We start from the raw sequence: 144179 nt of genomic DNA, 5'->3' as shown, positions 1-144179 counted from the left end.
TTTCAAAGCATCAAACTATTTACTTCAGGGAGTTTTAAAATAAATTTTACTTTAATTCATGTAAACAAATGATCAGAAAACCTGTCACAATTTTCAAACTCAAAATAAAACAAAAGTATGTTTTCCCTATTTAACATATACAATATGGAACAATAAATCAAATATAAAGATATACTTGGCTCTGCCAATCGTAGAACTCAATTTTTTCAAATAATAACAAAGAATTATGAAATTTCATCACAGAAGAATGTACGGAAGTTTGAGAATATTGCATCAAAGGTTTGCCATTATACATGTCACAGAATCTCATTCCCAAGAGAATATTTTTAACAGAAAGGACAGTTTGGTGCCATGGATGTTTTCTGATTTACAATGAGAGCTTAGTCTTACCAAAAGTCCTAAGACTTAATATATTAGAATTGAGGCCATTTGGCTATTCTGAAATGTTAAGCTTGATCAGGAATGCTGTTTGATGGCCAGATCTTTCAAAAGCCTTAGAACAGAAGCTATTGTGATATATTACTTGTGTATTCATTTTTGGAAGTGAAGAAATTACTTGTCATCCTCCTACCCTTCAAAATGTTGAACACAGAAGTAAAATGTTCCTGACTAGTATTCAAGTTGGCTGGAGAAAAAGTGACTAGAGTGTCATTCAGGGATAGTGGTTCTCTTGTGGGAAGGGATGTTCACCAACCATGGGATCTCAGACCTCATCAATTTGGACAATAAGCCACAGTTTGTTAATGGCCTTATAAATATATACAAACAAATGTTTATATATGTTATTTAAGGAATGTATAGTATTATACAGATCTGAATGCATCACTAGCCCCTCCCCACCTCCCCAAAATACTCACAAATCTGTGGTGAAGCACAAAGGGCATATGAATATTAAAGGTGTTGCTATCAAAGAACAATGACATTATCCAGTACTCTTGAATCCCCATTCAACGCCACTTCAAAATGTTTCGCTTCCTGTAACTGATTAATAGGACAGAGGCTGAAAACTGAACTTCTTAATGGACAAAACACTCATGTTAATACAACAAACAGAGGACTTGAACAAGGTGAGGGAGTCAGAGGATAAGTTATATTCTAAGCAAACATGGATCAATAAGACAGAATATGTGTTGTATCTCTGAACCAGAAGAGCCAATGAGAGTTTGTGACCAGACTTGTCTTGGCCAAGTGCTTGAACAACATTACATTTATTGTTCTGCATCATTGAAATCAAAAAAGGCAAGGTATGTGAAATAACAGCACAGAGGCTGGTATCCCGTCACCAAGTCATCCTTTATTTACCTGAGCACAGTACACTGGCTGTAGCCAGCCAGCTCAGAATCAGCTTCCTGAACTGAGGAAATTTTAAGTCCCCGTTTATTTTTTCCCATTCCTACACTACTGCTGCACAGCAGTCATGCTTATTTATTCCCACAGCACCTGTATTGTTGTGTGTATGTGCAGGGACTCAGTGAAGACAGAAATGTGCAAAATACTTTATTCAATACTTCCACCATCATGGAAACACCCATGTGACCAGGGAATCATTAACAAACAAAGCTCAAGGGCGATATTTATGTGAAAAACAAGGAAAGGGCAAGTGTAGGGATTAAATCAAAATAGAATTGGGGGGGGGGGAATGAAGCATTCCACCCTCCATAGTGCTCTTCTCTCCCTAAAGGGCTTCCTGATTGGGGCTGTTAACCCGGACCAATCAAGGAACTTATAGTCAGTGAGATCTACCTGGTTCCAATCACTACACTATGATGAAACAGACAAACATAGTATCCACAAGGAAGCCACCATCTACATTATTCAATACAGTTCAACAGAACAGAGACATTGTGTTCATGAAGAGATCCAGATAGTGGACTGAATGTTGAACTGGTGTCAATCAATGTGAAGCTGGAAGAGCCCAGTAGGTCAGACAGAATCCGAGGAGTGTCCGTTTGAAATCCTTCATCAGGACTGGGGAGGAGGAGAGAGCCCAGAAGTATATGGAGGGAGAGGAGTGGGCATGGGGGAAGGTTAGGTGGGATGGTGATAGGTGGATGCAGAAAGGGGATTATTGTGATTGGTCAGTGGGAAGAATGGAGTGGTTAGGTGGGTAGGAAGATGGACAGGTTAAGACATGTCAGGGAGGCGAGGAGGAAGGGTGGAGCTAGACATGGGATAAGGCTGGGGGAGGAGGGACTTTAAAGCTAATGAGGTCGACTTTGAGGCCATTGGGAAGTTAGCTTCCCAGATGAAATATAAGGTGTAGTTCCTCCAGTTTTAATTTGGCCTCACTCTGACAATGGAGGTGGCTAAGGACAAACATGTTGTCGGACAGTGGGAGGGGGAATTAAAGTGGATGGCAACAAGAAGGTTGAGTTGGATAATGTGTGCAGAGCACAAAAGCTCCATCAACCAGTCCCCGAGTCTATTTGGTTCCCAAAGAGGGAACCACATCAGGAGCAAGGATGGCGGAAATGTCAGAAGATGATACGTTGAATTCCGAGGTTGGTGGGATGGTATTCTGGACTAAGGGGACTGTATCCTTATTGTTGGAGGGAGAAGTGCGGAAGATGGAGGAGGCCTAGTTGAGGGCATCCTTAATTATTGAGGCCTGAAACTATGGTCCCTAAGGTCAAAGGACAAATGGGATGTCCTGCAGTGGAATGGCTCATCCTTGGAGCAGATAGAGTCATAGAGATGTACAGCACGGAAGCAGACCATTCGGTCCAACCTGTCCATGTCGACCAGATATCCCAACCCAATCTATTCCCACCTGCCACCACCCTGCCCATGTCCCTCCAAATCCTTCCTATTCATATACCCATCCAGATGTCTTTTAAATTTTGCAATTGTACCAGCCTTCACCACTTCCTCTGGCAGCTCATTCCATACATGTACCACCCTCTGTGTGAAAAGGTTGCCCCTTAGGTCTCTTTTATATCTTTCCCCTCTCACCCTAAACTCATGCCCTCTAATTCTGGACTCCTCCCCCCCCACCCCACAGAAAAGACTTTGTCTATTTATCCCATCCATGTCCCTCATGATTTTACAAACTTTTATAAGGTCACTCCTCAGCTTCCAACACTCCAGGGAAAACAGCCCTAGCCTATTCAACCTCTCCCTATAGCTTAATTCCTCCAACCCTGGCAACATCCTTGTAAGTCTTTTCTGAACCCTTTCAAGTTTCACAACATCTTTCTGATAGGAAGGAGACCAGAATTACACGCAATATTCCAACAGTGGCCTAACCAATTGTTCTGTACAGCTGCAATATGACCTCCCAACTCCTGTACTCAATACACTGACCAATAAAGATGTGGTGGAGCCTGAGGAATTGGGAGTATGGGATAGCATTTTTGCAGGTGGGCAGGTGAGAAGAGGTGTAGTCAAGGTAGTTGTGGGAGTCAGTGTGTTTGAAATGGATATCAGTGGTGAGTCGGAATGGACAGATCCTTACTGTATCCTAGGTACTGAACTATGTCTTCTGACAATGCTCAAGCTCTCATCAATGTCCAAAAAAACAAAAATGACTTATTCAGTATCTTCAAAAGTGCAGAATTTAGTCTGAGAATCACAGAGAGCTCCAGCACAATCATAAGATCAGAAGACCATAAAACATAGGAGCAGAAATTAGGCCATTCAGCCCATCACGTCTGCTCTGCCATTAATCATGGCTGATAAGTTTCTCAACTCAATTCCTCCACTTTTTCCCTGTAACCTTTGATCCCCTTGACAACCAAGAACCTATCTATCTCACTCTTAAATATACTCAATGATCTTGTCTCCATAGTGTTCTGTGTCAATGAATTCCATAGATTCACCACTCTCTGGCTGAAGAGGTTTCTCCTTATCTCCATTCTTCACTCATTGCTTATTGCTCTGGTGCTGTCAATTTCAGCATTCAATTTGCAGTATGAAAATTTTTTGTATATATTTATAAGATGACCTTTACCAAGATAACATTAACATTTTGCCCCAATATCATACAAAAATATTTGTAATTATACTATAGAACAGATTTCTGGAATTGAGACAAGGATAGAAAAATTTACTGAGGTAGAAAAAGGAACCAAACAGACTTTGTTGATAAATGGAGTTCAGTTTAGTAGAAATACAAAGGAAGTACTTGGTAGATAAAAGAGTTGGAGGGGCTGAAGCTTTAGTGCAGCCTGGAACTGTTAGAGTTTGGCTGACATTCAGGTCTTGTTTTCCAAATGCATTTATTTCTGCAACAAAAACCAGCAGGTTATGTTATGGGTTATGGGTGTTTTACTAAATCACGAATATCAAGCAGAGCAAATCTAGAAAGAAGAAAAGGAAAAGAATTTATTTTAGATTAAAGTTTGGAAAGCTTGTAGCTGTGTCTGTCACATGACTGCAGAATGATGACCTTACCTGGCAATATCTAACAAGCTTCTATTTGGTGAAAAGCCATTAGCCTAAAATCATATACTTTGAACAAAAGATCGTTGAACTAAAACACAATCTTCCTGTACTCAGATGGTGCCCAAGTTAATCAAAGTTTCCAGGTTTTTCTGTTTATATTTCAAACCAGTTTATGTTATCAAGATACTTGCATTTCTATAGACTGCTCAAAAGCACTCATTTTTCTCATTCCAGATGAAGGGTTCATGCCTGAAATGTCGATTCTCCTGATTCCCGCATGCTGCCTGACCTGCTGTGCTTTTCTGGCACCACACTCTCAACCCCCATTTTTCTCATACAGCCATGTCCACAGTATAAGATATACAGACTAGATTCCTGACACAATGCGCAATAGTTTCTTTCATGTGAGGTAATAAACCATTATTTTTTGGAAGCTTGACCCTTGCCTCTATCTATAGTTAACTCAAAGCAGTATTCTGCTATAAGACCATAAGACCATAAGACATAGGAGTGGAAGTAAGGTCATTTGGCCCATCGAGTTCACTCCGCCATTCAATCATGGCTGATGGGCATTTCAACTCCATCTACCCGCATTCTCCCAGTAGCCCTTAATTCCTTGTGACATCAAGAATTTATCAATTTCTGCCTTGAAGACATTTAGTGTCCCGGCCTCCACTGCACTCTGTGGCAATGAATTCCACAGGCCCACCACTCTCTGGCTGAAGAAATGTCTCCGCATTTCTGTTCAGAATTTATCCCCTCTAATTCTAAGGCTGTGTCCACGTGTCCTAGTCTCCTTGCCTAACAGAAACAATTTCCTAGCGTCCACCCTTTCCAAGCCATGTATTATCTTGTAAGTTTCTATTAGATCTCCCCTAATCATCTAAACTCCAATGAATACAATCACAGGATCCTCAGCCGTTCCTCGTATGTTAGACGTACCATTCCAGGGATCATCCGTATGAATCTCCACTGGACACACTCCAGTGCCAGTATGTCCTTCCTGAGGTGTGGGGACCAAAACTGGACACAGTACTCCAAATGGGGCCTAACCAGAGCTTTATAAAGTCTCAGGTGCTTTTATATTCCAACCGTCTTGAGATAAATGACAACATTGCATTCGCTTTCTTAATCACGGACTCAACCTGCATGTTTACCTTTAGAGAATCCTCAACTAGCACTCCCAGATCCCTTTGTACTTTGGCTTTATGAATTTTCTCACCGTTTAGAAAGTAGTCCATGCTTGTATTCTTTTTCCCAAAGTGCAAGACCTCGCATTTGCTCACATTGAATTCCATCAGCCATTTCCTGGACCACTCTCCCAAACTGTCTAGATCCTTCTGCAGCCTCCCCACTTCCTCAGTATCACCTGCCTGTCCACCTAACTTTGTATCATCGGCAAGTTTCGCTAGAATGTCCCCAGTCCCTTCATCCAGATCATTAATATATAACCTGAACAGCTGCGGCCCCAACACTGAACCCTGCGGGACACCGCTTGTCACCGGCTGCCATTCCGAAAAAGAACCTTTTATCCCAACTCTCTGCCTTCTGTCAGACAGCCAATCCTCAATCCATACCAGTAGCTCACCTCGAACACCATGGGCCCTCACCTTGCTCAGCAGCCTCCCGTGTGGCACCTTATCAAAGGCCTTTTGGAAGTCTAGATAGACCACATCCACTGGGTTCCCCTGGTCTAATCTACTTGTCACCTCTTCAAAGAATTCCAACAGGTTTGTCAGGCACGACCTCCCCTTACTAAATCCATGTTGACTTGTTCTAATCTGACCCTGCTCTTCCAAGAATTTAGAAACCTCATCCTTAATGATGGATTCTAGAATTTTACCAACAACCGAGGTTAGGCTAATTGGCCTATAATTTTCCATCTTTTGTCTTGATCCTTTCTTGAACAAGGGGGTTACAACAGCGATCTTCCAATCATCCGGGACTTTCCCTGACTCCAGTGACTTTTGAAAGATCTCAACCAACGCCTCCACTATTTCCTCAGCCACCTCCCTCAGAACTCTAGGATGTAGCCCAGTGGGGCCAGGAGATTTATCAATTTTAAGATCTTTTAGCTTTTCTAGCACTTTCTCTTTTGTAATGGAAACCATACTCAACTCAGCCCCCTGACTCCCTTTAATTGTTGGGATATTACTCATGTCTTCCACTGTGAAGACTGACACAAAGTACTTATTAAGTTCTCCAGCTATTTCCTTATCTCCCATCACTAGCCTTTCAGCATCAGTTTGAAGTGGCCCAATGTCTACTTTTGCCTGTTGTTTGTTTCTTATGTATTGAAAGAAACTTTTACTATCATTTCTAATATTACTGGCTAGCCTACCTTCATATTTGGTCCTCTCCTTCCTTATTTCTCTCTTTGTTATCCTCTGTTTGTTTTTGTAGCCTTCCCAATCTTTTGATTTCCCAGTGCTCTTGGCCACTTTATAGGATCTCTCTTTTTCTTTAATACATTTCCTGACTTCCTTTGTCAGCCATGGCTGTCTAATCCCTCCCCGGATAATCTTTCTTTTCTTGGGGATGAACCTCTATACAGTGTCCTCAATTATACCCACTAACTCCTGCCATTTTTGTTCTACCGTCTTCCCCGCTAGGCTCTGCTTCCAGTCTATTTTCGTCAGTTCCTCTCTCATGCCCTCATAATTACCTTTATTTAGCTGTAACACCATTACATCCGATTTTGCCATCTCTCTTTCAAACTGCAGACTGAACTCTACCATATTATGATTGCTGCTTCCTAAGTGTTCCCTTACTTTAAGATTTCTTATAAAGTCTGGTTCATTACATAGCACCAGGTCCAGAATAGCCTGCTCCCTTGTGGGCTCCATGACAAGCTGTTCTAAAAAGCCATCCTGTAAGCATTCCATGAATTCCTTTCTTTGGATCCACTGGCAATATTATTTACCCAGTCCACCTGCATATTGAAGTCTCCCATGATCACTGTGACCTTGCCTTTCTGACATGCCTTCTCTATTTCCCGGTACATGTTGCGCCCCTGGTCCTGACCACTGTTAGGAGGTCTGTACATAACTCCCACTATGGTTTTTTTGCCTTTGTGGTTCCTCAATTCCACCCACACAGACTCCACATCATCCAACGCTATGTCATTCCGTGCCATAGATTTAAATTTGCTCTTAACTAACAAGGCCACCCCACCCCCCTCTGCCCACCTCCCTGTCTTCTCGATAAGTTGAAAATCCTTGGATGTTTAACTGCCAGTCCTGACCCCCCTGTAACCACGTCTCTGTGATGCCTACCACATCATAATCACTCATGATGATCTGTGCCATTAATTCATCTGCTTTGTTACGAATGCTACGAGCATTCAGGTAAAGTGCCTTAATGCTAACTTTCTTATCATTAGAGATATTGGAAGTCATAAGATGTCCTCAGTTATCCTTCCTTTTTGCTGCATTCCCAGTCTGCCTCAAGTTTAAATCCGCCTGCACACATGCTATCCTGCTGCTTATCTTTCCATTTAACTCCATACTCCCTGTCGCTTTCACTTTCTCTTACCCCCAATTCAGAAGTTTAAAGTCCTACTGACCACCCTATTTATCTTCTTCGCTCGAACATTGGTACCAGATCGGTTCAGGTGGAGACCGTCCCAACGGTACAGATCCCCCCGGTTCCAAAATTGATGCCAATGCCCCATGAAGTGGAATCCCTCTTTCCCACACCAATCCCTTAGCCACGTGTTTACTTCCCTAATTTTCTTATCCCTATGCCAATTGGCATGTTGCTCGGGCAGTAATCCGGAGATTATGACCCTTGAGGACCTGTACTTCAATTTCCTTCCTAGTGCTTGATAATCCCCAAACAGGTCCTCCACCCTAGCTTTGCCTATGTTGTTAGTCCCAACGTGGACCACAACAACTGGATCCTCCCCCTCCCGCTCCAATATCCTTTCAAGCCGGTCGGAGATGTCCCGCATCCTGGCACCGGGCAGGCAAAAACTAAGCTCCAAAATTAAGATGTTACTATTTGCAGATTAATAGAAAAATGATTTCATGAAAGTTCAGTCAAATCCAATTTGTAAATTATTTCTGAACATGTATGTTTCTCATAGCAAAACATCTGCTGTTGCCTAGTGACATTGTTGCATTTTGTCAGTTTGTGAGCTTGCTGATTGTTGAGTTCAATTCACACAAACACAGTAAATCCTGGGTCAAACATTGTACCTCGGTAGCAGTGGAGCATTGAAACATTGACATTTTCTTATCAGCCTGCTTGCGAATGTTTTTTTTAAAAGACAAATAGCATGTTTATGTAACAGCCTGAAGCCACATAGTTGAATTAAATTCCAGAATACCTCTAACCCATAATCAAAGCAAACGAGAATAAACAACATTGTCCAGTCTGAAGAGGTTGAAATAAGTTGATGACTAACTGTTCCCTCTTGATAAATACTTTTGCTGATTACTTGAAATAAGATGTTCAGTACATACCCCAATCTTATCTGGTTTGTTACATTTCTCTGTGCAATGATCCAAATAGAAACAAATTAAAAATAAAGATATAAACACAGTAGCTCAGATCAGGATATTAAATATTATAAGCTTCAGTTAGTAAAGAGTGAGATATAAGGCATATAAGCAATTGTTCATTGTTTACTTTATGTCTAATTTGTTTCTTTTATGTTTAATTTCAATTAACCTTCAACATTCCTTTGCCTATTTCTTTGAAGCAGGTGCTGGTACTGTATTGTCCTGGACTTGTAATAAAGAGGCACCAGACTAATATTCTGGGGCAAAGATTTGAAACACATTATAGCATTTGGTGAAATTTAGTTGAAAAACTACTGGAATAGCAAGCTAGCTAATGGCAATGAATGATGTAACGACTGTTGTGAAAACACACCTCATTCACTCATGCCCACTAAGCAAAGCAATCTGCCATCCCTGCCTGGTCAGGCTTTCATGTGACCCCAGATCCACAGTCTGGTTAATTCTTACCTGCCCTCCGAAATGTCTGAGGGAGACACTCAGTTGTATCACAACAAACCTAAAGAAAGGAATGATAAGGGTCCAAACATTTACCATTGGCCTCAGCATTAGAAATGATAATAGCAAGCACAGGCCCATAGTCAGAAAAGTACCCCTTACAAACTGGGAGAGCTGTCTCACAGACTAGTCAAGCAACAAATTGACATACTCATACTCACAGGATCATGCCTTACAGACCATGTCCCGACGCTGCCATCCAAGAGATGTCAATACATTGGGGTTCAGAAAGGAGGGATTTGTCCTGGGAATCTTCTACATCGATTGTGGCCCCCATGAGGTCTCATGGCATCATGTAATACATGAGCAAAGAAATATCCTGTTAATACAACATATGACCCAACCTCAAACCTTCAGCTGGTGAAATGATGCATCATATCTCCTCCATGTTGAACACAAACTGAAGTGAGCACTGAGGGTGTCACGATGAATGTATTTTGGGTGGGAGATTTCAAAATGTTGTACAAGGCACTAGTCAGAAGTGTGATGGAATTCTCTCCACTTACATGGATGGGTGAAAATCCAACAATGCTTCAAGAATTTTGGCACCACCATTTCTGGCAGCGCATTCCAAGCTCCAACCGTTCTCTGTGTAAAAGACTTGCCCCTCACATTTCCTTTGAGCTTTATCTCGCTCACCTTAAATACATGCCCTTAGTAACAGACATTTCAACTCTGGGAAAAAGTTTCTGACCGTCAACTCTTGGTCAAATGTAAGTTTGTGAGTCCTGCTGATATCCATGGGGAACAGACTTCCTGCCCTGCCTGCAGGACAACCTGTAATCAGGCAGTGCTGAACCCTCGGGCCACACTTAGTTAGCTCTAATTGATTAATTTAGCCAACTTCAGCACCAAACTTTAGAAAAGGGGTTAATAGTCAATCCCCAAATATAAAGCACTAGAATAGTAGAAAGCTTTCTTTCTTTGGCAGTCCTTCAGGGTCAAGGATGGTTCAGATAAAGAGTTGTGAGTTTTCTGTGTTCTTTCCACTCACCATCTGTTTGTTATTTGTTGCACCTCGGCAGTCTGTTATCTGCAGGATTGTTTCCTCTCACTCAAGATTTGGTGAAGCTATCAGTTCAGGAATGCCTTGAATTTGTGGTCTAGGAGACCCTGTATTCTTGTCCAACCAGTCTTGGTGTTTCCTGGTCACGAGGTTAACTGTTTCCATGCAGGTGCTGACTATGATGCCTTCAGGATGGACCAGGGATGTGGGCATTCTGCAGGTCTGGCACAGTGTTCATCACCAGCCTGGCTATGAGGCATCACCTGAATAGGTCTTTCTTCGCAGGGTTTTTGATTCCAACAACATTGAATCTCCTGAGAGAGAGGTTTTTTTTCTGCTTCTGCAGGTTGGGGCTAGGTTGATGGAGACGGTAGAGTGTATGCATCAGTGGTTAGCTCCGCTCATGGTACAGGCTGATACAGACATCTTTGTGCTCCTTTGCTTGAACAATGATTTAGTCTATTAGGGCCAGTTCTTGGAGCAGGGCTTAATCCATGAAGTATTGTGTTTGTCTCTCTGGTGCTTGTTATGATGAGGTCATTTTCTCAGCACTTCATTAGGATGAGGATGTCATTGAAGTTTGTTTTCCCTACGTTTTTCTTGTCTAACACATCTCGACATACAGCTTGATACAGCAACACACAAAGGTGGCCATCAGAATGAAGGCCACCTTAGGTACATTCTTCCCCCCTTTATCCAGAGTTTTGTACATGGTGTCTCTGCAGACAAGGTCAATCTCAGACCTCCAAATGAAATGGAAGATAGCTCAGGTGACTGCAACAGTGCAGGAAGGGGAAATGGGCCAGAACTGCACCATGTACAACAGCAGAGTGCCTCACACTTGATGACCAAGTTTTTTATGCTCAATGGAGAGGGAACAATGTTCCCAAAAAATCAGTTTCTGCTTCAACTTTGCAATACTCTTGTGCCAAGATTTTGTGCAGGCCCCAGCCCCTCCGAATCATTTTCCCAGCACCTCAGCCCCTGGACATCTTAAAATGCAAAAAGGTGGATATCCCCGGGACCTGATCAGATGTACCTTCGAACTCTGTGGGAAGCTAGGGAAGTGTTTGCTGGGTCCCTTGATGAGATACTTGTCTTATTGATAGCCACAGGTGAGGAGCCAGAAGACTGGAGGTTGACGAATGTGGTGGTACTATTTAAGGAAGGTAGTAAGGAAAATCCTGGGAACTGTAGACTGGTGAGCCTGGCATTTGTGGTGGGCAAGTTGTTGGTGGGAATCCTGAGGAATAGGATTTACATGTATTTAAGAAAGCAAGGATTGATTAGGGATAGTCAGCATGGCTTTCTGCGTGGGGAATTGTTATTCAGTAAATTGATTGAGTTTTTTGAAGAAGTGACAAAGAGGATTGATGAGAGCAGTGGATGTGATCTATATGGACTTCAGTAAGGTGTTTAACCCGTTTTCTCATGATAGACTGGTTAGTAAGGTTAGATCACATGGAATACAGGGAGAACTAACCATTTGGAGCTGGCTCAAACATAGAAGACAGAGGATGGTGATTGAGGATTGCTTTTCAGACTGGAGACCTGTGACCAGTGGAGTGCCACAACAATTGGCGCTGGGTCCACTGCTTTTAATCATTTAGATAAATGATTTGGATGGAAACATACGGGGTATAGTTAGTAAGTTTGCAGATGACACCAAAAATGGAGGTGTAGTGGACAGTGAAGAAGGCTACCTCAGAGTACCGCAGGATCTTGATCAGGTGGGCCAATGGGCTGAGGAGTGGCAGATGGAGTCTAATTTAGATAAATGTGAGGTGCTCCATTTTGGAAAGGCAAATCAGGGCAGGACTTGTACACTTCATGGTAAGGTCCTGGGGAGTGTTGCTGAACAAAAAGACCTTGGACTGTAAGTTTATAGTTCCTTGAAAGTGGAGTTGCATGTAGACAGGATAGTTAAGAATTAATTTTGTATGCTCGCCTTTATTGGTCAGTGCATTGAGTAAAGAAGTTGGGAGGTCACGTTGCAACTATACAGGACATTGGTTTGGCCACTTTTGGAACACTACCTACAATTCTGGTCTCCCTACTAAAGGAAGGATGTTGCAAAACTTGAAATGTTCAGAAAAGATTTACAAGGATGTTGCCAGGGTTGGAGGATTTGTGCTATAAGAAGAGGCTTGGCTGAGGCAATTTTCCCTGCAACATTGGAGGCTGAGGGGTGACCTTGCAGAGGTTTATAAAACCATGAGGGGCTTGGATAGTGTGAATAGCCAAGGTCTTTTCCCTGGGGAACAGGAGTTCAAAACTAGAGAGCATAGCTTTAAGGTGAGAGGGGAAAGATTTAAAAGAGATCTAAGGGTCAATGTTTTCACACAGAGGGTGGTACATGTATGGAATGAGCTGCCAGAAGAATTGGTGGAGTCTGGTATAATTACAACATTTAGAAGGCATCTGGATGGGTGTATAACTAGAAAGGGTATGGAGGGATATGGGCCAAATACTGGCAAATGGGACTTGATTAATTTAGAATATCTGGTCAGTATAGAGGAGTTTGACTGAAGGGTCTGTTTCCGTACTGTACAACCCTATGACTCTATGACTTTCAGGTAATCTGTCCTGACAATGAAGGGGATAAAGGATCGGTTGGCCCAATTCCCAAAAACATGGTTTTGCTCTTGCCTCAATTTACCTTGGGTTTCCAAAGCCAATTTGAACTTGTCACAGATGCTCATGAGTCACCTAACAGCTGATCCAAGCAGAAAACAGCAACGTCATCCATGTACATGGAGGCATTCACCTGCAGGCCTCTGCTGCCTGGAGTAGTCATCAGGCTGACTGATGGACTGAGCAAATGCCTCTATACAACAAACAAGGCAGGAGAGAGAGGGCAGCCTTGCCTGACTTCAGATCTGATTGGGAAGCTTCCTCATTCCCTTTCATTGATTGAGATTACGCTAACAATGTTAATCTAGAATAGTTGGATCCAATTGTAAATTCCCTCTCCAAAACCTATTTTGGAAAGCATGTCCCACTCATAGCTGTGTGATATCCTGTTAAAGACCTTCTCCTGGTCCAGGCTGATGAGGCAGGCATCCACCCCTCTGTCCTGTACACAGGTGATCATATCCCAGAAAAGCACGAGGCTGTCAGAGATCGTCCTGCCCACTACAGCACAGGTTTGTTCTGAGTGGATCACAAATCCCAGAGCAGACCTAACTGGGTTAGAAATGACCTCAGACAGGATCTATGGTCTGTATTCAGTGTGAGATTGGCCTTCAGTTTCTAATTTCCTCCCTCTCCCCCTTCCACTTGTGGATGAAGGTGATGAGACCTTTCTTCATGGAATTGCACATGCTGCCTGACAGAAGCATACTGTCATACACCTCCAGAAGATCCTGGCCAATCAAGTTCCACATAGCTAAATGCAACTCAACCAGTGCGTCATCATTTCCAGGAACCTTGTTCTTTTCTAAGCACTCGAGGGCCTTGTCAGGCCATCAAAGATAACGGTTGGTTCAGCCTCTCCTGCGTGCTGTCATCTAAGATCTCCGTGATAGAGGGGGGGCTGTGTGTGTGGTCTCTGTGTCATACAGTCTGACATAAAAGGATTTGCTGATCCTCAGGATGTCAGACTGAGATGACGTTACCAAGTGATCTTCTTCCTTCAGCTGAGCAGATAGCTCTCCTTGCGCACTTTCTGGAAGAAGAAACTTGAGCACATCTCATCTTGATGTACGGTATGGACCCTGGACCGGAAGATTATCTTGGAGGCCTCTGAGGCAAACAGTGAGGCTTGCTGTCTCTTCACATTCTGGAGAATTTCTACAACATGACGCCCATCGTCTGCAGGAGGAGTAGATTCTGCATACTTTTCTGGAGCTTGGCCAGCTTTTCCCATCTCTCTCTCACTTTCAAACACCTTTGAGGATAATGAACTCTTGATGTTCCTCTTGATTGTTTCCTACCAATCTGCTGGAGATTCAAAAAGAGCTATCATAGTTATCTAACCAGTGTAATCCCCTTCTAAATTAGATTTGATTCCCCACATTGTGGAAAAATGCCCAACAAATCCACATCGACCCTCTGAAGAGTAATTCATCCAGATTCATTTCCCTACATTTACCCCTGACTAATTCAACTTAGGCACCAACACAATTTGGGCAATTTATCATGGCCAATTCACCTAACCTGCACATTTTTTGGAATGTGGAAGGAAACTGGTGCACCCAAAAGAAGCCCACGCAGACACTGGGAGAATGCCTGTGTAGAGTTTTCACAGTTGTCTGAGGCCAGAAATGAACCTGGGCTCCTGGTGCTGTGAGGCAGCAGTGCTAACCACTGAGCCACTGTGCTTTTGAGCTCCTCAATGTTTTCTGGGGTCAACAATTTCACATTCAGCTTCCACGTTCCCTTGTCAGCCCATTGGTCATGCTGTAGGTGACATTCGGCCAGCAAGAGGAAGTGGTCAGAAAAGAATACTGGTTTGGCGTCAGTGGATCTGACTGAAAACATGTGGGATACAAATAGGAAATGTATCCTTGAGCAGATAGTCATGGCCAGATGAGCCTAAGTGTATCTACACTGTGCTCCTTCTGCAGAGGTGCTGAAGCTATTGTGCAGCTTGGTGACTTTAACCGTTTTCATCATTTATATAGACCACAGCTTGGGTCTCAATGCTGATCCCTGTGGAACTCCATTGGACATAGGCTTACAGTCACAAAGATACCTGTCAACAATCTCCCTCTCCTTCCACTCAGTCCTTGATCCAATTTGCTAAATTTCCTTGAAGACTATGGCCTCTTACCCTTGCTATCAATCTCTCATTCAGGACCTTAACAAAAGCCTGCTGAAGCCTAAATAGACTACATCAAATGCATTGCCCTCATTTACACACCTGATTATCTCTTCAAAAGTTTAATCAAGTTAGTCAGATTGACATTCCCTTAACAAAACCAGAATGAGTAACTTATTTTCTCAAAGTCTCCTTCAAGTTGCAGGTATTGCATCAATGCTTCGTCTGATCAGATTGTGACTTCTCTTTTTCCGAAACTTTATGTTCTCTTTCCCACATTTAGTAAGAAATAAAAGTAGAGCTGGCAAGAGAACATAAGGTTCAACAAAAAGGGAAGTTACAAGCGGATATCTTGAGGCATCGCTAAGCAGGGAGTGAGATCATGTACCAACAGGATAGATAGCAAAATTTAATACTTACAATGTTAGATAGACAAATGTTCATTTCATAAATTGAAAACCTTAAATTACCAATCTTTTTAACTCAATCATTATTAGTATAAACAAACAATTCCTTGTTCCCTTTAATGTGAAAAGTCAATTGAGCTGGTAAAACTTTCTGTCCAATTCTTCCTACCATCTTTAGTTTAGGGCAAAAAGTTTGATTTCTGTGCACTTCCAGAATCACTAAATGAAGGACAGTTCTGTGCTGCCATCTCTTACCTGTTGTTCAGATCTGGCACATCTAATTGTGGTACAAAAGAGAGTGACTACACAGAAGATTAATATGCTACAAGGTTCAAGGTGATTTGATAAAAGTAGCTTATCGTCCTGTCAGTTAAATCATATCACAAATAATCTATCTTATATGAAGAAGCAAAGTACCCCAAATAATTTAGCGCATTATGTTTCATTCAAGCTCCTTCAGTTAGCATTTAAGCCCGACTACAAAAGGAAGCATTATATTTATGTCTTATAGAAATTAAGGTGATGCAGACAGTAAATATGGCAAGGCGAGAAAAGGACTTAAGTCCCCTGATCCATACTTGGAGGTGGGGTGGGGTTCAAGGCAGGATAGTTCTGATTCTTTATCCCTGTCAGAGAATTGTCCAATTATAAATAGAGGCCACACACGGACTTGTGAAATTGACAAATACTGGTTTATTTCTCACAATATTGTGTGGAAGAAAAATTGTTTGTTCTGATACAAAACAGACACTTTGCACAGCTAAATCAAGGATTGTCCTCCCTGAGCAGTAGGTACAGTCAGTTTTATAGGGTTACAGCAGGGTAATGTTAATTAACAGACAGTGTAGATTCGATTACAGTTCATAGAAAACAATTGCTTGTCCAGCAGTAACCATCAGTTAACAATTGTAACAGGTTTAACTAATCTGCAGAAATGGGTGCTAATGGCTAGCATCCTGGCTTCAATAGGTCCCAAGGGGAGTATTCATTCTTGTCAGGTATCTTGGTGCCATAGTCTGCATGGTCTTTGTGGGGATTGAGTACCTGGGGAGACAGGGAATGCCCTCGAGGTTTCAGCAGCACCGATACCATTGTGAGGTAGGAAAACCAGTTAGATCATCTGGGTAGTGTATTCCTTCAGTCAGGAAACTGCTTAGGTAATGTCTCATTTCACTGTTAGTCCCTGATCTGAGTGTGGCATTGTGGGTAGGCTCTCTTTAGCTAAAAACAGACATGATTTCTGTGAGCAAGTGGTGGGCAGGCAAAGTGGTTTGCTTTTCTCCCACAATACTGCACCAATATTCCTAATTATATGAATTCTGTGCCATCTAGTCTATCTCAACAGGAACTAACATTATATGTCTCTTAACATCTCTTGTGTTAAGAGATGATTCGGAGATGCCGGTGTTGGACTGGGGTGTACTTTTTGCTATAAATTCTGTGTTACGATCGAACCCTCCACAATCACCTGATGAAGGAGCATCGCTCCGAAAGCAAGTGTGCTTCCAATTAAACCTGTTGGACTATAACCTGGTGTTGTGTGATTTTTAACTTTGATTAAGAGAGGCATGTATCCCACACATTTTCCTAACCACCTCATCTTACCTGTCACGTTGACTTCTCGGATCAATGGTCATGCACGTTAAGGTCCTTCTGATCTTCTATATTTTGTAGTATCCTACCATTCAATATTTACACCCTTGCCTTGTTAGTTTTCCCGAAATACTTTGCCAGATTGAATTCCACTTTTTACTGTTCTGTCCATCTGATCATCCCATTCATATCATCTCGTCATCTAAGGCTTTCCTTCTATTTACCAGAATGCCAATTTTGTGTCATTTGTTAACTCACTGATCTTAACTTCTATATTTGTGTCCAGATAATGAATGTACACTACAAACATCAAGGAACCCAGCACCAAATCCTGCAATACACCATTGGTCACAGGCTTCCAGTTATAAAAACAACCTTTGATTAACTTTACCTCCTGCTTCTAAGCCAGTCATGAATCCAATTTGTCAAATTACCCTGGATCCCAGGAGCTTTCTCCTTCTGGATCAGTTCTCCCATGAGACACCTAGTCAAAATCCTCAGTAATATTCAAGTAGACTACATCCACTGCACTACCCAGACCTGCACATTTCATAACCTCTTTGAAAAGACGAATGAACCTCAAACATTTGTTAAGTTATGGTAACTCCTGGGGTAAATAGAATGGATAACTGAATTTATAATAGATGTTTTTATAAGTTATATTTTTGAATTAAAAGCGCTTTCCTATTTTTGATATACAAAAGTATATTTTATTAAATGTTGTAGGGCTTTCAGTTTGGTTCTGTCAGTTAATTATAAGAGTTTGAATTTCTTCGTTAAATATTAATGGTCCTGTAGAGATTGTAACGAGGTCAGCCATGAGGCACCTGATTGGTCCAGGTTAATAGCCCCAATCATGAAGCGCTGACTGAGAGATAAGAACCCGAGTGTCAGAGGTTCTGTTCACTCTGAAAACTGGATCTGAAGGAACTGGATCATTGTCAAGGATTCTCCATGTGCAAATACAGGGTGGTGTGGTGACAGGACACCATCCTCTGTGGAATTACATCAGTGGCAATGAGAGAAAAGTACAGTCCTGAAGAAATATATTCGCAATAGTCCTCTTTAGCATTGGGGTAAGCATTTCTGAAATCATGCTGTTATTCGGGAAGCTTGACTCGCTCAATCCTGCTATCAGACTAGGCCCAATATGTAGAAAGAATGTATTATTTTTTCTGGGCAAATGACATTAGTGCAGATGAAAAGCAGCAAGTTGTTCTCCTGACACCCTGTCGACTCACAGCTTTTTCAGTTATTAGGACCCTAATTTTCTCTGAGGCACCAGATACTAAAATCTTTCAAGAGTTGACAGATTTAATGAAGGAATATACTGACCTCAGCCTCCTCTAACTCTCGGATGCTATTGGTTGTTACTCAGCAATTTGAGAACTAAGGGAATCCATATCAGGAATTTTGATGAGGTTAAGATGATTGGCAGAGGCTTGTGCCTTTAGTTTAACCATTAATGAAATGCTGAGAGGACACTTGGTATAAGGGATTAATGATGTAACCATGCAAAAGCACCTACTAGCTGAAGCCCAACTGAACGTCAAACCAACACCACAACTGGCTTTATCATTAGAAAATGTGGCAAGTGGAGCTTATGAATTGCAGAGTATTCCGATGAAAGGAGACCCTCTTTCCAGTCAGACTGAACCTGGGAAACGCCACTTGGGTGACCACAATTGCATGTCCTCAATCAGGACATATCCTGAACAGAAGTACTCTAGATCAGCCCACAGCAAAACTCCAAAACAAAACCAAGCCTCGGCCAAATGATTAAAATTTTCACAAGAACTCATTGTAGTTGCTGCTGGCATGTGGTCTCGACTTGGCCGAAATGTCCCGCTATACCTAAATTGAGTAAGGGACGTCATAAGCCAGTATTCCAGCACACCCGGAAAGTCCACCTACATCTAATTTGGAACAATTAAATTGCTTAGCAACATCAGAATCAGAACCTCTCAAAATAAACCAATCTAGTTAAATGGTCACTTGATTCGTATGGAGGTCAATATCAGTGTGACCGTTTCAACTATCCAAGAACCAGACTTGAACAAAATTCAATGCGGACTTATGTTTTTGCAAGACCTCAGCTTGACTGAAAACCTACACCAAGGAACATTTACAGATTGAGGGTACAACGTTGGTTCTGGCCTCTAATGAGAAGCAGCTGGTTGAGTTACCACTGATTGTAATTAAAAGGCTTGGGCCCATGCTTGATGGGGTGAAATTGGTTGAGAAATATTCACTAGATTGGCTCAACATTTTTCCATTATGAAACGGCTGCTCGAGTGAAGTGCTAATTAAATGTCTGGAAGATTTTCAGGAAGGTCAAGGAACTATCAAAGGAGCTAAGACCACATTACATATTGACCAGGAAGCATATGGCTTAGAAGGGGGAAAATGTGTGTTCCAGGCACCCCAAGTGACCTACTTGGGCTATAATGTCCACAAGACTGGGTTAGATGCCTTGGAAGATAAGGTGAGGGTGGAAAGTCCATATATAACCTGGCATCGTTGCATCAACTCTTAAATGGTCAGCCTTGGAAATGGCCTTGTAGCCAAGCCATAATGTTCAGGGAAGTGAAGAAACAGCTATCAATCTCTAAGGCATTGTCATACACGATCCCAAGTGAGGTCTGGTATGCAATGTCTCCCCATTCAGATTAGATTACCTATCGTGTGGAAACAGGCCCTTCGGCCCAACCAGTGCACCTTCTGAAGAGAAACCCACCCAGACCCATTTCCCCACTCTGACTAATGCACCTAATGCTACAGGGCAATTTAACATGGCCAATTCACCTGGCCTGCACATCTTTGGATTGTGGGAGGAAACCAGAGCACCCGGAAGAAACCCAAGCAGACATGGGGAGAATGTGCAAACTCCACACAGACAGTCGCCCGAGGCGGGAATTGAACCTGGGTTCCTGGTGCTGCAAGGCAGCAGTGCTAACCACTGAGCCACCATGCCGCCACTACCTCAGCATTGAGGTAGCATCAGCTCAAAGGTGGCCCAATGGAGAGGAACGCCCAATAGCTCAGAGTTTAGCTAATGCTGAGTGTTAGTGGTGGAGTGGGAACGTTTGACTGTCATACTTGGATTCAGGAAGTTCCACCAATACCTTTACGGATGTGGATTTGTAACAGTAACAGATCACAAACCACTGCCAGAGCTACTTAAAGAGAGCAAGGCAGTGCCGCTCCGAGCTTCTGTGGTGGATTCTAATTCTAAATGCACACAATTACAAATTGGAACACTGTACAGGAAGCCAAGTGGCAAAGGCAGATCTATTGAGCCATCTACCACTGGAGGATACCCCATCGGTGATACCACCACTGGAAGAGTTTTAAATTTTTTGGAGACACTTCCAGTCAGAGCTGACAATACTAGATATTAGAGGCCAGAATTCCTGAAGAAGGGCTTGTGCCCGAAATGTCGATTCTCCTGTTCCCTGGATGCTGCCTGACCTGCTGTGCTTTTCCAGCAACACATTTCCAGCAGAAAGATCTGGACCTGGCAAAACAAACAGCTGGTGCTTACAGGCAAAACAAAAGAGCCATCACAACCAGAATTGAAACCTTTTTAGATTTGGAGAGACCAGATCACAGTAGAGGGCAGCATATTATTAGGGGGAGCAAAAATGATTGTCCCAAGTAAAGGTCACCACCAGAAACTAGCTGAACCCCATCAGGGTCATCCTGGGGTGCCTAAAATTTAGGTGTTGGTGAGAAGTTACATCTGGTGACCAGGATTGGAAGAAGATATAGCCACATTGGTAGGGCAGTGCCCAGAGTGCCAACAAGTACAAACATTACTGACAGCATCTTCCCCACATTGCCCAGGTAATCCTGGGACACAGTTACACATCGACTATGCAGGTGCTTTAATGCACTCAATGTTCTTAGTCATTGTGGATGCCCACTCAAAATAGCTAGATGTGCATAGAGTTCATTTGTCAAAAATTGGGAAGATGATAGAAAAACTGTTCATATTTTGCAATACACTGACTTCCTAGAAGTGTTAGTCATAGACAGCAGGCCATTGTTTACTAGCAGGGTATTTCATTATTTCCTAAAATTGAATTGTATTTGTCATTTGAACAGCTCCTTACCATTCATCATCCAATCGTCTGGCAAAAAGAGCAGTGTGACCTTTGAAGGCAGGCTTAAAGAAAGAGCTGAAAATGTGTTGCTGGAAAAGCGCAGCAGGTCAGGCAGCATCCAAGGAGCAGGAGAATCGACGTATCAGGCATGAGCCCTTCTTCAGGAATGAGGAAAGTGTGCCAAGCAGGCTAAGATAAAAGGTAGGGAGAAGGGACTTGGGGGAGGGGCGTTGGAAATGCGATAGGTGGAAGGAGGTTAAGGTGAGGGTGATGGGCCGGAGTGGGGGTGGGGCAGAGAGGCCCAAAATATTCAAGAGCATCCTACAAGGGCATCTGCAAATTCCCCTTATAAACATCAGAAGCATTTCAAAAGCAAAGTTGCATCCACTGGACTTGCACTGCATAACAGCATAAGGCCATAAGACCATAAGACATAGGAGTGGAAGTAAGGCCATTCGGCCCATCGAGTCCACTCCGCCATTCAATCATGGCTGATGGGCATTTCAACTCCACTTACCCGCATTCTCCCCGTAGCCCTTAATTCCTTGTGACATCAAGAATTTATCAATTTCTGCCTTGAAGACATTTAGCGTCCCAGCCTCCACTGCACTCTGCGGCAATGAATTTCACAGGCCCACCACTCTCTGGCTGAAGAAATGTCTCTGCATTTCTGTTCTGAATTTACCCCCTCTAATTCTAAGGCTGTGTCCGCGGGTTCTAGTCTCCTCGCCTAACGAGGAGAAGGCATTACCAATGAAAGGCATTAAAGGGAGAAGCCAGCAACTTTGTCAGATCTTCAAAAAGGTACACGTGGAATTATTATTATTATGAAAGAAGGAACAGAGAGTGGAGAACATTCATTTCTGCTCCTGACAGGAAGGGCTTTGTCTCATTCAGGTCTTTCAGCAAACTGGAATTTCCTAACATCCACCCTCTCCAAGTTTCTTGAGTTCTCTCTCTGCCAGAACTTTCTCTTGATGTTCTTTCCAACTGGAATGGAGAGACATTGCATGTGAGACAATCTATTTTACTGAATTTGCCTTTGCCATTGGTGTGTTGAGGGGTGTTACTATATTGGAATAATTGTTGTTGAGTTAAATAATCTATTATTCTGTTACGTTTTCCAACAGAGTTAATCAATCATTCTTTCCTTTCTTTATATTTTAACTGTAGAGTAAGAATAAAGTTGTTTCACTTAAAGCTGAGTAATTAATCAAATTATATCTGGAACACAGTACCTTACACTTGTCTTTAAATAAGATAAAAGTTAGTGTCTAGGCTATCTCCTTGACATATTTGCAGGAGGTTTAATCTCATCTATAACAGATGAATGTTGGATGTTTTATTGAATTAATTTTGTATAGATTGATTACTTTGCATTACCATTTTATCCTTTTTAGGATCAAAATAGATTATCTCATCTTTCCTATTTTGAAATCCATTTGTCAATTTCTTTTCCCATTTGCATCTTCTTTCTTCTTTTTCTCTTCATCTGCCTGTACCTCCTCCAGTTGAGACTTTTGCTGATGTTGTGGTGACAGTAGTGGCATTTATACAAGAGCCAATTTGTAGAGAATAGAACAGGCCCTCCCAAATGGCTGCTCTTCCAAATAGTAGCCAAGTATCTGAAATGGCCTTAGACACAAAACATAAACATGGGAACGAGGAGCAGGATTAGGTCATTCAGTCCTTTGAGCTTGCTCTGTCATTCAGTGTGATTATAGCTGATCCTCTATCTCAGCATTGTACTTCTACTGTCTCCCCATACTACTTGATGCTTTAAAATCTGAAAATAATCTATCACTCGAATATATTCAGTGACTTGGCCTCCAAGCCTTATGTGATCAAGAATTCGACTGGCGGACCACTCTCAGAATGAACAAATGTTTCCTCAACTTAGCCCTAAATGGTGTACTCTGTATCCTGAGACTGTCATTCGTTCTCTGGTTCTAGATTCCGAACCAGGGAAAAAAAATCCTCCCTGCATCCAGTCTGTTTCAGTACCTTGATTTTCAGTTTAATGGTCTTTTAATGGCATAGTGGTTGGACAGGGATGGTGGGTATCATTAACCAAGTTTATAGCAGGTATCCCTTGTAAATCAAGCAGCCATCCCTGGTTCATCATGGTTGCTGAAAGATTCCTGGTACAGTGGACTGGCATGGGAATGCACTGTGACTGCTGCCAGGTTAGTTGGCATTTACCAGCTGACAATAATCACACACATATACCAACCCAGCTGAGTGAAAGGCACCCTGTTAAATTTTTGTATATCTCACCTTTCGAGATTTGCTGTGTTTGAAGAAATGTATGTGCAGTCCATGGTACCTTGAGTGATGGTGAAGCCCAATTTCTTGGTAAAGTCATATGCACACTCCCTTGACTTCTTTTTGTTCAGAGACAAACAATAGAGTTTTCTCTCCTAAAATTCGGAGCTTCCTCACCTTGCAGAGTTGTAACAGCTTTTCTGTTAGTCAGTAAATATTCATTTATTGACTAAGGCTTTGCATTGAACCTTCATTCGTGCTCTCGGATGGACATGAAAGATCCTTGCATTCTTTCAAGAAGAAAAGTGGAGTTTTCTCTGGTATCCTATAAATATTTATTAAAAGCAGATTTTCTGTGCTTTATCATTGTTGTTTCTTAGTACTTCCTATACACAATTTGATTACCCCATTCCCTACATTAGTGGCTACACTTCAAAACTATTTCATTTTTTGTAAAGTCTTTGGGATGGCCTATGAAAGTTATTGTGTATATGTCTATTTTCCCTGTTATTGAGGATTAAATAAACAATGTTTCATAACAGGAGAAAGTAAAAAGGTATGAAAAAAACTAGGTGCCATGTTTGGGACAGTTTTTTGTTCCTCTGCCTAACTCTCAGTTGTTGCTGCATCAGTGTGAGTCATAGTAATCTCTAACAATAATGTCAGGCCTCTGTCACTGTGCATTACTTGTGGCATCCCATAATGTGCAAAGCCTTTCCACTTAACACAATTAAATGGAGCAATATATTTTCGCAATTGAACGGAGGAGTTGGCAGATGATATGTGATGTGGGTCCAACAGACAAAAAAAATCATCAGTTCTACCAATGAAAGGCATTAAAGGGAGAAGCCAGCAACTTTGTCAGATCTTCAAAAAGGTACACGTGGAATTATTATTATTATGAAAGAAGGAACAGAGTGGAGAACATTCATTTCTGCTCCTGACAGGAAGGGCTTTGTCTCATTCAGGTCTTTCAGCAAACTGGAATTAAGGTTTCTCCACTAATTTGTAAATAGCAACTGTTAAAATATCGGAACTTAGAAATTCAGCTCAATTTCAAATGGATGAGGAATAAAAGGTTCATTTGCCTGATGTACAGTAGAACAAAAGCAGAGGAGGAAAACATATTTATGATTTGATAGTTGTACTGCATAATATCACAGGTTATTTCCTAGGTTTAGTTCCTTTTGTAAATCCATTAACATAAATGGCAAAAACATATTGAGCATAATGACATCATATCTCTTAAGAAACTGACAAATGGATTCTTTCTTCATTAGCTCTAACACACTACAGCTTTAGTGTCTCAAGGATTGTATTGTATTTTTTCAAGAAGCCAAACTGCATCATTGAAACAGGTTTATGAGTTAGAATAAAAATAATTTCAAACTGCTTTGGTTATTTTTACATGACTTTTATTACTGTTGCACCATTAATACAGCCACATATAATTCCAATGCATCCATTTTACAATTCTCATCATTTTCAACATGTGCTGTGGTAGTGGAGGCATTAGTGACACTGAATGGAGGAGAAGCTGGAACTGTAATGAATGCAGACTTGTTTGCAACTTGCTGTGAAACAGAACTACAGGTGCACCCAACAACGGACATGCATTAACTGATCAAGAGAAATCTATATAGGAAACGTACAATGAGAAGTGTGTGTTAGTCTGAAGTAACTTTGAGACAAAACTATTGTTCCTGGTCTGTCATGAGAAAGGGAACATGGTGGCTTATATCTGACAGCTGGTTGTACCTCACTGTGTAAAATCAGGTGGGAATACAAAGGTGTTATCTGAAGATCTGATTAGTTTGGCACAGTTCCACTAACTATCACTCAGCAGAGTCATAAACATTATTCACTATGTTGGATTGAATCAGTGAGGCACATCATTTACAGCTGTTGAGACTTTCATTCCACTCACTCAACTTCCAGACATCAATATTTAAGTCCAGCAATTTTCCAAATGTCGCTTGAAATATCCTGATGTAATTTCTGAGTATGGGATGTTTGGATGTTTTCTGGTAAAAGACAGTGGATCAAGTTTGTTAGTACAGTCGGAATTTAATGCAGGTTGTGAATGGTTGTTGAATGAGGCTATCATTATTCTTGCGCAGCTAACGTTTGATCAGTAATGGCTGAAGAATTCTCTGAAGTTGTAACATCTGCTGGAGTAGCACTGTCTGAGACTTCAGGAACAGCTGGAGTAGAGATTGGTGCATCTACTGCTGGTGTCTCCTGGGAAGAAACAGCATCAGTGGTGCTTGAGGCAGAGTCCAAATTTTGGGGCTCTGCTTTTTTACTTTCTCCTTGAGCCACAAGAGTAGATGCGACCTCAGTCTGTTTGGCTTCCACTTCAACCATGCTTGAACACTTCTCTTCTGTTTTGCTTTCAGGAGCAGGTGTTAGGGTTTCAGAGAGCTGACTGGATGTCACTTCAGTGCTGGATTCAGGCACAGCTGAAGACTGGCCATCTGCAGAACTACTCATAGGGGCAACCTCGGTTTGTTCTGTTGGCTTTTCTGCGGTTGGTTCTGTAGACAGAGGCTCTGTTTTGGCTTCAGTGGAATCTTGTGGCTTTTCAGCTTCAGGTTTTTGAGTTTCCTCTTTTTTCACTGTTTCTTTATCTTCTTCCTTAGTTTCAGCTGTGTTGTTTGCAGCCTGACTATCTTTGGCCTCTGATACATTTCCACCTTCTTCAGATGTTTTGGCCTCTTCCTGCTTTTCCTTTTTTGCCTCTCCATCCTCTGCTGCTGTTCCTTCAGCCAATTTATCAGCGTCTTTGTCGCTGGAAAGTTTATAATTCTTCTTCTTCCTGTTCAGTGCGTTTCCCATTTTATATGCTCTGTAAAGAATAATAAAGGTGAATAAAAATAAGGTTGACTGTCTCTTTCACATTAATTAATATTACATGGCAATGATCTTGGATGGAGAATATAATCCAGCATGATAAGTTTACACAGTTAGTTCCTATTATAAATTTATAATGGAAATACAATGATAAAAATGTATGATTTAATGTGAGTTGAGAATAAGGCCTCCATTCTCTGGTCTGGTTTTTCCTTCATTCTCTGATTGGACTCCCCTCAAAACTAATTTTCAACAACAATGGTGCAGTCTGGACCTAGAAGGTTCTGGTCTTGAAAGCACAAATATCTAAACAGTAAAAAAGAGATTCGTGGAAATTATGATGGTACAACTGATCACACAATCCTGACGTCACTAATTGAGAAAACACAAATCTAGAATGAGTCTCTGAAGACAGAGAGGGTTCAGGCACTACACCAGCCTACTATACACAGGTGTAAATGAAGGCACTTTAAAGAAATACAGAATTATTTACTTTGTGATAAGGAGCAAACTGTATATCAGTAGGCACAGACAGCCCAAGATATTTCTGATTTGGAGATGCTGGTGTTGGACTGGGGTGTACAAAGTTAAAAATCACACAACACCAGGTTATAGTCCAACAGGTTTAATTGGAAGCACACTAGCTTTCAGAGCGTCGCTCCTTCATCAGGTGATCCTATATTCCTGACAGATATGTCAAACTGCACGAAACAGGAATAGTTTAAAGCAAAAGATAAAGCAGTGCAGCAGTCAGGGACAAAATTTCAAGCAGGAGAAAGTGAGGACTGCAGATGCTGGGGATCAGAGCTTAAAAACGTGTTGCTGGAAAAGCGCAGCAGGTCAGGCAGCATCCAAGGAGAAGGAGAATCCCTAAGCCCTATGCCCGAAACGTCGATTCTCCTTCTCCTTGGATGCTGCCTGACCTGCTGCGCTTTTCCAGCAACACATTTTTAAGCACAAATTTCAAGCGCCAGAATCTAAAATTAAAATAGAATCCAAGTGACAACGCTGAAAAGGGATCACCAAAAAACTTCACAGAAAAAGAACTGGAAAAGGGTTGACCCCAAATTTCGGAAAACTTGAAAATAACTTGGAGAATATACACTGAAAAATGAGATACTTCTTTGTTGAGCAAAAATGCATGTATTTAACTAATTTTTTTGAATGATAGTACCTCAGAATGAATGCATGAGAAAATTTGGGCAAGAATTTCAAAAGCCATGCAAAGATTTCAATTAACTTAAAGCGGAAGCATCACTTGGTGCTGCACAAAGATGCTAAACCTGCTTGTACACTACCAGGAATTTCTCATTCTCCAATGGGTAACAGATTAAAAATGGGGTCATTTTGCCAGTGACAGAATTGACACAATGGTGTCCAGGGCTAATAACAGTTCGCAAGAACTCAGATCATCGAACATAGAACATTACAGCGCATTACATTGGGCGTCTGTATTGCACTGCCCTGTGAAACCATTCTCGTCCACCTGCCTGTCCAATGACCATTTAAATGCTTGTAAAGTTGACGAGTCTACAACTGTTGCAGGCAGTGTGTTCCACACCCTTACTACTCTGAGTAAAGAAACCAACTCTGACATCTGTCCTATATCTATCACCCCTCAGTTTGAAGTTATGCACCCTCGTGCTAGCCATCACCATCTGAGGAAAAAGGCTGTCACTGTCCACACGATCTAACCCTCTGATTATCTTGTGTCTCAATTAAGTTCTTCTCTCTCTAATGAAAACAGCCTCAAGTCCCTCAACCTTTCCTCGTAAGACCTTCGCTCCATACCAGGCAACAACTGAGTAAATCTCCTCTGAACCCTTTCCAAAACTTCCACACCCTTCCTATAACGTAGTGACCAGAACTGCAAGCAATATCTCAAGTGCGGCCGCACCAGAGTTTGGTACAGCTGCAGCATGACCTCATGGTTCCGAACCTTGATCCCCCTACTAATAAAAGCTAACACACCATGTGCCTTCTTAACAGCCTTATCAATGTGGGTGGCAACTTTGAGGGATCTATGTACATGGGCACAGAGATCTCTCTGCTCATCTACACTATCAAGAATCTTACCATTCACCCAATACTTTGCATTCTTGTTGCTACTCCCAAAGTGAATCACATCACACTTTTCTGCCTTAAACTCCATTTGCCACCTCTCAGCCCACCTCAGCAGCTTATCTATGTCTCTCTCTAACCTACACCATCCTTCAGCACTATCCACAACTGTACTGACCTTAGTGACGTCCTCAAATTTACTAACCTACCCTTCTACGCCCTCATCCAGGTTGTTTATAAAAATGACAAACAGCAGTGGACCCAAAACAGATCCTTGCAGTGCATGACTAATAACTGAACTCCAGGATGAACATTTCCCATCAAGCACCACCCTCTGTCTTCTTTCAGCTAGCCAATTTCTGATCCAAAGCACTAAATCGCCCTCCATCACATGCCTCTGTATTTTGTGCAGTAGCCTACCATGGGGAACCTTAATAAAATGCCTAACTGAAATCCATATACACCACATCAACCACTTTACCCTCATCTACCTATTTGGTCACCTTCTCAAAGAATTCAATAATTTTTGTGAGACATGACCTACCATTCATGAAACTGTGTTGACTATCCCTAATCAACTTATTTCTGTCGAGATGATTATAAATCTTATCTCTTACAACCTTTTCAACACTTTACTCACAACCGACGTAAGGCTCACTGGTCTATAATTTCCAGGGTTGTCTCTACTCCCCTTCTTAAAAAAGGGAACAACATTTGCTATCCTCCAGTCTTCTGGAACTACTCTTGGAGACAATGACAACATAAAGATCAAAGCCAAAGGCTCGGCAATCTTCTCACTGGCTTCCCAGAGAATCCTAGGATAAATCCCATCTGGCCCAGGGGACTTATCTATTTTCACACTTTCCAGAATTTCTAACACCACCTCCCTGTGAACCTCAATCCCAGTTGGTCTAGTAGTCTGTTTCTCAATATTCTCCTCAACAACACTGTCTTTTTTCAGTGTGAATACTGACGAAAAATATTCATTTCGAGCTCCCCTCATCTCCTCCGACTCCACGCACAACTTCCCACTACTGTCCTTGATTGGCGCTAGTCTTACTCTAGTCATTCTCTTATCCCTTATATACCTATAGAAAGCCTTAGGGTTTTCCCTGATTCTATCCACCAACCTCTCATGTGCCCTCCTCACTTGTCTTAGTTCTCTCTTTAGGTCTTTCCTGGCTACTTTGTGACTCTCAATTGCCCTGAGACTTTGCATCTCATCCTAACATAAGCCTTCTTCTTCCTCTTGACAAGAGAGTCCGTAAACCATGGCTCCTGCGTTCGACAACTTCCTCCTGTCTGACAGGTACATACTTATCAAGGACATACAGTTGCAGTTCCTTGAATAAACTCCACATTTCTATTGTGCCCATGCTCTGCAATTTCCATCCCCATCCTATACATCCTAAATCTTGTCTAATCACATCATAATTGCCTTTCCCCCAGCTGTAGCTCTTGCCCTCTAATGTATACCAATCTCTTTCCATCGCTAAAGTAAACATAACTGAATTGGAGTCACTATCACCAAAGTGCTCACCTATCTCCAAATCTAACACCTGGTCAGGTTCATTACCCAGTACCAAATCTAATGTGGCCTTGTCCCTTGTTGGCCTGTCTACATACTATATCAGAAAACCTTCCTGCACAGAATGGACAAAAACTGACCCATCTAAAGTACTTGAACTATTCCCAGTCAATATTTGGGAAGTTGAAGTCCCTCATAACAACTACCCTGTCATTTTCGCTCCTACTGAGAATCATCTTTGCTATCCTTTCCTCTACATCTCTGGAACTATTCAGAGGCCTGTAGAAAACTCCCAACAGGGTGGCCTCTCCTTTCCTGTTTCTAATTTCAACCCACACAACCTCAGTTGACGCGTCCTCAAATGTCCTTTCAGCAACTGTAATACTGTCCTTGACAAACAATGCCACACCCCCACCTCTTTTACCATCTTCTTTACCATCTAAATCCTAGAACTTGTGACAACTACTCCTGTCCCTGCTCTATCCATGTCTCTGAGATGGCCACAACATCAAAATCCCAGGTACCGACCCATGCTGCAAGTTCACCCACCTTATTCCAGATGCTCCTGGCATTGAAATAGACACACTTCAAATCAACTTCTTGATTGCCCATGCCCTGTTGTGACCCTGAAATCTTATTTTGGACTTCCCTACTCTCAACCTCTTCTATACGTGAACTACAATTTAGGTACTATTCCCCTGCTGAATTAGTTTAAACCTTCCTGAGAAGCATTAGTGAATGTCCCACCCAGGATATTGGTACCTCTGTGGTTCAGGTGAAGATCATCCTGTTTGTAGAGGTCCCACCTACCCAGAAAGAGCCCCAATTATCCAGGAATCCAACACCCTCTCTCCTGCACCATCCCTGTAGCCACATGTTCAACTCCTCTCTCTCCCTATTCCTCGCCTTACTAGCACGTGGCATGGGTAACAAACCAGAAATACCAACTCTGTTTGTCCATTCATTTGTGGATGATCTGAGATAAGCTGCAGAGCTCGGCTGAGAGGTGACAAATGGAGCTTAATGCGGAAAAGTCTGAGGTGATTCACTTTGGAAGGAGCAACAGTAATAAAGATTACTGCGTCAATGGTAAAATTTTGGGGAGTGTAGATGATCAGAAAGGTCTCAGTGTCCATGTGCATACATCCCTGAAAGTTGCCAACCAGGTTGTTAGGGTTGTTCAGAAAGCATACAGTGTGTTAGCTTTTATTCGTAGATTGATTGAGTTTCGGAGCCATGAGGTTATGCTGCATCTGTACAAAACTCTGCTGCGGCCGCACTTCGAGTATTAAGTACAGTTCTGGTCGCTACATTTTCAGAAGGATGTGGAAGCTTTGGAAAGGGTGCAGCGGAGGTTTACTAGGATGTTGCCTGGTATGGAGGGAAGGTCTTATGAGGAAAGGCTAAGGGACTTCTCTCTAACAAGAGAGAAGGGTGAAAGGTGACTCAACTGAGACATATAAGATAATCAGAGGGTTAGATAGGGTGGACAGGGAGAGCCTTTTTCCTCGGATGTGATGGCTAGCACAAGGGAACATAGTTTTAAACTGAGAGGTGATAGAGACAGGACAGATGTCAGAGGCAGTTTCTTTACTCAGAGTAGCAGAGTGTGAAATGCCCTGCCAGCAACAGTACTAGACTTGCCAACTTTAAGGGCATTTGAATAGTCATTGGATAAACATATCGATGAAAATGGAATAGTGTAGGATAGATAGGCTTCAGATTGGTTCCACAGGTCCATGCAACATCGAGGACTAAAGGGCTTGTACTGCAGTGTAATGTTGTATGTACTTTCTCACTCAGTTACAACAAAAGAGCTGTAAGAAGCTCCATCCTTTTTTAGCAATGAGCAAGTTTTTGCATAAAACTGAATGAGAGTCGTGGGTTCCTGCAGACATCCTTAGTCAAAGAGTTGAGATTACTGACTTAATTTATTTCACCATTCAAGGTATTGCTTCAACTATCAACTCTTTGGATCACCTCTGTGCCAGAGATTTTCCAAAGGACAATGTAGGAATCCTAAAAGGGAAACATGAAATCATTTACAACATGGATAACATCTTAGTGCATTATAAAAAAAAGGAGGTACATGACCAGTGTATCAAAGACATATTAAAGATGCTACAGAACATAGGCCTTACACTAAACATGAGAAGCCAATTCTTGAAAATGATGATTACATTTCTTGGACACACTGTCCAAGAGCAAGGCATAATATTAAATCCAAGGAAGGCTGAGGCAGCAGTGAATTTCTGATGCAATATTGTGTAAATAATGTAGTAAACTTCTTTGGGATAACAGATTAAGTAGGAAGGTTTATCCTCAGCTGAGCCAGTCTTACTCAACCTAGAAAGGAGCTTTTGAAGAAAGGTCAACAATGACACTGCCATCAGGAACAGACTACAAACTTTTGACAACCAGAAAAATGTTACTTTGTCTTAATCTGTCAACACATCATAGTGCAGTCACTTTACTGGCCTTGGAGATATCCTCCACAGGACTAGGAGCAATCCTTAATCAAGTACAAATTTATGGAACATGAAAATCAATCTGCTTTATATCAAGAGCTTTGATGGAGATCAAACTGAGTTACACAGTCATTGAAAAAGAAAGATTAACAGTTAAATTGCAGTGTGAAAAGTTTCTAGATGATCTCATGAGTCTGAGATAGACCATAAGTCAGTAACATTGGTAACATTATTAAAATAGAAAGAAATCTCAAAAATGCTTCCATGCATACAATGAAGAAGGCTTAGACTGATGAATTAAACTATGGGATAATTTATGTTCCAGGCAAGATCTAAGCAATGGCAGGTGCATTCTCAGGGTAGCAGTAGATTGATTAGAAAAAGAGGATCCTAATCTTGTTGAAGTAAAATCTTATTCTACAACAATAACCAAGACTTTTTGATAATCTGAGGGAAATGGAAACCAATTTGTGCAGCTCAAAAATCTGGCAAGGAGTGTACATACATCAGGAGGAGAAAGATGCTGGAGATCAGAGCTGAAAATGTGTTGCTGGAAAAGCGCAGCAGGTCAGGCAGCATCCAGGGAACTGGAGAATCGACGTTTCGGGCTTTCCTGAAGAAGGGTTTATGCCCGAAACGTCAATTCTCCTGTTCCCTGGATGCTGCCTGACCTGCTGCGCTTTTCCAGCAACACATTTTCAGCAGTGTACATACATCAGCCAATTGTACCTGCAAGGAAGATTTGAATATTATCCAGCAGACTCAGGGTGGCAAAGATACCAAGATTAGAAACAACATTTGGCAATAATAGAAGACTTATTTGTGGACAACCATAGAATGGTTATACCAAAGTTGATGAGATAAGAAATTCTACAGAGACTCTATGGAGGATATTTAGGTATGATTAAGAATGCAATGATGTGTGTTGGCCGGGCATTGTGAAAGACATACAAGATTACATTTTGTTGTTCCAAACATGCGCAGCACACAAACAAGCGCACACAGAGCCAATGCTTTCCACCAGATTTGTGGAAAGGCTATAAGGAGAGCTAGCATTGGATTTGTTTGATTATAGAACGATGGATATTGTCTCAGTCAACTATTATTCAAGATAATTTGAAATGGCAAGACTTCAAAACACCCCTAACAGTCTCAGAGATCACAGCAGTGAAAAGGATTTTTGCAATACACAGTTCCCAAATGAAGAATAATCAGTCAATGGATCTCAATCCATGAATGGGGAATTCTGAAAGTTCACTTTAGAGGCAGGAATTAACCAGGTGACAAGTTCTCTAGACCATCTTCAATCAAAAGTATAGGCTGATAACATAAATAAGACTGAGAAGTCACTGATTTGTAAGAATACATAAAAAGAGCAATCACTGGTTAATGAATACTCACCACAGGAATTGCTAATGGGAAAGAGGTTAAAAACAAATGGACCAGTTTTGGAACATCACCTCAGGTCAAACGTGGCCTCTCAAGACCGCAAGAAGCAAAACTATTAGAGAAAGCTACAGCAAGATGCAGCTGACATGGCACAACACGGATAAACATACAAACCTTCAATTTTAAAGCTAGGGCAGAAAGTATGGTTAACGAGCAAGAAGTCAGAAGCCACAGTCATCAGACAATCTGAGCAACTGAAATCTTACATTGTCAGAGCACCTGAAGGATCATTCAGGAGGAACGTGAAGTCTTTGATCTTACTCCAAGCCAAGAAAGGATACTGAGTATGATGAACACAGAACATGGGACAGCTACACCTGTTATACATCAGACAGTGTGTAGTGATACAATTATTCCAGATGCAACACAATATCATCATCTTACTGATGAACACAAGTGAACCAGATTGGGAGGTCCAGTGAAGTTCCAAATCAGGCAATTAGGGGAAGGAAAGGTGGTGATAACAGTGACCATGATGTTACTGATTACAAAGGCTATGCAACTGATTAGAAATAAGCTACTAAAATAATATATATGAGTTGATAGAAATTTGAGGGTGGGGAGGACATGATATAACAAAATTCATGTAACTGATCACATTTGGATAATAATGGAACAGTATAGGTTCGACGAGCATCACAGGTCGGCACAACATCGAGGGCCAAAGGGCCTGTACTGCGCTGTAACATTCTATGTTCTATGTTTCTGACATCAGTAGGAGAGAAAACACCAGTCGAAAATGAACGTGAAAAGAGAGGTTTCAGACTGGGGAGCTGTCTTTGCTAAGTGATTTGGTACAGGTGTAAATACAGAAGTATTACAGTACATTAAGAGTTGAACAGCCTTACTTAGTAACAAGGAGAAAGCAGAACAGGAACAGTGTATATGCTGATCTCCTCAGCCCAAGGTATTACAGATTGGAATTTCACAGTGCAGGAAGCAGGTCTGGCTTAAAATTCAATGTGCTGCACCTAAACCAAAAATGGTAACCATTATGGGCAAAGTGTGACCATGGATAAGAATTCTGTTCTGTTGAATCTCCACATGTTAATCCTTCCATAGGATGCAGCACAAACTCAGTGAATGCATGCCCCATCAGGACAGGAGTAACTCCTCAATCGTCTGGCCTTAGTGGTACTGAAATATTCAGTTTTAATGTTCAAAACATCTGCTTAGAAAGGTCTTTATTTTGGGTCCCTTGAACTTGTTTCCCTGTTGGCAAACCCCTAGTTAAAGGAAGAGGGGAGGGCATGCCAGGAGCAGCTCCAAACATACCTAAAAATGAGGTGTCAATCTGGTGAAGCTTCAAACAGGAGTATTCATGTTCCAAACAATGCTAGCAGCATCCCACACAGATCAGATTTAAGCTCTGAAAACCTGCCACATCCTATTGTGAATATGGTAGATAAGTAAACAAGTCACTGGAAGGGGAGGCTCCATAAATATCCCAGGCATTAATGATGGAAGAGCCCAACACTTCAATGCAAAAGATAAGGCTAAAGCATTTGCAATCTTCAGAAGGAAGACCAATTGGATGATCCCTCTCAGCCTCTTCGAATGGTCCCCGACATCACAGATGCTAGTCTTCATCCAATTTGATTCACTCCACATGGTATCAAGTAGTAGCTGGAGGCACTGGATACTGCAAAGGCTACTGGCCCTGAGAGCATTCGGTAATAGTACTGAAGATTTGTGCTCCACAATTAGCTGCACACCAAGGCAGACTGTTCCAATACAGATACAATACATACATCTAATGTGGAAAATTGTCAGTTATGTTCTGTCCACAAAAAGCAGGACAAATTCAGCCTGGTCAATTACTGCCCCATCAGTCTACTCTTGATCATCAGTAAAGTGAGGGAAGGTGTCATCAACAGTGCTATCAAGCATCACCTGCTCAGTGATGCCCACTTTCAGTTCTGCCAAGGTCACTCAGCTCCTGCCCTCATTACAACCTTAGTTCAAACATGGACAAAACAGCTGAATACCAGAGATGAGGTGAGAGCAGCATTTGACACAGTGTGACATCATTTATTCTGAGCAAAGCTGGAGTCAATGGCACAAAGAAGATACTTGTGATTCCGAGAGGTCAATCATTTCAATCCTACTGCATCTCTGAGTTCCTCAGGGTAGTGTCCTAGGTCCTATCATCTTCAACTGCTTCATCAATAATTTTCCCTCAATAATAAGGACAAGAGTGGGGGTGTTCACTGAAGTTTGCACAATATTTAGCCCCCTTCACAACTCCTCAGTTTTTGAGGCAGTCAGTGTTCATCTACAGTGTGACCTGGACTACATTCAAGTTTGAGGAGGTCAGAGGCTAGGAATTTTGTGGCACATAATTTACCTCACAACCCTGCTATGCTTATCACCATCTACAAGATATAAGTTGGGAATAACCTCTGAGGGGAAGCATTGGCATAGTGATATTATTTCTGGATTGTTAATCCAGAGATCCTGGAATTGTCTGGAGACTTGGGTTTGAATCCTGCCATGACAGATGGTGGAATTTTAATTCAATAAAAATCTGGAATTAATTGTTGATTGTCAGAAAAACCCATCTGGTTCACTAATATTACTTAGGGAAGGAAAGTACCATCCTTACCTGGTTTGGTCTACATGTAACTCCAACCCACAGCAATCTAGTTTACTCCTAACCACTCTCTGGGCAATTAGGACAATAAATGTTAACCTAGCAAGTGATTCCCTCATCCTGTAAATGAATTAAAAACAAATATGGTGGGAAATCTTTCAATTTTCCTGAATGATCGCAATTGAAACAACAGTCAAAAAGCACCACACCATCCAGGACCCAATTAACTTGCTTTATTCCCACCACCTTCAACATTCAATCCCTTCACCACCAATGCTTCACAGCAACAGTGTGTACCATCTACAAGATGCACAACTGCTATTCATCAAGACTCAGATATTTCCTTCCAAACCCACATCTATTTCCAACTATAATGATAAGAGCAGCAGATATATGGGAACACCACTGCCTGCAAGTTCCCCTCCAACAGACTCACTATCGTGACTTGAAACTATATCAGTGTTCCTTCACTGTCACTGTGTAAAAATCTTGGAACTGCTTCCCTAACAGCATTATGGGTATCTCGACATTTCATGGATTACAGCGTTCACCAGCATCTTCTCAAAGACAACTAGCAATGGCAACAAGTGTTGGCCTGAAATGCATTTTCATGGATAATTTAAAAAAGGTTATTACTGAGTCAGGCAAAGGTAAAGGACTATGGATAGGGCAAATAGACAAGGTTTTTTTCTCTGGGTTGGGGGAATCTAGAACTAGAGGGCACAGGTTTAGGGTGACAGCAGAAACATTTAAAAGGGATCTAAGGGATAACTTTTTCACGCAGAGGGTGGTGCATGTATGGAATGAGCTCTCAGAGGAAATGGTAGAGGCTGGTACAATTGCAATATTTAAAAGGCATTTGGATGGGTATATGAATGGGGAAGGTTTAGAGGGATATGGGCCAAGTGCTGGCAAATGGGACTAGATTAGTTTGGGATATCTGGTCAGCATGGATGAGTTGGACTGAAGGGTCTGTTTCCATGTTGTATATTTCTAAGACTCTATGACTGTTTTTAGGTTAACCAGTAAAGCAGGAAGCTGCTGATGACAGATTCCCTGTTTGAAGAAACCTAATTTGTTAATAGTTAGATACTGATAATTTGCTGTAGTGCCTCATTGCTGGAAGGCCATATTAGTTTGCTTATAGATTGAATAAAAAGACTTTGTTGTGGTTCTGTTCACCGAGCTGGGAATTTGTGTTGCAGACATTTCGTCCCCTGACTAGGTGACATCCTCAGTGCTTGGGAGCCTCCTGTGAAGTGCTTCTGTGATCTTTCCTCCGGCATTTATAGTGGTTTGTATCTGCCACTTCTGGTTGTCAGTTCCAGCTGTCCGCTGCAGTGGCCGGTATATTGGGTCCAGGTCAATGCGTTTGTTGATAGAATCCTTGGATGAGTGCCATGCCTCTAGGAATTCCCTGGCTGTTCTCTGTTTGGCTTGACCTATAATAGTAGTGTTGTCCCAGTCGAACTCATGTTGCTTGTCATCCGCGTGTGTGGCTACTAAGGATCGCTGGTCGTGTCGTTTCATGGCTAGTTGGTGTTCATGGATACGGATCGTTAGCTGTCTTCCTGTTTGTCCTATGTAATGTTTTGTGCAGTCCTTGCATGGGATTTTGTATACTACGTTGGTTTTGCTCATGCTGGGTATCAGGTCCTTCGTTCCGGTGAGTTGTTGTCTGAGAGTGGCTGTTGGTTTGTGTGCTGTTATGAGTCCTAGTGGTCGTAGTAGTCTGGCTGTCAGTTCAGAAATGTTCTTGATGCATGGTAACGTGGCTAGTTCTTTGGGTTGTGGCATGTCCTCATTCCGTTGTCTTTCCCTTAGGCATCTGTTGATGAAATTGCGGGGGTATCCGTTTTTGGCGAATACATTGTAGAGGTGTTATTCTTCCTCTTTTTGCAGTTCTGGTGTACTGCAGTGTGTTGTGGCCCTTTTGAATAGTGTCTTGATGCAACTTCGTTTGTGTGTGTTGGGGTGGTTGCTTTCGTAGTTCAGGACTTGGTCTGTGTGTGTGGCTTTCCTGTATACCTTTGTGGTGAATAAAAATACTTTGTTTATAGTACTCTGGAACATTGACTCTTTTGGAAATCCTGTGAAACCAGGAGGAACTTAGAGCTTTAAACATAAGATTATGAGCAGATTCATGTTGAAATGTTGGGAAACTTGGTGACCAATTTGAGACCTTGCATCATATCTCATGAAAGGCGTCTCATATCTCATTGCACTCAGACACCTGGCAGCCAGCAGTCAGCCTTCCCTCAGGATCAAGAATTCCAGGTGGAAAGCCTGTCCTACACAGAATGGCAATGCTCTATATTTGCCAAGGACACTGTGACTGCTGCTGATAAGCCAACACCGAAGCTCTCAGGTCAAGGAAGGGCACAGAGCACAGATGAGTGAGGAGGGAGTGATATGATAGGGTGGGGATTACAGAACTAAGAAGTTGAAGAAGGTTAGGCAACAAGGGCAAGGCAGGGACCCCTCACTTCGCAGTTCCAGGTGCTTTATTCAGGGTCTCAGTACTGACAGAATCCCTCCCCCAGGAGCTGGCAAACATGTCAGGGCTTCTTTTTCCTCTGTCAAACCATGTTCCTACCTCTGCCAGTGGTATGAGACACATAAGTGGGCATTATTTGGGACAGAAAGGTCATTCATTGTCCTTCCCATCAAGTGCTTAATCAATGTGGAGTTGATTAAGTATCCCCCATGCAGAAATGGGGGAATACACTCTATGTTTCCATGGAGAGTGTACAGTAATTTATAAAAAATTAAGCATTTGGTAATATTAGATGTTAATAAGGAATATCCAATAGACAATAGGTGCAGGAGTAGGCCATTCTGCCCTTCGAGCCAGCACCATGATTCATTATGATCATGGCTGATCATCCTCAATCAGTATCCTGTTCCTGCCTTATCCCCATAACCCTTGATTCCACTATCCTGAAGAGCTCTATCCAAGCCTTTCTTGAAAGTATCCAGAGACTTGGCTTCCACAGCCTTCTGGGGCAGAGCATTCCACACACCCACTACTCTCTGGGTGAAAATGTTTCTCCTCAACTCTGTTCTAAGTGGACTACCCCTTATTTTAAAACTGTGTCCTCTGGTTCGGGACTCACCCATCAGCGGAAACATGCTTCCTGCCTCCAGAGTGTCCAATCCTTTAATAATCTTCTACGTCTCAATCAGATCCCCTCTCAGCCTTCTAAACTCAAGCGTATACAAGCCCAGTCACTCCAATCTTTCAGCATAAGATAGTCCCGCCATTCTGGGAATTGACCTCGTGAACCTACGCTGCACTCCCTCAATAGCCAGAATGTCTTTCCTCAAATTTGGAGACCAAAACTGCGCACAATGTTCCAGGTGCAGTCTCACCAGGGCCCTGTACAGCTGCGGAAGGACCTCTTTGCTCCTATACTCAATCCCTCTTGTTATGAAGGCCAGCATGCTACTAGCTTTCTTCACTGCCTGCTGTACCTGCATGCTTGCTTTCATTGACTGATGTACAAGAACATCTAGATCGCGTTGTACTGCCCCTTTACCTAACTTGACTCCATTTAGATAGTAATCTGCCTTCCTGTTCTTGCCACCAAAGTGGATAACCACACATTTATCCACATTAAACTGCATCTGTCATGCATCTGACCACTCACCTAACTTGTCAAGGTCACCCTGTATTCTCCTAACATCCTCCTCACATTTCACCCTGCCACCCAGCTTTGTATCATCAGCAAATTTGCTAATATTACTGTTAATACTTTCATCTATATCATTAACGTACATTGTAAAAAGCTGCGGTCCCAGCACTGATCCCTGCGGCACACCACTGCTCACCGCCTGCCATTCCGAAAGGGAGCCGTTTATCACTACTCTTTGTTTCCTGTCAGCCAACCAATTTTCAATCCAAGTCAGTATTTTGCCCCCAATACCATGCGCCCTAATTTTGCTCACTAACCCCTATATGGGACTTTATCAAAAGCTTTCTGAAAGTCCAGGTATACTACATCCACTGGATCTCCCTTGTCCATCTTCAGAGTTACGTCCTCAAAAAATTCCAGAAGTTCAGTCAAGCATGATTTCCCTTTCATACATCCATGCTGACTCTGACCTATCCTGTTACTGCTATCCAAATATTAGTGTCGTAATTTCATCCTTTATAATTGACTCCAGCATTTTTCCCACCACTGAGGTCAGACTAACTGGTCTATAATTCTCTGTTTTCTCTCTCCCTCCTTTCTTAAAAAGTGGGACAACATTAGCCACCCTCCAATCCGCAGGAACTGATCCTGAATCGAGAGAACATTGGAAAATAATCACCAACGCATCCACCATTTCTAGAGCCACCTCCTTCAATACCCTGGGATGCAGACCATCAGGCCCCGGGGACTTATCAGCCTTCAGACAGTCTCTCCAACACCACTTCCTGCCTAATATAAATTCCCTTAAGTTCAGATCGTTCAGCCACTATTACACCTGGGAGATTGCTCGTGTCTTCCCCAGTGAAGACAGATCTAAAGTACCAATTCAACTCTTCTGCCATTTCTTTGTTCCCCGTAATAAATTCACCCGTTCCTGTCTTCAAAGGCCCAATTTTAGTCTTAACCATTTTTTTTCTTTTCACGTACCTAAAAAAGCCTTTACTATCCTCCTTTATATTTTTGGCCAGTTTACTTTATTTTTTCTTTGCGTATTTCCTTTTTAGTTATCCTCTGTTCATTAAAAGCTTCCCAGTCCTCCGATTTCTCACCCATCTTTCCTATGTTATACTTTTTCCCTTTTGTCTTTATATGGTCCTTAACTTCCCTCGTCAGCCACAGCCACCCCTGCCTCCCTTTAGGATCTTTCTTCTTTTTTGGAATGAACTGATCCTGCATCTTCTGCATTATACCCAGAAATACCTGCCATTGTTGTTCCACTGCCATCCCTGCTTGGGTATTGCACCATTGAACTTTGGCCAGCTCATCCCTCATAGCTCCATAGTTCCCCTTATTCAACTTAAATATTGTCCAATTCTACCCTCTCCCTTTCAAACTGCAGATTAAAGCTTATTGTTTTGGTGGTCACTACCTCCTAATGGCTCCTTCACTTCGAGGTCTCTGATCAAATCCGGTTCGTTGCACAACACCAGATCCAGAATTCCTTTCTCCCTGGTAGGCTCCAGCACAAGCTGTTCTAATAATCCATCTCGGAGGACCTCCACAAATTCCCTTTCTTGGGGTCCAGTACTATCCTGATTCTCCCAGTCCATCTGCATGTTGACTAGCTTTAAGCTTTTCACTAATTTAGTATTTTGGTTATCAAGGTGGACAGGAAAGTGGAGTTGAGCTCAAACTCTTACTGAAAGGCAGAGCAGGCTGGATGGGCCAAAAGACCAAACCCTGCTCCCAGTTTGTCTGTTGAATGTAGGTATGTCGTAGCATTGCTGACTTAACCAGTGACACCCACATTATATCACCAAATAAAAAAAGCCTGACTACCAAATAATGTTCAGTAATTGTAAATTTTAGTTTATTACAATAAAAGCCTTAAAGTGTGAAATTGTCAGCTGATCCATTCTGTCAATTGTTGAGAAACTCATATCTGTTTTTAGACATGTTATTGATCACAAAAGGAGTCAGAACAACTCACTGATTTCCATGTTTACATCAGGGAACACAAAGATGCCTAAATGTCCAGCTGTGGTGAGGAAGGCTCAGGATCTGGCTCCCACATTCTCATTTGGAGATTTGACACCTGCATTTTCCAGGGATCAGGAAATGGGCAGCAAAAGGGGGAAGGGGTGATTGCTCAATTTGTAGGTGCCTTCATTAGCACTTCTTTCTAGGCAATGGAGCAGCAATGCTTCCCACAGATCAATTTCTGCCACTGATTGTGTACTTTTTTCCATTCTAATCACTGTCTCATCCCAACCACACCCCTCACCCCCCTCCCCATCCTGACCCCTCTCTTCCCTCCTGAATTCTGGGATCTGTCTTCAAGGATTCGTGATAGATACAGGACAGATGTCAGAGGTAGTTTCTTTACTCAGAGAGTAGTAAAGGTATGGAATGCTTTGCCTGCAACAATAGTAGATTCGCCAACTTTAAGTACATTTAAGTCATCATTGGACAAGCATATGGACATACATGGAATAGTGTAGGTTAGATGGGCTTCAGATTGGTATGACAGGTTGGCGCAACATCGAGAGCCGAAGGGTCTGTACTGCGCTGTAATGTTCTATGATCCATAACTATAGACTGCTGACATTGTTTTTTATCCACCAGCGGTCCATTTGTTTGACTGGTGGGAAATGGAGTTGAAATATATAGGTGAAGCTAACCACAATAAATTCAGCAAGATTTCCATGTCCTCAGGCTGTTGCTTCACTTGGTCACTTTTCCTAACTCTCCAGAAATATTGGGGTAAATTGCTTCATCACCCATTCTCCATTTTCCAACTGTCTTCTTCTGCCATGTCATCCTTCATTAGAATACACATTACAAGTATACCCAACATCCAGCAAGCAAAATGACAGAGTCACAAGATAACAATCAGGAAGTGGAACCCTTCGTCTACAGTCAGGGCCTAATGAAGCTAATTACAGCATCCAGAATGACAAATGTTGGTACAGTAGGATAATGATTATTCTCTAGACATCCAAAGGATTAGCATCCAGATGAAGCAGTGCTTCACCTGCACTCAATCTAGTCCACTGTATTCACTGTTCACAATGCAGTCTGCTTTACACTGGAGAGATGAAACAGAGACCGAGTGACCGTTTTACAGAGCACCTATGTTTATCTGTAAAAATGACCCCGAGTTTTTTGTTGCCTGGCACATTGACACATCACTGTGTTCCCATGCCAACACTTCTTTCTCAAGTTTGCTGCAGTGTTCCAGCAAGGCTCAATGCAAGCTGGAGGAACACCACTTCATTTTCTGCTAAGGTACCTTACATTCTTCAGGGCTCAGCATTGGAGTTTAATAATTTCAGTGCATGAACATCTCCTTCCTTGTGAATTACCCCGCCTCACAATCCCAGGTCTTGGTATGAAATGGGTTGCTTTCAGCACACCAAACCCATCATCACCATCTAGCTTCTATTTTTCCTTAGCTTATTAGCAACATTTTCTTCATCTGCTAACCTTTTTCTTCTCTCTATCTGGGCTATGTCTGTATCGAACTATTAACTCCTTTTGCCACTAACTCCCATCATCAGTAGAAATGCCACATTTTCCTAGTTGCTTCTTGTTCTGAAAAAGGTCACTGGACTCAAAATGTTAACATTGTTTTCTTTCCCCAGAAGATGCTAGACCGACCAAGTTCCTCCAGCAATTTCTGTTTTTGTCTTAAGTCATCCAGAGCCAGCATTAATGATCTTGATACAAAATGCACCATCACAGCTGCTGGAGAATATAAAGTGAACTAGTTAATTAAATCTGATGTAAAAAAGCATCTCAGCAATGGCAGCCATAAAATTAGAAGGCTGTTATAAAAATCCATTTGGTTCACTAATGTCCCTTAGGAAAGGAAATCTGCCATCCTTACCTGGTCTGACCTAAGTGTGACTCCAGACCCACAGAAATGTGGTTAACTCTTAACTGAACATAGAACATAGAACATTACAGCGCAGTACAGGCCCTTCAGCCCTCGCTGTTGTGCCGACCTGTCATACCAATCTGAAGCCCATCCCACATACACTATTCCATGTACATCCATATGCTTGTCCAATGATGACTTAAATGTACTTAAAGTTGGCGAATCTACTACCGTTGCAGGCAAAACATTCCATACCCTTCCTACTCTCTGAGTAAAGAAACTACCTCTGACATCTGTCCTATATCTATCACCCCTCAATTTAAAGCTATGCCCCCTCATGCTCGCCGTCACCATACTTGGAAAAAGGCTCTCCCTGTCCACCCTATCTAGCCCTCTGATTATCTTATATGTCTCTATTAAGTCACCTCTCAAACTTCTTGAGAACAGCCTCAAGTCCCTCAGCCTTTCCTCGTAAGACCTTCCCTCCATACCAGGCAACATCCTAGTAAATCTCCTCAGCACCTTTTCCAAAGCTTCCACCTCCTTCTCATAGTGTGGTGACCAGAACTGTACACAATACTCCAAGTGCGGCCGCACCAGAATTTTGTACAGCTGCAGCATAACCTCATGGTTCCGGAACTCAATCCCTCTATTAATAAAAGCTAAAACACTGTATGCCTTCTTAACAACCATGTCAACCTGGGTGGCAACTTTCAAGGATCTGTGTACATGGAGATCTCTCTGCTCATCTACACTACCAAGAATCTTACCATTAGCCCAGTACTTTGCATTCCGGTTACTCCGACCAAAGTGAATCACCTCCGCATTAAACTCCATTTGCCATCTCTCAGCCCAGCTCTGCAGCTTACCTATGTGTAACCTACAACATCCTTCGTCACTATCCACAACTCCACCGACCTTATTAACCCACCCTTTTACGCCCTCATCCAGGTCATTTATAAAAATGACGAACAGTAGTGGACCCAACACTGACCCTTGCGGTACACCACTAGTAACTGGACTCCAGGATGAACATTTACCATCAACCACCACCCTCTGTCATCTTTCAGCAAGCCAATTACTGATCCAAACTGCTATATCTCCCACAATCTCATTCCTCCGCATTTTGTACAATAGCCTACTGTGGGGAACCTTATCGAACGCTGAGGAGGACACTCAGTTAATAGAAATCAAATAAATGGGGATGTTTGCAGCAAAACCAACATCATCTTCATATCTTATGTCTTGTGTGAATGGATAGAAATTGTTTCAGGAATGAGATGACAGGTCTGATTTTTTAGCTGAGCTGCCTCAGGCAATGTGGCCACAAAACTGAAAGGATTACCAGATAATGTTTAACCTTAAAAGGAAAAAGAACTAAATAACCAATTAGAGAGGTAAATGCTTATGAGAGGTCATATTTTACACAATATAGAACATAGTAAAGTGCAGCACAGTACAGGCCCCTCAGTCCTCGATGTTGTACCGAGGATCAATCCTAATTGAAAATAAAATAACCTAACCTATGCCCCCCTCAATTCACTGCTGCCCATGTGCAGTCACTTAAATGTCCCTAATGATTCTGCTTCCACCACCACCACTGGCAACATATTCCTTGTGCTCACAACTCTCTGCGTAAAGAACCTACCTCTGACATCTCCTCTATACCTTCCTCGTAACACCTTAAAACTATGACCCCTTGTGACAGTCAATCCTGCCCTGGGGAAGAGTCTCTGGCTATTGAATCTATCCATGCCTCTCATTACATACCTCGATCAGGTCATCTCTCTTCCTCCTCCTCTCCAGACAGAAAACTCCAAGCTCAGTCAACCTCCCCGCATAAGACAAGCCCTCCAGTCCAGGCAGTATCCTGGTAAACATTCTTCGCACCCTCTCCAAAGTCTCTGTATCTTTCATATAATAGGGCAACCAGAACTGGACACAATATTCCAAGTTTGATCTCACCAGGATTTTGTAGAGCTGCAGCAAAACCTCGCGGCTCTTCAATTCAATCCCCCTGATAATGAAAGCCAATACACCATATGCTTTCTTAACAACCCTATCCACTTGGGCGGCAACTTTGAGAGGTCTATGCACTTGATCAGCAAGATCCCTCTATTCCCCACACTGCCAAGAATCCTGTCTTTAATCCTATATTCAGCATTCGGGTTCGAGCTTCCAAAATGCAACACTTCGCTAATCCAGGTTGAACTCCATCTGCCATTTCTCAGCCAGCTCTGCATTCTGTCTATGTTGTGCTGCAGCCTACAGTAGCCCTTGATACTATCAATGGCACCTGTAACTTTTGTGCCATCAGCAAACTTACTAACCCACCCCTCAACCTTCTCATCCAAGTCATTTATAAAAACTACAAAGAGCAGAGGCCCCAGAACAGAGCCCTGCGGGACGCCACTCACCACTGACCTCCAGGCAGAATATTTCCATCTACAACCACTCTCTGCCTTCTGTCAGTCAATCAATTCTGAATCCAGACCGTAAATCTCCCTGTATCCCATACCTTCTGACTTTATGAATGAGCCTATCATGGGGAATCTTATCAAATGCCTTGCTGAAGTCCATGTACCACCACATCCTCTGCTCGACATTCGTCAACCTGTCTTGTCACCTCCTCAAAGGCCTCAATAAGATTTGTGAGGCATGACCTGCCCCTCACAAAGCCATGCTGACTGCCTTTAATCACGCTATGCTTTTCTAAATAGTCATAAATCCTATCCCTTAGAATTCTTTCAAAAATCTTGCTGACCACAAATGTAAGACTGAATGGTCTCTAATTGCCAGGGATTTCCCTATTGCCCTCCTTGAAAAGAGGAACAACATTCACCTCCCTCTAATCCTCCGGTAGGACTCCCGTGGAGAGGGAGGAGGCAAAGATCTTCACCAGCGGCTTAGCAACCTCCTTTCTCACTTCCCAGAGCAACCTCGGATAAATCTGGTCGGGTCCTGGGGACTTATCAATCTTAATATTTGCCAAAATTTCCTGCACATCAACTTCCCCAATCTCGATCTGTTCAAGCCTGTTTCCCAGCTCCTCAAAGTTCTCATTCACAACAAGGTCCCTTTCCTTAGTGAAAACCGAAGCAAAAACCTCATTTAGGGCTTCCCCTATCTGCTCAGATTCCATGCACAAGTTCCCTATGCTATCCCTGACCAGCCCTACATTCACCCTGATTATTCTCTTATTCCTCACGTATGAGTAAGACACCTTTGGGTTCTCCCTAATTCTTGCTGCCAAGCTTTTGTTGTGGCCCTTCCTGGCTCTAACCTGAGTCATGGCACGGTGGCACAGTGGTTAGCACTGTTGCCTCACAGCACCAGAGACCCGGGTTCAATTCCCGCCTCAGGCGACTGACTGTGTGGAGTTTGCACGTTCTCCCCGTGTCTGCGTGGGTTTCTCCGGGTGCTCCGGTTTCCTCCCACAGTCCAAAGACGTGCAGGTCAGGTGAATTGGCCATGCTAAATTGCCTGTAGTGTTAGGTAAGGGGTAAATGTAGGGGTATGGGTGGGTTGCGCTTTGGCAGGTCGGTGTGGACTTGTTGGGCCGAAGAGCCTGTTTCCGCAGTGTAAGTAATCTAATCCATTTTTGAGCTCCTTTCTAGCAAGCCTGTAATCCTCTAAAGCTGTGTTAGATCCTTGCTTCCTCCACCTTATGTAAGCTGCCTTCTTCCTTTTGACGAGAAACTCCTCTGTTCTCATCATCCAAGGTTCCTTAATCTTACCCCTTCTTACCTGTCCCAGAGGAACAAATTCCTGCATCACTCACAATAACTGCTCCTTAAATAGTCTCCACATGTCTGCTGTGCCCTTTCTGTGGAACAATTGCTCCCAGTCTGTACTTCCCAACTCCTGTCTGATAGCGTCATAATTTCCTTTTCCTCAATTAAAATTCTTCCCATGGTAACTGTGCCTTTCCCCCTCCAAGGCTATAAGTAAGTGTGAGGCAGTTGTGATCACTGTCACCAAAGTGTTCTCCCACTGCGAGATCTGACACCTGTCCTGGCTCATTGCCGAGCACCAAATCCAAAATGGCCTCTGTCCTCATCGATCTGTCGACATATTGAGTGAGGAAACCCTCCTGAATACACATGACAAAAGCGGCCCCATCCAAACCATCTGAACTAAGGAGGTTCCAATCAATATTGGGAAAGTTGAAGTCACCCATAACAACAACCCTGCTACATCTACATTTTTCCAGAATCTGCCGGCCTATGAGTTCCTCAAACTCTCTGCTGCTTTAGGGGGTCTGTAGAAAACCCCAATGAGGTGGTTGCTCCCTTGCTGTTCCTAACTTCCACCCTTACTGATTCAGTAGACAAACCTTCCTCAACAACCTTCGCTTCTGTAACTATGATGCACTCTCTGATTAGCAATGCTACACCCCCTCCTCTTTTTCCACCTTCCCTGTTCTTTTTAAATGTTCTAAACTGAGGAACATCTGGCAACTATTCCTGTTCCTGTGAAACCCATGTCTCTGTTATGGCCACACATCATAGCCCCAATTACTGATCCATGCTCTAAGGTCATCGCCCTTATTTCTGACACTCCTTGCATTAAAGCAGACACGCTTTAACCAATCCCTTTGTTCCATCACATGAAAAACCTCCCCGATAGTGCAATCACAAGATGTGGTGAATCTATCTACCACTGGCACACCACCCCACCCCCTCAGGTGTGTAGCTCTGCTTCCCACCCCCCTGCCAAACTAGTTTAAACCCTCCCGAACAACTCGAGCAAATATACAGGTAGTACTGGGATAACACATGTTTCGGCAGTGCGATTTCACTATAACATTGCGCATGCCAAAACCTCCGCATGTTCCGCCAATGCGTTGGTTTCGGTACTGGTCTTTGTGCCAGTCTGCACATATGCTGTGTCAGGTGCTGACATAGCAGCTTTCTATGAGAGGTACTGTAAAGAGCTGCTGTCTTACATTTTTTAAATATACTGTGTTAAATTTAATTTTGTTTGATTATTAAATATAATTTCAACCTTCATTCAGGCTGTATTATAGTTTGCATTAGACTTCTGGACGATTTTTGAGCAATTGCGAGTGATTATTTTGCTAGTCTGTCCCTCACCCCACTTTTCCCATAGGCCCCATTATTTCTATTCAGCCATTTTCTATTCAGCGAGTATTCACTGGAATGCAACTACGATGTTATAGGTGAATTACCTGTACACATTGCAGATTTTCTGAAAAGTTCTTCAGCTATAAAGAGAGACTAGATAGACTGAATTTGTCTTCCATAGAACAGAGAAGGCTGAGGGGGATTTTATTGAGATGTACAAAATTGTGAGGGGCATTCTCATATGGATAGGGAGAAATAAATCAAAGAACTGTGGATGACGGAGATCTGAAATGTAAGCAGAAGTTGCTGGAGAAAATCAACAGGTCTAGCAGCATCTGTGAGAAGAAAGCAGAGTTAAGACCTCAAGTATGGTGACTCGTCATCAGGTAAGCAGAAACCTTCCTCCCTGGACCACTCAAGTTGATGCAACGGTCAAGAAGACACAACAATGGTTCTTCTTCCTCAGGACACTAAACAAATGTGGTATTTCCATAAGGACTCTCACCATTTATATATATGCACGATAGACGGCATTCTATCTGGATGCATCACCACTTGGTATGGCAACTGCTCTGCCCAGAACCATAAGAAACGAAAGAAAGTTGTGAACCCTGCCCAGTCCATCACACAAGCCAACCCTCCACATATTGTCTAGCTATCACCATTGTTAACAGCTAACCTGAGAATGCAACTTTTTAAAAAAAAGTTTTGTGATTCACACATGAAAGAAGTGAAACTATCACGGTATTCTAACAGATGAAAGGCTTAACAGACAATCAATTTTTCAATGTATAATTTCAGTTACATCACACTGCAAATTTTTGCTATAAATTGTTTTAGGATTGAGCCCTCCACAATCACCTGATGAAGGAGCGATGTTCTGAAAGCTAGTGTGCTTCCAATTAAACCTGTTGGACTATAACCTGGTGTTGTGTGATTTTTAACTTTGCTTTTTGTGTACCTTCTTTGCAGCCATAACTTGGATTCCTTGCTCTGTTCATTCACCCTATGATCTTTGCATGTTATGATCTGCCTGTACCGCGCACGAAACTAAACTTTAATAAATCAAATCAAATTAAATTATTACAGGGGTTATTAAGCAGGGGACACAGTTTTAAGGTAAGGGGCAGTAAGTTTAGAGGGGATTTGAGGAAAAAGGTTTTACCCAGAGGATTGTAACTCACTGCGTAAAAAGGTGGTAGAGGCAAGAACCCTCAGACATTTAATAAATATTTAGATGAACAGATGAAACACCATAGCATACAAGACTTCAGGCCAAGTGCTGGGAAATGGGATTAAAATAGATAGATGTTTGGATATGGTGGGTGAAGATCCTTGTCCTCTGCTGTAAAAGTCCATGACTCTTAACTGGAAACCAAACACTGATTAATGTTCTACAATTCTTTGATCCAGTGTAGTAAAATGACATCCCAACTGAACAGAATACACTTCATACAACTCATGTGTTGGTCAGGTAGCACAGATGGTTCAGGCATAGTGTTAATAAAGCCAAGGGTGTGGGTGCAATCTCCATACTGACCTGGTGTGTAGTCATGATTTGATAGTTGTGGATTTGCACATGCTATGTATGTGTTTGCCATTTCTTTAGGATAAACATATGATGAAAATGGAATAGTGTAGGTTAGATGGGCTTCAGAATGGTTCCTGAAAGATTCCTGAAGAAGGGCTTATGCCCGAAACGTCGATTCTCCTGTTCCCTGGATGCTGCCTGACCTGCTGCGCTTTTCCAGCAACACATTTCCAGCTCTGATCTCCAGCATCTGCAGACCTCACTTTCTCCTTCAGAATGGTTTCACAGGTCGGAGCAACATCGAGGGCCAATGGGCCTGTACTGAGCTGTAATGTTCTATATTCAATAAAGTTGTTACTTTCAGCCCAATCGCACCAGTTTACACTTCACTGATGACATTTCACTGTTCTTCTAACAGTGAAAATATCACTTTCATGTTTCCTACTTAGATCCTTTGCTGGAAGATCTTCAATGTGCTGTTTGTCAACAGGAATTGTAAAAGGATCTCGGGTAAGTCTGTATTTTAGATAAGCATTTTTTGAAGGTATGCCTGAGCCTGAATTACCCCATTAATTATTTAATTTAATTTAAAATACTTACCTATTTTCTTCCTTATTTTGGAATTACAAATTTTACTTCCATGTTCCAGCTGAAAAACTAAACATATCGAAAGAAAAAAGTGGATGATAAGTCAGCAAAAAGACAGGTCACTAATATTAAAAAATGGGAATCTTATAGGTGCCAAAGACGTATGAGCCATGACAGGATTTGTGGCAGAACCAGGTGAGAAGTCCAACAAGGCCCACCTTGACACCAGGAGCCTCCCAGTACCAAGTGCAGAGTGATGTGATTCTCAGCAGGCAACAGGGTGTTGCAATTAAGGGGGTTATTACCTTTACATGACTTATTAATGACCAATTCATCTCATTAATGTTTAGATAAAAATTATTAACATGGAAGCCAGAGCAGGGACTTGGTGCTTTGAGATTGAGGTTGGCTGCCTGGAGCTTCCATGGTGTCATTATCAAATAGTATCTCAGGACAGCATCTGCGTGGGCACAAGCATTTGACATGTGCTTTTTCCTGATGGCCATCACAACACCACTCAGATTGACATGCAGGGCACGCTGGAAGTACAGACTTGAATTTCTGGGCACATTGGCAACTAAATTGAAAGGCACTCACTTAATGCCTACCTGCATGCTCACAGCATCCACAATGTGCCATGCAATGCCACTTTGACAGTTGCACTTCAGCCAGAGCCAAAGACTCTCAGTACTGCATTATTGAAGTGATGTTTTGCACAGATATACTAACAGGCTGCATGTCATTAGGGATCTGTCTAAGGGGTTGGTGGGAATGAGGATGGAGATGAGGATAAGGATGGGTGTGTGCTGTAGCCTTTATCAACGGCAAACTGAGATGTCAATCTAACACCTGCAGTGTTTACCAACTGCCTGTGCAGCAAACGCCCTGCCCATTTAATCAACCAAACAGCCATGTTGGAGAGTGCCTGGGGGTGAGGCCTCAGTCCAGGCAAGTGGAAGGTGGCCACTGTCTGTTCGGGGTGTTTTGGTATCATCCAGCAGGGACACAATCCAGGGGCTTGGCCGTGATCAGTCATCAGCTTGGGACACTCTCAATCAGGGATCTGTCCGGGTACAATCTGGGAATGGGCAATAGTCAGTCCTGTGGCACCCGCAGCAGCAGTCAAAGGAATTGTGTATCATCAGCTGGGGAGCTGTAAAGACAGTGGTCATGAATCTGGTTAGTTACATCCAAGGGCTGCTTATCAAAGTCAGTCAGGGTCTGGAGAGAACACATTCGTGGGGGTTTATCTGTTGATGTTAAGAAGAGTGCATGCAGCTTGAAGGGGTAACTGGATGACCACCCTAAAAGGGGTGGGGATGTCAAGGCTTGAGGGCAGGGAGGGGATGGGAAAAGGCAGAAGGTTTTGTGGAAGTGGGAATAAGGACAACAATGGGGCGGCATAGTGGCTCAGTGGTTAGCACTGCTGCCTCAGCGCTAGGGATCCGGGTTTGATTCCAGCCTCGGGCGACTGTCTGTGTGGAGTTTGTACATTCTCCCTGCATCTGTGAGGGTTTCCTTCAGGTGCTCTGGTTTCCTCCCACAGTCCAAAGATGTGCAGGTCAGGTGAATTGGCCATGCTAAATTGCCCATAGTGTTAGGTGCATTAGGGTAGGGGAATTGGTCTGGGTGGGTTACTCTTTAGAGAGTCGGTGTGAACTTGTTGGGCCAAATGGCCTGTTCCCACACTGTAGCGATTCTGTGATTCTATGGTTGGGGAAAGTCAAAGTGACTGGGATTGTATGTGGTATGTCATCAGAGGGCATGGCAGACTATGGGAAGATGGGTTAGTGACAATGACTACTGTCAATGGCCTCCACAGGCAGAAGAGTGGGGGGGCAACATTAAGGCAGAATGTTGGAGTTCAGAGAGCAGGGAAGACAGTTGGAGATGGATTTTGATGCAGTAGGTATTTACATGTAGATTTGAATGGAAATATACTGTCGGGTTAGGGTTGGGGTTAAAAGGGAACTTTAAAGATTCCAGTACTGATGGTGTCCACTGCAAGCTGCATTCTCAACCATCACTTGACATTCTCTAGACATGAAATGCAACTAGAAAATATCTAGAACAATGCCCGGAGTGGGTGAAGTCAGTGTTGTGTTATGGGCAAAATCATGAGATCCATGTCTACTGGAGGCTAGGACAATGAAAGGGCAAATACATGAAAAATAGGAATTGCTGGAAAAGATAAGCCCATCTGACAGCATTTGTGGGGAGAAATATTTAATCGAGTGACCCCTCCTCAGCATTCTGAGGAAGGGTCACTCAACCCGAAACGTTAACACTGATTTCACTCCACAAATACTGTCAGACCTGCTGAGCTTATCCAACAATTTCTGTTTATGTTTCTAATTTACAGCATCCACAGTTTGTTTGGTTTTTACATTAAAAATGGGCTTGCAAACATCAATGCCAATTTATTTGTAAATGTTTCTTCACACACCTACAACACACGCAGTGTGAATGTGCTGATGTGTCAAGTATTGGTCAATAGCAGATTGAAACATCTGGTTGGTGCTGGATGTACAAACCTTGTCATCTTAGACACAGAATTGAGTGGCAATGACCCAAAAGGAGGTGACTGCTGGCCAAAGATGGGCTCCTTGTGCAACCCCTACAAGTCCAATGGGAAGTGATACATACATTGATAGTCTGTTCTGAATGCAGTGAAAAAGCTTCAGGACTGATGCAGCTTGCGATAGGAAAGGGTTTGAAGTGCAGCCAAAACTCCTTTCTTAATGAAAAGTGTTTGTCACTCAACCAGCGTAGTATCTTTACCAAGTTGATCACTTCCTCAGGCTGATGGTGAATGAATGATAGAAACATGGGTCTCATAACTGTGTGCTACCTGTCTCACTATCTGGAGGAGTATGTGTAGTCCTCATCTCCAAAGTATGTCACCACCAAGTGTTTTGACACCTAAGAATCTCTTCTGCTCCTTATGTGTGTTATTTCCAGCGACAGTCTTGCACTCAGCTGCTGGTGAGACGTTGGTTGCTACAACTGCCTTCCAAAGAAGATGAAGGGCTTATGCTCAAAACGTTGATTCTCCTGCTCCTCAGATGCTGCCTGACCGGCTGTGCCTTTCCAGCCCCACACTCTTCGATACAGGAGGAAAATAATTTTCTGGCCGTAACTCCATTTCCTGAGGTGATTGAGGCATCTTGTTTACTGCAGGCTATGTATGCTAGAACGGGACTTGAGGATGGCTGCAGGGGAAGGCCATCCTCTCCTGGGGCTGTGAAGGTGTTAGTCACTTTGAACATCTACACAACTGGCTGCTTCTAGGAAGTGACAGGTGGCTTGTGAGAGATCACTCAGTTGGGCACACAAATACAGCAGGGCAGTTATCAATGCCATCTGTGCAAAGTCACACCAGCTCGTTACATTCCCCATGATGGGGTCAGTGCTGCAGCCCATGCAGTAGGATTTGGGAATGTCATTGACTTCTCCCAGGTCATTAATGTTCAGGTGATCTGTGATCATGGTTAACAATTCCTGGAGGTGTGGGACCATCATCCTGCCAGCTCTCACAACTCCTCCAACCTGGAGCACTCTCATGTACCAGGTAATTATGAGGGTCCAGGGATCTTACAAGATGATTCCTGGAATCAAGGACTGTGACCATGGCACATTCCTGACGAAGAGTTTATGGTCAAAACATTTACTCTCCTGCTCCTTGGATGCTGCCTGATCTGCTGTGCTTTTCCAGCACCACACTTTTTGACTCTGATCTCCAGCATCTACAGTCCTCGCTTTTTCCATAGCTCATGATACAATTGCATACCTCACTGACCAATAAAGAGGACAGATACAATCCTGCCCAGCCCTTCAATCAAGCATTCAACCATGGAGAAGCAGATGATGGGGCTGCTGAAGATATAGTTCCACTTTTTGGGACAATCTGGGATGTGTGAGCAGTGACTTTGGAGCAGACAATGAGGCCACTGTGATATAACTGGACGAATGGGAACAGCCATTCAAGAAGGAGGATGAGGACATTGCGAAGGGGAAAGCTTTCATTGTCCATGACAGAGTTCGGCTGAGTCAGGCACTGCAAGGCAGACAGGATGTGACTGACACCCAGTTCCTGTTGATTACAGCTGGTTGCTGCAAACAACCCAAGACTGTGAAATAGCTGTTTATCATGATGCCAGCAGTTTGTTTGCATTGTGGATGTGACTTGCAGCCTCTATTCATATTGCTGTGGTCAGTTTTGCAACCTGTGAACTGGACTTGACAGCAAATAAAATATTATGTGTGGAACTATCCAATTGCTTGCCTAAGTGTGATATTTCCCAACTGGATAATGACAAGATGAGGGCCTACACTGGACATTGGGGACAGAAATGAGATAACTCAAGATATATCCTGTCTAAAGACCCTGACTAAGGACAGTTAAAGCATGTGGGCTGGTGATTAAACGGTGACTAGGGTAAGAAAATGGGGTTGTATGTATGAGTGTCGGCTATGCCAGCTTTGTGCAATAAGCAACATGTCATTGTGATTGCTGGGCCATTACATTACCAGTGTGGAGCAATGGCTGATGGCCCACTCTTGTCCAAATGCACAGCAGCCTTTCAGAGATGGTATAGGTATAAGGGATGCCAATCTTGCAGCAGATACCCACTGAGTAATGAATTGTTTTGGAAATGGCGCGTGGTAAAATGGAGGCAGAATTGGATGTGACAGATGCCATGGGTCAAGACAGGTATTTAATGCAATGTATTTGGTAAGATATAGCAAAAAAGTCCCATTTGGCCTCATGTCAAAAGCCCTCCAAAGACCTCAATGTAACTCTCTCAGCCAAAAAGACAGATGATTCAGCCCATAATTCGATTTCTCTCTCCAGACTTAACATATTTATGTCCAAGTTGGGAGCTAGAGTACATTTTTACTCAGCCCTTTCAGTGTCCTTCTACACTCAGTAATGTTATGATTGATCTGAATTTAACCTCAGCTCCACACTCCCACCAATCCCTAGTAACGAATCTTCCACCTCATTCGTTAAAAATTTCAAAAACTTTTCCTTCACCTCTTTTTCTCGGGGGGAGTATTCCAAACTCTGAAGACTTTTGGAGAGAGAAAAAAAACTCCACATTTCTGTCTTAAATGAGCAACCCTTGGTTTTAAATAATGTTCAGCAGGTCAGGCAGCATCCAAGGAACAGGAGAATCGACGTTTCAGGCATAAGCCTGATGAAGGGCTTATGCCCGAAACGTCGATTCTCCTGTTCCTTGGATGCTGCCTGACCTGCTGTGCTTTACCAGCAACACATTTTCAGCTCTGATCTCCAGCATCTGCAGACCTCACTTTCTCCTTTAAATAATGTTCCCCAATCTAGATTCTTTCACAAGAGAAAACTTCACACACAACTTGTTACATTTCCTTGGAATCTTCTCTGTTTCAATCAAGTTGCCTCTTATTCTTCTCAACTTTCAATGGATACAAGTCCAGCTTGTCAAACCTTTCCTCATAATATAATTCCCCAGGCAAGGTATTAGTCTGGTAAACCTAGTCTGAATTGTTTTGAAATAATTTACATTCTTCCTTAAATAGGGAAACTAATACCCTAGATGTTGTCTCCACAATGCCTTACCAAAGTAAAGCACACCTCTCTATTTTTATATTTAATTCCCATTATGATAAATGATAGCATTCTTAAGCTTTCCGATTCACTTGCTGTACATGCATAATAAACTCCCAAGATTCACGCATTAGGACATCCAGGTTTCTGCATGTCAGATTTATGCAATCTCTCATAGATCATAGAATCCCTACAGGATGGAAGCAGGCTCTTTGACCCAGCAAGTCCACACTGACCATCTGAAGAGTATCCCACCCAGACCCATTCCCCTATTATTCTACATGAACCCCTGACTAATGCATCTAATGAACATATCCCTGAACACGATGGACAATTTAGCATGGCCTATCCACCCTAACCTGCACATCTTTGGATTGTGGGAGCAAACCGGAGCACCCAGAGGAAACCCACACAGACAAAGGGAAAATGTGCAGACTCCACACAGACAGTCACCCGAGGCTGGAATCAAACCCGGGTCCCTGGTGCTGTGAGGCATCAGTGCTAGCCACTGAGCCACTGTGCCGTCTCTCACTACTTAGATAATAAGCTTCGTTTTCCTTCTTGCCAAAATTGACAGTTTTGTATTCCTCTACATGTTAGGTTTGTTAGGTTTTGTCCACTCACCTAATCTATCAGTACTATTTTATAGCATCCTTGTGTCTCACTCAGTATTTCAAGAATTTTCTGTCTTTTTATATTTGAGACTTCACAAAACTGCCCTAAGGCATTGAACCAATGAACACGGTCCAAATGATGAAATGTTAACTCAAAAAACAGCTGACTACCAAACTGTACCTTGTAGCTAAGATTCTTAAAAAATGGTTTCAAAAACAAGAAATATTGAAAAAAAATTTTAAGTGTGTCAAAACATGATTATAAAAATGTTTACCACTATTACTAAACACCCATTGAAATACAAACTATTAGGTTGGCTTTGATGTTAAAATAGAGGGCACCCATGCATTAAATATAGCAGTTGCCCAATTGTAGCTTTGCACCAAGACACTATACACAATATGTTGTACATTACATGACTCAATGGATCTTGTAATGTGATACTGTCGGGATATACTGAACACATGGATTTTTCTGGAATCAGTGCATCTCAATTTTTCTGGATTTTTTCTCTGACTCATATTATTTGAGAAATATTCAAAATCTAACACCACGAGTTTATCACAACATTGCCAAAAATGATATTTTTCCATTTGGCAGACTTACGATATTAATAAACATAAGACAACAGTCACATCAAATTGATTTCTTAAAGACAGAGCTTAGAAGCCAACTGCTTACCCTGAACACAATCAGATTTAGAAAATGCCACAATCTTTGGGATGTAGATGCAATTCCACCACAGGCAATGAGAGACGAGCAATTTCAAGATTTCTGTTAACAGGACTCCACGGAGAACACCCCAGAGTCAAGCCTAGTGCAACCACAATCTTACACACAATCCTGCAACACTGCTTCAGCTCATGTGATTAACTACTAAAAGGAATTGTGTCAGCACCCACATCCTGCCACAGTTGCACACAGAATCTTTGCAGAAAGAAGCACCCAGCTGTCTATTTATATATGTGACGTTTGCAAACATCACACAGGGTGGAATTCATAATCTAATCTGCTAAACATATGTAACGTTCAGATGTACGTTACCAAAGACTCTGCACATGTTGCAATAACAGAATATTTTAAACCAAAGTGGCTGTCAAAACCAGTGGTATCTCCCTCTGCTCTCGCCCAGTGAGGTTGCATTGAAGCCTAACATATATTCAACTTCTACTTTAGCATGGTGATGGACCCAACAATTAAGTTTATTTTCAAACATCTCCTGAGCTGTTTTACCAAACTTCTTAGTAGAAACTTTTGGTGCAGCTCTCACCTGTCACCATTAATGTTGTTTTCACTTCTTCAGCACAGTAGGGTTTTACCTCAAGATAAACAGTATTAGAGTAAAAGTACTGGAATAGCCTTGCCCAGCATACTGCAGATTACGGAAGTACAAGAATTTTGCAAATGTCATTTCACATTATCAGCAAAGTAGAACTGAACACATCCTGTCAGTTATTTAAAATGTCTACCACAGGAAGGCAGCCATTCATTACCAGGCCATCTTTTATAGGTTCAGACAAAAGTCGTTAAAATGGTCCAATAATTTTAATGGAGCATTCAGAGTCTTTATGACTTGGTAATAGTTGGTATTATGAAAGGTCCTTGCCAATGATCTCTACTTGGAAAAATATGCAAAGTAAATTGTGCAACCATTCAGAAGTAGCATTTGATTTGTGCATGTATTCAGACAGTACAATGAAGAACTTGCATTATAGAAAATACACCTTGGGTCAGGTAGTAACCTCTGAATTGGGAACTTGTTATTATTAAAATAACATTCCTGTACTATATTGAGGGAGTCCAATTATTAAACCAATGTTCTGTTAGCCTTTAAAATGTTCTATACCACTATTTGAAGAAGGCCAGTAATTGCTCTCAATATTTAAGTTAATTGTCAACAATACGATGAAAGGTAGATTATATTGTCTTCTATGTCATTGGCCCCTGTAGGTTTCTGTAAACAAATCTGCTTAATAACTAAAATCACTGTATTTGAAAATAATCCACTATAGGTGAAATGGTTTGAGACATCACTAAAAGACACACTCTTCCAATCACAAACAAAATAGAGAACTCTGCAGATGTCAGATGCAATCCATTGTATGTTACAGTAAAAAGAATTATTAAGGAATTTAAACTAATATAGTCAATACACAAGCTGCAAACTTTCATTACACCAAGGTTGTTGAAACAATATCACTCTAAATAATTTATAATCCATTGAGTCCTGTACCCTCCTGAATATTGCAGGACTCCTCCTATCATATCGCTACATACTTTCTAACTGTTGAAATCATCTGTTTACTGCCATCACTTCAAAGTTTGAACGTTTGCCTTTTTGTACCATTCCCAGCTTTAACTTCTCTTCCCTCTCCAAACATCCTCAACATGTTGTCATGCCTGAAATTTCTGCCCGTCTTTCCTAGAATATCATTTTTGGATCTTTTCAATCAGGTTACTGGCCATGGCACAGTTCTTATAAATTACATAAATGCAGAATCTTCCCACCCTTTCAAGGTGGCTCTGGAGTTGAGGAAAAGCCTGGGATTTGTAAACTAAATGTATCAGGTTGGTTTGTACTCTTGCCTCCTTATGCTTTTACCAGAAACAGATTCACAATAGTAAACAGTATCTGACAGTCACAAGAAGCCAATTAAGACCATTGAGATCATGGAGGTAAATGTGCAGTTGGTATGCCCAGCAGCTTGAGCTTCACAAGGTAACTCACACAAGCATGATGCAGGTAGCACAGGTGCTATTGCCATGATTTCTCTTGAGAATTGCTGCGACTAAGGGAGCTCAAACATCTTGAGGCACCTTCATCCTCAAGTCCGTTTCATTACATTAGTCTCCCTTATATCCCAATCACTGATGTTTGCATCGCCATCATAATCACAGGAAATGTTGCCTCTTCAACCTGGTTTCTCTATCGAATTGGATGTAATCTCAGGGACTAGTTCTTGTGACATTGTACCTGAAGTCCTGTCATGAGCATATCCAGGTTGATGAAAAATCCATAAGACCAAGAGCAGGAGTAGGCTGTTCAGCCCATCAAGTCTGCTCTGCCACTCAATGAGATCGTGGCTAATCTGATAATCCTCAAATAAAAGCAAAATCCTGTGGATGTTGGAAATCTGAAATAAAAACAGAACAACTCTGCAGGTCTGGCAGCATTTGTGGAGAGAGAAAAAAATTCAAACCTGAAATGGGTCTGAAGAAGTCATATTAGTCATATCAGATAATTCTTAGCTCCATTTTCTCCTTTATTGACTAAAAATCTGTCAATCAACCTCAGCCTGTAATATACTTAGTAACCCAGTATCAACAGCTGTGGTCAAGAATTCTGCAGATTTACCACCCTCTTGAGAGAAGAAATTTCCTTATCTCTGTGTTAAATGAACAACCCCACATTGTGCCCTTTGGTCCGAGATTCTACCACAAGGGAAATCAAATTCTCTGCATTCTAACTTGTTAAACTCCTAAGAATCTTATGTTTCAACAAGGACACCTCATTATTCTAAACTCCAATAAGTACAAACTCAAAAAGTGTGGCACTGGAAAAACACAGCAGATCAGGCAGCATCCGAGGAGCAGGAGAGTCGATGTTTCAGGCATAGTATAAGCCCTAAACATTGATTCTCCTGCTCCTCGGATGCTGCCTGACCTGCTATGCTTTTCCAATGCCACAATTTCTGGCTCTGATCTCCAGCATCTGCAGTCCTCACTTTCTCCAATAAGTTAAGGCCCAACCAACTCAACGTCTTCTCATAAGACAGTTCCTCCATACCCAGGATCAGCCTCGTGAACTTTCTCTTGACTACTTCCACAACTAGTACATTTTTCTTTGGATAAGGGGACCAAAATTACTCTCAGTATTTCAGTTGATGTACAGTTTTATGAAGACCTCCCTATTTTTATATTACTTTTTTAAATTAAAGTCAACAGTCCATTTGCCTTCTTTATTACCTACTGAATTTATACAGGAGTCCCAAACACATCTGTTCTGTAGCTTCCTGCGATCTTTATCTATTTAAATAATATCTAGCTCCTTTATTCTTCATGTCAAAGTGTATAACTTCATATTTTCCCAATCATATTCCATTCACCAAGATTTTGTCCATTTGCTTAACATAACCACATTCTTCTGCAGAATGTTTGTGTTATCCTCACCACTTGCCTCCCACCTATTTTTGTATCATCCACAAATTTGACTATATAGTCCATTCATGAGGGGAAAGTGAGGACTGCAAATGCTGGAGATCTGAGTCAAGAGTGTGGTGCTGGAAAAGCACAGCAGGTAAGACAACATCTGATTCTTCTGTTCCTTGGATGCTGCCTGATCTGCTGTGCTTTTCCAGCACCACACTGTCAACTACAGAAAATTTATTGTTCATCATTCAAGTTATTTAACTATATAATAAATCATTGTGGCCCCAGCACTGATCCCTGTAGCACTCAACTGGTTAGAGGTTGCCACACTGAAAATGACTTCCTTCATCACAACTCTCTGTCTTCTATGAGTCAGCCAAATCTCTGTCATGCTAAAGAACTACCCTGAGCACCGCAAGCTCTTATTATATTAAGCAACTTAATATCTGGTACCTTATCAAACAATTTTTGGACATGAGAATGAACATTTATTCCATGACCAGGAACTGAACCTGGTCCACGGTGGGGAATGTGCCAAATCCTAACCACAAGACCACAAACAATGATCCCACTTAGCTGTACAGCCACTTACGGGGTCTGCCACAGTACACACAACCCAACTGGCACTGACTTCTGGTTCCAGAGCAGCAGGAACAATTAGAGGGAATGTAGACCTCTACCACCAAAGTTAGAACTCTGAAACTCAGAATAGTAAGATCGAACTCTGTAACTCTGATAAAGGTCAACTATCTCTCTTTGTCCCTATCAAACTATCTGCAACTACTCACACTACTGACCATCTCTCTAAATTTTTCGACCTTTCTTTCCCCCTCGAAAATGTTTTTATAAAGGTTATGTTGACTGCCCTAATATCCCCTAACTTGCTTTGCTGTTAGTGGCTGAATTTTACACCCTGTCACCATCAGCTTTGACAGTGAATGACTCACAAATTTCATTGGTTTGGGTAGGTAGTGGGATGGCCACCCAATCAGAAATGCTACAGAGTCAGGAGATTAGCAAGCTGGCTGCCTACTCTTGGAAATATTGTGGCCCTTATTGCCCAGTAAAATGCATTTATCAGCTTCTTCAGATGTCAATTAGTGCTTTACCAATTGAGGAAAGCTCTTCAGCATCAGCTGTGTGGATTGAAGTGGGGCAAGCTGGATATGGGGTGTGATCTCCTTTGTAGGGTGTGTTCTCTGGGCCCATCAGAGGTGCCCTCCTACACTACCCAAGGTTATAATTTCATCTTTACCGTCCCCATTGGCCTCTCATTCCAGATTGCGACTTTGCATTCAAGCCTTGTCAGCCTGGTCCCAACCAGTGACACTGTAGACTTTTCTCTGAGTCCAGGTTCTTTGCCAGGACTGTCAGTCAACTATGCTGTTCCTGATTAATGCTGCTGGGACCACAGAGCTACTGACCATCTGACTGGCAAGTAGATCTCTAAAGCTGGAGTTCTTCCCAAGGGAGGGATGAAATTCTTGACTTAAAGTGACAAACACTGCTCCTGGTATTGAACTGGTGCAGGGCAGCTCACAGATCCTGGATGGAAGCACCATCAAATATTTTCATCAATGATGGGTGGGAACAATTACATGCCACAGAAAAAAGTACTTTGTTTTTCATAATGCTCCTGATGAGTACCTTGGGATGTTTTACTTCATGAAAGACACTACATAAATACAAATTGTCATGGACCCAATATACCGGCCACTACAGCGGACAGCTGAAACTGACAACCGGAAGCGGCAGGGACAGGCCACTATAAATGCTGGAGGAAACACCACAGAAGCGCTTCACAGGAGACTCCCAAGCACTGAGGATGTCACCTAGACAGGGGACGAAACGTTTGCAACAAAAATTTCCAGCTCGGCGAACAGAACCACAACAAATTGTCATGGTATTTGACTCCAATTAATATCAGTTGAGTGAAGGACTTTGACCCCAAAGCGGCAACTATATAAAAAGAAATAATTTAGTGTTTTAAATTCCGTAATTATTTTTAAAATGTTTGAAAAATACCTTTATGACTCCCTATCATTTGTGGCAGGGTCAATTATCATTTTTGAATAACAGGAAATATTTGTCCTGTTGAACCTTGACCTGGAAGTAGATCCAACAGGGTAAAATTTCAAAATATGGAAGCCAAATGGTTGATATGTTGAGAGGAAAGATGGTCAGCAAGGAGGAAACTTGGGGACTGGTGTTTTTTTTTCACTTTCCTAAGTGATTCAGTGCCTAGACTTGTTAATACCTTTCAAAGATAAAGGCAGTTTAGCTAGTACCAAAGGATTAACATGAATAATAGGATCTGAGAATTAAGAAAGTTCCAGAAAGAGGTTCAATTGTACATGAGATTGCAATGAGTGGTACCCTGTTTAGAAGATGACTGCCCCCTGCAGTGGATTGGTCAGTTCTTTGAAGGAAATGGATTGGAATTCTCATCAGGAAGATCTAAGTTTGGAGAAACTGTGATTGAAATTTGTTTCATACAGGTGAAATGGGCAGTGTAAACACGCATGGGATTGACATCTGTTTTAAGGACAGTTCCATCTGCAGCGTTGATCTTTGTACTAATTATGATTTGACTTATTTTTCAAATCAAATTGATTCTCATTCTTTCTACAATAAATGCTTCAAAAATGAAATATTGTTTGGTAATTGCTGCATTTAAAGGGAATCATTTTGCAATTCTGCAAGTTTCTCTGCTTAGTCTGTGCAAGGGAAATGATATGAATAATGTACTGCCATTTTATAACCACATCCTCATTCTGCAGTGAGATTGGTAAATTGTTCTAGACTTAACCAGCACAGGCTTTAAGCCCTCCAGGTAGCAGATAATAACAAATGCTCCCCAGCCTTGCAGATTTTCTTTCTCTTCAAAGAACTCTCTCATTTCCTTGTTTATAATCTCTCACAGAATGTTATTGTTTATGTGAAAGTATCAAAACATTTTCATTAATAATGTGTCATGTTAAACCAAATAGAGTTAGACAGCACTAAAGTCAATGGTTTGCTTTTTTGAAGCCATTATAAAGACCAGGATTCCTTTTAAAAGCTCAATTAGATTGCTTTCCAATCTGGTCTTCCATTTCAAAATCTCTCACAACTTAAATTGTTTGCTAGGACAAAGATGGAGCTGAAGCTCTGTATCATTGCCAAATAATATCAAGAAAAATTGCCATAAACACAGCTCAAATATCTAAATAACGAAAGATGATAACATTTCTTTAGCACTGACCAATTCCCACTTTCAGTATAATTCACTTTTTGGTATAAATAATAAAACTATTTTTATTTGCTACTAATTATCGAACAACAAAACATGACAAGTATCAAATCAAATACTTGATTTCAGAGTCTATTCCTTTTGCAACCTATAGCCATTGACTGAAACTCAAACAGACAACTTAAACTTGGTAGCCTCTTTGACTCTCAACTGAGCATTGATTTACAATTTTTTTCTATTTCATTTCTATTTCTGCTTCTACCAGATTTCACCTCTGGCTTGGTATATCTGAAACCCCCATGCAAGCCTTTATTAGCATTTCAAATGGAAACTCTGTTGCCCACACCATGACTCAATGCGACCCCTGAGCTCAGTGATCGACACTCACTTTTAATCAAAAAATGCCTCAATTTTAAACTAATCTTGAAAGCCACCCAAGTTCTCGTCTCACCAGTCTTTGAAACTCCTCCAGCCTCATAACCACTGCACATCCCCATTTCTGCCCTCTTTGGAATTCTTGATTCTAATCTCTTCAAAATTGGGATGGCACAGTGGGTCAGTGGTTAGCATTACTGTCTCACTGTGCTAGGGACATAGAGTCATAGAGATGTATAGCATGGAAACAGACCCTTCAGTCCAACCCGTCCATACTGACCAGATAGCCCAACCCAATCTAGTCCCACCTGCCAGCACCCTCCAAATCTATATCCTATTTGGAGGCCTATATCCCTCCAAACCCTTCCTATTCATATACCCATCCAAATGCCTCTTAAATGTTGCAATTGTACCAGCTTCCACCACTTCCTCTGGCAGCTCATTCCATACACATACCACCCTCCATGTGAAAACGTTGCCCCTTAGGTCTCTTTTATATCTTGCCCCTCTCACCCTAAACCTATGCCCTCTAGTTCTGGACTCCCTGACGCCAGGGAAAAGACTTTGCCTATTACCCTATCCATGCCCCTCCTAATTTTATAAACCTCTATAAGGTCATCCCTCAGCCTCCAATGCTCCAGGGAAAACAGCCCCATCCTGTTCAGCCTCTTCCAAAACCACAAATCCTCCAACCCTGGCAACATTCTTGTAAATCTTTTCTGAACTCTTTCAAGATTCACAACATCTTTCCGATAGGAAGGAGACCAGAATTGCACGCAATATTCCAACAGTGGCCTAACCAATGTCATGTATACCCGCAACATGACCTCCCAACTCCTGCACTCAATACTCTGACCAATAAAAGAGAGCATACCAAACGCCTTCTTCACTATCCTATCTACCTACGACTCCACTTTCAAGGAACTATGAACCTGCACTGCAAGGTCTCTTTGTTCAGCAACATTCCCTAGGACCTTACCATTAAGTGTATAAGTCCTGCTAAGATTTGTTTTCCCAAAATGCAGAACCTCGCATTTATCTGAATTAAACTCCATCTGTCACTTCTTAGCCCATTGGCCCATCTGGTCAAGATCCTGTTGTAATCTGAGGTAATCCTCTTCGCTGTCCACTACACCTCTAATTTTGGTGTCATCTGCAACCTTGCTAACTGTACCTCTTATGCTCGCATCCAAATCATTTATGGAAATGACAAAAAATAAGAGGACGCAGCACCGATTCTTGTGCCACTCCACTGGTCATAGGCTTCCAGTCTGAAAAACAATCCTCCACCACTACCTTCTCTCTTCTACCTTTGATCCAGGTCTGTATCCACATGGCTAGTTCTCCCTGTATTCCATGAGATCTAACCTTGCTAATCAGTCTCCCATGGGGAACCTTGTTGAACGCCTTACTGAAGTCCATATAGATCACATCCACCGCTCTGCCCTCATCAATCCTCTTTGTTACTTCTTCAAAAAACTCAATCAAGTTTGTGAGACATGATTTCCCATGCACAAAGTAATGTTGACTATCCCTAATTAGTCCTTGCCTTTCCAAATACATGTACATCTTGTCCCTCAGGATTCCCTCCAACAACTTGCCCACCAACAACGTCAGGTTCACTGGCTTGTCCTTACCACCCTTCTTAAACAGTGGCACCACGTTTGCCAACCTTCAGTCTTCCGGCACCTCACCTGTGACTATCGATGATACAAATATCTCAGCAAGAGGCCCAGCAATCACTTCTCTAGCTTCCCACAGAGTTCTCGGGTACACCTGATCAGGTCCTGGGGATTTATTCACCTTTACCCATTTCAAGGTACCCAGCATTTCCTCCTCTGTAATCTGGACATTTTCCAAGATGTCATCATCTATTTCCCTACAGTCTATAACTTCCATATCCTTTTTCACAGTAAATACTGATACAAAATACTCATTTAGTATCCCCCCCATTTTCTGTGGCTCCACACAAAGGCCACCTTGCTGACCTTTGAGGGGCCCTATTCTCTCCCAAGTTACCTTTTTGTCCTTAATGCATTTGTAAAAACCTTTTGGATTCTCCAAAATTCTATTTACCAAAGCTATCCCATGTCCCCTTCTTGCCCTCCTGATTTCCCTCTTAGATATACTCCTACTTCCTTTATACTCTTCTAAGGGTTCACTCAATCTGTCCTGTCTATACCTTACATATGCTTCTTTCTTTTTCTTAACCAAACACTCAATTTCTTCAGTAATCCAGCATTCCCTGTACCTACCAGCCTTTCTTTTCACCCTGACAGGAATATACTTTCTCTGGATTCTTGTCATCTAATTTCTGAAGGCTTCCCAGTTTCCAGTCGTCCCTTTACCTTCGAACATCTGCGCCCAATCAGCTTACGAAAGTTCTTGCCCTAAATACCGTCAAAATGGGCCTTTCTCCAATTTAGAACTTTAACTTTTAGATCTGGTCTATCCTTTTCCATCACTATTTTAAATCTAATAGAATATGATCGCTGGCCCCAAAGTGCTTCCCCACTGATATCTCAGTCACCTGCCCTGCCTTATTTCCCAAGAGTAGGTCAGGTTTTGCACCTTCTCTAGTAGGTACATCCACATACTGTATCAGAAACTTGTCTTGTACACACTTAACATATTCCTCTCCATCTAAACCTTTAACACTATGGCAGTCCCAGTCTATACCATAACCACCCTATTATTCTTACAGATAACTGAGATCTCCTAACAATTTTGTTTCTCAAATTTCCCTCTGACTATTAGGGGGTCTATAATACAATCCCAATAAGGTGATCATCCATTTCTTATTTCTCAGTTCCACCCAAAAAATTCCCTGGATGTATTTCAGGGAATATCCTCCCTCAGCACAGCTGTAATGCTATCCCTTATCAAAAGTGCTACTCTCCCTCCACTCTTGCCTCCCTTTCTATCCATCCTGTAGCATTTGTATCCTGGAACATTAAACTGCCAGTCCTGCCCATCCCTGAGCCATGTTTCTGTAATTGCTATGATATCCCAGTCCCATGTTCTTAGCCATGCCCTGAGTTCATCTGCCTTCCCTGTTATACCCCTTGTGTTGAAATAAATGCAGTTTAATTTATTTGTCCTACCTTGTCCCTGCTTGCCCTGACTTTTTGACTCGCTTCTGTTCTCAATGGTACCAGTCTCAGATTGATCTCTTTCCTCACTGTCTCCCTGGGTCCCACCCCACTCACCTTACTAGATTAAATCCTCCCGAGCAGCTCTCGCAAATTTCCCTGTCAGTATATTAGTCCCCTTCCAATTTAGGTGAAACCGCCCTTCTTGTACAGGTCACTTCTACCCCAAAAGATGGTTGATTCCAGCCTGGGTGACTGTGCAAACTCCACACAGACATTCTCCCCATGTCTGCGTGGGTTTCCTCCAGGTGTTCCGATTTCCTCCCACAATCCAAAGATGTGCAGATTAGGTGGTTGGCCATGCTAAATTGTCCATGGTGTTCAAGGATGTGTAGTTTGGGTGCATTGGTTAAAGGTAAATGTAGAGTATTAGGGTAGTGAGTCTGGGTGGGATACTCTTCGGTGGATCAGTGTGGACTTGCTGGGCCAAACGGCCTGTTTCCACACTGTAGGGATTCTATTCTAAAAAATGGTTGATGGCAAGGTGTTCTGATGCCAAGCTGTAAGATCTGGAATACTCTCTGTAAACCTGCTCACCTCTCTGCCTTTCATTTCTCCTTTTAAGACAATTTAAAAACTACCTTATTGACCAATACCAGTTTGCTTGATAAAGAGGTATCAGCTTGGATGAGTAGGACAAGCCAGATGATTGAAGCATTTATACTGGAGTGCTAAACTACCACAGCACAAGACTGCCTGAGATTGAGGTGTAATGTTCTTGTTATTACTTCCCTCCTTCAAGGTTGAGTGTGCTGGACTTTTTTTAATCACATGATGTGGGCGTCATTAGCTCAATTATTATTTATTGCCTATTCCTAATTGCCCAGAGGACATTTAAGAACTGACCACATTGCTGTGGATCTGGAGTTACAGATAGGCTAGACCATGCAATGATGGTAGATTTCCATCTCTAAAGGACATTAGTGAACTAGATGGGCTTTTATGACAATGAAAAATTGTTACTTGATCACCATTTTATGCTAGTTTTTTTTACTGATTCAAAATGTCACCATTTCCTGTGGATTTGAATGCATATCCCCAGAACATTAGCCTGGTGTGCTGGAATACTAGTCCAGTCATATTCGCATGACACCATTACCTCTCCTTAACAAACGTCATTCACGTGGTTCCACAAAAGGCCGAGGAAGAACCAACCCAGATCCCTGGCACTTATGGTGTCAAATATCAGAGATTAAATCCTGGTTAGTTAGGTTCCAGGCAAATATTTTTCAAGTCAGAGTTTTATCTCAACTCACACACGATACGATCAAACATTCCTGATTACTTGGTGCCCATAATATATATATCAAGTGCCCATCCAACTATCCTTTAACTAATATATTGCGTTAATCTGTTCCCTTGTTCTATTTGATCCTGGGCACCCCTGTCAGACCTTACAAAACATTATACAGAACTGCCAGAGCCCCAGGTGTAATTCTATCAGGGCCAGTGCCGGAGCCTCAGCTTTTCATAATCTACATCAATGACACCTAAGAGGAGAGTGAAGACATAATGGTTAAATTTGCTGACAACACAAAGATAAAAGTATTTCTGAAGAAGACAAAGAAATTGCAGATAGATGAGACAGGCTGTGACTGGGCAAAAACCTGGCAGATAGTTTTTTTTTTCTTATTTGCTCACATGATGTGGGTATCCATCACATCATGATGAGGTTAGAACGAACAGCGTTGTTGTCTCTGGTTTGTTACCCGTGCCACGTGATAGAGAGTCGAGGAATAGGGAGAGAGAACAGTTAAATGCGTGGCTACAGGGATGGTGCAGGAGGGAGGGATTCCAGTATTTGGATAACTGGGGTTCTTTCTGGGGAAGGTGGGACCTCTATAAACAGGATGGTCTGCACCTGAACCTGAGGGGCACCAGTATCCTTGGTGGGAGGTTTGCTAGTGCTCTTGGGGGGGGGTTTAAACTAACTCTGCAGGGGCATGGGAACCTAGACTGTAGCTTTAGGGTGCAGGACCTGGAGTGTAGGGAGGTTAGGAACATGGCATCAATTTCAAAGGAGGGTGCCTGTAAACAGGAAAGTGGCTTGAAGTGTGTATACTTCAATGCAAGAAGTATACGAAATAAGGTAGGTGAACTTGCAGCGTGGGTTGGTACCTGGGACTTCGATGTTGTGGCTATTACAGAGACATGGGTAGAACAGGGACAGGATTGGCTGTTGCAGGTTCCAGGGTTTAAATGTTTTAGTAGGGTCAGAGGTGGGGGTAAAAGAGGGAGAGGTGTGGCATTGCTTGTCAAAGATAGTATTACAGCTGTGGAAAGGACGATGGATGAAGACTCGCCATCTGAGGTAGTTTGGGCTGAGGTTAGGAATAGGAAAGGTGAGCTCACCCTGTTAGGAGTTTTTTACAGGCCTCCTAATAGTCCTAGAAACGTAGAAGAAAGGATTGCGAGGATGATTCAAAGAAGAGTGAAAGTAATAGGGTGGTTGTTATGGGGGACTTTAACTTTCCTGATATTGATTGGGAAAGCTATAGCTCAAGTTCGTTAGATGGGTCAACGTGTGCAGAAGGGTTTCCTGACACAATATGTAGACAGGCCAACAAGAGGTGAGGCCATACTGGATTTGGTTCTGGGTAACGAACCAGGCCAGGTGTTAGAATTAGAGGTAGGTGAGCACTTTGGGGACAGTGACCACAATTCGGTGACTTTTACTCTAGTGATGGAGAGGGATAAGTGTGCACTACAGGGCAAGAGTTATAGCTGGGGGCAGGGAAATTATGATGCGGTGAGGCATGACTTAGGATGTGTGGCTTGGAAAAGTAAGCTTCAAGGCAAGGGCGTAATTGATATGTGGAGCTTGTTCAAGGAGCAACTATTGAGTGTCCTTGATAAGTATATACCCGTCAGGCAGGGAGGAAAGGGTCGTGTGAGGGAGCCGTGGTTTAATAAGGAATTGGAATCCCTTGTTAAATGGAAGAGGGCGGCCTATGTAAAGATGAGGCGTGAAGGTTCAATTGGGGCGATTGAGAGTTATAAGGTAGCCAGGAAGGACATGAAGAGAGAGCTAAGAGCAGCAAGGAGGGGACATGAAAGGTCCTTAGTTGGTAGGATTAGGGAAAACCCTAAGGCTTTCTATAGGTATGTCAGGAATAAAAGAATGACTAGGGTAGGAATAGGTCCAGTCAAGGATAGTAGTGGGAAGTTGCGTGTGGAGGCTGAAGAGATTGGGGAGACACTGAATGAATACTTTTCGTAAGTATTCAGTCAGGAACAGGACATTGTTGTCAATGTGAATACTGAGTCACAATTAAGTAGAATGGATGACTTTGAGGTATGTAGAGATGAGGTGTTGGAAATTCTGGAAAGGGTGAAAATAGATAAGTCCCCTGGGCCTGATGGCATTTATCCTAGGATTCTCTGGGAAGCAAGGGAGGAGATTGCAGAGCCATTGGCCTTGATTTTTATGTCCTCGTTGTCTACAGGAGTAGTGCCAGAAGATTGGAGGCGAGCAAATGTGGTTCCCTTGTTCAAGAAGGGGAGTAGGGATAACCCTAGTAACTATAGGCCGGTGAGTCTCACTTCTGTTGTGGGCAAAATCTTAGAGAGAATTGTAAGAGATAGGATTTATGAACATCTGGATAGGAATAATGTGATCAAGGATAGTCAGCATGGTTTTGTGAAGGGCAGGTCGTGCCTCACAAACCTTATTGAATTCTTTGAGAAGGTGACTAAGGAGGTGGACGAGGGTAAAGCGGTAGATGTGGTGTATATGGATTTTAGTAAGGCGTTTGATAAGGTTCCCCATGGTAGACTACTGCTAAAAATACGGAGGTATGGCATTGAGGGTGAGTTGGAGGTTTGGATTAGGGGTTAGCTGGCTGGAAGAAGACAGAGGGTAGTAGTTGATGGCAAAGGTTCATCTTGGAGTGCCGTCACTAGCGGTGTTCCGCAAGGATCTCTTTTGGGACCATTGCTGTTTGTCATTTTTATAAATGACCTGGAGGAGGGGTTAGAAGGTTTGGTGAGCAAGTTTGCGGATGATACGAAAGTCGGAGGAGTTGTAGACAGTGAGGAAGGATGTGGGATATAGATAAGCTGCAGAACTGGGCAGAAAGGTGGCAAATGGAGTTCAATGTAGCTAAGTGTGAGGTGATTCACTTTGGTAACAGTAACAAAAAGATGGGGTACTGGGCTAATGGTCGGATACTTGGTAGTGTGGATGAGCAGAGGGATCTTGGTGTCCATGTACACAGATCTTTGAAAGTTGCCACCCAGGTAAATAGTGCGGTGAAGAAGGCATATGGCGTACTGAGGCATATGGTAGAGGAATTGAGTTCCGGAGTACTGAGGTCATGTTGCAGTTGTATAAGACTCTGGTGCAGCTGCATCTGGAGTATTGTGTGCAGTTTTGGTCGCCATACTATAGGAAGGATGTGGAGGCACTGGAACGGGTGCAGAGGAGGTTTACCAGGATGTTGCCTGGTATGGTAGAAAGATCGTATGAGGAAAGGCTGAGGCACTTGGGGTTGTTTTCATTGGAGAAAAGAAGGTTTAGGGGTGACTTGATAGAGGTGGACAAGATGATTAGGGGTTTAGATTGGGTCGACAGTGAGAATCTTTTTCCACGTATGGAGTCAGCTATTACAAGGGGGCATAGCTTTAAATTAAGGGGGGGTAGCTATAGGACAGATGTTCGGGGTAGGTTCTTTACTCAGCGAGTCATGAGTTCATGGAATGCCCTGCCAGTAGCAGTGGTGGACTCTCCCTCATTATGGGCATTTAAGCGGGCATTGGATAGGCATATGGAGGATAGTGGGCTAGTGTAGGTTAGGTGGGCTTGGATCGGCGCAACATCGAGGGCCAAAGGGCCTGTACTGCGCTGTATTCTTCTATGTTCTATGTTCCTTAGCCAGGCTAGCATTTATTGCCCAAAGGATGATGGCATTTATTTTGAGAGGACTTGAATATAAAAGCTGAGGCATACTTCTGGGGCTCATAAGGCTCTGGTCAGACCACATTTGGAGTATTGAGCACAGTTTTGGGCCCCATATCTCAGGAAGAATGTATTGGCCATGGAGCATGTTCAGAGGAGCTTCATGAGAATGGTCCAGGGATGAAAAGCTTAACACTTGAGGAATATTTGAGGACTCTAGGTGTAATACTCAGAGTTTTCAGCTTTGACAAAGGGTCAGCTAGACTCAAACTTTCATCTCTTTTCTCTCCTTACAGATGTTGCCAGACCTGCTGAGATTTTCCAGCATATTCTCTTTTGGTTTCAGATTCCAGCATCTGCAGTAATTTGCTTTTAGACAGTTATGAATCAATCACATTGCCGTGGGCTTGGGGTCACATAAGACCATAAGACATAGGAGCAGAAATTAGGCCATTCAGCCCATCAAGTCTACTCCACCATTCAATCACAGTTGATAGGTTTCCCACCTTCTCCCCATAACCCTTGATCCCCTTGATACTCAAGAACCTATCTATATCAGTCTTAAATATGACCTGGCCTCTACAGCCTTCTGTGGCAATAGATTCACCACTCTCTGATTGAAGAAGTTTTTCTTTATCTCTGTTCTAAAAGTTCTTCCCTTTACTCTAAGGCTGTGCCCTTGGATCCTAGTCTCTCCTACTAATGGAATGTCCAGGCCATTCAGTATTCTGTATGTTTCAATTACATACCCCCTTATCCTTCTAAACTCTGAGTATTACACACAGAGTACTCAAATGTTCCTCAAGTGTTTAGCTTTTCATCATCTGACTAGAGCCTTATGAGCCTCAGAAATATGCCTCAGCTTTTATATTCAAGTCTTCTCAAAGTAAATGCCATCATTGCATTTGCCTTCCTAACTAATGGCTCAACCTATAAGATTACTTTGAGAGACTCCGAGACTAGAATGCCCAAGTCTCTTTGCACTTCAGACTTCTGAATTTTCTAGCTATTCAGAAAATAGTCCATGCCTCTATTCTTCCTACTAAAGTGCATGACCTCACATTTTCCCAAGCTTTATTTCATCTGCTACTTCTTTGCCCACTCTCCTAACCTGTCCAAATCTTTCTGCAGCCTCCCCACCTCCTCCTGTCCTTTTACCTACCTTTGTATCGTCTGCAAATATCATTAATGTATAAAGTAAAAAATTGTAGTTCCAACACTGAGTCTTGCAGAATACCATTTGTCGTTGGTGCCATCCTGAGAAGGACCCTTTTATCCCCATGGATAACCAGGTAAGGATAACCAGGTAAGGCAAGACCAGGTAAGGATAACAGATTTCCCTCCCTAAAGGACATTAGTGTACCAGAGAGTTTTTATGACAATTGACAATGGATTCATGGTCATCATTAGGCGCTCTAATTCTGGATTTTTTATACGGAGTTCAAATTCCACCATCTCTCATGATGGATTGGAACCCTGATTCCCAGAACATTAGCTGAATTTCTGGATTAACAGTCAAGCAATAATACTACTAGGCCATTGCCTCACCCACAGATGACATATAATGTATAAAAATGTGAAGCTGTTCAATTTGACAGAAAGAATAAAGCGATAGTAATACTGAAATGGAGAATAACTGCAATATTCTAAGATGCAGAAGGATTGATGTGTTCTGGTGCAAGGGTCTCAAAAAGTTAGATTAGATTAGATTCCTTACAGTGTGGAAACAGGCCCTTCAGCCCACCAAGTCCACACCAACCCTCCGAAGAGCAACCCACCCAGACCCATTTCCCTTTAACTAATGCACCCAACACTATGGGCAATTTAGCATGGCCAATCTACCTAACCTGTACATCTTTGCAACTGTGGGAGGAAACCGGAGCACCTGGAGGAAACCCACGCAGGCACAGGGAGAATGTGCAAACTCCACACAGACAGTTGTCAGAGGCTGGAATCGAACCCGCGTCTCTGGCGCTGTGAGGCTGCAGTGCTAACCACTAAACCACTGTTAGGATGCTGGCACAGCATTTAATCAGGAAGATTAATGGAATACTGTTTTTTATTATAAGAGGGATTGAACATGTTGTACTTTAGTATACAGTATGTCAGTGACATCACATCCTAAACACTTGCAATTTTTGTCTCCTGATTTAAGGAAGTAATGTAAGTGCGTTGGAAGTGATTCAGAGGATATTTACTAGATCAATATCTGGAATAAGTGGGTTGTCTGGTAAGAAAAGTTTGGACATTCTGCATATATTTTCACTATGATTTAGAAGAGTGAGGGGTAATCTAACCGAAGTTTATTTGATCTTGAACGGTCTTGACAAGGTGTACATGGAAAGAATGTTTCCTTTTGTGGGTCAGTCCAGAACTAGGGGACACTTAAAAACTAGAGTTCACCCTGTCAAGACAGAGAAGAACAGTTTTCTCTGCTCTCAGAGGGTGTGAGATTTTGAAATTCTCTGCCTGAGAAGGCAGTGGAAGTGTGGTCATTGAATGCTGCCTGGATCCTCGGATGCTGCCTGACCGTCTATGCTTTTCCAGCACCACACTTTTTGACTCTGATCTCCAGCATCTGCAGTCCTCAATTTCTCCTGGTCATTGAATATGTCTAAGGCAGAGGTGGATAGATTTGTGTTAGGCAGGGAATCAAGGATTACCAGGGATAGATGGGAATGTCAAAACACAAACTGATCAGCCATGATCTTAGTGAATCATGAAGTAGACTAAAGAGGCCCCAATGGTTTCCTCCCCCCCCCCCCATTTCAAATGGATATATATTACATTTTGATGGAGAACATAATTTATATAAATGATCTGGCCTTAGGAAAGGAGGGACACAATATTAATTTACAGGCAGCACAAAGGTATAAAGTGTGGATAAATGAAAATGTCTGGAAGAGAGTTTGGGAGAACAAAGACTACTCGATGGATGTCAAATGAAATTGAAGAATCGAATTGAATTGAATTGGATTGAATTTATTGTCACTTGTACAGAGGCACAGAGAAAAGCTTTGTCTTGTGAGCAATACAGACAGATCACAGAATTAAGTAGCATAGATAAGTAAATAATAGGTAAACAGCGGCAAAAACAAAAACACAGGTACAGGTGAATGTTAAGAGTTTGTGAGTCCATTCAGTATTCTGACACAGTAGGGTAGATACTGTTGTGAAACCGGCTGGTGCGTGTGTTCAGGCTTCTGTACCTTCTCCCCAATGGTAGAGGTTGTCGAAAAACATTACCAGGGTGGGATGGATCTTTGAAAATGCTGGCGGCCTTTTCTTGACATTGGGCCTAGTAAATGGATTCTATAGAGGGTGTTGGCTTTTGTGATTATCGGGACCAAATTCACCACTCTTTGTAACCATATCCGATCTTGAATGCGACAATTGCCATACCAGGTAGCGATACATCCAGACAGAATGCTCTCAATGGCGCACCTATAAAAATTGGTAAGGGTATTCACCGTCATGCCAAATTTCCTCAGCTGCCTGAGGAAGAAGAGACGTTGTTGGGCCTTTGTAACCAGTGCATCCACATGAAGAGTCCAGGAAAGCTTGTTGTGGATGGCCACTCCCAGGAGCTTGACACTCTCCACTTGTTCCACCTCTGTGTTGTTAATGTGTAGGGGGGCATGAGTAACATCCCGCCGAAAGTCAACAATGCGTTCCTTGGTTTTGCCGGCATTGTTCTCCGTGCACCATTTTTCCAGGTCTTCCACCCCCCATCTGTAGTCTGTTTTGTCGCCATCTGAGATTCGACCGACTATGGTGGTGTCATCAGCCAACTTGTAAATGGCATTAGTCTGGTATTTGGTGACACAGTCATGGGTATACAGTGAGTATAGTAGGGAGCTGAGTGTGCACCCCTGGGGGGGGCTCCAGTGTTGAGTGTTAGTGAGGATGAAACATTGTCCCCAATCTTCACTGAATGTGGCCAGTGGATCAGGAAACTGAGGATCCAGTAGCAGAGAGTGGGGCTTAGTCCGAGATCACTCAGTTTAGTAATCAGTCTCAAGGGAGTAATAGTGTTAAAGGCTGAACTGTAGTCAATGAGTAGGATTCTTGTGTAACAGTTCTTGGTGTCAAGATGTTCTAGGAAGGAATGAAGGGTAAGTGGTATGGCATATGATGTGGATCGATTGGTCCGATAGGCAAATTGGAGTGGGTCAAGAATATTGGGGAGACGGGAGTTGATTAATGCCATGACCAGCCTTTCAAAGCACTTCATGCACACCGAAGTTAGGGTCACTGGGCGGTAGTCATTGAGACATGCTGCATGAGCCTTCTTAGGCACAGGGATGATGTTGGCCCTCTTGAAACAGGCAGGGACAGTGGCCTGCTGCAGGGAGAGGGTGAAGATGTCCGAGAAGACCTCTGCCAGTTGATCTGCGCATGCTCTGAGTGCACGGCCTGGTACTATGTCTGGTCCCATTGCTTTCCTTGGATTCACACGAAGGAAAACTGATCTGACCTCTGATGCAGTGACTGTTGGGATAGGTTCATGGGGACTTGTCAGAATAAATTTGAGAGTGTGTTGCTGGAAAAGCACAGCAGGTCAAGCAGCATCCGAGGAGCAGGAAAATCAACATTTCAGGCCAAAGTCCTTGGGGCAGCACGGTGGCTCAGTGGTTAGCACTGCTGCCTCACAGCACCAAGGTCCCAGGTTTGATTCCAGCCTTGGGTGACTCCCACAGTCCAAAGATGTGCAGGGCATGTGAATTGGCCATACTAAACTGCCGATATTGTTAGGTGCTTTAGTCAGAGTGGAAATGGGTCTGGGTGGGTTGCTCTTCGGAGGGTTTGTGTGGACTGGTTGGGCCAAAGGGCCTGTTTCCACACTGTAGGGAATCTAATCTAATCAGGAATGGGGCTGGGAGTCTTGGGGGTGGAGATAAATGGGAAGGGTGTGGGTTTGGGGAGAAGGTAGCTGAGAGTCTCCGCTCGAAACGTTGATTTTCCTGCTCTTCGGATACTGCCTGATCTGCTGTGCTTTTCCAGCAACATACTCTCAACTCTGATCTCCAGCATCTGCAGACCTCACTGTCTCCTTGTCAGAATAGATGTTAATTCTCTGTCGAAACTCTGCTCAAAGTAAGCATAGAAGGTGTTGAGACAATCTGGGAGGGATGTGTCTTCGTCTGTTTTCTTACACTGTCTCTTTTTCGAACCTGTGATGTCATTCAGGTCCTTGCTATATTCGCTGGGTGTCTGTCTGAGTCTCTAGTTTGGATCAGTTTTGGTCCTTGGCTGTCTTAATGGCTCTGCGACGGTCATACTTGGATTCCTTATATTTGAGTGGGTCTCCTGATCTGAAGGCCTCACGCCTTGTTTTTAGCAGGTTCTGTATGTCTTGATTCATCCAGGGTTTCCTGTTGGGGAACACCCGGATTGACTCCCTCGGTGTGCAGTCCTCCACACACTTGCTGATAAAGTCTGTGATGGTGGTGGCGTACCCGTCAAAGGTACTTGTGGCCTGTTTGAACACGGCCCAATCAGCCGATTCCAGACAGACCCGGAGTTGATCCTCTGCCTCCTCCGATCAGCACTGGACCTGTATCCGCAAGGGGGGATCTCCTGCTTGAGCTTTTGCCTGTAAGCCGGGAGAAGAAACACGGCATTGTGGTCGGGGTTCCCGAAATGAGGGCGGGGGATGGAGTGGGAGGCATCTTTCACAGTGGTGTAGTAGTGTTCTAAAATGTTCGGACCGCTGGTGGAGCAGTAATGTTCTGGTGGTTCTTGGGCAACACCTTCCTTAGATTGGCTTGATTAAAGTCACCAGTTACAATAAACAGGGCCTCGGGGTATTCATTCTCCAGGGTGTTAGTGGTGGAGTACAGCACATCCAGAGCTTCCTCAACATTTGCTTGTGGCGGTATGTACATAGCAGTTAGTACAGCAGCGGGCAATTCCCTTGGTAGATAGAACGGGTGGCATTTGATGGTGAGGTGTTCAAGGTTTGGAAGCAATGGTTGCCCAGGGTTGCAATGTCTATGCACCACAAGTTGTTGATTAAAAAGCAAACCTCTCCAACCCTTTGTCTTTCCTGAGGATGCTGTATGGTCCACACGATGGACCATCAGCCTGAAGTGCGCAGTCGGGAATGAATGTGTTGAGACACATTTCTGTGAAGCAGAGTGCACAGCAGTTCATGCTAGAAGCCGAGCCGTGGTCTGAGTTCATCCATCTTGTTCTCCAGAGATTGTACATTTGCTAGGAGTAAGCTAGGAAGGGTGGGGGTGGGGGGTAGCTTCTTGAAACAGTGTAGTAACAGTCTTACTAGCAGGCCGGCACGCTTACCCCACTTCCTCACAGGTTTCTTACATTTGAGTGGTCTGGTGGTCTGGTAGAATGGATTATGACAGCTTCTAGTTAAATGGTCCTTCCTCGGACCCTATGGAGCAGGTGGTTTGCAGTTTAGTGTATTTTTGCAAATGGAGGGAGCTGAGAGCATTCTAAAAGCATTTAGATCAAAAATATTAGAATTGCTTCTTAAAATTAAACTATTTTCTGTCCTTAAACAAAAACATCAATGCAGGTGGGGAACAGAAAATGGACCAGTGGGGAGTGGGGGCAAAGCAGTTAAGATGAAGTGGGAGGCTTAACCTGCAGGTCCACACTTACCACAATCCTTTCAGCACATCTGCTTTAAATTTGTAGATTAGGTCAAACTAGAAAGGAACAGGGAACTTTCCACTTGAAGTACTCAAGCATAAAGGAAGTCACTATGGTTTTCGTTAACAACATAGAATCAGTGATGGTAAATCAATTGCTGGTTTTATATTCTCTCAACATTTATTTGTATTGATTTCAATTTTTGATCGTTTTGTACTCTTACACAAGGCCAAAATTGTCCTCAAATGTACACTAATATGTTCTTGTATTCTTGTCAACTGCATTTTCTTCAAAGTCACACCTAATATCTTGATGGTAAAATTAGGTAAGAACAAAAAAGCATTGCATTTATACCATAGTTTTATACAATCTCAGGTCATAAAAAAATGCTTTGCAGCTAAATGTTATACTATGGGAAAATGAGGCTGCCAAATTTGTGCTCAGCAGGTTTCTTCAAATGACAGTCATGTTACGGCTGGATAATCTTTTTCTGTTGATGTTGTTTGGGGATTAAACATTGGCCAATGTATCAGAAGAACAGTCCTTGACTTCTTCAAATAATATGAAGGAAGTTTAACATCAGGATCCAAGCTTAATGTCTCATGCAAAGGACAATTGCATTTGTAATAAGTTGTCAGGTGCATTATCTAAATTGTTAATTAAACTGATAACCAGATAAAGGTTAAACAATAACCCAAGAACTTGAGAAATAGAACATAGAACATAGATCGAGTCTACAGGATTCTAAAGGAGGAGGAAGAGCAGCCAGAAGTCGTGGTACACATCGGTCCAATAACATTGATAGGTAAAGGGAGGAGGACCTGAAAAGAAAGTAGAGGAAGTTAGGCTGGAAGCTAGACAACAGGATAAGCTACCGGTGCCACATGCTACTGAGTTGAGGAATAGAGAGCGAGTGCAGATGAACTCACGGCTGCAGGGCTGGTGTGTAGGAGGAGAAAGTGAGGACTGCAGATGCTGGAGATCAGAGCTGAAAATGTGTTGCTGGAAAAGCGCAGCAGGTCAGGCAGCATCCAAGGAGCAGCAGAATCGACGATTTGGGCATAAGCCCTTCTTCAGGAATGCTGAAGAATTCCTGAAGAAGGAATTCAGGATTCCTGAAGAAGGGCTCATGGCTGAAATGTCGATTCTCCTGCTCCTTGGATGCTGCCTGACCTGTTGCGCTTTTCCAGGAACACATTTTCAGCTCTGATGTGTAGGATGGAGGACTCCAGATATGTGGATCATTGGGATATCTTCTCGGGAAGGTGGGACCTGTACAAGTGGGATGGGTTACACCTGAACTGGAGGGGCGCCAATATCACAGAATCATAGAATCCCTACAGTGTGGAAACAGGCCATTTGGTCCAACAAGTCCACACCAACCCTCTGAAGAATAACCCACCCAGAGCCATCCCCTTACCCTATTACTCTACAGTTATCCCTGACTAATGCACTGACATGCACATCTCTGATTCTGGATGAGTGGTGCTGGAAAAGCACAGTAGTTCAGGCAGCATCCGAGGAGCAGTAAAATCGACGTTTCAGGCAAAAGCACATCTCTGAACACTGTGGGCAATTTAGCATGGCCAATTCACCTAATCTGCACATCTTTGGATTGTGGGAGGAAACCGGAGCACCCAAAGGAAACTCACACAGACACAGGGAGAATGTGCAAACTCCACACCGACAGTTGCCCAAGGCTGAAATCGAGCCCAGGTCGCTGGTGCTGTGAGGCAGCAGTGCTAACCACTGAGCCACTGTGCTGCCTATATCTTGGGTAGGAGGTTTACGAGAGCTCTTCAGGAGGGTTTAAACTAGATTGGCAGAGGGTGAACCTGAGCTATAGATCAGATGATGGAGTAAGCAGTGAACAGCCAGATAGCAGAGAGTCTGTGAGGAGGAATGGGCACTTGATCGGGGAAAGGTGCAGTCAGTGTGATTGGTTGAATTGTGTCTATTTTAATGCAAGTAGTATGTGAGGAACTTATATGAGGAACAAGAGAATGGCCAGAGTGAGGGTAGGCCAATCAGAGGCAGTGGAGGGAACTTGCACTTGGAGTCAGAGGAAGTAGGGGAGGTCCTTAATGAATACTTTGCATCAGTATTCACTACTGAGAGGGAGCTCGATGTTTATTAGAAGAATGCAAAGCAGACTGATATGCTCGAACAGGTGACGTTAGGAAGGAGAATATGCTGAAAATTGTGAAAAATATAAGGATAGATAAATCCCCTGAGTCAGGCAGGATATAACCTAGGTTACTATAGGAAGTGAGGGAAGAGATTGCCACACCTTTAGCGATGATCTTTGCATCCTCATTATCTGCTGGAGTATTGCCAGATGATTGGAGGGTGGCAAATGTTATTTCCTTGTGGAAATCAGAGCACGTTTGATAGCCCTTCACTTGATCTTCTGAGGCATATATCCACCTTGCAGCAATATCTAGACACTATGTCCAAATTCTCTAAGTGCTCCTCATTGGTCTTCCCTATTATTAGCATGTCATCTAGACAAATGGCAACCTGGGATAGACCTTGTGAAATATTCTCCATCGTCCACTGAACAATTCTACAGGCTGACAATACCCCAAAAGGCAGTCTCCTACATTAGTACAAACCCTTATGGGTATTAATTGGAGCATACTTCTGGGAATCATCTAACTGCAGTTGCAGCTATGCCTGGGTCATGTTCAGCTTCATGAAGCACAGCTCCCCTGCCAGCTTTACATATAAGTCCTCTATGCGAAGGATTAGGTATTTATCCAGCTGTAAAAAAAGTTATAGTTTGTTTAACATCCCCACAAGGGCAAAGTGACCCATCAGGCTTCACAAATCAGTACAACAGGTGCTGCCATTCCACAAACTGCATTCGTTTGATGATTCCTTCACTTTCACCCTCTGATTTCTACCTCTTTTTTCCCCGCATGGCACTGGGCAGGCCTAACAAAATCATGGAATTGCTTCCTAGTCAATATGCTCGATGGTCTGGCTCCTTTGATAGTCCCTAGGTCTTCCTGGAAGATTCTGGGTATTTAATTAGGATTTCACTCAGGCAGCCATTTCTAATCAAAAAATGTTGAGCCGATCGAGGTGAGTTGTCTCAACCAACTTTGCCCCATCAAGCTTGGGCCGAGCCTTTTACTACAGTCAGTAGTAATTGAACCAGAGTCGAGAGAGTGTGGTGCTGGTAAAGCACAGCCAGTCAGGCAGCAACCAAGGAGCAGGAGAATTGATATTTTAAGCATAAGCTCTTCATAAGGAATGATGGCTCATTCCTGATAAAGAGCTTATGCTCACCTCCTCCTCGGATGCTGCCTGACTGGCTGTGCCTTTCCAGCACCATACTCATGACTCTGATCTCCAGAATCTGTAGTCCTCCTTTTCTCTCAGCTGCTTCTCGTGAGAGACTGGAACCAAAGTTGTACTCTTACCCTGTAAAGGTTCCCTGGTGTAGGTTCTCAGTCTATCTGAGGTCTTACGCAAACTTAAGAGTTAGAGTCCAAAGCCAATTTTGTTAACAATTGGTTCTGCGATCACTGAAATTGGTACATTAGTATTCACCTCCATTAGAACTGGGTGACCATTTAACTAGATAATTATTTTGAATGTCACTAAGCAATTTAACTGTTCCAAACCAGGTGTGGGGTGTGCACTCTCCGGGATACCAGCCTATGAGTTCTCTTCTACCTAGGAACCCTCCAACCACAAGGGATGAACTCAGATTTCTCCAGTTTCCTCATTTCTCCTCCCCCCACCTTGTCTCAGTCCCAACCCTCGAACTGAGCACCACCTTCCTAACCTGCAATCTTCTTCCTGACCTCTCCGCCCCCACCCCCACCCCCACTCCGGCCTATCACCCTCACCTTATCACTCTCACCTTAACCTCCTTCCACCTATTGCACTTCCAACGCCCCTCCCCCAAGTCCCTCCTCCCTACCTTTTATCTTAGCCTGCTTTGCACACTCTCATTCCTGAAGAAGGGCTCATGCCCGAAACGTCGATTCTCCTGCTCCTTGGATGCTGCCTGACCTGCTGCGCTTTTCCAGCAACACATTTTCAGCTATGAATTATCTTACTCACGTTAGGTGGGACTCTTTTGCAAGTCCGCATAGTGGCAGCAAATACAATGACTTGTCAGCTCAGAAATGTTTTAACCGTTTGGCCAAGGCTTGGCTTTGTTTTGAGGTTTTGCAATGAGCTGATCTAGACTCTTCCTGTTCAGGATATGTCCTGAATGAGGGGTACGTCCTGAATGAGGGGTATGTCCTGAATGAGGGGTATGTCCTGAATGAGGGGTACGTCCTGAATGAGGGGTACGTCCTGAATGAGGGGTACGTCCTGAATGAGGGGTACGTCCTGAATGAGGGGTATGTCCTGAATGAGGGGTACGTCCTGAATGAGGGGTATGTCCTGAATGAGGGGTACGTCCTGAATGAGGGGTACGTCCTGAATGAGGGGTACGTCCTGAATGAGGGGTACGTCCTGAATGAGGGGTACGTCCTGAATGAGGGGTATGTCCTGAATGAGGGGTATGAAATTGCTTTTGCTCAAGTGACATTGCCCATACTCAGTCGAACTTGTGAAGGTGTCCACTTCCATTGGAATACCCTGCAACTCATATGGTCTATTTGCCTTATTTTCCAATTATGAAGTCAGTTGTCGTACCTGTTTGAAGTCCATGGAACATAGAAATTACAGCTCAGTACAGGTCCTTTGGCCCTCGATGTTGCACTGACCTGTGGAACCAATCTGAAGTCTATCCATCCTACACTATTCCATCTTCATCCATATGTCTATCCAATGACCATTTAAATGCTTTTAAAGTTGGCGAGTCTAATAATGTTGCAGGCAGTGCATTCCACGCCCCTATTGCTCTGAGTAAAAAAACTACCTCTGACATCTGTCCTATATCTAACACCCCTCAATTTAAAGCTATGTCTCCTTGTGTTAGCCATCACCATCTGAGGAAAAAGGGTCTCACTGTCCACCCTATCTAACCCTCTGTTTATCTTATATGTCTCAATTAAGTCACCTCTCAACCTTCTCTCGAATGAAAACAGCCTCAAGTCCCTCAGCCTTTCCTCATAAGGCCTTCCCTCCATACCAGGCAACATCCTAGTAAATCTCCAAAGGCTTCCACATTCTTCCTAAAATGCAGTCGCCAGAACTGAATGCAATACTTCAAGTGTGGCCACACCGGCGTTATATACAACTGCAGCATGACCTCGTGACTCCAAAACTCAATCCTTCTACCAATAAAAGCTAACACACCATAAGCCTTCTTAACAAACCTATCAATCTGAGTGGCAACTTTTAGGGACCTATGTACATGGACACCAAGATCTCTCTGTTCATCTACACTTCCAAGAATCTTACCATTAGCCCAGTACTCTGCCTTCCTGTTGCTCCTTCCAAAGTGAATCACTTCATACTTTTCTGCATTAAACTCCATTTGCCACCTCTCAGCCCAGCTCTGCAGCTTATCTATATTCCTCTGTAACCTGCAACATCCTTCAGCACTATCCACAACTCCACTGACCTTAGTATCATCCATAAATTCACTACGCCCTCATTTATAAAAAATGACAAACAGCAGTGGCCCTAAAACAGATCCATACAGTTAACCACTAGTAACTAAACTCCAGGTTGAACATTTCCCTTCAACATACAGCTGCGCTTCAGCTAGTAAGTGCTTTTGTGTGGTTACTCATTAATCCCATATACCAAATGTCCTCTCAAAATCTCATTGAGGGTTAACTAAAGTCACATGCCTTTGCCAGTCATCAAAAATCCCGATATGGATTCCCCTGGTTCTTGGCTGCTGAGCAAAACAGATAGTGTCGCAGAATTAGAGGTGGTTAGTAGTCACAATATTCCTTCTCTAAATCTGTCAACTCTTGAAAGGCTTTAGTATTTGGTGCCTCAAGGAAGGTTAGGTTCCTAATATCCAAAATAGCTGCGGGTCCACAACCTGTCAGGAGAACAACTTGCTGCTTTTCATCTGCACCAATGTCATTTGCCCAGAAAAAATAAATGCATTCTTTCCACATCCTGGGCCTAGTCTTCGATAGCATGATCAAACGAGCCAAGCTTGCCAAATAACAGCATGATGCCAGAAATGCTTACTCCAACTGAAAGACGACTATTGCGAGTCAGTTTCTTCAGCAGTGTGCTTTTCTCTCATTGCTACTGAAATAAATCCACAGAGGTCAGTGTCCCATCACCAAGTAACCTTTTATTTCCATAAGGAGAGTCCTTGACATTGATCCAGCTCCCACAGAACTAGCTCTCAGAGTGAACAGGATTTCTGACATTCCTGTTTATATCTGTCATCCAAGGCTCCCTGATTGGTCTGTTAATCAGGTCAAATCAGGGAATTCATATTCTATGAAGTCCACCTGTCTGACCTCATTGCCAGAAAGTGCAGGGGAAAAACTTATGAAAGTGATTAGGAAAGGAAAGACGGGTTTGAAAAGAATTGGTAGGTAATAATAGGGAGAATCCCAAGATGTTCTCCAAGCATATCAACAGGAAAAGATAAGTTTATCAACAGGAGGGAGCAAAGCTCATTAGGGACCAAGTGAGCAGACTATATGTGAAGCCTGAGGTTACTAGTAGGGTTTTAAAAGAGTACTTACTCAGGAGAAAGAAAATGTAAGTACAGAATTCAAGATAATGATGGACTGTAAGGCTCTTGAGCAATTTGAGATGTGTAGTTTAATGAGTGCAGGGGATTAGAACTACTGATGGGCTTTAAATTGGACAAATCTCCATGTCTGTTGAGTTGAATCCCAGCCTACTGTGGGAAACGAGGAAGAAAATTACATGGCCTCTGACTCAAATTTTAATTTCTCTCTTTCTGCACAGAAGATGCCAAAGGACATGAGGACAGCTAATGTGGTTCTACTTTTCAAGAAGGGTGGTAGAGAAAAACTAAGGAATGACAGATCAGTGAGTGTCACATCAGTGCTCAGGAAACTATTGGAGAAAATTCTAAAGGAGAAAATTAATCTACACTTGGAGAGGCAAGGTTTGATCAGGGATAGTCAGCATGACTTTGTCAGAAAGAAGTCATATTGAATAAATTGATTGAATTTTTCAAGGAGATGACCAAGTGTGTAAATAGTGTCGTGCCATTGATGTAATTTATATTCGATTTCAGCAACGCACTTGACAAAATCCCACATAGGAGGCGGGTAAAGAAGAAAAAAATCTCATGGAATCCAGGGTAACTTGGCAAATTGTTTCCAAGATTAATTTTGTGGTAGAAGGCTATTTGTGTAACTAGAGACCAGTGGTGAGTCCCTTATTGTTAAAGATATATATAGAAATGATGCAGATGAGAATGCAAGGGAGGTGATAAGTATGTTTGTCAATGATGCGAAGATTGGCAGGGTGGTTGTTAGTGAGGAAGAAGGCCTTAGATTACATGAGGATATAAATGGACTGGTCTGATGGGCAGATCAGTGGCAGATAGAATTTAACCTTGAAAGCTGTGAAGTGAAGCACTTTGGAACATAAGAACTCGGTGCTGAAGTAGGCCGTCTGGCCCTTCGAGCCTGCTCCACCATTCAATAAGATCAAGCCTGATCATGTCATGGACTCACTTACCTGCGCTCTCACCATATCAGCAGCAAGAAGACAAAGGGCTACTGAATGACTATCAGAACACGAAGAAGCTCAGAGGAACAGAGAGCAATTGGGGTACATGTTCACAGATCCTGAAGATGGTAGGACTAGTTATTAGGGTAGTAAAGAAGGCATATGTGAGACTTGCCTTTTCAGTAATCTAAATAATTGTACAATAGTTGTGTAGATTATAATTATCGTAATTGTATAGATTATAAGGAAATTATGTTGAAGCTGACAAAAGTTTGGTTAGGCCACAGCTAGAGTACTGTGTACAGTTCTGGAATGCACACTACAGGAAGAAAGTGATTGCACGAGAGAGATTGCAGAGGAAATTCACCACGATGTGGCCTAGGATATATCAGTTTAGCCATGAAGAAAGGCTGGGTAAACTTGAGTCCTTTTCTTTAGAGCAGAAAAGGTTGAGGGGACCTGATAATGATGTATAAGATTATAAGGGGCATAAACAGAGTGAATAAAAAACAACTGTTCTCCTTCGTTGAAGCGTCGATGACCAAGGGGGTATTATATTTAGTTGTGAGTGGGCAAATAGATGGCAATTTCAGAATAATATGGATCTGTTCCTGTGGAAGGAAAAACAGAGTGGACAGAGTGTTCTTTTAAAAAGTGAACAATTGAGAAATGTTAATGTTTAAAAGGACTTGGCTGTCTGTGCACACCAGTCACTGAAAGCAACCATGCAGATGCGGGAAGTAGTTGGGAAAACCACTGATATACAGTATTGGTTTTCGTTGCAACGGGGTAATGTTTAGGAGCAAAGAAGTCTTTCTGCAGCTATACAGAGCCTTGGTGGAACTAGACCTGGAGCTTTATATGCAGTTTTGGTCTCCCTACTTAAGAAAAGATAAACTTACCATACAGGGAGTACAGTGAAGGTTAGCCATATCGATTCTTGGGAAGGCAGGTTTGTCGTATGAAAAGAGATTGGGTCATCTAGGCTTGCATTCACTAGAGTTTAGAAGAATGAGGGAACTGATTGAAATGTATAAAATTCTGATACGCCTGGACAGACTTGATGCAGGAATGATGTCATCCCGAGTCAAGGGTGGGGATGGTAGTGTCTAGAACAAGAGGTCAGTCTCAAAATATGAGGCATTCCAAACTGAGCTGAAGAGCAACTTTTTCACCCAAAGGGTGGTGAACCTGTGAAGTCTCTCACACAGGCTCTGAAGGATAAGTCATTGAATATAGTTATTTGTATAAGAAGGCAATGGATAGATTTCTGGCAGCAAAGATCAAGAGGGATAGGGAGGGAAGGGGCATATGACGCTGAGGTGGAGGATCAGCCATGCTCATTTTGAATAGCAGAGTTAGCTCCACCTGTCCCTATTTGCTATATTGGAGGGATATGGGCCGGGTGCTGACAGGTGTGACTAGATTGGGTTGGGATATCTGGTCAGCATGGACGGGTAGGACCGAAGGGTCTGTTTCCATGCTGTACATCTCTATGACTCTATGATTTCTATCAATATGAGATAGTCATATTTCATCATATTCTAAAGTACTAGATAGAAATCAAACACAATTCTGAAGAAATTTCTTTGCCCAGAAAATGGTGAGAATACAGAATTCACTATCACACAGAGTGGAATAACACAGATGAGAGAGAAGGAAATTGTTGATTCTGATATAGGTTTAGATAATGAAAAATAGGAAAAAAACTTGATAGAGCAAAGATACCCCATTATTGGCCTGCTCCTTTATTGTATTAGATCTGATATAATCCTGTGAAACTAATTCGTAAATCGAGTTGTAGAATCAAAGAGATGTACAGCACGGAAGCAGACCCTTCGGTCGGACCCATCCATGCTGACCAGATGTCCCAACCCAATCTAGTCCCACCTGCCACCATCCAGCCCATATCCCTCCAAACCCTTCCTATTCATCCAAATGCCTCTTAAATGTTGCAACTGTACCAGCCTCCACCACTTCCTCTGGCAGCTCATTCCAGTACGTACCATCCTCTGCATGAAAACGTTGCCCCTTAGTTCTCTTTTATATCTTTCCCCCCTCACCCTAAACCTATGACCTCTTGTTCTGGACTCCCCCACCCCAGGGAAGAGACTTTGCTTATTTATCCTATCCATGACCCCCATAATTTTGTAAACCTCTATAAGGCCACCCCTCAGCCTCTGATGCTCCAGGGAAAACAGCCCCAACCTGTTCAGCCTCTCCCTATAGCTCAAATCCTCCAACCCTGGCAACATCCTTGTAAATATTTTCTGAACCCTCTCAAGTTTCACAACATCTTTCCGATAGGAAGGAGAACAGAACTGCATGCAATATTCCAAAAGTGCCCTAACCAATGTCCTGTACAGCTGCAGCATGACCTCCCAACTCCTGTACTCAATACTCTGACCAATAAAGGAAAGCATACCAAACGCCTTCTTCACTATCTTATCTACCTGAGACTCCACTTTCATGGAGCTATGAGCTTGTACTCCAAGGTCTCTTTGTTCAGCAACACTCCCTTGGACCTCACCATTAAGTGTATCAGTCCTGCTAAGATTTGTTTTCCCAAAATGCAGAACCTCGCATTTATCTGAATTAAATTCCATCTGCCACTTCTCAGCCCATTGACTCATCTAATCAAGATACCATTGTAATCAGAGGTAACCTTCTTCACTGTCCACTGCACCTCCAATTTTGGTGTCATCTGCAAACTTACTAACTGTACCTCTTATGCTTGTATCCAAATTATTTATGTAAATGACAAAAAGTCGAGGACCCAACACCGATCCTTGTGGCATTCCACTGGTCACAGGCCTCAGTCTGAAAAACAACACTCCACCACCACCTTCTCTCTTCTATCTTTGAGCCAGTTCTGTATCCAAATGGCTAGTTCTCCCTGTATTCCATGAGATCTAACCTTGCTAACCAGTCTCCCATGAGCAACTCTATCAAACGCCTTACTGAAGTCCATATAGATCACATCTGCCAGTCTGCCCTCCTCAATCATCTTTGTTACTTCTTCAAAAAACTCAATCAAGTTTTAGAGATATGATTTCCCATGCACACAGTCATGTTGACTATCCCTAATTAGTCCATGCTTTTCCAAATACATGGACATCCTGTCCCTCAGGATTCCCTCCAACAACTTGACCACCACCGACGTCAGGCTCACTGGTCTTTGGTTCCCTGGTTTTTCCTTAGCACCCTTCTTAAAAAATGGCATCACGTTAGCCAACCTCCAGTCTTCCAGTACTTCACCTGTGACTATGGATGATATAAATATCTCAGCAAGAGGCCCAGCAATCACTTCCCTAGCTTCCCACAGAGTTCTTGGGTATACCTGATCAGGTCCTGGGGATTTATCCATTTTTATGCATTTCAAGATATCCAGCACTTCTTCCTCTGTAATATGGACATTTTCCAAGATAGTACCATCTATTTCCCTACATTCTATATCTTCCATATCCTTTTCCACAGTAAATATGGATGTAAAATACTCATTTAGTATCTGCCCCATTTTCTGTGGCTCCACACAAAGGCTGCCTTGCTGATCCTTGATGGCCCCTATTCTCTCCCTAGTTACCCTTTTGTCCTTAATGTATTTGTAAAAATCCTTTGGATTCTCCTTAACTTTATTTGCCAAAGCTATCTCATGTCACCTTTTTGCCCTCCTGATTTCCCTCTTAAGTATACTCCTATTGCCTTTAAACTCTTCGAAGGATTCACTCGATCTATCCTGTCTATACCTGACATGTGCTTCCTTCTTTTTCTTAACCAAACCCTCAATTTCTTTAGTCATCCAGCATTCCCTATACCTACCAGCCTTTCCTTTCACCCTAACAGAAATATACCTTCTCTGAACTCTCGTTTTAGATTAGATTACTTACAGTGTGGAAACAGGCCCTTCGGCCCAACAAGTCCACACCGACCCACCGAAGCGCAACACACCCAGACCCATTCCCCTACATTTTACCCCTTCACCTAACACTACGGGTAGTTTAGCATGGCCAATTTACCTAACCTGCACATTTTTGGACTGTGGGAGGAAACCAGTCCTGGAGGAAACCCACGCAGACACGGGGAGAATGTGCAAACTCACACAGTCAGTCGCCTGAGGCGGGAATTGAACCCGGGTCTCTGGCGCTGAGAGGCAACAGTGCTAACCACTGTGCCACTGTGCCGCCCTCATTATCTCATTTCTTAAGGCTTCCCATTTTCCAGCTGTCCCTTTACCTGCGAACATCTACGCCCAATCAGCTTCTGAAAGTTCTTGCCTAATACCATCAAAATGGGCCTTTCTCCAATTTAGAACTTCAACTTTTAGATCTGGTCGATCCTTTTCCATCACTATTTTAAATCTAATAGAATTATGATCGCTGGCCCCAAAGTGCTCCCCCACTGACACCTCAGTCACCTGCCCTGCCTTATTTCCCAAGAGTAGGTCAGGTTTTGCACCTTCTCTCGTAGGTACATCCACATACTGAATCAGAAAGTTTCTTGTACACACTTAACAAATTCCTCTCCATCTAAACCCTTAACACTATGGCAGTCCCAGTCTACGTTTGGAAAGTTAAAATCCCCTACCATAACCACCCTATTATTCTTACAGATAACTGAGATCTCCTTACAAGTTTGTTTCTCAATTTCCCTCTGACTATTGGGGGATCTATAATACAATCCCAATGTGGTGATCATCCCTTTCTTATTTCTCAGTTCCACCCAAATAACTCCCTGGATGTATTTCCGGGAATATCCTCCCTCAGCACAGCTGTAATGTTATTCTTTATCAAAAAGCCACTCCCCCTCCTCTCTTGCCTCCCTTTCTATCCTTCCTGTAGCATTTATATCCTGGAACATTAAGCTGCCAGTCCTGTCCATCCCTGAGTCATGTTTCTGTTTGATCTCCCAGTCCCATGTTCCTGACCATGCCCTGAGTTCATCTGCCTTCCCTGTTAGGCCTCTTGCGTTGAAATAAATGCAGCTTAATTTGTCAGCCCTACCTTGTTCTCTACTTTGTCCCTGCCGGCCCTGACTGTTTGACTCGCTTCTGTTCTCACCTGTACCAGTCTCAGATTGATCTCTTTCCTCATTATCTTCCTGGGTCCCAATCCTCCACTTTACTAGTCTAAATCCTCCTGAGCAGATCTAGCAAATCTCCCTGCCAGTATATTAGTCCCCTTCCAATTCAGTTTGAATCCGTCCTTCTTGTACAGGTCACTTCTATCCCAAAAGAGATTCCGATGATCCAAAAATGTGAATCCTTCTCCCACCTCCTCAGCCATGCATTCATCTGCTCTATCTTCCTAACCAGGTTAGTTAGAGCTAAATGCTTACTGGAAATTAGACTCGAACATGCTGAAAAATACAGTATCAATCTGTTTGTTTCCAAGCAATTTATGCAGTTATAATTACCAGAGAAAGATTCGTCTTGGCTCTTAAAAGGAGTATTTCTTAGTATCAGTGAAGGAATTGAGTAGAATACAGATTTGTTCAGGAAATAGGGTAGTGATTTACTCTCCATATTGTTCAAATAGTTATTGAAGTTTGTCAGTGCACTAGGAATGCAGAAAATATTTCTGACAATGTTTCTAAAATTGCTGTCAGCAAATATTTGCAGTCAACAAATGAAATCTGCACAAAAAATGATACACTAGGTTAAATCACAGCTGCTGCAATTGAGAGTATACAAAGGTTTTCATAGGGTTGATGGAATTCATTCAACGAAGTTAGGTTTTTTTCCAAAATGACAGCTAGATAAGGTTTCCTTTTAGACGCCTCGTCAGTGTGATTCCTCCACGGAGGGGAAAATTTCCTTGGTGCTATTTAGACATCCCTTTAATGGGAATCCTCAGTGGGGCTTTTGCGAATTATACAACACAGATTTATAAAGCTCAAAATTCATTAAAATAAAGCATAAGTATTCCCATGAACATTTGCTCTCAACACAATGTCAGGAATCTCAGAAAGAAAATCTTAACATTTCCAAACAGGAACTGAAGAAATCTCTAAATGGATAAATGTCCTTACAGATTTTGATTTTCTTCAAGAGGAGACCAGATTTTGAATCAATTTAGTTCCCAGGTATAGGTCATTGTTTTTTTTCCCAGAAATAAAAATGAGAACATTTGAGCTACCTGAAATACATAATATTAATTATTTATAAATACTCATATTCTCAAAGTCCTTTGAATAGTTTTATTACATGAATGAACATTGAGCAAGTTGTGCCTAATTGGTCTAGGTAAGGAATGCAATTTGTCCCACTTCAGGACTAGATATTTGAAACTTAAACGAAAGTTGCTTGCCGTTCATGAGAAGCCATAAAATACTCAATTGTTTATCATGCTCATTGGGTAAGTGGCTAAACTCTTCTGTGTTTTTAAAAGTACCTTTCAATATTGTTGAGTAGAACTGGATGGCAAATATTCTGCTTTTACTTCGATGTAACCATACCAATCAAACTTAAGGCTAGGAACAATTGACCCAGATACTCTGAGAAATGGAAATCACATTGGATTTACTCTGCTCCTTAGTTTCTGTCAGTACTGAGTTTTCCATTTCTAGGCAAGAATTTCAAAAATGCGAACTTGGCAGGCAGTGATAGGGGCCAGTTGATTCTGGGGAAGTATCAGGGCCGGTAGTGATTCAGAAACAGGAACATTCCCAAGGAGCCTGCTGTGTCTGCAATTCTGTAGGATTTCATTGTATAATCCACCCTGTGTTGCTCAAACAACTATCTGGCTATTGGAATATCCAAGTTAATATAATACGAAGAGGCAACTTAGCCCTTGTTTCTGTGTTACCATTAAACTTAGCTCTATTAACGTTGATCCATAAAATATCCCATGTTAACCTTTATCTAATGAAAGTCTACAAAATTCAGTATTGACAATTTTAATTGCTACATCGCTCATAGATCCTTGGAAGTAAATTTCATAGTTCCACTATACTTTGCGAGAAATAGAACTTTCTGATTTCAATTCTTAAATGAATAGGCATAATTTTAAGACTGTGTCTATTTGTTCTGGACTCTTGAATTCAACAAAACAGTATGTCACTACCCACCTCAGCAAAACCTGTAAACATTTTCAATCGCTCCTTAACTGTATACAGTCAAGAGGATATGCACTAACCTTAAGCAACCTGTCCTCATAATTTAGCATTTTAAACTTTCGTATTATCTATATCCATTCCAATAGAAAACACAAAGCACATCCTAAAAATAGGAGATAACAATGTGGCAGGGAAGGCACAGAGGAACTTTAAAAAATCAACATCAGAAGCAAGAAATATTCATCTTGGAAGAAAATCGAAGGAAAAGTTGAGGATAAAAACAGAATAGGAAGTAGAAAAATCAAATGTGGGCAGGGGGGGGGGGGGTGATATTGAGACGTGGATTGAGAAAAGCTTGAAATAAGCATAAGAAAAAGAAAAACAATACCAATGGAACCCCTTGGGCTATTGTGAAAATAAATGAATGAACAAGAGAAATAGTATTAACAGTAGGCTATCTCAAGGCCAACAGGTTCATTGAATTTGACTATCTGCATCCCAGGATCTTAAAGGAAGTGACTGCAGAGATAATGGTACATTGAAAATAAGCTTATAATATTTCCTCGATTTTAAAAAGGTTCCGACAGTTCAGAAAGTCACAAATGTAAAAGCTCAAGGAGAGAGCCAGAGAACTACAAGCCGCAGAATCACAGCAATGTTACAGTTCAGAAGGAGGCCATTCAGCTCATTGTTTCTGCACTGGCTCTCAAAATGAGCATTATGACTTAGTGCCAATCTCCCACCTTTTCCCCATATATTTGCACATTATTTCTATTGAAATAACCATCCTATATCCTCTGGAATGCCACAGTTGAACCAGTCTTCACCACATTTCCAAGCAGTGCATTCCTACCCTAACTACTTGTTATGAGAAAAATGCAAAATACTCATTCAGAATGTCACTCATCTCCTGTGGTTCTAAACATAGATGGCCTTGTTGATCTTTAAGGGGCCCTACCACTCCCCAGTTACTTTGTTATCACCTTTGCTTTTTTTGTAAATCATGTTAAATGTGTTCTTGACCCTTTTATGAGCAAGGAGAAAGTGAGGTCTGCAGATGCTGGAGATCAGAGCTGAAAATGTGTTGCTGGAAAAGCGCAGCAGGTCAGGCAGCATCCAGGGAACAGGAGAATCGACGATTCGGGCATAAGCCCTTCTTCAGGAATGAGGAAGGTTTGTCCAGCAGGCTAAGATAAAAGGTAGGGAGGAGGGACTTGGGGAGGGGCGTCGGAAATGTGATAGGTGGAAAGAGGTCAAGGTGAGGGTGATAGGTCAGACTGGGGTGGGGGCGGAGAGATCAGCAAGAAGATTGCAGGTTAGGAAGGCGGTGCTGAATTCGATGGATTAGACTGAGACAAGGTGGGGGGAGGGGAAATAAGGAAACTGGTGAAATCAGAGTTCATCCCTTGTGGTTGGAGGGTTCCTAGGCGGAAGATGAGGCGCTCTTCCTCCAACCGTTGTTTTGTTGTGGTCTGGCGATGGAGGAGTCCAAAGACCTGCACATCCTTGGTGGAGTGGGAGGGGGAATTGAAATGTTGAGCCACAGGGTAGTTGGGTTGGTTAGTCCGGGTGTCCCAGAGGTGTTCTCTGAAACGCTCCGCAAGTAGCCGGCCTGTCTCCCCAATATAGAGGAGGCCACATCGGGTGCAGAGGATGCAATAGATGATGTGTGTGGAGGTGCAGGTGAATCTGTGGCGGATATGGAAGTTTCCTTTGGAGCCTTGGAGGGAGGTGAGGGGGGAGGTGTGGGCGCAAGTCTTGCACCTCCTGCGGTTGCAGGGGAAGGTGCCGGGAGTGGAGGTTGGGTTGGTGGGGGGTGTGGACCTGACGAGGGAGTCATGGAGGGAGTGGTCTTTACGGAATGCTGATAGGGGAGGGCAGGGAAATATATCCTTGGTGGTGGGGTCCGTTTGGAGGTGGCGGAAATGACGGCGGATGATGCGCTGAACATGGAGATTGGTGGAGTGGTAGGTGAGGACCAGTGGGGTTCTGTCCTGGTGGCGGTTGGAGGGGCGGGGCTCAAGGGCGGAGGAGCGGGAAGTGGAAGAGATGCGGTGGAGGGCATCGTCAACCACGTTGGATGGGGAAATTGTGGTCCTTGAAGAAGGAGGCCATCTGGGTTGTGCGTTTTTGGAACTGGTCCTCCTAGGAGCAGATGCGGCGGAGTCGAAGGAATTGGGAGAATGGGATGGCGTTTTTACAGGGGCAGGATGGGAGGAGGTGTAGTCCAGGTAGCTGTGGGAGTCGGTCGGTTTGTAGTAGATGTCCGTGTTGATTCGGTCGCCTGAGATAGAAATAGAAAGGTCGAGGAAGGGGAGGGAGGAATCTGAGACTGTCCAGGTGAATTTGAGGTCGGGGTGGAAGGTGTTGGTGAAGTGGATGAACTGTTCAACCTCCTCGTGGGAGCACGAGGCAGCGCCGATACAGTCATCAATGTAGCGGAGGAAAAGGTGGGGGGTGGGGCCAGTGTAGTTGCGGAAGATGGATTGTTCCACATATCCTACGAAGAGGCAGGCATAGCTGGGGCCCATGCGGGTGCCCATGGCTACTCCTTTCGTTTGGAGGAAGTGGGAGGATTGGAAAGAAAAGTTGTTCAGGGTGAGGACCAGTTCAGTCAGTCGAAGGAGGGTGTCAGTGGAAGGGGCGCACCAACCTCTACACCGCTGAGGCCAAACGCCAGCTCGCAGATACCTCCTACTACTGCCCCCTTGACCATGACCCCACCCCCCACCACCAAACCATCATCTCCCAGACCGTCCATAACCTCATCACCTCAGGGGACCTCCCATCCACCGCCTCCAACCTCATAGTCCCACAACCCCGCACCGCCCGCTTCTACCTCCTGCCCAAAATCCACAAACCTGACTGCCCCGGCCGACCTATTGTCTCCACCTGCTCCTGCCCCACCGAACTCATCTCCGCATACCTTGACACCGTCCTGTCCCCCTTAGTCCAAGAACTCCCCACCTACGTTCGGGACACCACCCATGCCCTCCACCTGCTCCATGATTTTCGCTTCCCCGGTCCCCAGCGCCTTATTTTCACCATGGACATCCAGTCCCTGTACACCTCCATCCCCCATCATGAAGGACTCAAAGCCCTCTGCTTCTTCCTTTCCCGCCGTACCGACCAGTACCCTTCCACTGACACCCTCCTTCGACTGACTGAACTGGTCCTCACCCTGAACAACTTCTCTTTTCAATCCTCCCACTTCCTCCAAACGAAAGGAGTAGCCATGGGCACCCGCATGGGTCCCAGCTATGCCTGCCTCTTCGTAGGATATGTGGAACAGTCCATCTTCCACAACTACACTGGCCCCACCCCCCACCTTTTCCTCCGCTACATTGATGACTGTATCGGCGCTGCCTCGTGCTCCCACGAGGAGGTTGAACAGTTCATCCACTTCACCAACACCTTCCACCCCGACCTCAAATTCACCTGGACTGTCTCAGATTCCTCCCTCCCCTTCCTCGACCTTTCTATTTCTATCTCAGGCGACCGAATCAACACGGACATCTACTACAAACCGACCGACTCCCACAGCTACCTGGACTACACCTCCTCCCATCCTGCCCCCTGTAAAAACGCCATCCCATTCTCCCAATTCCTTCGACTCCGCTGCATCTGCTCCCAGGAGGACCAGTTCCAAAAACGCACAACCCAGATGGCCTCCTTCTTCAAGGACCGCAATTTCCCCCCCAACGTGGTTGACGATGCCCTCCACCGCATCTCTTCCACTTCCCACTCCTCCGCCCTTGAGCCCCACCCCTCCAACCGCCACCAGGAGAGAACCCCACTGGTCCTCACCTACCACCCCACCAATCTCCATGTTCAGCGCATCATCCGCCGTCATTTCCGCCACCTCCAAACGGACCCCACCACCAAGGATATATTTCCCTCCCCTCCCCTATCAGCATTCCGTAAAGACCACTCCCTCCGTGACTCCGTCGTCAGGTCCACATCCCCCACCAACCCAACCTCCACTCCCGGCACCTTCCCCTGCAACTGCAGGAGGTGCAAGACTTGCGCCCACACCTCCCCCCTCACCTCCCTATAAGGCCCCAAAGGAAACTTCCATATCCGCCACAGATTCACCTGCACCTCCACACACATCATCTATTGCATCCTCTGCACCCGATGGCCTCCTCTATATTGGGGAGACAGGCCGGCTACTTGCGGAGCGTTTCAGAGAACACCTCTGGGACACCCGGACCAACCAACCCAACCACCCTGTGGCTCAACATTTCAATTCCCCCTCCCACTCCACCAAGGATGTGCAGGTCTTTGGACTCCTCCATCGCCAGACCACAACAAAACGACGGTTGGAGGAAGAGCGCCTCATCTTCCGCCTAGGAACCCTCCAACCACAAGGGATGAACTCTGATTTCACCAGTTTCCTTATTTCCCCTCCCCCCACCATGTCTCAGTCTAATCCATCGAATTCAGCATCGCCTTCCTAACCTACAATCTTCTTCCCAACCTCTCCGCCCCCACTCCAGTCTGACCTATCACCCTCACCTTGACCTCTTTCCACCTATCACATTTCCGACGCCCCTCCCCCAAGTCCCTCCTCCCTACCTTTTATCTTAGCCTGCTGGACAAACTTTCCTCATTCCTGAAGAAGGGCTTATGCCCGAAACGTCGATTCTCCTGTTCCCTGGATGCTGCCTGACCTGCTGCGCTTTTCCAACAACACATTTTCAGCACCTTTTATGAGCAAGAACAGTTTCTCAATATCTACTCTATCAGCTCCTTCATGATTTTGAAAACTTTTATCAGATCTCTTAGCTTTCTTCTTTCCAAGGAGAACATCCCCAACTTTTTCAATCTATCCTCACAAATGAAATTTCTCATCATTGGAACATTCTTGTAAATCTTTTCTGCACTGTCTCCAACTCATTCACATCTTTCATATTCTGTGGCATCAAGAACTGCACATAAAATTCCACCTAACTTGTATCTTGTACAAGTTTGTCCTTACCTCCTTCTTACGCTTGTAAAACCCAGGATACTGTATGCCTTATTAACTGCTCTTTCCACCTTTCCTGCCACCTCCAATGTATGTACTCACTGATCCCTTTGCTCTTGCAACCAGAATTGTACACCTCACTTTGTATTTTGTGTATCTGTGTTCTTCCTACTAAAATACATCACCACACATTTCTCAGCATTGAACTTCATCTGCTACATATTCACTCACTCCAGCAACTTTAAAGTTAAAAATCACACAACACCAGGTTATAGTCTAACAGGTTTAATTGGAAGCATACTAGCTTTCAGAGCATCGCTCCAAAAGCTAGTATGCTTCCAATTAAATCTGTTGGACTATAACCTGGTGTTGTGTGATTTTTAACTTTGTACACCCCAGTCCAACACTGGCATCTCCAAATCATGACTCCAGCAACTTGGCAATGTCTTTTTAAAGTGCCACACTTTCCTCTTCAGTTTACAACACTTCCAAGTTTTGCATATCTACAAATTGAAAATACAGATCTGAAATTTTCCCCTGCATACCAAGGTTGGTTGGAAAGTGGGAGACCTTCAAAACTGAGATAACGAGAGTTCAGAGACAGTGTATTCCTGTTAGGGTAAAGGGCAAGGGTGATAGCTGTAGGAAATGCTGGATGACTAAGGAAATTGAGGTTCTGATCAAAAAGGTGGAGGCATATATCAGGTATAGACAGCTGGGATTCAGTGAATCCCTGGAGGATCATAAGGGCAGCAGATGCATTCTTAACCAGAGAAATCACGAGGGCAAAAAGGGACATGAGATAGCTTTGGCAAATAGCATTATATGGAGAATCCAAAGAGATTCAACAGATACATTCAGGGTAACAAAGCAACTGGGGAACGGTAGGGCCCCTTAAAGATAAACAAGGCCAATTATGTTTGGAACCATAGGAGATGAGTGAGATCCTAAATGAGTACTTTGCATCAGTATTTACTGTGGAGAAAGATGTAGAAGCGAGGGAACTTGGGGAAATAAATAGCAGTATCTTGACAAGTGTCCATATTATAGAGAGAAGGTGCTGAACATCTTAAAATCACATAATGGTTGAGAAATTCCCAGGACCTGATCAGGTGTAGCACTGAAGCTAGGGAACAGATTGCTGGACCCCGGCAGCGATCCACAGGTGTTGCCGGAAGATTGGAGTTTGACAAATGTGGTGCCATTATTTTCAAAAGGTGGTAAGGAAAAGCCAGGGAACCATAGTATCAGTGATGGGTAAGTTACTGGAGGAGATTTTAAGGGATAGAATTTACATGTCTTTGGAAAGGCAAGGACTGATTAGGGATATCTAACATGGCTCTGTATGTGGGAAATCATGTCTCACAAACTTGATTGAGTTTTTTAAAGGGGTGACAAAGAAGCTCGATGCAGGTAAAGTGGTAGATGTTGTCAATTGGATTTTAGTTAGAATGTTTGAATGGTAGACTGGTTAGCAAGATTAGATCACATGAAATCCAGGGAAAGCTAGACAAAATTGGCTCAAAGGTAGGGACAAACGGTAGTGGTAGAGGACTGTTTCTCAGACTGGAGGCCTGTGACCAGTGATGTGCCACAAGGATCGATGATGGGTCCACTGCTTTTCATCATTTATGTAAATGATTTGGATGTGAATGTAGGAGGTATGGTTAGTAAGTTTGCAGATCACACCGAAATTGGACATGTAGTGGCCAGCGAAGAAGGTCACCTCAGAGTACAACGGGGCCTTGGTCAGATGGGCCAAGGGGCTGAGGGATGGCAGATGGAGTTTAATTTAGGTAAATGTGAGGTGTTATATTTTGGTAAGGCAAACCAAGGCAGGACATATACAATTAATGGTAGGGTCCTACGGATTGTTGCAGATTAAAAAAGACTTTGAGATGCAGATGCATTGTCTTTTGTAACTGGAGTTGCAGGTAGACAGGGTGGTGAACAAAGCATTTAGTATGCTTGCCTTCATTGGTCAGTACATGAGTATAGGAGTTAGGATATCATGTTGCAGCTGTACAGGACATTGGTGAGGCTACTTTTAGAACACTGTTCAATTCTAGTCTCCCTGTTATAGGAGAGATGTCATTAAAGTTGAAAGGGTTCAGAAATGATTTACAAAGGTTTTTGCTAAGGCTTTGCTCCCTGGTGCATTGGAGGCTGAGGGGTGACCTTATAGAGGTTTATAAAGACATGATGGGCATGGATAAGATGGATAGCCAAGGTCTTTTCCCCAGATTAGGGAAGTCCAAAACTAGAGGGCATAGGTTTATGGTGAGAGGGGCAAGATTTAAAAGGGATCTGAGGGACAACTTTTTTAAGCAGAGGGTGGTGTATGTATGGAATGAGCTGCCAGAGGAAGTGGTGGAGGTGGGTACAATTGCAACAATCTATACTGATGCACTGGATGAAATGAGCAACAGTATTATAGTCCAATTTGATTATGCACTGTCTGCATGTCTGGTTGCTTCATTGCAGAAAAGGCGTAATTGCACTTGAGAATGTACAGAGGATATTTACCAGGATGTTATCAGGAGGAGAACGTGAGGACTGCAGATGCTGGAGATCAGAGCTGAAAATGTGTTGCTGGAAAAGCACAGCAGGTCAGGAAGCATCCAAGGAGCAGGAGAATCGACGTTTCGGGCATAAGCCCTTCTTCAGGAATTCCTGAAATGTTGGTTCTCCTGCTCCTTGGATGCTGCCTGACCTGCTGCGCTTTTCCAGCAGGATGTTATCAGGCCTGGAAAAGTGCATCAATGAGGAAAGATTGGATAAATTAGGGTTATTCTCCATTGAACAGAGGAAAGGTTTGATTGAGAAGTACAAAATCATGAGGGGGTCAGCAGACAGTGACCTATTTACCTTAACATTGAGGTCAGTGATTAGAGGCATAGATTTAACGTGATTGGTGGAAAGATTAGAGGGGGAATGAGGGAAGTTTTTTTGTCCCAGCAAATGTCAAATATCCTACTGAATGAGTAGGGGAGGCAGAAACTTTCCACTTATCGAAAAGGTGTCGGGATCTGTACCTGAACTGCAGTAACCTCCAGGAAGGTGGACCAAAACCTGGAAAATTAGGTTAGTTTGTTTTTCAGTCAGCATGGGCACAATGGACATCATGGCCTCCTCTTTTATGACAAATGATTCTATGATACAAAGGTATATCGGCAACAAGGTGGGAGAGTCTGAAAAGGGAAATTGATAGGACAAGTAAGTGGGCAAAAACTTGACAGATGTAATTTAATGTGGTGAAATGTGAGGTCATATCTTTTACAGGAAGAATAGAAAAGCAGCGCATTATTTAAATGGAGTCACAATGCACCATGAGTACAGAGGAATCTGGATGTCCTTTTCCATGAATCACAAAAGAACTTAACATGCAGGTACAGCAAGCGATCAGAAAGGCAAATGGAATGATTGTAATAATTGCAAGGGGGATTGGAAGAAAAGGAAATTTCAGGGCATATAAGGAATATACAGGGCATTGACAAGCCATCTCCTAGAGTGCTGTTTACACGGTGCTGGGTCCACTATTTTTTGTCTTTTATATAAATAATTTGGATGTGAGCATAAGAGGTAGAGTTAGTAAGTTTGCAGATGACACTAAAGTTGGACGTGTGGTGGACAGCGAAGAGGGTCAAAGTGGGAGAAAGTGAGGTCTGCAGATGCTGGAAACCAGAGTTGAGTGTGTTGAAAAGCACAGCAGGTCAGGCAGCATCTGAGGAGCAGGAGAATCAACGTTTGAGGGCAGAGCCCTTCATCAGGAATGATGCTGGGAGCCTCAGGGATGGGGAGATAAATGGGAGGGGGTGGGGCTGTGGAGAAGGCATCTAAGAGTGCAATAGGTGGATGGAGGTGGGGTAAAGATGATAGGTCAGAGACGAGGGTGGACCGGATAGGTGGGAAGGAAGATTGACAGGTGGGACAGATCATGAGGACGGTGCTGAGTTGGAAGGTTGGAACTGGGGTAAGGTGAGGGGAGAGAAAGTGAGGAAACTGGTGAAGTCCATATTGATGCCCTGGGGTTGAAGGGTCCCGAGATGGAAGATAAGGCATTTTTCCTCCAGGCGTCGGGTGGTGAGGGAGTGGTGATGGAGGAGGCCCAGGACCTGCATGCCCTCAGCAGAGTGGGAGGGAGAATTGAAATGTTTGGCCTTGGGGCAATCGGGTTGATTGGTGCAGGTGTCCCGGAGATGTTCTCTAAAGCGCTCTGTGGCCGAACATTTCAACTTCCACTCGCACTCCCTCCACCACCCAATGCCTAGAGGAAGAATGCCTTATCTTCAACCTCATGACCTGTTCCACCTTTCAATCTTCCTTTCCACTTATCCACTCCACCCTTCTTCCAACCTATCACCTTTACCCCCACCTCCATTCACCTATTGCACTCTTAGCTACCTTCTCCCCAGCTTCACCCCTCCCACTTATATCTCCACCTCTGAGGCTCCTAGCCTCATTCCCGAAGGAAGGGCTCTGGCCCAAAACTTCGATTCTCCTGCTCCTCAGATGCTGCCTGACCTGCTGTGCTTTTCCAGTAACACACTCTCGAGAGAAGAAGGTTACCTCAGATTACAATGCGATCTTGATCAAATGGGCCAATGAGCTGAGGAGTGGCAAATGGAGTTTAATTTAGATAAATGCGAGATGCTGCATTTTGGGAAAGCAAATTTGAACAGGATTTACACTTATAGGTAAGGTCCTAGGGAGTGTTGCTGAACAAAGAGACCTTGGAGTGCAGGTTCATAGCTTCGTGAAAGTATAATTGCAGGTAGATAGGATAGTGAAGAAGGCATTTGGTATGCTTTCCTTTATTGGTCAGAGTATTGAGTACAGGATTTGAGAGGTCATGTTGCAGCTGTACAGGACATTGGTTAGGCCACTTTTGGAATATTGCGTGCAATTCTGGTCTCCTTCCTATCGGAAGGATGTTGTGAAACCTTGAAAGGGTTCAGAAAAGATTTACAAGGATGTTGCCAGGGTTGGAGGATTTGAGCTATAGGGAGAGATTGAATAGGCTGGGGCTGTTTTCCCCGGAGCATCAGAGGCTGAAGGGTGACCTTACAAAGGTTTACAAAATCATGAGGGGCATGGATAGGATAAATAGGCAAAGTTTTTTCCCTGGGATGGGGGAGTCCAGAACTAGAGGCTATTGGTTTAGGGTGAGAGGGGAAAGATATAAAAGAGACCTAAGGAGCAACTTTTTCACACAAAGGGTGGCACGCATATGGAATGAGCTGCCAGAGGATGTGGTGGAGGCTGGTACAATTGCAACATTTAAAAGGCATTTGGATGGGTATATGAATAGGAGGGGGTTGGAGGGATATGGACCGGGTGCTGGCAGGTGGGACTAGATTGGGTTGGGATATCTGGTCGGCATGGATGGGTTGGACCGATGGGTCTGTTTCCGTGCTGTAGGTTGCTATGACTCTGTGACTCTATTGGTCTCTTTACATGCATAGACAGTTCAAAAAGATTCAACAGACTGTTGCCTGGGATGGAGGGGATTGTAAAGATCATGTCTTTTTATTTTTCTTTTGTACTTATGATTGTCAACTAAAATGGGAAAACAGCTGTTTTAAAAACCAAAGATTGTTGAGGGATTGCCACATTTTTTGAAAGCAAGTAACCTGACATACATTGTAAGTGGTTTTACACAGTTGCTGGTTCTTCACAATACTAAATTTGCAGATAAGCTGGAACCAAGGAATGTGTACAAGTGGAGATTCAGTCAGCAACATGAAGTCTGTGGACTTGTGACCAGTTACCAATGACAAAACCTGTCTCGGTTCCCAGATAGCTTTGTAAGTATGAACCAGTTACCCTGTGTCTCCTACATACAAGAGAAAGCATCTGAAGAGGGCTGATCGAGAAGCAAGATTCTGATAGCACAAGAATCATCTTAGCAAAACCCATGAACTGCTTACCCAGTCTTCCTTCATTCATAACACTCAGGTGCTTTTCCCTGTCTGTGTCTATCTGTATGTATGTTTAAGGGGGACGTTATAAGAGAGTTGGAGGTTTAATTTGTAGTGCTACATGCCAACTGTTCTTAATTGTTTACCTGTGCTAATTTTATTCATTTGTAATAAATAGTGGTTCTTGTTGAGTACAGAAGCCTAGTCTGTTGTATCAACCAGAGTCTGAAAGATGGGTAAACTGGGTAATTCTGCATATTTTAACAATCTTTGACTTTTGTGGCTTGATGACAAAACATGTTCACACACTGTACCTGTTTCAACACAACACAATAGCTGATGGTTATTCACTGGCTCACTTATCAGGACAATGCCCTGACAACCAGAATCAACGTGCCTGGTTTAAAATTTGACAAAGCCTGGTGGCTAACTGTCAATGAGCTTTAATGGCTACGTTCTCCACAGTATTATTTCTACTTGCTAACCAATCAGCACTGTCCTCTCATGCTGCATGAATATTGATTTTTCCCTTGATTGGTACTCTTGTCAAATATCCTAACTAATGTGAAGCAAACACAAAAAATACAAAACATGGCTCTTGTATTGAGAGAGCTGTATCAAACATATTGAGAACCTGAATCAGAACCAATAGATTATATTAGATTTCCTACAGTTTGGAAACAGGCCCTTCAGCCCAACAAGTCCACACCAACCCTCTGAAGAGTAACCCATCCCCCTACCTATATTTAACCCTTCACCTAACACTTTGGGCAATTTAGCATGGTCAATTCACCTAACCTGCACATTTTGGGACTGTGGGAGGAAACCAGAGCACCTGGAGGAAACCCACGCAGACACGGGGAGAATGTGCAAACTCCACACAGTCAGTCGCCTGAGGTGGGAATTGAACCCGGGTCTCTGGCGCTGAGAGGCAACAGTGCTAACCACTGTGCCATCGTGCCACCCTCATTATCTCATTTCTGAAGGCTTCCCATTTTCCAGCTGTCCCTTTATCTGCAAACATCTGCGCCCAATCAGCTTCTGAAAGTTCTTGCCTAATACCATCAAAATGGGCCTTTCTCCAATTTAGAACTTCAACTTTTAGATCTGGTTGATCCTTTTCCATCACTATTTTAAATCTAATAGAATTATGATCGCTGGCCCCAAAGTGCTCCCCCACTGACACCTCAGTCACCTGCCCTGCCTTATTTCCCAACAGTAGGTCAAGTTTTGCACCTTCTCTCGTAGGTACATCGACATACTGAATCAGAAAGTTTTCTTGTACACACTTAACAAATTCCTCTCCATCTAAACCCCTAACACTATGGCAGTCCCAGTCTACGTTTGGAAAGTTAAAATCCCCTACCATAACCACCCTATTATTCTTACAGATAACTGAGATCTCCTTACAAGTTTGTTTCTCAATTTCCCTCTGGCTATTAGGGGGGGGGTCTATAATACAATCCCAATGTGGTGATCATCCCTTTCTTATTTCTCAGTTCCACCCAAATAACTCCCTGGATGTATTTCCGGGAATATCCTCCCTCAGCACAACTGTAATGTTATCCTTTATCAAAAACGCCACTCCCCCTCTCTTCTTCCTGTAGCATTTATATCCTGGAACATTAGGCTGCCAGTCCTGTCCATCCCTGAGCCATGTTTCTGTATGATCTCCCAGTCCCATGTTCCTGACCATGCCCTGAGTTCATCTGCCTTCCCTGTTAGACTCTTGCATTGAAATAAATGCAGCTTAATTTGTCAGCCTTACCTTGTTCTCTACTTTGTCCCTGTCTGCCCTGACTGTTTGACTCGCTTCTGTTCTCAACTGTACCAGTCTCAGATTGATCTCTTTCCTCAATTTCTCCCTGGGTCCCACCCCTCCACTTTACTAGCCTAAATCCAGAGCATCCGGAGGAAATCCACGCAGACACGGGGAGAATGTGCAAACTCCACACAGTCAGTCGCCTGAGGTGGGAATTGAACCTGGGTCCCTGGCGCTGTGAGGCAGCAGTGCTTACTACTGAGCCACCATTGGATGTTATTATTTAAACAGCAAAGTGCTAACGAATGAATGGAGACCACCTCAAGTACTAGTAGAAGGGGAATGGGTAGTCATCCGGCAGATGGTATTGTAACTGATGGATCATGGAATTTCAATCACAGAATTGTTATTGTACTGAAGGGAGCCACTCAGCCCATTAGATTTGCATGAGATGTCTGAATGAGCATCCTGAATTAGTGCCTTTCACCTCCCTTACCTCTGTGCATTGTTTATATTTAAATAATCAGCTGATCCCTTCTTGAATGCCTTGATTGAACCTGCCTTCGCCACTCTTCCAGGCAATGCATTCCAGACTCAGACAACTCAATTTGTGAAAAGACTTTCCTCACCACATTTGGCATGTCACTTAAGTGTTAGGAAAATGTGAAAACGATTTTTTCTTAGCCAGGGTTACATTAAGATTTGATTATTTTTTGCCAGATAAGCCAAACACAAAAACATAGAAAATAAGAGAAGGATGCCATTTGACCCTTTGATATGATTATAGTATGATGATCCAATTCAATATCTTGCTTTCTCCCTATATCCTTTGATTTCTTTAGCCCTGAAAACATTCGAATCTTTTGGCCTCAACTACTTTCTGAGGTAGCAGATTCCACAGTTTAACCATTCCTTGAATTAAGAATTTTTTTCACCCCCACCTCAGTCCTAAATGGTTTACCCCATATCCTTCGACTGTGATCCCCAGTTTTGGATAGTTTGGTCATCAGGAACACCCTTCTAGCACTTATGTTGTCTAATGTTGTTAGAATTTTATAAGTTTCTGTGCAATCTCCCACCCCCACCTTCCTCCTAAACTCCTGTGAATATAGTCCGATCCAATCCAATCTTTCTTCATACATTAGACTTGCCATCCCAAAAATCAGTCTGCTCTGTCATGTAGTGGGGAAACCCCAAACCTCATATTTTCCATGGTCATTGGCAAATATCTTTTATGCAACTTTTCCCAAGACTCTGGATCTCCTATGCTATACACTTTAGTCAGCCTAATGGACATGAAACCTACTCTTGAATTTCTGCCAATGCTGTTCAAAAATCAGTAAATAGTCAGTAGTGTATGGGTAACAATACCTTCAATTCTTTTTTGTAATCATAAAACGTTTTGGAATACCTGCGTAATCCCATCTAACATTTGACTTTCTCTGCTGAAGACTTAGAATAAAATATGAAGACTGCATAATTAACATGTCAAGATCAAAGAAGGCCATGACTGGTCACACACAAATACTTTTAACAAGTCCACCAAGACTCAAAGTGAAGAGAAGATGAATCACCCATGACCCAGGAAGCCATACTGTACCATTCCATGGGTATCATCTGTTGAAACACCTGTTTCCCACCAGGCATTTATAATAGCATTCATTCTGAAAGTGAGGAAGAAGGTCTCAGGAAACATGTAGTTATAAATGGATTGGTCAGATAGGCAGATCAGTGGCAGATGGAATTTAACTCTGACAAGTGAGGTGATAGACTTGGGAAAAAGTGACAAGACAAAGGAGTATTCAATGAATGGCAGGACATTAGGAAACTCACAGGAACAGAAGTATCTTGGGATGCTTATCCAAGGTTCCCACAGATGGCATAGCAGCTTAATAGGGTAGTTAAGGCGGCATAAAGGATACTTGCCTTAATTAATCTAGGCTTAGATTATAAGAGCAGAGAGGTTATGCTAGAGTTATGCAAAAATTTGGTTAAGTCACAGATAAAGTACTGTGCATAGTTCAGATCACTGTACATCAGGAAGGCTGCATCAGAGTGGGTGCAGAGGAGATTCACCAAGATGTTGCCTGGGATGGAGTGCTTGAGGTCTGAGAAGTGGTTGGATAAGCTTGGGTTACCTTCTTTGGAGAAATTGAGGACTGCAGATGCTGGAGATCAGAGTAAAGAGTGTGGTGCTGGGTAAAACAGCAGGTAAGGCAGTATCCAAGGAGCAGGAGAATCGATGTTTCGGGCATAAGCCCTTCATCAGAAATGAGGCCTTGGTCAGGAATGATTTATTTTCTTTGGAGCATTTTCTTTGAATTATTTTCTTTGGACCAGAGAAGGTTGAGGGAAATTTGATAGAAGCAAATAAGATTATGAGGGGCATGGACAGGGTGGATAAAAAGTGTATGTGTGTGTGTTAGTCAAGTTCGTTACCCCTGGACTCATGTCACACTGCAGGTGACCCCATTGCACTATGCGCACACACACAGACAAGACAAGCATTCCTACACACACGCACACTCACTCTCCTACAGACCCATACACTCACGCACACCCTCTCATAGACTTATACCCCTTTAGATGCACACACACGCTCTCTCTCACAGACACTCATAACCCCAGCCTCCCTCCCTCGCCACATGAACACAGACACATATAAGTTTATGGGGTGAATTTGTACTGGAGCATTACATTTTAATTTGCTGAAAAACTGCATGAATCCATGTAAGATTCTGTAAATCCATTTTTTAGATTAGAATCGGTCTGACCATTGTGGCATAGACAGCCTCACACAGGGCAGATCACACCTTCAATGCATTATCTGGGCCGACATGGCACCAATTGTTAAAGTTCACTTGAGAATGTAACTTTTAAATGTTCTGCGATTTATATATGAAAGAACTGAAACCAACATGCCCATTCTAAAAGATGAGAGACTTAACAAACAATCCAGGTCTTTTTCAATATATAATTTCAGTTACATCACACTGTAAACTTTTGCTATAAATTCTGTGTCTTAAGATCTTATACTCACAACCACCTGATGAAGGAGCAGCACTCCAAAAACTAGTGCTACCAAATAAACCTGTTGGACTATAACCCTGTGTTGTGTGTTTTTAACATTGGTAAGTTATTAAAGGAGATTCTGAGAGACAGGATCTACAGGCATTTGGAGAGGCAAGGACCCATTTGGGATAGTCAATATGGCTTTGTGCATGAGAAATCATGCTTTATGGATTTGATCGAGTCTTTTGGAGGGATGACCAAGTAAATAAGGGCAGATTACATGGACTTTAATAAGGCCTTTGACAAGGTACTGCATGGTGGGTTGTTGAATAAGGTTAAATTTCACAGGATCCAGGGAGAGCTAGACAATTGGATACAAAATTAGCTTGAAGGTAGAAGACATAGGGTGGTGGTAAAAGGTTGTTTTTTCAAATTGGAAGCCTGTGACCAGTCATGTACTGAATGAATGATTTGGATGATAATTTAGGAGGTATAGTTAGTAAGTTTGCAGATGACACCAAGATCGATGGTCTAGCGGACAGCGAAGAAGGTTATCTAGGATTGCAGATAAGCTAAGATCTTGATTAACTGGGCTAATGGGCTAAGGTATGGCAGATAGAGTTTAATTTAGATAAATGGAAAGTGCTGCATTTTGGCAAGACTTACACAGTCAATGGTAGGGTCCTGGGGATTCTTAAAGAATAAAGAGATCTAGGAGTACCGGTTCATAGCTCCTTGAAAGTGGAGCAACAGGTAGACAGGGTGGTGAAGAAGGCTTTCACCATGCTGACTTTCATTGGTCAGAGCATTGAATATAGGAGTTGGGATGTCTTGTTGCAATTGTATATTGGTAAGGCCACATTTGGAGTACAGGATGCAGTTCTTATCACTCCACCATAGAAAGAATATTATTAAACTAGAAAGAGTGCAGTAAAGATTTGCTGGGATACTACCTAGACTAGAAGGTTTGGGTTTTAAGGAGAGACAGTGACTTTTTTTCCCTGGACTGTAGGAGATTGCGGGATGACCTTATGGAGATCTATAAAATCATGAAAGCGAAAGATAAGCTGGATAGACAACAATTTTTCCCCATGGTAGGCAAGTCTAAAACTAGAGGGCATGGGTTTAAGGTGTTGGGGTAAGATAAAAAAGGGTCCGGAGGGACATTTTTTTCACACAGAGAGTGCTGAGTGTCTGGGCTGCTGGAGTGGTGGAGGTAAGTACAACTTTGTCATTTAACAAACATTTGGACAGGTACATGGATAGGAGCAGTATGGAGGGGTGGGGACTAAATGCTGGCAAATGGGAGTAGATTAATTATGGAAACTGGAAGGCATGCACAAGTTGGCTGAAGTGACTGTTTCCATGCTGTAAACCTCTATGACTCTAAGAACCACAGTAATGTGGTTGAATCTTAATCGCCCTCTGGATATTTAGGGATGACAATAAATGTTGGCCAGGAGAAAGTGAGGTCTGCAGATGCTGGAGATCAAAGTTGAAACTTTATTGCTGGAACAGCACAGCAGGTCAGGCAGCATCCAGGGAACAGGAGATTCGACGTTTCGGGCACAGGCCCTTCTTCAGGAATGGCCAGAAATCCAAGTACAATACATTCACAGTTTTTTTTTCTATCCATAGGTAGATATTATTCCTTCAAAGAATGCAAAATAAATGTTGGCCAGCCAGCAATGCCCAAATCCCAAAAATGAATTTTAAAAAAGGTTGCCCTCTATTGAGGGGTTGGACAGCTCAGTTCCCTGGATGGCTGGTTTGTGATGCAGGATAATGCCAACAGCATAGGTTCAATTCCTATTCCAACTGATGTTACTATGAAGAACCTTCCTTCTCAACCTCTTCCTTTATCTAAGGCGTGGTGACTCTGAAATTAAACCACCACCAGTCATTTCTCAATAATGAGAGTGTAGCCCAATCATCCAGTAGGATTATGGCAACTTTATCTTTATTTTCAAACTCCTACTTGTGCAATACCTTTATCAGATGCCATCCAGAAATCCAAGTACAATACATTCACAGTTTTTTTCTCTATCCATAGGTAGATATTATTCCTTCAAAGAATGCAAATAAATTGGTTGAAAAAAATTTCTATTTCACAAATCTATGCTGACTCTTCCTGATCACTTTAAGCTTTTCAAAGTGCATAGTAATAACCTCCTTAATGACCATTTCTCGCATCTACCGTGGTAAGCATTAAGCTACCTCTCCTATTGATTCCTGTTTTCTGCCATAATCTCTTTTTGAATATCTGCAGTTTTATTAAAGTTGCATATTTTAAACAATTGGATAATTCAATGTTTTTCCAAGTAAAAATGAATTTAATTATTTGCTGAAAATGTGTCTTTTTTTGGCATTACCATTATGGTAGTACAATTCTTTAGATTTGTATCCTCCTCTGCTTTGCACCATTCATTACTTTCACACATTTTCTTTGTGATTTTCAATGCTTTTGATATGTAAAACAGTGTCAAGACAAACATATTAATACATACATGCATTCATGGAAAATAACACGAGGAAGGTATAGGATGGTCTGCCCACAGTGAGAAGAGTACAGTTGTTTTAACTTCATTGTTATTGTAGTACAAAACCAGAATCTAACAATTCCACAAAAAGTGAAATAATATTTGTATTCACAGAACAAGTTATCACATCAAAATATTTGGAAGCACTTCACACAACTAATTATTTGGAGTGCAGTGAATTGTTCTATATGCTAATCTGATAAATTGCACGGGTTTAATATTTATTCGACAATGAATGCTTTCCCCCTGTGCTTCAGCAGAACTAGGAGAAAGTAAGGACTGCAGATGCTGGACATCAGAGCTGAAAATGTGTTGCTGGAAAAGCGCAGCAGGTCAGGCAGCATCCAAGGAGCAGGAGAATCGACGTTTCGGGCATGAGCCCTTCTTCAGGAATGAGGAAAGTGTGTCCAGCAGGCTAAGATAAAAGATAGGGAGGAGGGACTTGGGGGAGGGGCGTTGGAAATGCGATAGGTGGAAGGAGGTAAAGGTGAGGTTGATAGACCCGAGTGGGGGTGGGGGCGGAGAGGTCAGGAAAAAGATTGCAGGTTAGGAAGGTGGTGCTGAGTTCGAGGGTTGGGACTGAGACAAGGTGGGGGGGAGGGGAAATGAGGAAACTGGAGAAATCGGAGTTCATCTCTTGTGGTTGGAGGGTTCCTAAGCAGAAGATGAGGTGCTCTTCCTCCAGCCATCGTGTTGCTATGGTCTGATTTAGAGTAAGGGGTAGCAGATTTAAAACAGAGTTGAAAGAAAATTGCTTCTCTGAAGGATTGTGAATCTGTGGAAGGGTGTGGTGGATGCTCAGACTTTGTAAACTTAAAGAGAAAGTGGATAGATTTAAAATTAGTAATGGTTTGGTGGGTTATGAAGAGTTATTTGTGAGTGAGGTGAGATCAGCCATGATCTTATCAAGTGGCAGAGCAAGTTCAAGAGGCTTAATTGCCTATTCCAGTTACTCGTTCTTATGTTATTATATCTAAAGATCTTTCAATCTCTTTTTAAGTATACTCAGTGATCCGACCTCCACAGACTTCAATAATAGTGAATGCCACAGGTTGACCACCCTCTGGATGAAGAAAAGTCCTAAATGGCCAACCCATATCCTGTGACTGTGACATCTAATTCAAGACTACCCAACCAGGGGAAACATCCTCCATGCATCTAGTCTGTCCCTCCTTGTTAGAATTTTGTGTTTCAATCAGAGCCCCTCTAAACTCCAGTGAATATAGGCTGGGTCAAACCAATCTCTCCCCATCTTGCCACCCTGGTATCAGGCTAGTGAACCCCCATTGCACTCCCTCGATGGAAATTATATCCTTGCTGAGGGCTAGAGACCAAAGCTGCATGCAATACTCTAGGTGTGGTTGCACCAAAGCCATACACAGCTGTGGAAAGGTAGCCCTATATCAACTCCTCTTGCAATTAAGACCAAAATACATTTGCTTTCCTGATTGCTTCTGCACTTAGCTGTTTACTTTTTTTGACTGGTGTCTAATGACACTGAGATTCCTTTGTACATTCACTTTTCCCAAAATATCACCATTTAAATATCACTCTGCCTTTCTGTTTTCATGAACCACTTGTGAATTTCTACATATGCTGCCAGACTTGCTGAGTTTCTCAAGTATTTTCTGTTCTTGTTTGTGAATTAGACACATGTTATGAAAGGTAATAACCTATTGGATAAAAAAAAATTCCTTCAATGCCCCTATCATGAAAGATTGGCAGGTCACGTTTATTACATCTTAAATCCAGTTTTTGTAGTACCACTCCAATACTGAATCTAATTCCTTTTTCTTGTGAACTAGTTTCCTACATAATACTGAATTCTGGATGATTTTCCTCAATTTATTTCATACATTGAAAATATAGTAAACAAAATTAATTTAGTTCCCAAATGTTTCATAAGTATTATAGAACTTGAAGACCCATTCTCAGACAGCGACTGTTGATTAAGCATGCAGGGGATTGAGTTTTAGAGTCGTGAGATCTTGTTGCAGCTCTATAAAACTTTGGTTAGACTGCACTTGGAATATTGCATCCAGTTCTCATCGCCCTATTATAGGAAAGATGTGGATGCTTTGGAAAGGGTTCAGAGGAGGTTTACCAGGATGCTGCCTGGACTGGAGGGCTTATCTTATGAAGAGAGGTTGACTGAGCTCGGACTTTTTTCATTGGAGAAAAGGAGGAGGAGAGGGGACCTAATTGAGCTATATAAGGTAATGAGAGGCATAGATAGAGTCGATAACCAGAGACTATTTCCCAGGGCAGAAATGGCTAACACGAGGGGTCATAGTTTTAAGCTGGTTGGAGGAAAGTATAGAGGGGATGTCAGAGGCGGGTTCTTTACACAGAAAGTTGTGAGCATGGAATGCGTTGCCAGCAGCAGTTGTGGAAGCAAGGTCATTGGGGACATTTAAGAGACTACTGGACATGCATATGGTCACATAAATTTGAGGGTGCATACATGAGGATCAGTGGTCGGCACAACATCATGGGCTGAAGGGCCTGTTCTGTACTGTACTGTTCTATGTTCTAAAATGTGGATCACAAATTGTCAACTTGTTTTACCCCTACTAGAATGTCTTCTTTATTGAGTGGAACACCAATTCACTAAGCCTTAATAATAAAACTACTTTGAGTAATATCACATTTTATAAATTTTAGATGACTTCAACATTTAATTCATCAAGTTTAATTAAACTATGTTTATTGAAAAAATAGTGAAGTACATAATTAGATGAAAGAATTATCAAATAAAAATTAAATGAAATTAATTAATGACCTTGTGAATTAAGGCATCCTGACAGCATTCTGATCGTAATATGATTGAACTGTCCATTCTGTTTGACAGAAGAGTGAGTCCAAAATTATGAAACTTAAACAAAGGCAGCTATGAAGGCAGAACCAGCTAATGTAAAATGGCAAATTAAATTAAAAGATAGGTTAATTGAGATGCAAAAGTGCAGTAGTAGACATTGAAAAGGATATGCCATAACAGACAGAATTAATACATTTCAATGAGAAAGAAAAAAGTCTCAAGGGAGGATCCACTCTTTGAGATTAACTAAAAAATGTCAAAGAGTACCAGATTTATATTGTGCAATGATTTGGAGACGCCGGTGTTGGACTGGGGAGTACAAAGTTAAAAATCACACAACACCAGGTTATAGTCCAACAGGTTTAATTGGAAGCACACTAGCTTTCGGAGCGACGCTCCTTCATCAGGCACTATCACCTGATGAAGGAGCGACGCTCCAAAAGCTAGTGTGCTTCCAATTAAACCTGTTGGACTATAACCTGGTGTTGTGCGCACAATATAAAGTTAAAAATCAAAGATATGTTGCAGATTAGAAGATACAAAGAAAGAATCAAAGAATTACTGAAAAAAGTAATAAGGAGGAAAAATTAGAGTAAAGAAAAAGCTAGTTAGAAATGTAAAAACACATATTAAGTAAAAGATTTTTTTTTAGAAATTAGCATTGGCTCTATAGAAAAGAGCCATGAGAATTAATGATGGAAAACAAAGAGCCGAAATTAAACAGGTATTTTGCTTCAGTCTTCACAATAGACAAGACATGTAACCTCTCAAAAATAGCTATAAATCAGGAAATGGAAGGCTGGGAGGAATTCAAGAAAATTACAATGACTAAGAAAGTGATATTAAACAAACAGTTGGGAGCTATGAGCGGATATCTTCATCCGATAGTCTTAAAAGAAGTGGCTCATGAAATATTTGATGCATTTGGTTTTAATTTAGCAAAATTACTTACATTTGGAAAAGTTCCCATTAGATTAGAAAATAGTGTAAGTAACTCCTTTATTCAAAAGTTGAGGGAGACAGAACATAGGAAAATACAGGCCATTCAGCTTAACATCAGTGGGAAGATGTTAAAACTATTATTAAAGACGTTTTAGCAAAGCACTTTGAGACATTTAAGGCAATCAGAGTCAACATGGTTTTGTGAAAGGCGAAACATGTTTAACAGACTCATTGGAGTTACTTGAAGAACGAACATGCTGGGAATAAAGGAGAACCAACGGATATGGAGAAGTTAAGCTTTTACAAAGCATTTGATGAAGTGTTACATTAAAGGTTATTGCAGAAAATAAAAGCTCATTATAAAGGAAGTAACATATTGGTGTGGATAGAAAATTGGTCAGCTAACAGTAAACAGAGAGTAGTCAAAATGGGTTATTTCCTGGTTGGCAAGACATAATGAGTGATTCACCACAGGGATCAATGTTTTACATTTTATATAAATGACTTGGGTGAAAGGATAGAAGGATGTTTGCCAAATTTGATAAGTAGGATAGTAATTTATGAAGAGATAAACATAAGGCAAATAAAATGCAATGTCTCTTTGATGGGAAGAATAAAAAAAGGTAGCATATTATCCAAATTGTGCAATGCTCCAAGATGCAGAATGATTTGGGTGTCCTAATACGTCATACAAGGGGGCACCAGATGCAGCCAGAATTCCTCTGCTCTACCAGTTCCTTTTCCTTTTTTCTTTCTTCTCCCTTCTGCAGTTTTTCTTCCCCAACTCCCAATTTTCAACTTTTTAAACTTCTGGACTTCGAGTAGCTTGAATATTTTTAAAACTTTGTATTCCAATGCGACACTTTCTTTTAAACACTTTCAATTCTGTAACAAGCACTTAAGATATTTATAACTTGGTACTCTGTACTTAAAGATGGCTCCAAAGTAATGACATTACAAACTTTTCATGCATCATTCAAGAGCATGTGATAATAAAGACTATTCTATTCTATTGTATGTATCATAACAGGTTAATATGCAAATGCAGCAAAAAAGTTAGGAAATTTAGTAGAATGATATCATTCATTGCATGAGGAATATAGGGAGATTATGCTTCAGCTATATGGGACATCGAGAGTACATCTAGAAGTCTATACTGAGCACTAGTCTCTTTATTTAAGTAAGGGCATAAATACAGGTTACAGAAGGCTCACTAGACTAATATCATGTAATGAGTAGACTGTCTTTAGAAAATATTGGAAAGGCTAAGATTGTATCCACTGAAATTTAGAAAAGCAGGAGGCAGCTTGATTTAGACATTTAATGATTTGAGGAATCTTGATGAGATGGATAAGGAAACAATGGTTCCCCTTGTGGAGAATCAAAACTGAGGGAACACTGTATAAAAATAAATTTAAGATAGAGATGAGCAGAATTTATTTTCTCTCAGACGATCATAAATGCTTGGAACTCTCTTGTTCAAACATTGCTGGAAGCAGTATCTTTGAAACCTTTTAGAGCAGAGGTAGATAAATGTTTGGTAAGTGGGGGAAGGGGGTTGAGTTGAAAGCCTTCATAGGTAGACAGGAATGGAGGGAAACAGATCAGCCATAGTCTTAATGAATGCTCGAGCAGGACAGAGGGGCTGTGTGGTCTACTCCTTTTTCTCATTTCTATGTTTACATAAATGTATGTATGTTTATAACCTTGGAGTTGACATTGGATTTCAACTTCAAATAAAATTGACAGATTCTGTAAAACTCATCTTTCACACTGAGTTATAACAATGGTAAATATTATGTTTACTAAAAAGATAGTAAAAGTACTTAAATATATTGGAAAGCGTGCAAACTGAAAATGTCATTATTGCAAAGGTGTTAGAACATGGAAAGTCAAATTGATTGGCAAGTCAAAATTAAAATTGATTTTGTATTGAATAGAATTGCTGAAATATTAAATATATCTGACAATATCTGTAATGTATAAATAGATATTACAATCATGAATCAATGGCCAGCATATTATCATAAAACAAAGAACTGTGGATTTTGAAAATCTGAAGCAAAAACAAATTGTTGGAGAAACTCAGCAGGTCCAGCAGCATCTGTGGAGAGAAAGCAGAGTCAATCTTTCGAGTCCAGTGACCCATCTTCAGAAGTGTATTATAAAGCTTCCATTCAACTTAGTATCGGTTAACTTGCAGAGCTAACTAGCCATAAGCATTTGTTTTGCAAGACTGTGTCATTCACAACATTTGCCTGACAATTGTAAGTATATGAAGTATTTCAAGACTCTGAAAGCTTCAAAACTTTTTTAAAGTTTTTGGACAGTTGATGGAGATTGTATGAGAATGAAAGATGGAAATAGGGACCCATCGATTAGAACATTTTTAAATAAGCTAAGTAAAAGTCCACCTATATTAACTTGGATCTGGAAATACATTTTGAATGGGATGAGTTAAGATGATTTTAGAAGTCCCAAATGAATAACTTTAGTCATTACTGCCTCAGCCTCCGATGCAAAAACTCCGAGTTCAAGCCTCCACATTATAATTTGGATGAGTGCTATTTTTCTCATGTTTTATGTTCATGGGTATTAATGTAGTTCAGACATTCCTAGCAATTTGCTTAGCTGGGAGGTTGATTGCTGACTCTCTGCTCTAAGAGTGCAATACATGCACCTATTGAACTGAAATGCTTGTTAACCGGTTTATTGCCAATGATGTACCATGTGAATCAATGTAAATCAGTAAAGGCAGTTAAAAAAAAAGGGTTAACTAAGGACCAAAGTTTCCTAATATTGCAAATCAGAAGTGTTGTGTAAATGAAACCAATTTACTTGTTTTATTACATTTTGATTTCTATGTGAGATGGCATGATAACAGGATTTAACTTGAGGCAAGTGTGAGTAACCAGGTTCATTTCTCATTAATCTGATTATATTGTCACTCAGAGCACATATAGGTGTGAAATATTGTACTAAACCAATCGTTGGAAAGTCACAAGTTCACCATTGTGTGCAATTTGCCTTTGCTATGCTAGAAATTGATTCTGAACATTAAAGTTCAGCTTCTCTTTCTCCATAAACATGGAAGTCTGTCTGAAGTAAAGTACTGGCGTTGAATATGATGCTGCTTTGGAGTTTTTTGTGAGGCATAGCCCAGTAACATATCTCCATTGATGAGGTCAGTGGATTGATTTGAAGCTATCACTTGCCAATGGTTGAAATGAACAACCATAGTCATTTGCCAAAATTATAGTGTTAAGACAAATGTATTGCATTCTCTGGGTTTAAAGCTGACAACACAGAAGTGACCTGAAGTTTGATTTGAAATGAGATGGGCAACTATGTTATACTGAATTTTAATGTGCTATATAATGTTACAGGTGCTAATTGAGTTTCACAGTACAGATGACCTTTTAATAGACTTCGGAACATTTTTAATATTCCCATCTGCTCCAGTTGGATCTGTGAAGTTTAATGAAATGTTTCTTCATTACTTAGTGCAAACCTAACCATTTGGTGTAGATCACTGAGATTAAGTCTAAAATACTTGGTGATCAGTCAATTTAAAGCAACCATATATTTGCTGCTCAAAATCTTCTAATCCATCAGTAGTCATCAACTATAGTTTATGGCAATAGAAGTACAGTTTTGTGGTTCCATTTTCATTTGCAGCAACAAGCCATTGTCTGTATCTTGTTCGCCTAATCCAAGTTAACTTGAAAGTTGTATTTACTTGTACTCCACATTTCCACCCAGGAATAGGTCAATTGTGTCATTTATGGGGAAGGGAAATGCCATTAATACAAAATGCAATACGCATTCCTTGAGTAATGTGAAGATGCTAAAGCAGCTGGATTTATGGGAGAGGTTTTAAGCGGTTTTAATAAATATTCTTTCACATTATGAAGTTTAATTAGCACTGAATTAAGAGACCATTATTGCCATGCTGGAAGTTTCAAAAAGATTCAATAACAGATTTTGCTCATGGTTTAAATACATGCACAAACATGGCATAATGGTGGAGAACAGTAAACCTTTGACAATATGTTTAAATATTTAAAATTTCTGGATTTCAGTTCTTGTTATAAATAATGATAAAGTAATTTGAAGTGCTCATTGTCATAATAAAATCCTGATTGATTTAAAGAGTCTTTGCTGTCTAGAAGCTGACAAAAGAAGCAAGCTTGAGAGGCCAAATGAACTATATATGCTTTTATTTTCTATGTACTGATAATATGCATGCAAAACAGCCCTCCAAATGATATAAGCAACAAATATTATTGATAACTGCATTGAATGCTCCACATTTATGTCACCAACATACAAATGAAGATTCACAGAACAGCAGCATAATGCCTGAAATTAAATAAGGATTATTCAGATATATTTCCACATAGTTTTGCCCTTACATTTGAGGAGGAAACTGACATCGAATCATTTGTGTATTCCAACATACTAATGAAAATAGGGCTGAACTTTAAAGGAATGACATCACAAAATTCAATTTTTCTGCAAAATAATGATATCACTTCAATGCAAAAATGCCCACGTCACCTCTGAAACATAATGTTGCAGATCATATTGAATTGTTATTATTCACCTTTTCTACAAAGCAGTAATGAATATCATAACATTCTTTAGTAATGGTCAATGTTTTCAAAGCTGTCAGCAGTTGGAACTTGCCTGGAGAATGTTTGGTTCAATTACACCTAGACTTAAAATGATTTGAGAATAATGAAGTGCCTCACTCTGAAAAGTCACATGTTTATCGGAGAAGGTAGACGAAGAAACACATGATAGGACAAGTTCATCCATCTACAATTTTTTTTTGTCTGCCATATCTATAACATTAAAATCAAACAACACATTTTGGAATGCACATTTTTGCAGTAGTGTACTTTTAACATTTAGGTCTCTACACAGCCACTTAAAAACATTAATGAGAAGGGAGTGTTGCTTCAACATAGTTTCAATCAGTTGTTGCAATATATTTGAATACATTTACAGCCAAGCCCTTCCCTAAAGCACCCAGGAATTTGTAGTTGATGCTAGACTGCATTTCCCGGCTTGTCAACTGAAGTCTTGTGGTTCCAACATTTTTTATATATTGGTCATTCATACAGATTTGTTTTGCTCATTAAAATATGAAAATCACAAATAAATATTTATGGAGTCAGATATAAATCCTAGAAACTACAAGGTTAGTAAAATGCCTTGATTCATAAGGAGGTAGGAATTGTGGAATTTAATCAGGTAACAATTTCTATTGTTCTCCTGACTACACCTAAATGACAGAATGATTTACAGATATGCCTTCATTCCACACCCTGCAGTAAGGCGCATGCGTCATGGGAAACAAAGGAACTCAATGGCTCTCGACCTGAGAATAAGCCGCAATGTCTGAGCAAGGAGTCTGGAAAATCCACTCGATAAAACTGCGCTCTAAGTTACCAAGCTTTACAGAAGAAAAAGGAAGTGACCGAAATTTCTACATTTAAATAGTAAATCATGTTGCAAATTTACCATAATGTCCTTACAGTAACGCTTCCCCCCGTACATCGGTATCAAATTAGAACTTGATGCAAAGCAATTATAGTCAGTTCTTTCCCTAATAGTCATACAACCACAGGTTTCATCGAAATACTAAAAATCGTTTCCTACATGGCTTTAGCGAGCGTCTATCATTCGACTGTGCATCAGTAAGGTGCTGGGAATAGCAGCTGTTAATTTTTTTCTATACTCAGAAATCCTATGACAATGACATGATTAGTTCAATTAAACTGTCGTTCTTTTTCGTTCCGAGATCGATTTTAGACAAGGCCATAGTGATGTATCCCTCATAATTGCTATAGGTTACTGTGCTAAATGAATGAGACTTGTTGACTTGCATCCCTCCCAAATACATCAGCTTCGTAAAGCTTGTATTACCAAAGAATGGAGTCTCTAATCAAAAAGATTCAGTCATCTGAAATGACACATTTTGCATTCACACATCACAGCAGAGTCCTTAAAAATGCACCCACTGCTTTACACCAATAATTCAAGTGGCTGCTTTGTTTCCGAAAATGCTGTTGCTCTCCATCAGATCAAAACCTTTCACATTTGAGCGTTCACCCGCGCGGTTTTTCACCAAAATGTTCTGCTCCGTGTCTTACCGTTATTCCGATGTGAAGCTGCTTATACCAGTCTGTGTGTGTGTGAGAAAGCGGAGTTTTCAGTGCGGGACTCAGGCGGCACACCTCTAGAGCTGCATTTCGCCAGAGAGTGTGGGCAGGAGCCGAGTAAACCTTAGCCCATTTGTAAAATAATATCTACTCGGAGATGGCGCAGTGAATACAATTGGACACAGAGACCGGCATCACGTGCTCTTTAAGCGTTCCAAATTGCAGCTTTAAAATATGTCATTAAGTGGTTTAATTTTAAATATCTTCATAACGATTTGGTACTCTTTGATAAGCGCAGCCTGTTTTCTTTACAAATGTAACCTTCCGGATGAAATTTTAATTGAATCCCTGAAATGTTAGTCATTATAACGAAGTGTCCATTGATTGAAACGACAAATGCATTTCATACAATGAGTTTTTTTTAAAATTGGAAGTTTATCCTGAGTTGTGAATTCATTTGTGATTGCGAGTGGAGGCGAGGCGGATCTTTTCCTAATCAACTTGCTGAAGGTGTTAAGAAGCAAGGACCGATTTGTGTTGTTACATTAGCAACAATTCCTCTTAAATTCTGTGTACGGGTTAGACCGGAGGCTGGTGAATAACAAGGGTTTTGGAGACCGAAGTTCTCTGGCGCCCTCTGCAACGTTTGTTCCAATTTGTCTTTGAGTTTCAACCACTCCAAGAGAGACTCTCAGTTCTCAGCTTCTTTAATATGAGAAGCATCGTTAATTCTTCAATAAAATGTTACACACTTACCAGAGTCCGATGGATCTTGAATATTCACTGATTAATAGGATTGTTTTCTCGGCTTTTCAATCAGGTGGAAGTTTTGTGATACTTTTAGCAAAACGCGTGTTTATAAATTTTTGAGCCGGGTTTCGTTGTGAGTTCATCGCTTGCTTCCTGTGTCACTGGGACGAATATCCTCATGGTTGGCCGTGAGTCGTTCGGTTTCAAATCGAAAGAAATGCACTGAGAAGGCTCCCAAGCAACCAGTGCGTGTGAACTGAATATAGATCAGCCCCCGTCTCCGTGGGAACTAGAACTGCATGTGCGATCCACGGTGAGGCACAGACTGACTAACTAACCCGAACCTACAGCACTGGTGATAACACAAGGACTATAAATAAACCAGGTTACAGTCCAACAGGTTTATTTGGAAGCAATAGCTTTCGAAGTGCTGCTTCTTCATCGGGTGGTTGTGAAGCAGGACCATTAAACATTGAATTTATAGCAAAAGATTGCAGTGATTCAATAATACTTTGAACAAACCTAGATTGCTAAATCTTTCATCTTTTAGAATTGATTTGCTGGTTTAGGTTCTTTAATATGTAAATCCTAGAACTTCTTTTAAGTCACACACTCAAGATAATTTAAGGTTTCATAACAAAAGGTGACATCTCAGCTCAGACAATGCCATAAATGTGTGTGAGGCTGGAGTCTGTCTGGACCCCAAACTTGAGTAAGACTGGTCCTCTTTCCAAAGTGGAATTTAAAAATATTATATGGATTGTATTATAGACCTGAAGAAGGGCTTATGCCCGAAACGTTGATTCTCCTGTTCCCTGGATGCTGCCTGACCTGCTGCGCTTTTCCAGCAACACATTTTCAGCTCTGATCTCCAGCATCTGCAGACCTCACTTTCTCCTTGTATTATAGACCCCCTAGTAGTCAGTGGAAATTGAGAACCAAATTTGTAAGGAGATTTCAGTTATTTGTAAGAATAAAAGGGTGGTTATGGTAGGGACTGTTATAGTGTTAAAGAATTTGTTAAGTGTATACAAGAAAACTTTCTGATTCGTATGTGAATGTACCTACTAGAGAAGGTGCAAAACTTGACCTACTCTTGGGAAATAAGACAGGGAGGTGACTGAGGTGTCAGTGGGAGAGCACTTTGGGGCCAGCAACCATAATTCTATTAGTTTTAAAATAGTAATGGAAAAGGATAGACCAGATCTAAAAGTTAAAGTTCTAAATTGGGGGAAGGCTAATTTTGATGGTATTAGGCAAGAACTTTCAAAAGCTGATTGAAGGCAGATGTTCGCAGTAAAGGGACAGCTGGAAAATGAGAAGCCTTCAGAAATGAGATAACAAGAGACCAGAGACAGTATGTATTCCCATTAGGGTGAAAGGAAAGGCTCATAGATGTAGGGAATGTTGGATGACTAGAGAAATTGAGGGTTTGGTTAAAAAAAAGAAGGAAGCATTTGTCGGGTATAGACAGGATAGATCAAGTGAATCCTTAGAAGAGTATAAAGGCAGTATGAGTATACTTAAGAGGGAAATCAGGGCAAAAAGAATGTCCAGAACACATTAATAGGCTTTTCACAGCCTGTAACACATCATCGATGAGGATGAACACCTCGCCAAGACCTTCCCTACACCTCTACTTTTCACCTTTAAATTTTAAACAGATCATTGTTTGCAACAATCTGCCCAGCCTTCAGGACAACATTGACCACAACACTGTACAACCCTGTCATGGCAACCACTGCAAGGTGTATCAGAGTGTTGACATGGATACCACCATTACATGTAGGGACACAACCCACCTTGTACGCAGCAGGGTACTTATGTGACTCAGCCTACATTGTACATGGTACATTAATGAGACTAAGCAGACACTATGACAATGGATGAATGGACACAGCGCAACAATCATCAAGCAGGGGTGTTCCCTCCTAGTTGGGGTACATTTCAGTGGTCAGGGACATTCGGCTTCGGACCTTTGGGTAACCATCCTCCAAAGTAGACTTCAGAATAGGCGACAACACAAAGTGGCCGAGCAGAGGCTGATAGCCATAGCTGATGGCCTCAACCGGGGCATCGGATTCATGTCACACTACAGGTGACCCCAGTGCACTATACAGTCTCTCTCACACAGACACAGACACACACACTCTTTCATTCTCACACATTCACGCAGACCCTCTATCATACACAAGCTTTCTCTCATATGCACACTCATACATCTCCCACACTCACACCCACGCATGCACCCTCTCACATTCTTATACCCCATCACACTCACACACAGTTAACTAAGCTTGCACACAGACTAACACACATTCTCTCATGTGCATGCACACTCACATGCACACATTGACTCTGTCTCTCTCTCTCTCCTGTACAGGCACACATATATAAGTTTAAGGGGTGAATTTGTATTTGCAGAATTATATTTGCAAATTCATTCTATTTTGCTCAGAAAATGCAGAACCTGAAAGCAGTCAATGCAGACAGTCAATCCATATCATATTTCTAAATTCCACTTTGGAAATAGACTGACTCAAGATTGGAGTACAGACAGATTCCAACCTCACACCTTTAAGGCAATGTCTGAGCTGAGATGTCACCTTTTGTTATAAAACCTTAAATTATCTGGAGAATGTGACTTAAAAGAAGTTCTGGGATTTGCATATTAAAGAACTGAAACCAGCAAATCCATTCTAAAAGATGAAAGACTTAAAAATCTAGGTTTGTTCAATGTATCATTGTATCACTGTAATCTTCTGCTATAAACTCTGTGTCTTATGGTCCTGCTTCACAACCACCTGATGAAGGAGCAGCACTCTGAAAGCTAGTGCTTCCAAATAAACCTGTTGGACTATAACCTGGTGTTGTGTGGCTTTTAACTTTATCCACCCTAGTCCAACATCGGCTCCTCCAAATCATGTGAACAGAATGGGGTGATTCGAGTCAACGGGAAACATCTCAAATTGCCAATCTATTGTGATTACACTTAGAGCTTCAGAAATTAAAGTATTCATTTTAACTATAGACCCCAAGTTAATTGCAAGTCTTGGTATGAAGACAATTTTGAATATTAACACAATCACCTGATGAAGGAGCATCGCTCCGAAAGCTAGTGCGCTTCCAATTAAAGCTGTTGGACTATAACCTGGTGTTGTGTGATTTTTAACTTTGTACACCCCAGTCCAACACTGGCATCTCCAAATCTTGGATATTAACAGTTTAGGTATGTGCTGGGAAAGGCTACCCCCTCCCCAATAGCAAGGTGGAGCAATAGAGACTCCAAAGCCAAATGAACCCCAACTGCCTGGGGCGAGGGAGTTGAGGGAGGGACTTCAACAGCAGCCGAGGAACTATCCTGTCCAAAGGGTGCACATGCCTCACACCCTCCCCCACATCACCCCTATACAGTTACAGCTCCCCATGCTTCATGTCAGTATAATAGAGATACCTTTAAGGCACATGCTTATGACTTCATCACAGTACCATCGCCTGTGACCTGAAGGTACTAGGTCTTTAATTCCATCTTGTCTCTAATCACTTGAAGATGACAGTCTGGCTGGAAACATGCTTCTCTCCTGTTAATATTATTTAAGGCACTTAGGTTCCTGAGGCCTGCAACGTCTGTACATAAGAATTGCAAGAAATCCTGTTGGATTCATCATGTTACAGGTGATGACATAAACATTACTACATTTGATAAAATACCCTCATACTCACACCATGATAGCACTGGTGACTATGCAGGAAAGACTTCAGTAGCCTTGTGATACATATTAGTTAAACTAATTAGGGACCAATCAGATAATAACTTTGGACAACTGCAAATTCGACCAAAGGGAGAATTTTTCATTCTATAGCAGCATCTGCGTCTGTGATTACACTCCAATGTCATTATCTGTAGGTGGGGCATTAACAACCAAGTAAGCAGAACTCATTTGTTTTTGATTAGAATATAGAGTTTCAAGGCAAAAGCATTTCCAGGATTGTCTTAAAGGAAAGAAAACATAAAAAGGTTGCACTTTTCTGTGTTTAGATTTAGATTTAGATTAGATTACAGTGTGGAAACAGGCCCTTTGGCCCAACAAGTCCATACCGACCCTCCGAAGAGCAACCCACCCAGACCCATTCCCCTACATTTACCCCTTTACCTAACACTACGGGCAATTTGGCATGGCCAATTCACCTGACCTGCACATCTTTGGACAGTGGGAGGAAACCAGAGCACCCAGAGGAAACCCACGCAGACACGGGGAGAACTCCACACAGTCTGAGGCGGGAATTGAACCCGCGTCTCTGGCGCTGTGAGACAGCAGTGCTAACCACTGTGCCACCGTGCCGTTCTTAAAGAGAAGTCAGTTTTGAATCTATACTGATACAAAAGTCAGGGATACATGGTTTAAAGTGATACAATCCAACATTTGAAACAGATATGTCACTCTGTCTTCACTCCAGAGTAGATGGATGTAAATACAGAATTTGGGAAGAGAAATTGTGTGGATCTTGGGCAGATTGACATAGGGAGTGAGGAGGTATTGGAGGTTTTGGTAGGCTTAAAAGTGGACAAATCCTCAGGTCCAGATGAGTTGTATCCAAGGTACAGTGAAAAGGAGGAAAGAAATTATTGAGGCTTTGGCCCAAAGTTTTAATTCCTTTCTGACAAGTTGGGAATTGCCAGAGGATTGGAGGACAGCTAATGTAGTTCCACTTTCAAAAGGGTGGCAGAGATAAACAAGGGAATTATAGACCAGTGAGTCTCACATCATTGGAGAAAATTCTGAAGGAGAAAATTAATCTCCACTTGGAGATGTGAAGTTTGATCATTGATAGTCAGAATGGCTTTGTCAAAAGGAAGTCACATCTAATAAATTTGATTGAATTTTTAAATGAGGTGACCAGATGTGTACATAAGTTGAATACAGTTAAGATAGTTTATATAAATTTCAGCAAAAGCGTTAATAAGGTCCCACATGAGAGACTAATAAAAAATGATGGATAGTATCAAGCTTTTTGAGTAGTCTTGAAGTTGCACTCATCCAGGTAAGTGAGAATTATTCCATCACATTCTTGATGTGAGCTTTGTAGATAGTAGACAGGCTTTGGGGAGTCAGGAGATGAGTTCCAACATAAGAGTAAGTCAAGTCAAGGGTAGTTTTATTTGTCAATTCTACCATATGCAACTGATACAGTAAAAACGAGACAGCGTTCCTCCAGGACCAAGGTGCTACATGGACAGCACAAACTACACGGTCATACACAGGGTGACATAAAGTGCAGAAGAAGTGCAAAACACTCAATACTGCACAGTCATTCTTGACATGTCAAGATAATAGGCACAGCGGTGTACAAATTACGATGGAATAAAAGAATGATAACTAGTAAACATTGTTCTGGCAGCAATTAGAAGTTGTACAAAGAGTCTCAGATGGAACAGAGTCTGTTCATACGGTGTTAAGGAGCCTCATGGCTCGGCGGAAGAAACTGTTGCACAGTCTGGCCATGAGAGACCGAATGCTCCAGTACCTTCTGCCAGATGGCAGAAGGGAGAAGAGTTTGAGTGAGGGGTGTGTGAGGTCTTCCACAATGCTCTTAGCCTTTCAGATGCAGTGTATGGTGTAAATATCCATAATGGAGGGAAGAGAAACCTCGATGATCCTCATAGCTTTCTTCACTATCCGTTGTAGGGTCTTACTATCCGAGATGGTGCAATGTCGGGTTATGTGAATATGCAGCTTAAGTTACATTTAGTTCCAGCTTTCTTCAGTTCCTGGAAACAGTCGGAGAAGTCACAATGTTATATATTTGGGCAGTTGTGTGCAGGAGAATTTTCTGACACAGTATGTAGTCAGGCCAACACGGGGTGACGCCATATTGGATTTGGTACTAGGAAATGAACCCAGCCAGGTGTTAGATTTCGAGGTAGGTGCTCACTTTCGCGATAGTGACCACAATTCAGTTATGTTTACAATAGCAAAGGGCAGGGATGGGTATATACCGCAGGGAAAGAGGTACAACTGAGGGAAAGAGTCGAGAGTGTGGTGCTGATAAAGGCAGCATCTGAGGAACAGGAGAGTTGATGTTTCAGGCAAAAGCTCTTCATCAGGAATCACTGAGGGAAAGGCAATTATGATACGATTAGGCAAGATTTAGGATGCACATCATGGGGAAGGAAACTGCAGGGTATGGGCACACTTGAAATGTGGAGCTTATTCAAGGAACAACTACTGTGGGTCCTTGATTATAACATACCTATCAGGCAGGGAGGTAGTTGTCAAGAGGGGGAGCCATGGTTTACTAAAGAAGTTGAAGCTCTTGTCAAGAGAAAGAAGAAGGCTTCTGTGAGGATGAGGCTTGAAGACTCAGTTAAGGGCTCTGGGCGTTAAAAGTTAGCCAGAAAGGATCTAAAGAGAGGGCAAAGAAGAGCCAGGAGGAGACATGAGAAGCTGTTGGTGGATAGGACCAAGGAAAACCCTAAGGCCTTCTCCCGGGTGCCAGGGTCCGAGACGTCTCGGACCATGTCTTCAGAATCCTTAAGGGGGAGGGTATGCAGCCAGAAGTTGTGGTGCACGTTGGCACCAACGACATAGGTAGGAAGAGGGGTGGGGAGGTCATTCAGGAGCTCAGGGAGTTAGGCTGGAAGCTAAAAGCTAGGACGGACAGAGTCGCCATCTCTGGGTTGTTGCCGGTGCCACGTGACAGTGAGGCAAGGAATAGGGAGAGAGTGCAGTTGAACACGTGGCTGCAAGAATGGTGTAGGAGGGAGGGCTTCAGGTATTTGGACAATTGGACTGCATTCTGGGGAAGGTGGGACCTGTACAAGCAGGACGGGTTGCACCTGAACCAGAAGGGCACCAATATCCTGGGAGGTAGGTTTGCTAGCACTCTTCGGGGGGGTTTAAACTAATTTGGCAGGGGGATGGGATCCGGACTTGTAGTCCAGCAAATAGGCTAGCTGTTTGTCAGGATGTCCAAGAATGTAGGGAGGCTGTGGAGAAGGTAGCACTGACAGGGAGTACTTGCGGACACAGAGATGGGCTCAAGTGTGTATACTTCAATGCAAGGAGTATCAGAAATAAGGTGGGTAAACTTAAGGCGTGGATCAGTACCTGGGACTACGATGTTGTGGCCATCATGGAAACGTGGATAGAAGAGGGACAGGAATGGTTGTTGGAGATTCCTGGTTACAGATGTTTCAGTAAGATTAGGGAGGGTGGTAAAAAAGGAGGGGGGGTGGCGTTGCTAATTAGAAATGGTATAACGGCTGCAGAAAGGCAGTTCGAGGGGGATCTGCCTTTGGAGGTAGTATGGGCTGAAGTCAGAAATAGGAGAGGTGCAGTCACCTCGTTGGGTGTTTACTATAGGCCCCCCAATAGCAGCAGAAATGTGGAGAAACAGATTGGGAAACAGATTTTGGAAAGGTGCAGAAGCCACAGGGATAGTCATGGGTGATTTCAACTTCCCAAACATTGATTGGAAGCTCTTTAGATCAAGTAGATTGGATGGGGCGGTGTTTGTGCAGTGTGTACAGGAAGCTTTTCTAACTCAGAATGTAGATTGCCCAACCAGAGGGGAGTCCATATTGGATTTGGTACTTGGTAACGAACCGGGACAAGTGATGGGCTTGTTAGTGGGTGACCACAATTCTGTGACTTTCACCTTGGTTATGGAGAGAGATAGGTGCGTGCAACAGGGTAGGTTTTACAATTGGGGGAAGGGTAAATACGATGCTGTAAGACAGGATCTGAGGAGCATAAGTTGGGAGCATAGGCTGTCAGGGAAGGATGTCGTGGAAATGTGGAACTTTTTCAAGGAACAGATACGACGTGTCCTTGATATGTATGTTCCTGTCAGGCAGGAAAGAAATGGTCGTGTGAGGGAACCTTGGTTGACGAGGGAGGTTGAATGTCTAGTAAAGAGGAAGAAGGAGGCTTACATAAGGTTGAGGAAACAAGGTTCAGACAGAGTGTTGGAGGGATACAGGATGGCCAGGAGGGAGCTGAAGAAAGGGATTAGGAGAGCTAACAGAGGGCATAAAAAATCTTTGGCGGGTAGGATCAAGGATAACCCCAAGGCCGTTTATGCGTATGTGAGAAACATGAGAATGATGAGAACGAGGGTAGGTCCGATCAAGGACAGTAGTGGGAGACTGTGTATTGAGTCGGAAGAGATAAGTGAGGTCTTGAATGAGTACTTTTCTTCAGTATTTACAAACGAGAGGGACCGTATTGTTGAAGAGGAGAGTGTGAAATGGACTGGTAAGCTAGAGGAGATACTTGTTAGGAAGGAAGATGTGTTGGACATTTTGAATAACTTGAGGATAGACAAGTCCCCCCGGCCTAACGGGATATAACCTAGGATTGTGTGGGAAGCAAGAGAGGAAATTGCAGAGCCGTTGGCAATGATCTTTTCGTCTTCATTGTCAACAGGGGTGGTACCAGGGGACTGGAGAGTGGCGAATGTTGTGCCCCTGTTCAAAAAAGGGAATAGGGATAACCCCGGGAATTACAGGCCAGTTAGTCTTACTTCGGTGGTAGGCAAAGTAATGGAAAGGGTACTGAGGGATAGGATTTATGAGTATCTGGAAAGACACTGCTTGATTAGGGACAGCCAGCATGGATTTGTGAAGGGTAGGTCTTGCCTTACAAGTCTTTATTGAATTCTTTGAGGAGGTGACCAAGCATGTGGATGAGGGTAGAGCAGTGGATGTAGTATGCATGGATTTTAGTAAGGCATTTGATAAGATTCCCCATGGTAGGCTTATGCAGAAAGTCAGGAGGCATGCGATAGAGGGAAATTTGGCCAGTTGGATAGAAAACTGGCTAACCGGTCGAAGTCAGAGAGTGGTGGTAGATGGTAAATATTCAGCCTGGAGCCCAGTTACAAGTGGAGTTCCGCAGGGATCAGTTCTGGGTCCTCTGCTGTTTGTAATTTTTATTAATGACTTGGAAGAGGGAGTCGAAGGGTGGGTCAGTAAATTTGCAGATGATATGAAGATTGGTGGAGTTGTGGATAGTGAGGAGGGCTATTGTCGGCTGCAAAGGGACTTAGATATGATGCAGAGCTGGGCTGAGGAGTGGCAGATGGAGTTCAACCCTGCCAAGTGTGAGGTTGTCCATTTTGGAAGGACAAATAAGAATGCGGAATACAGGGTTAACGGTAGGGTTCCTGGTAAGGTGGAGGAGCAGAGGGATCTTGGGGTCTATGTTCATAGATCTTTGAAAGTTGCCACTCAGGTGGATAGAGCTTGTAAGAAGGCCTATGGTGTATTAGCGTTCATTAGCAGAGGGATTGAATTCAAGAGTCGTGAAGTGATGTTACAGCTGTATAGAACTTTGGTTAGGCCACATTTGGAGTACTGTGTGCAGTTCTGGTCGCCTCACTTTAGGAAAGATGTGGAAGCTTTGGAGACGGTGCAGAGAAGATTTACCAGGATGTTGCATGGAATGGAGAATAGGTCGTATGAGGATAGGTTGAGAGTGCTAGGCCTTTTCTCATTGGAACGGAGAAGGATGAGGGGTGACTTGATAGAGGTGTATAAGATGATCAGGGGAATAGATAGAGTAGACAATCAGAAACTTTTTCCCCGGGTACAACAGAGTGTTACAAGGGGACATAAATTTAAGGTGAAGGGTGGAAGGTATAGGGGGGATGTCAGGGGTAGGTTCTTTACCCAGAGTGTGGTGGGGGCATGGAATGCGCTGCCTGTTGGAGTGGCAGAGTCAGAATCATTGGCGAACTTTAAGTGGCAATTGGATAGGTACATGGATGGGTGCTTAAGCCTGGACAAATGTTCGGCACAACATCGTGGGCCGAAGGGCCTGTTCTGTGTTGTTTTGTTCTATGTTCTAGGTTCTATGTTATATGTTCTATAGGTATATCATGAATAAAAGAATGACTAGAGTAAGTTTAGGGCCAATCAAACATAGTCGTGTGTGGAATCTGAGAATATAGGGGAAGCGTTTAATGAATACTTTTCGTCAGTCATCATATTGGAAAAGGGCAATGTTGGTGAGAATGCAGAGGTACAGGTTATAAGATTAGATGGGAATGAGGTTGACAAAGACGAGGTTTTAGCAATTTTGGAAGATCTCAAAATAGATAAGACCCCGGGGCTAGATGAGATTTATCCTCGGATTCTCTGGGAAGCCAGGGAGGAGGTTGGCTTTGATCTTTATGTCATCATTGTCGACAGGAGTAGTGCCAGAAGACTGGAGGATTTCAAATGTTGTTCCCTTGTTAAAGAAGAAAGTCAGGACAACCCTGGTAATATAGACCTGTGAGCCTTATTTTGGTTATGAGTAACATTTTGGAAAAGATTATAAAAGACAGGATTTATTCTTTCTGGGAAAGATTAATTAGATTAGGAAGAGTCAACAGGGTTTTGTGAAGGGTAGTTTGTGCCTCATTAACCTTACTGAGTTCTTCGAGAAGGTGACAAAACAGATGGATAAAGTAAAGCTGTTGATGTAGTGTATATGGACTTCAGTAAGGCATTTGATAAAGTTCCACACAAAAAACAGAGTTTCGGGATTGAAGGTGATTTAACGAATTGGATCAGACATTGGCGAGCTGAAAGAAGACAGAGAGTGGTGGTTGATGAGAAATGTTCATCCTGGAGCTCAGTTACCAGGGGTGTGCCACAAGGATCTGTTTTGGGGCCACTGCTGTTTGTCATTTTTATAAATGATCTGGAGGTGGGCATAGAAGGATGGGTTGGATAACACTAAGGTAGGCAGAGTTCTGGGTTACAGAAGGACATAGATAACATGCAGAGCTGAGCTGAGAGTGGTAAATGGAGTTTAATGCGGAAAAGTGTGTGAGGTAGTTCACTTGGGAAGAAGTAACAGAAATGCAGAGTATTGGACTAATGGTAAAATTCTTGGCAGTGTAGATGAGCAGAGAGATCTCGGTGTCCAGGTGCATAAATCCCAGAAAGTTGCCACTCAGGTTGATAGGGTTGTTAAGAAAGCATATGGTGTGTTGGCGTTTATTGGTAGGGGGATTGAGTTTCGGAGCCACGAAGTCATGCTTTAGCTGTACAAGACACTGGTAAGGCCACACCTGGAGTATTGTGTACAGTTCTGGTCAGCTCATTTTAGGAAGGATGTGGAAGCTTTGGAAAGGGTTCAGAGGAGATTTACTAGGATATTACCTCGTATGGAAAGAAGGTCTTACAAGAAAAGGCTGAGGGAACTGAAGCTGTTTTCATTGGAGAGAAGAAGGTTGAGAGATGACTTAATCAATACATATAAGATAATCAGAAGGTTAGATAGGGTGGATAGTGAGATTCTTTTTCCTCAGATGTTGAAGGCTAACACTAGGGGACACAGCTTTAAATTGAGGGGTGATAGATTTAGGACAGATATTGGGGTAGTTCCTTTACTCAGAGAGTAGGGGCGTCATACTGCCTGCCTGCAACAGTAGTAAATTCACCAATGTTAAAGACATTTAAGTGGGCATTGGACATACAAATGGATAATAATGGAACGGTGTAAGTTAGATGGGTATCAGATTAATTTCACAGGTCAGCACAACATTAAGAGCCAAAGGGCTTGTGTTGCACTGTAACGTTCCATGTTCTATGTTCTAATTCCTGAACCATGCAGTGATGCAGCAGCTCAGGGTAATCTCAATGAACTCTCTGTAGAATGTGGCGAGGATGGATGGGTGGGAGGTGGGCTTTCCTCAGTCTACACGGAAAGTAGAGATGCTGCTGGGCTTTCTTGGGTATGGAGCTGGTGTTGAGGGACCAGGTGAGATTCTCCACTCAGTGGATCCCAAGAAAACTCTTCATGATCTCCATGGGGGCACCGTCAATGTTATCTGTAAGAATAATAGGATGGTTATGGTAGGGGATTTTAACTTTCCAATTGTAGACTGGGACTGCCATAGTGTTAAGGGTTTAGATGGAGAGGAATTTCTTAAGTGTGTACAAGACAATTTTCTGATTCAATATGTGGATGTACCTACTAGAGAAGGTGCAAAACTTGACCTACTCTTGGGAAATAAGGCAGGGCAGGTGACTGAGGTGTCAGTGGGGGAGCACTTTGGGGCCAGCGACCATAATTCTATTAGTTTTAAAATAGTAATGGAAAAGGAGAGTCCAGATTTAAAAGTTGAAGTTCTAAATTGGAGAAAGGCCAATTTTGACAGAATTAGGCAAGTGCTTTCAGAAGCTGATTGGGTGCAGATGTTTGCAGGTAAAGGGGCGGCTGAAAAATGGGAAGCCTTCAGAAATGAGACAACGAGAGTCCAGAAAAAGTATATGTCTGTTAGAGTAATGGGAAAGGCTGGTAGGTATAGAGAATATTGGATAACTAAAGAAATTGAGGGTTTGGTTAAGATAAAGAAGGAAGCATATGTCAGGTATAGACAGGATAGATTGAGTGAATCTTTAGAACAGTATAAAGGCAGTAAAAGTATAATTAAGAAGGAAGTCAGGAGGGCAAAAAGAGGACATGAGATAGCTTTGGCAAATAGAGTTAAGGAGAATCCAAAGGGTCTTTACAAATATATTAAGGACAAAAAGGTAACGAGGGAGAGAATAGGGCCCCTCAAAGATCAGCAAGGTGGCCTTTGTGTGGAGCCACAGAAAATGGGGCAGATACTAAACAAGTATTTTGTATCAGTATTTACTGTGAAAAAGGACATGGAAGATATAGAATGTAGAGAAATAGATGGTGTTATCTTGAAAAATGTCCATATTACAGAAGAGGAAGTACTGGATGTCTTGAAATGAATAAAAGTGGATAAATCTCCAGGACCTGATCAGGTGTACTCTCGAACTCTGTGGGAAGCTTTGTGTCATATTTGTAACATCGATAGTCACAGGTGAGGTGCTGGATGACTGGAGGTTGGCTAACGTGGCGCCATTTTTTTAAGAAAGGTGGTAAGGACAAGCCAGGGAATTATAGACCAGGGAACCTGACGTCGGTGGTAGGTAAGGCGTTGGAGGGAATCCTGAGGGACCGGATGTACATGTATTTGGAAAGGCAAGGACTGATTATGGATAGTCAACTATGGCTTTATGCGAAGGAAATCATGTCTCATAAACTTGATTGAGTTTTTTGAAGAATTAACAAAGAGGATTGATCAGGGCAGAGCGGTAGATATGATCTATATGGACGTTAGTATGGCATTTGATAAGGTTCCCCATGGGAGACTGGTTTGCCAGGTTAGATCTCATGGAATACAGGGAGAACTCACCATTTGGATACAGAACTGGCTCAAAGTAGAAGGTGGAGGTGGAAGGTTTTTTTTAGAATGGAGGCCTGTGACCAGTGGACTGCCAAAAGGATCGGTGCTGGGTCCACTCATTTTCATCATTTGCATAAATGATTTGGATGTGAGCATAAGAGGTACAGTTAGTGAGTTTGCAGATGACACCAACATTGTAGGTGCAGTGGACAGCAAAGAAGGTTACCTCAGATTACAATGGGCTTGATCAGATGGGCCAATGGGCTGAGAATTGGCAGATGGAGTTTAATTTAGATAAATGCGAGGTGCTGCATTTCCAGTGCGAGCAGCAGCGAAGGTAAGACCGTTTGGTTTTAAAAGTGCTTACCGGTAACGGGCAGCGGTGTTTTTTTTTTCTCTCTCTTCACAGAAAGAGCGGGAGCACCAGGGGGAAGTGACGACGACCAGAGGGGCAGCCGAGACCCGGAAGCAGTTAGTGTAAGCTTACCTGGGTAGGTTTTTTCCCCCTTTAAAAGCGCGAAGGAGAGGAACCCGAGGCACTACACGGGTAGTGCCTCCCACCCGCCCTCCTCCTCTAACCTAATAATAACACCTGTTGTGGTAAGTAGGTAAGTGCTGAATTTTGCTTGTTGTATTCTTTAGACCCAGTTTTTTTTAAAATAAAAGTTAGCTTTAGAGGGATGGCAGTGAAGGCAGTGCAATGTTCCTCCTGCAACATGTATGAGGTGAGGGATGCCATCGACGTCCCTGCCGATTACACTTGCAGGAAGTGCACCCATCTCCAGCTCCTCCAAGACCGTGTTAGGGAACTGGAGCTGGAGTTGGATGAACTTCGGATCATTCGGGAGGCAGAGGGGGTCATAGATCAGAGTTATAGGGAAGTAGTAACTCCAAAGATGGCAGATAGATGGGTGACAGTGAGGGGGACTGGGAGGAAGCAGCCAGTGCAGGGACCCCCTGCGGCCATTCCCCTCAAGAACAAGTATACCGTTTTGGATACTTGTGGGGGGGATGTCTTACCAGGGGTAAGTAACGGGGCTCAGGTCTCTGGCACGGAGCCTGTCCCCGTTACTCAGAAGGGAAGGGTGAAGAAGAGCAGAGCAGTAGTAATTGGGGACTCGATAGTTAGGGGCACAGATAGGCGGTTTTGTGGGAACGAGAGAGACTCACGATTGGTATGTTGCCTCCCAGGTGCAAGGGTACGTGATGTCTCTGATCGTGTTTTCCGGGTCCTGGAGGGGGAGGGGGAGCAGCCCGAAGTCGTGGTCCATAATGGCACCAACGACATAGGTAGGAGGAGTGCCGAGGATGTTAGACAGACTTTCAGGGAGCTAGGTTGGAAGCTCAGAGTTAGAACGAACAGAGTTGTTGTCTCTGGTTTGTTACCCGTGCCACGTGATAGAGATTCGAGGAATAGGGAAAGAGAACACTTAAATGCGTGGCTACAGGGATGGTGCAGGAGGGAGGGATTCCGGTTTTTGGATAACTGGGGTTCTTTCTGGGGACGGTGGGACCTCTATAAACAGGATGGTCTACACCTGAACCTGAGGGGCACCAGTATCCTTGGGGGGAGGTTTGCTAGTGCTCTTGGGGGGGGGGGTTTAAACTAACTCTGCAGGGGCATGGGAACCCAGATTGTAGCTTCAGGGTGCAGGGCCTGGAGTGTAGGGAGGTGAGGAACATGGCATCAATTTCCAAGGAGGGTGTCTGTAAACAGGAAAGTGGCTTGAAGTGTGTATACTTCAATGCAAGAAGTATACAAAATAAGGTAGGTGAACTTGCAGCGTGGGTTGGTACCTGGGACTTCGATGTTGTGGCTATTACGGAGACATGGCTAGAACAGGGACAGGATTGGCTGTTGCAGGTTCCAGGATTTAAATGTTTTAGTAGGGTCAGAGGTGGGGGTAAAAGAGGGGGAGGTGTGGCATTGCTTGTCAAAGATAGTATTACAGTGGTGGAAAGGACGATGGATGAGGACTTGCCATCTGAGGTAGTTTGGGCTGAGGTTCGGAATAGGAAAGGTGAGGTCACCCTGTTAGGAGTCTTTTACAGGCCTCCCAATAGTCCTAGAAACGTAGAAGAAAGGATAGGGAAGGTGATTCAGGAGATGAGTGACAGTAATAGGGTGGTGGTTATGGGGGACTTTAACTTTCCTGATATTGATTGGGAAAGCTATAGCTCAAGTTCGTTAGATGGGTCAGTGTTTGTTCAATGTGTGCAGGAGAGTTTCCTGACACAATATGTAGACAGGCCAACAAGAGGTGAGGCCATACTGGATTTGGTTCTGGGTAACGAACCAGGCCAGGTGTTAGAATTAGAGGTAGGTGAGCACTTTGGGGATAGTGACCATAATTCGGTGATTTTTACTCTCGTGATGGAGAGGGATAAGTGTGTACTACAGGGCAAGAGTTATAGCTGGGGTCAGGGAAATTATGATGCGGTGAGGCATGACTTAGGATGTGTGGCTTGGAAAAGTAGACTCCAAGGCAAGAGTGTAAATGATATGTGGAGCTTGTTCAAGGAGCAACTATTGAGTGTCCTTGATAATTATGTACCTGTCAGGCAGGGAGGAAAGGGTCGTGCAAGGGAGCCGTGGTTTAAGAAGGAATTGGAATCCCTTGTTAAATGGAAGAGGGCGGCCTATCTCAAGATGAGACGTGAAGGTTCAATTGGGGCGATTGAGAGTTATAGGGTAGCCAGGAAGGACCTGAAGAGAGAGCTAAGAGCAGCAAGGAGGGGACATGAAAGGTCCTTAGTCGGTAGGATTAGGGAAAACCCTAAGGCTTTCTATAGGTATGTTAGGAATAAAAGAATGACTAGGGTAGGAATAGGTCCAGTCAAGGATAGTAGTGGGAAGTTGCGTGTGGAGGCGGAAGAGATTGGGGAGACACTGAATGAATACTTTTCTTCAGTATTTACTCAGGAACAGGGCATTGTCGTCGATGTGAATACTGAGTCACAAATAAGTAGAATGGATGGCTTTGAGGTATGTAGAGAAGAGGTGTTGGAAATCCTGGAAAAGGTGAAAATAGATAAGTCCCCTGGGCCTGATGGCATTTATCCTAGGATTCTCTGGGAAGCAAGGGAGGAGATTGCAGAGCCATTGGCCTTGATTTTTATGTCCTCTTTGTCTACAGGAGTAGTGCCAGAAGACTGGAGGATAGCAAATGTGGTTCCCTTGTTCAAAAAGGGGAGTAGGGATAACCCTAGTAACTATAGGCCGGTGAGTCTCACTTCTGTTGTGGGCAAAGTCTTAGAGAGAATTGTAAGGGATAGGATTTATGCACATCTGGATAGGAATAATGTGATCAAGGATAGTCAGCATGGTTTTGTGAAGGGCAGGTCGTGCCTCACAAACCTTATTGAATTCTTTGAAAAGGTGACGAAGGAGGTTGATGAGGGGAAAGCGGTAGATGTGGTATATATGGATTTTAGTAAGGCGTTTGATAAGGTTCCCCATGGTAGGCTACTGCAGAAAATACGGAGATATGGCATTGAGGGTGAGTTGGAGGTTTGGATTAGGAATTGGCTGGATGGAAGAAGACAGAGGGTAGTAGTTGATGGCAAAGTTTCTTCATGGAGTGCCGTCACTAGCGGTGTTCCACAAGGATCTGTTTTGGGACCATTGCTGTTTGTCATTTTTATAAATGACCTGGAAGAGGGGTTAGAAGGTTGGGTGAGCAAGTTTGCGGATGATACGAAAGTCGGAGGAGTTGTTGACAGTGAGGAAGGATGTGGCAGGTTACAGCAGGATATAGAGAAGCTGCAGAGCTGGGCAGAAAGGTGGCAAATGGAATTCAATGTAGCTAAATGTGAGGTGATTCACTTTGGGAAGAATAACAAAAAGATGGGGTACTGGGCTAATGGTCGGATACTTGGTAGTGTGGATGAGCAGAGGGATCTTGGTGTCCATGTACACAGATCTCTGAAAGTTGCCACCCAGGTAAATAGTGCGGTGAGGAAGGCATATGGCGTACTGGCTTTTATTGGTAGAGGAATTGAGTTCCGGAGTCCTGAGGTCATGATGCAGTTGTATAAAACTCTGGTGCGGCCGGATCTGGAATATTGTGTGCAGTTTTGGTCGCCATACTATAGGAAGGATGTGGAGGCACTGGAACGGGTGCAGAGGAGGTTTACCAGGATGTTGCCTGGTATGGAAGGAAGATCGTATGAGGATAGACTGAGACACTTGGGGCTGTTTTCATTAGAGAAAAGAAGGTTTAGGGGTGACTTGATTGAGGTGTACAAGATGATTAGGGGGTTAGATAGGGTTGACAGTGTGAACCTTTTCCCGCGTATGGAGTCAGGTATTACAAGGGGGCATAGCTTTAAATTAAGGGGGGGTAGATATAGGACTGAAGTTAGGGGTAGGTTCTTCACTCAGCGAGTCGTAAGTTCATGGAATGCCCTGCCAGCAGCAGTGGTGGACTCTCCCTCTTTATGGACATTTAAGCGGGCATTAGATAGGTATATGGAGGATAGTGGGTTAGTATAGGTTAGGTGGGCTTGGATCGGCGCAACATCGAGGGCCAAAGGGCCTGTACTGCGCTGTATTCTTCTATGAAAGCAAATCTTAGCAGGACTTATACACTTAATGGTAAGGTCCGAGGGAGTGTTGCTGAACAAAGAGACCTTGGAGTGCAGGTTCATATCTCCTTGAAAGTGGAGTCGCAGGTAGATAGGATAGTGAAGAAGGTGTTTGGAAGCTTTCCTTTATTGGTCAGAGTATTGAGCACAGGAGTTGAGAGGTCATGTTGCAGCTGTACAGGACGTTGGTTAGGCCACTGTTGGAATATTGCATGCAATTCTAGTCTCCTTCCTATCGGAAAGATGTTGTGAAATTGAAAGGTTTCAGAAAAGATTTACAAGGATGTTGCCAGGGTTGGAGGATTTGAGCTACAGGGAGAGGTTGAATAGGCTAAGGCTGTTTTCCGTGGAGCATCAGAGGCTGAGGGGTGACCTTATCGAGGTTTATAAAATCACGAGGGGCATGGATAGGATAAATAGATAAAGTCTTTTTTCCTGCAGTGGGGGAGTCCAGAATTAGAGGGCATAGGTTTGCGGTGAGAGGGGAAAGAAATAAAAGAGACCTAAGAGGCAGCTTTATCATGCAGAGGGTGGTATGTGTATGGAATGAGCTGCCAGAGGAAGTGGTGGAGGCTGGTACAATTGCAACATTTAAAAGGCATCTTGATGGGTATATGAATCGGAAGGGTTTGGAGGGATATGGGCTGGTTGCTGGCAGGTGGGACTAGATTGGGTTGGGATATCTGGCCAGCATGGACGAGTTGGACTGAAGGGTCTGTTTCCGTGCTGTACATCTCTATGACTCTATGACTTTATGCCCAGCGGAGGGTGGTCGCACCATGCCCTCCTGAAGCCAACAATCATCACTTTTGTTTTGTCCACGTTCACATACAGGTTGTTGACTCTGCACTAGTCCGTTAGCCGTTGCACCTCCTCTCTGTATGCTGACTCGTCATTCCTGCAAATGAGACCCACCACAGTTGTGTCATCAGCGGACTTAATGATAAGATTTGAGCTGTGCATTGGTTCACAGTCGTGTGTCAGCAGGGTGAACAGCAGTGGACAGAGCACGCAGCCCTGGGTAGACCTCGTGCTCAGTGTGATGGTGTTGGAGATGCTGTTCCCAATCCGGACTGATTGAGGTCTCCCAGTCAGGAATTCCAGGATCCAGTTACAAAGGGAAGTATCTAGGCCCAGCAAGCTCAGCTGAGGGATGATAGTGTTGAATGCAGAACGGAAGTCATAGAACATAGAACAATACAGCGCAGAACAGGCCCTTCGGCCCTCGATGTCGTGCCGACCTGTGGACTTTTCTCAGCTCGTCCCCCTACACTATCCTAAAATCTTCCATGAGCTTATCTAAGGATTGTTTAAATCTCCCTAATGTGGCTGAGTTGACTACCTTAGCAGGTAGGGCATTCCACGCCCTTACAACTCTCTGTGTAAAGAACTTGCTTCTGACATCAGTCTTAAATCTATCACCCCTCAATCTGTAGTTATGCCCCTTCGTACAAGCTGACATCATCATCCTAGGAAAAAGTCTTTCTCTGTCTATCCTATCTAATCCTCTGATCATCTTGTATGTCTCTATCAAATCCCCCCTTAGCCTTCTTCTTTCCAATGAGAAAAGACCCAAGTCTCTCAGCCTTTCCTCATAAGATCTTCCCTCCAGACAAGGCAGCATCCTGGTAAATCTCTTCTGGACCTTTTCCAATGTTTCCACATCCTTTTTGTAATGAGGTGACCAGAACTGTACACAATATTCCAAGTGTGGCCGCACCAGCATTTGTATAGTCCATGACCATCTGATGTAGGTGTCCTTCTTCTTCAGATGGGTGAATGCCCAATGGAGGTGGTGGAAATGGCATGATCTGTTAAGCTGTTTGGACAATGTGTAAACTGCTGGATGTCCAGTGAGGGAAGAAGCAGGGTCTTAATATGCCTCATCACAAGCGTCTCAAAACACTTAATAATAATGGGTTTTGGCGCAATAGGGCAGTAGTCGTTGAGACAGGGTCTGATGACCTCTTTGGCACGGATAGCCTTGAAGCACATAGGAACTGTGGCACAGCTCAGGGAGATGGTAAAGATGTCTGTGAGAACATCAGTACCTCTGAACGCTCTGCCAGGAATGTTATCTTGTCCAGCAGCCTAACGTGGGTTGACTCTGCAAAAGGTTTTCCTCACATTGGCCGTGGTAAGACACAGCACCTGGTCATTGCGATTGGGGGTGGTCTTCCTTGTTGACATGTCATTTTGTGCCTCAAACCGGGTAGAGAGGTAGTTCAACTCATCTGGGAGGGAGGCATCACCAGCACAAGTAGGCGATGCTGTTCAGTGGTTGGTAATGGCCTGTATGCCCTTCCACCATGTAGTCCTCCAAGTTGATGAAATCACCATCAACTGCTGCCTCCCTGAACATGCACCAGTCAGTGTGCTCAAAATAGTCTTGAAGAGCATAAATGGCTCCTGCTGGCCAGGTTTTCACCTGCTTCAGAACCGGTTTGATATGTCTGATGAGCGGGCTGTTTACTGGGATTAGCATAACAGCGATGTGGTCTGAGGAGCTGGGGCTCTGCCATGTCTGTGTTGGAGATGTTTGTGTAAACCAGATCTGTGTATTCTCCCATCAAATCGCAAAGTTTACATGCTGATGGAATTTAGGGAGCACAGTCTTGAGAATCGAGTGGTTGAAATCTCCAGTAACAATAAACAGTCCATCAGGGTATGCATTCTGCAGTCCGCCAATAGCCCCATACAGTTTACAGAGTCTCCTTAGCATTGGCACTGGGAGGAATATACACCCTGACTATAAGGACAGCGGTGAATTCCCGTGGCAAATAAAAAGGTCTGTGATCAACATTCACAAACTCCACCAGTGATGAACAGTAACTGGAGACTAGTGGAGAGTCTTTGCACCATTTCATGTTAATGTAGACACACAGACCCCCACCCCAAGCCTTACCGCGCAGAGCTACATTTCGGTCGGCATGAAACAAGGTGAGCCTGTCTAGCTGGATGGCGGTGTCTGGAACTCCGTCACTGAGCTATGTTTCCTTGAAAACAAGGATG

General features: G+C 42.8%; 1 protein-coding gene across 3 annotated transcripts; it reads right to left on the bottom strand.

The window, feature by feature from the left end:
* Positions 1 to 24941: 24941 nt before the first annotated feature.
* On the bottom strand, positions 24942 to 123634 carry LOC122564565 (uncharacterized). 3 transcript variants are annotated; one of them, XM_043719654.2, is made up of 2 exons: positions 123387 to 123634; positions 24942 to 26391 (listed from the first exon to the last, which is right to left on the bottom strand). In XM_043719654.2, the coding sequence occupies exon 2, from the start codon at positions 26379 to 26381 to the stop codon at positions 25650 to 25652; it is 732 nt and encodes a 243-aa protein (XP_043575589.1). In that variant the 5' UTR covers positions 26382 to 26391; positions 123387 to 123634; the 3' UTR covers positions 24942 to 25649. The 3 variants fall into 3 exon arrangements, with proteins under 3 accessions (XP_043575589.1, XP_043575587.1, XP_043575588.1); XM_043719652.2 differs by lacking the exon at positions 123387 to 123634 and adding an exon at positions 122622 to 122778; XM_043719653.2 differs by lacking the exon at positions 123387 to 123634 and adding an exon at positions 58103 to 58273.
* Positions 123635 to 144179: the final 20545 nt, after the last annotated feature.

Source organism: Chiloscyllium plagiosum, unplaced genomic scaffold (assembly GCF_037043375.1).
Source record: "Chiloscyllium plagiosum isolate Xiang-an unplaced genomic scaffold, Cpla_swu_hap1 HiC_scaffold_34, whole genome shotgun sequence".
Classification (NCBI taxonomy): Eukaryota; Metazoa; Chordata; class Chondrichthyes; order Orectolobiformes; family Hemiscylliidae; genus Chiloscyllium; species Chiloscyllium plagiosum.
This window is presented reverse-complemented; position numbering and strand designations above follow the sequence as displayed.

Coding starts and splice junctions, on each gene's coding strand:
- LOC122564565 (XM_043719654.2), bottom strand. CDS start 26,381: ATGGGAAACGCACTGAACAGGAAGAAGAAGAATTATAAACTTTCCAGC.